This window comes from Drosophila grimshawi, unplaced genomic scaffold (genome assembly GCF_018153295.1).
Source record: "Drosophila grimshawi isolate 15287-2541.00 unplaced genomic scaffold, ASM1815329v1 contig_1377, whole genome shotgun sequence".
In the NCBI taxonomy this organism is placed as follows: Eukaryota; Metazoa; Arthropoda; class Insecta; order Diptera; family Drosophilidae; genus Drosophila; species Drosophila grimshawi.
The window spans coordinates 11,446,300-11,573,981 of NW_025062900.1; the positions used below are offsets into that span (position 1 = coordinate 11,446,300).

The window sequence follows — 127,682 nt, forward strand, 5'->3', positions numbered from 1 at the left end:
GTTTCTCACTCTCTGCGCTCAATGGGGGCCGCAGGTCAAAACAAAATGGCGCTTGCAACGGCATTTTAATTGCTGGTCTTCACAAAATAGGCAGCTGCGTGTGTATTGTGTGTGTGTTGTGTGTGTACTCGTTTTTCAATTGAATATGTGCACACACACCATATTTATGATTACCATTGTTTTGTAATTGTTTTGGTTACTTGCGTAACAGTTTGGTAAGCTGATAATTGTATACCCTGTTTTGCATATTACGCGCGTAGGGTGTATATTTTTGGTGCATAGTTTTCGGCTACTATTGAGAATTTACACTTTTACACTCAACCAAGATTTCTGAGAGTGTGAAATAAACTATGATAAATATAATTCTTGGCGGTATCTAATAAACCCCTCTTTCAAATTCAGCTCTTTTTCACACTTCAGTCAGTTGTCAATCGATATTCGAATCAAAAAAATTTTCAATGTAAGTCAGACGAAATCCTAGTAAAAGTTTTTGAAATGCTTATAAAAAATTCGATGATATTTTTGGCCATCGGCCAATTGATTTTTGTAGGTCGCAATAATATTATATTCTAAGTGCTGGCACTCTGTAATATTCATAACTTAATTTTCAGTTAATAACGCTAGAAGTGTCTGAAGCTGTGCCAACCATGGTAAACGAGTCAATTGCGTTAGCTGAAAATCCGTTAAACAGATGGAAACAGAAATTGCAGCTATTTCCAATGCGCAGAAAACCTACCCGTGTAGACATAAGAGACAGACTAAACTTTCTCGACAAGAACGAAGATGAGCAAATAAATCAAAATGAGGATAAAATTAATATTAAGAAGGAAAAGAATAAAAAAAATGATGAAAATAATGAAAATAATGTCAAAGAACTAACAATATCCCTGCCGCAATTCAAGACAAAACAAAATGGAGACTGGGAGTACGCTTGGGGCCGAACCCATGGCAATATGTGGCAAGATACACGCTTCAATGTCGGTGGACGGATGACCCTTAATCGCATGGTGATCGACAATGAGGCCCAAGTCAATTACTTTCCAAAGTACGTACTTAGTTTAAGCCAAACATGTGCTAAAAATCATCGTACAAATCAGATATACCGGCGATGTGGATACGGTGTGCATTGGTCGCAGTACCATCTACAATGTGCCCAAGGAGAAGGCATGGCTGAAGAAAATGATGTACGACGGTGTCCGTCCACATCGGCCAATTTGGACAAGTCTCAGACATCAGATCTTTAGCCTGGGCAACAGCGAGGAATGCCACACTCCCAAATTTGTCCAATGGCGTCAGTATATGGAGTGCGCTCTGCGACGACACCAGAGACTGGAGTATCTAATTCCCAAGTATCCGCTGCATCAAATGGCTTACAGAAAGAATATTTACGTGGACAGATACCCAAAAGGTCATTAGTCACATATCTGTTTGTTGGCAGAAATAAATGCTGGGCAGCAATTTTAACTTAATTTATTTTATTTGCATGTAGGGAGAACACCTTCGAAAATCCAGCATGAAAAGTACAAAAATATTTGATTGAAATCGGTGAGTTTCTCAAAAATTCTATGTGAGTCAGTTTTTAAGGATATTTCTATCGAAACAGGCATCTATAATAATATTTATAAATCATTCACAGAAATCCAGCATCCAGGATATGCAGTTTAAGTGTATTTTTATATAAACCATATAAATAAAATATATAAAAAATGTTTACTTGTTGATTCTTAGTTTAAATGCAATTTAATTAAATTTAAACCTTAATTTTATTCAATCCGGAAACTGTAAGTCATAAAATGACGCGACAAACAATAAATCAAAAAAAGAGATAATTTTTCATTGATAAAACCTATAAAGTTCTGAAATACTTGAGAGCTGCAAATCAAATATGATAAACCAACGCGAGCAGAGCACAAAATGGCACAGAGAATCAATATTTGAGAGTATTTGGGCAGCGTACTTTCGAAGGGGGCGAGAGTACTTTACTAATCAGCCAGATTTATAGCTGGCATTTAGTTTTGTTGGTTTTGTGTCGATATTTGATATTTGAGCCGACGAAATAAATCCGTGAGCATTGAGCAGCCGCCTTGTTAACCCTTTTGGGCACGGCTCTAAGGCTCTAAGGCTCTATGGCTGTATGGCCTTGCTTAGCCCGTTCTCAACCCGTTCGCGTCTCGGTCGGTAAAGTTGGTACGCCCACTGCAGATTGCCGGATCGCGATGTCCTTCCGGGTAGCTGTTGACGGGTCCTCGCATTTATTTTGATCAACTCAATGGCAGTTTAACCGCAGGATTAGCTTGTTTGTCCAACGGATCAGTGCGATGCATGCAAACAGAGGCTGGCGCGGCTACCTAAGCGCGGGCGGATTGACTACCTAAAGGGAGCTGGCCAACGGGTTAAGTATCCGTTCACACACACATCGAGATAGACACACACACACACACAGAGATGAGGCATTGTGCGCTTCCGTTGTTTATATTGTCTATTTACATATTGAGCACTTTGAGACTCAGCACAGTAGCCAAAAATTTGTTGCAAATTGATCTTACCTACGCCCAGGATCTCAGCCTCGTCCTTTGGCCACGCCGAAAGAGTTAAGCAAGGATTAGATCTTGTTTCTCTCTCTCTCTCTCCCTCTCTCTTTCGCTCTTTCTCTCTTTCTCTCTGGGGATTTGCGGACTTAGCTTAGCGCGTATTAATCTGATATTTCGTGGGACTTGAAGACCGTGTCGCAGTTTTTGGAGTCGTATTTTTCAGCCTAATCGCCGTCGCTTAGCCACACAAATATTTTCCAACATCAGCACGCGGGATTTGTCTCGATTAAAGCCAAAGGGTTAAGGGTCAACGGGTTAAGGTTAAGGTTTAGGTTAAACCTCTTTTTTCTCTCTTCGCCGCTGCCCTGACATCTGATTTCATTTAGCGTATTCCGTTGCGAACAGTTAAGAACTGTTACAGTTACAGTTACAATTACTTTATGTCCTGGTTACTATGGGGCAGCTCCCCGTATGGGGTTGCTCCCCCGCATCCCTCTTCCCTATTATGGACTGACAAATTGGCCAAATTTTGTTGAAATCACGCGCAGCAGCTTTTCCATTCGACGCAGGACAACACAGGACAGCTCCTGGACACTGGCATCTCTTACCCTCCTCCTGCCACTTTTTATTGTTGTTATTATCGTATGTTTCGTTGTGCAAATAAACAGCCAAACGAGTGTGCTACAAGTACAATTGCTGGAGGGGAGGGGGGGCAGCTGTTGGGGGAGGCATGGTTAAGGCTAAGGGTGCAACAGGGGTTTGGGTGTTCACATTTTGGGTGTGACCTGGCGTATGGTTAACAACGGGTGGTTAACGGCAGCACAAACTGAGCTTAGAGGCCAGCAATGGCATTGCTTGGTTGCCCGCTGAATACCCTAACAAAATAAAAAAGCTGCAATTAGAGTGAAAAACAAATATTTCAATTAAAATGCAGTTTTATTCCAGTAGTCAAATCATAAATTAAATTTGGTTCACTTTTGATGTGGAGACAGATAGAAATCTGTGCAAAAAGAATAAAAATTTCTTTTTTAATCTTATTATTTATTTATTTATTTTATTGAAAGCCAACTTTAATTAATCGTTTTAGATTTGACTCAATCAAATTAATACAACACACATAATGTTTATAAAATAACTAGAATTATTATGAACAATTCTTACAAAATCATCTAACTTGGCTGATCAATCAGCACATCTACTCCAGTTGAATGTAGTCTCTTAAAAAAAGGCAGCTTTACCGACACCCCACAACACACACACATAGATACACACGCACACACAGCCAAATGTAAGGCACCCCTTTTTGCCCAACACTTGATAATTGTTGACAATGTGTTATAAACTGATTTACACGCATTTAACGAAAAGAAACACTGCCAAAACTCACGCAGCGCCAACACCAACACCGACAGCCACAACAACAACAACTACAAGCAACAACAACAACAACAACAACAACTACACGCAACAACAACAACAACAACTACAAGCAACAACATCGTTAGCGTCAACCGCTTAGATGTCATCGTTAGCTGATGTTGCTGCTGCTGCTGCTGCTGTTGCTGCTGCTGCTGATGGGAAAGGGAAATGCGAAAGGGAGCTGGGAGAATGGGAAGGGAAAGGGGCAACTGGTAACTGGGAACTGGTCGCGTGTGCCACGCGAGGGTGGCAACTTAAAGGGGCAAGCATGATTTGTGTGTGCGGTGTGTGTGGTGTGTGTGGTGTGTGTTAATGAACTGCGTAACAATTAACAGCAACAACGAGCACAAATAAAGCGCAACATCAGCAACAACAACAACTACAACTAAACATTGCCTTAGTTGACTAGCAGATACCCTGTAACCAGCCAATGCATGAGATCTATCTACTTGTAGAAAAACTCTGTTTTTAAATATGAACTTTTCTATTTTTGCTTAGTTCAGTTTTGGGTAAAACAGCTAACTTCTATTGACACTTCTACTTCAGAGAATTTATGTGTTTTCTATTCAAATACAAAGCTTTATCATTTAGGAACTGCTAAGGGTATCTTAAAACAAAATACACTTGATGTTTGCATCGTATTACTCTTTTAATCACTCTGCTCCACATTCTGAAAAGTAGTTCTGTGTTTAATTACAATTTATACCTTCCTTCTTCTTTTGATAAGGGTATATAATAGTGAAATATGTTCAATCTTTGTAAGCTATATACAAATTTCAAATTCGAGCTCCTCTATTTTTAGGAGGAGCAGCAAACATTTATTATATAAAAAAAAGTCCATTAATTTAAGCTTATTAGCCAAATACAAATCTTACATAAAATCAAAGATAACATCCTGTTGCAAAAACACGCCCAACTTCACAACAACCCTTGTTAGCAATTTCAAATGATTACAGGGTATAACAAGGCTGCTGCTAATGTGGCTCAACTTAAAAGTCAGTGGCCACGCTTCCAATTCCGATTCCACAACTTGAACTGGAACTGCTGCGGGTTCATTTGCGGATTTATTGCTACATAATCGGACAACAAAGAGAGCGAGAGAGCGAGAGAGAGAAAGAGAGAGGGAGAGAGAGAGAAGGAGAGAGACAGCAAGTTAGAGAAGTGTGTGTGTGTTTGCTTGATTATGCTGGTGGCTGGTCACTTTTGGTTCCACCAAACCATCGCGCTGATCCAAATCAATTTAATTGAGGTCCAGCTCTGTGTTGGCCCCTTAACCCGGCTTAATTTGTCCAATGTGTTGGCAGTCAATGGTTGCTTAGCTGACTGCTTCTCTCCGCCAGTCCGATATCAGTGTGAAATCTGTCAACTGACATGGGCTCTATCTATCTTTAAGATCTGCCAAAGGAAGTGGGGTTACCAAAGAGCAATTGGATGGGGACAATGGCAAGTCGCTAAAATGCAATTAGTTACCAGTATTTAAGTTACAGCAAAAAAAAAGGAAAAAGGAAAGGAAAAGTTGATACTGGAAGGACTCCATTGGAGTTTTTTATAATATTTTATTAAAACTACAACAAGAACTCAAATCAACTGTTATCACTTAACGAAAACTGATGTCAAATTATATTAAAGTAAATGCAAGTTGAAAAGTTATAAAAAATCTGAAGTTCATAGATTATAAAGATTGTATTATGCATTATAAATCTAAAGAATACATAACAAAGGAGATATTTTCCAATCACAGAGGCAATAAGTACTTAAGATATGTTAACTTACTCAATGAATTTATGGAATAATTTTGTGATAGGAACCCAAGAACCAAGATTGGACATTTATTAAAAATCGTGTGTGGCACACTTGAGACTCGCAACTGGTAAGTGCAACATCTGCAAACATGCTCGAGATGTCCCACTACAGAGTTCAGATGCCAAGTTGTCATGCATATTTGCCCAAGTCTTGGTTGTCAAGACCCGACTGAACTCACTTCCGTTTTGGGGTTAGTCAATCAACGATTTGAACTGGGCGAGCGGGTCCAGTCATCATCATCTTTTTTGTACTTCAAGTGCATTCATTATTCTTACTCATTCATAATTTCTTTTAATTGTGCGCGTATTTGCAGTTGTATTTCTTTATTGTGGCCTGTCTCATCTCAGAATTATATATATATATATATATTCTACGCTAACAATTGGCCAGCAGAGCTAAATTTCTACGATTCATTCATATCGCACAGTCCGTCATATATGTGTGTGTATTTATTATTATTCTGAATTGGTTCCGTTGAGAGGTCGCACCCAGTGTCAGAGTCCGAGTCCGAGTGCGAGTCCCAGTTCAGACTGATGCTGCCTGCCCCCTGATGCTGCCCTCGATGTGTGGCGCGTAAATTAACTTAATTGAAATTCGGGTCAACAGAGAGGCCAAGATAATGAAAGAAACTAATTAAAGAGCAACTCTCGTCCGTCGCATAGACTATACTATCCACCTACCAAACTACACTCAAAAAACTGACGCGTCAATACTACAAAATGTATTTTCTTTATAAATTGCAAATTACTCTTGCATCTAGACAATTTTTGTTCTTAGTGTAAAATCTCCTTAAGAAAATATTTATGAAATACATTATTAAATTTAAGTATTATTATTTTATTCCTAAGAAACCTTATATATCAATCAAGATTTTTTTATACCTAAGAAAAATCACAATTGTAAATAGATTTTTATTCCAAAGACTCTTCTGTAATTTCTGGGTATACAGTTTAGTGTGTGATAGAAATATCTACTCTCCATTTTTCTGAGTGTACGCAGTGCAGTGGCAAAACAACCCACATGCTGGCGGTTTTTGTTGTGTGTCGCTTAAATATTTTTCAAATATTTTCATCGCTGGGCAGCAACAATTTCATGAGGTTTCCATTGGTGTTGTTGCTGCTGCTACTGTTTGTATTGCCATTATTTGATTAGTATTTGTGCGCCCATAGGTTAACAATTATTTTATTAATAAACATTTGAATGTATTGCCCTCATCTGAACCATTGCTTTTAGCTATGACCAAACTGGGCAGCCGCCACACATCGCATTCAATTAAAAACACATTTTGTGGTCACTGTGTGGTCGCCTCGAATGGAGACAGCCATGACCATAGACGGGAAGAGTGAGGCCAGGGGGGAATGGTAAGTGGATCTACATACATAGGTGACACAGCCGTGCAAAGACGTTTGCAAGGCTTCAATCTGTAACTACGGCTGTCGATCAATAGTCTCGGCAAATCTAATCACGTAATTCAACTACTTAGTGTCTGGCAAGTAGGTCGCCCCAGCAGACATAAATCAATAATTATAATTATGTGTCGCTTGACTACTGTAAAACAGCCTTGAACAAATTAAATGCTTAAATGCTTTGACAGGTTGTCAAATGTTTATATTAATATTGATATTGAGCAACTGTAAGGGTATATAAATAAACCTATATCCGCATTATATAAATATAAGAATATAAATTATAAAAATAAGTTAAATGTGGGTGATTTTTAGTTTAAGTTAAAAGCATTACACAATAATAATTTATTCCTATTTAAGTAGATGTAAGAACTAATTTGAATTTTAGGCTTTTAACTACATTTTTTTCAACAGAGTAAATTATATACTTAAAGTTGCTGCCTGATCTTTAGTTATTATATGCTATTAATCCATATCCCCATTTTAACTTTAAAAAATGTAGATTTCTTTCAGATTTCTTCAGCTATGTTTATCAGTTAATATGGAAAAATATGTTTAAAATACTTGTTTTTGTATTCCCCTCTCCCAACTACCTAACACATTACGGTTTCTTTTCAACACGTCTACCAAACTATAGCATAACAAACTGGTCTAGTCTAGTCTATGTTAAGTGCAATTGTTAAAAACTAATGCCAATGTGGCAACTGCCTATCCAACAATCTATGTGCAGAGCAGAGCACCTCAAGAACTCAATCCTTGCGAAACACAAAAGCGACTAAGACCAAAACGCGTTTGGGTTAAACCGGCAGACAAAGCAACGACCAACTATCCGATCTATATACAATATGTGTATAAAATATTTATGCCACAAGTAAAACAGAAAGAGAGAAGAGATAGTCTCAGAACCCCCGACGATGGGCTTGAATCATTAATGAAACTGGGCTTAGATTACAGTAGGCAAGCCTTCTGTGTGTGTGTGTGTCCTCTTTTTTTGTTTCTCATCCTGGGGCAGACTAAATGTAGCAAAAAGTGTAACAAACGGCACACGTTGCATGCAGCATGCTGTGCCGTGGAAGGTAAGTAGAAGGTAATCAGCTTGTGCATCTGGACTCTCGCCAGGACTGGCTTTTGTGTCTGTGTCCTGGCTGCTTCTGCTGCTGCTGCTTCTGCTGCTGCTGCTGCTGCTTCTACTGCTGCTCTTTCGACAGCGTAATCCCTGCACTTAACCCGGGTAATAAGATAAGTAAGCCAGATCCGTTCCTCGGCCGCCTCTCGCTGCTTGTTATCTTTGTAAATTGCATGTCGAGCACTTAAGCCAATTCGCAAACTGGTTAAGGAGCAACAACTACTCTACGCGTGCTACTCAGTCTGAGTGCGAGTCCGAGTCCGAGTCCGAGACATTGAGTCGGTGATACAGTTAAGCAAATCCCTATGTATACGATCCAATAATTCGACAATGCGAGCCTCGAGCCTCAAACAATCGACACAATCAACACAATCAACCCGCAGCCGTCTTAGAGAGCAAACTGCTTTAGCGACTTAGATCCTTAAGGCTGTTCCTTGGGCTTAGGTAAGTGGATTGCTAAATTCAAGCCGCATTCCAATTCAGCAAATCCCGTGCCCTGGATAAATTGTGGAAAATGTGTTAAGTATATAATGCGCTCATCCACAAACTATTTCAATAACAAGCAGCTACTTAAGCTGGGCAACTACCAGAGACCAGCACCAGAAACCCAATCAAACAATGACCCGTCACCGTACTCCATATATCCATACTCATCCCATTGCAATTCCCATCCAACGGGAAAGCCTTTTGTTTAATCACACACAAAGTTTCAGTATCTTAAGTCGCCGGCTAAGCATAGTTTGTATATGCAAAATATTGGATAGCATATGGAATTTATGTGTGGGCCCGCAACCCGATTTAACTCTTGCAATTGCTTAAGCCGCACTTAAACCCCAAATATCCACACATATCACACCATACAACTGGCCAACTGGCAGGGAAAACAAGTAACAAGCTCAAATGAGCAAAGGATTGGCTTAAGACAAACAAATGGTTAATGTAAGCTATGCGAGAAAGGATCAGCAACTTAAAACAAAAACTATCATACGAAATCGGAAAATGTAATTGTCAATTGAATATATTCAGTTATAAAATAATCGTTGCTATAAGAAATAAAGGCTAAAAAAATCAGAGAAAGTATATATTTCAAAATTATAAGAGAGATCTGCCCGATTATGGAATTGAATAAAAAAAGAATATGATAGTTTAATGAGAATAGAAAGAAGTATATTTAATGATACATATGTTTATAATTCATTGAAACTCATGTGTGAAGTGACGAATAATAAACTCCTCTAAAATATATTGAACTGTTTGCCGAGGTATTGCCGAGGTAAATAAAAACAGAAACTTATTTCTACATCTATTTCTTATTCTATATTTTATTGAGTTTAGTTTTTAAAAAGGAACAGCATCTATTACAACTATTTTAAAATTCCCAAGTTTCCTGATCACAAGTAATCCAAAAATCGTTATTTAAGCTTGAACCTTTTGAGAATCCTAAGGTTCACACATCATAAGCTGTCAAGTTAACTTCCGACTTTAAGCATTACACAACTGATCCACTTAATCCCTCCGCTACGGTTGCACCTCCTCCTCCTCTTCCCCCCCAACTATTTCTAATGCTGCTTGGCACCCTATAAAACTGCCAGCTAATCGTTTCGATAACATGATTTACCAACACCAAAACACAACAATACAACACCCAACAAAAAAAAAAAAGAAAAAGAAACAGAAAAACAGACGGACAATAATTTACAATTATTGAAAATGGGTAAAATGGAAAAGAGATGAAAATACGAGTATGATAATTGCTACCGATCCCGTCGTTCACTCATGTCGTTTTTCCCCATCAGAACTAACGATGATATTAATTATCATTTTCGTTTACAAATCGATGTCGGAGGAGGAGAAGGAGAGCGATCGAGAGGAAGAAAGAGAGAAAAGCGCTGTATTTATGATATGAGCAGGTCTTGTTATGCTGGGGGGACGGGGGAGTTAACAAAAAGAAGAACTTGTTGATGCCACCGATGGAAACGATGAGAATGATGATCATTATGATGTTGAGGATGTTGATGCTCCGTTTTTCTCACATGTTTCACTCAAATGCGCACTTAAGATCAAAGCAACTGCCGGCACCTCCACATTTTCAAATATATACCAAAATGAAGACATCAACATTAGGTTCCGAACACACAAAACAGTTTGAAAAATTTTCAACAACGCCTCTGATAGAGAAAAAAGTGACCCTACACTCAACAAAATATATTAACTAGAAGTTTTATATAAATAAACATTTATTATTAGCTTATACTTTTTGGAAATACAGAATATTTCTAATTCACATATTTCCAAAAAGTAAAGAAAGTCTTCCAAGCTTTCTTTATAAAATATAGAAGCAGATTTTAAGACCTGAAATTTATAACAAATATTTATAAGTTAATCAAAAGTTGATTTAAAAATGATAATTCTGTGTTTTCACTTGCTGAAAAATGAGTCAAGCTATTTTCTAAATTCCAGTGCATATTCTTTTTTCTAAGTGTGATCTTTCGGACTTGTCGGTGCCCTTTTTTTCTAGGGTTCTCATCTTTCACTTTTACCCAAAGCATATTAGTTGAAAAATTGTATAACAAAAGTTAAGAAAAATTGCTGTATTTACGCACACACACACACATACATGTGTAGGCAAATAGAAGTGTGCTGCTCAGACAATGGCCTGGCTGGAACTGGACCCCGGCAAGGAGTCCGAGTCGGAGACCGAGCAGGGATCACACAGTTGGGTTACCTGCCTGCGGCGCGGGGCACAGCTGGAGTTGTCACTGGGCATGTAAAGAGCCAGAGAAATTGAGACAACATCACAGCAAACAACAAGCAACAACAACAAGCAACACAACTAATAACAACAACAATGGAGACGATCGCCCTTTTCTTTCTTCAAACAAATGTTCATGTTTGCCGCCTAATTAAGTCATCAGGCAGTTAAAAGAAGCTGAAAAAAGAAGGTTGCTAATAGCCCAAGAAAAAGAGCCAAAGAAGCCAAAGTCAGAATTGAAAAGCAGCTAAATGTTAAATAAATTTGGCTAGAAATAGCTACAATCCGTTCTAAGAAAAATAATTCAAAATAGCTCGAATTTTAAATAGTTAAAAATAAGAAAAATATTAATAATTAACTAAGATAGAAAAAAATACATAAATATTTGTTTTTCATTTGAAATGTGTTTTTTATTCGTATAATAATTGGTGTCTGATAAATTTATGTACATATTTGCAAAAGTAGCCAAACTACAAGCCGCCTTTCTGGGATGCGAGGCGACGCGAGGCCGGAGACAGGTGGCAGCTGCATGTTGTATGTATTTGCCTGGAGTGCTGCTGCAGCTGCCCAAATCCTAGCCAGGAGCCAAAAGCTAACCGGCTTTCCAGGCCGGAGGCGGCATTCGATTTTTTTTTTTTTGTGATTTTTTTTTTTTTGTTTTTACTAAATGCAACATTTAGAAGTCAAAAGTGGGGGTTGGGTTTCTTGTGCGCGGCTCCTTGTGCGGCGACTCCTTGTGGCGGGGGCGGTGGCGGCTCAACCAAAGCCTTGTCCCATCAAAACCAAAACGCTGGGCGTGGCGAACGCCTTCGGAGGCGCTTAACTGGCCGGAAACTTGCCAAAGAACTGCATGCGCTGGAACAATTCCGCATTCATGTGCGCACCACCAGGATAACTAGCCGCCTGGAGCTGCGGATGTGCACCGCCGGGTGGTGCTGCTGCCGCCTGATACTGCATCTGTGGCTGGCCATAGCCAGCCATGGCAGCAGCTGCAGCAGCCGCAGCCTGATAGGCAGCAGGATTCATGCGCTGATACAGAGCAGCGGCGGCAACAAATGGCATGCCCGGATAACCATAACCAGCACCTGGAGGTGGTGCACCATAGCCACCGGCGGCAAGCATCGGATTGAAGATGGCCTGACGATAGGCGGCGAGACGAGTGCGACTGGCGCCGGGATTTTTACGGCGCAACTTGCCCGTCGTCTCACCAATGAACACCTCCTCCGCCGAGGGGTCCAGAATCCAGTAGTTGCCCTTGCCGGGATCATCATAGCTGCGCGGAATCTTCGTAAAGCATTTGTTCAAACTCAGATTGTGGCGAATGGAGTTCTGCCAGCCGCGCTTGTTCGCCTTGAAGTAGGGGAAGCGATTGATCAGATACTGATAGATGCCATTTAGGGTCAATCTCTGTTCGGCACTGTCCTGGATGGCCATCATGATGAGGGCGTTGTAGCTGTACGGTGGCTTTTTGGTATCATTGCTGCCGGCGCTGTTGATCTTCTGTTTCTTGCTGGGATTGTTGCTGTTGCACTGCTCACTTGCATCGCTGTCCTCCTCATCCAACTCAATGTCCTCGTCGTCGAATTCCTCCACATCCAGTTTATCGTTGTGCTGCGACGATAGCGATTCAGCAGCGCTGCTCATCGGCGTACTCGTTCTCGACGGACTATCGAAATCTTCGGATGCAGATAGTTCACCATCCGAGTTGTTGGCATATGGATATGGATAGGGGTGATTGATTTGTGGTTCATGCTTGATGGCGGGCGCTGTTGGTTTCTTTGCCAAGATGGCATCGATGGAGAAATTGCTTTTGAATTCCATTTCGCAGACACTTTTCACCATTTTTGCAAGTCTTTTTTTTAAATTGAATTGAAACAGATACACGACTGAATAACTGTTATAGCTGTGCACGTTGCGAAGCGTAACTCAATACTGACTCTCCACAGTAACGAGGCGAGCTATTTATACGCAGCGTCTCACTGCTGAGAGCGCATACGCACGCACACAACGGCAACTAACCCCCATTGCGAGAGAGCGAGCGAGCGAGTGAGAGAGAGCGAGAGAGCGAGCATGACTCGTTCGTTTAGGTAGACGCAGGCAGCTCGCATAGAGACTCCGCCTCTCGCTCGAAACGGGTTTGGCATTTGACCATTTTGTTCCACTTGCCATCCACACACATACACAGTCTCTGTTTGTTTTTGTTGGCGTTGCGCGTGTTTTGGAACTTGTGGATGTTTATTTGCAGCCCTTTGCATGCATCGGCGTCAAAATATCCATTACATCCAATCCAAACAGGGGTTGTGCGCCACTCGCCCCTTGTAGGCGTTTTACTGTTGATTCATATCACTCTCTCTCGCTCTCTCTCACTCTCTCTCTCTGTCTCTCCCCCTTGCTCCTTGTTTTGATGTGGCATATTGCCCAGTTAATTGGTGCAAACTGCAAAATAACAGCAACAACAACAGCAACAGAAGCAAACAACGCTTTAATCAAAAATAGAAGAAATTCGTGGAATATGATTTGCTTAATCCACTCGAGCAATTAGTTCAGTTTCAGTTGCTGGGATTTTCGATGTCGCTCTCCAGGATTACTTGACAATCCACATTGGCTTAACAATTTTTGGCTGATTTGCGCTGATTTGCAACAGCTCAATGGAGCTCAAGTGGCAGGTAATCCTGCCCGCTTGCAACTAAAGGGTTAAGCATGCCCAGCCAGGGATTTGGTTCACTTTCGCAGCAGATTTTGTAAATCGCGCGCTTCTCGAGAATTCTCGAAATTGAGTTTCATATCTGATGTGCCACATGGATCCAAGTAAACATTTGCCGTGCCACAAAACTTACTTAAAAGTAAGCTCAGTCTGGTTTTAGTTTCTGACTTTTGTAAGATTTGAGAAGGGCTTGGAGAGAGGAGACTGTAATAATATCAACACAACTAAGTATTTGGAAGAGTGCATGGATTAGATATAAATATTTGTGATTGTGACAGAAATTAAGATCCAAAGAGATAAAAGTAATACAGGAATATTGGCATGATAAAAAAAATAATCATAATTATAGTTTTATATTGAAATCAATAGAATATAATTGTTAGATGAGCTAGTCAATAAATGAAGAAATTTGAAACTTGGACTGCACTTTACTATTTTATTGTATTTTATTGTATGATTAACCAACATCTCCAAATTAATAAAAAGGTGTTTCATGATTTAAATAAAGATTTACATGTATAGAAAACTATTTTAGCCTAACATATCTCAGAGATATTTAGTACAATTAAAACCAATAAATTAATAACTAAAAATAATAACAATAAAGTGCAATCTTCATATTAAATAGATAAGATTCAGCGACTTGTTGCTTGTCAAGTTAGAAGCTGCAAAAAATGTGTGAACAGGAAATGTCACAAATTGAAAAGAGCTACCTACTTGCTGTAAACTTGTACTATAAAAGCCGGGTCATAAAGCATGGCCATAAAGCTGCTGATATACCTAGAAGTTAAGACCAGGATTCATTCAAATCTAGCGATTTATCAATAAAGCAAATAGATTTGCGGGGCTATAGACGACAACGGGTGATAGATAAAATACACACATATATATACAGATATATATATATATTGCTGCAGGGGTAAGGATCTTTGCACGCGATGCATACCGAATTAAAAAAGGTCCTGGCCAGGCTGGCCCACACACCAGCGATCGATCATGTGCATTGTGTTCTGCTTCTTCCATTTCGCAGGCACAGTGGGACAAAAAGGCACACGAATGTAAAATGTCCTGCTTTATCAGAGGACACACAGAGACAGACATAGAGAGAGCGAGAGAGTCCTCTGTGTGTCCTGCTGTTGACAGGCAAGAAGACTGTTGACAGGCCCTCGCACATTACGATCAATTATGAGCCTCAATGAACTCCAGCGGCGTAACGAAAGGGGGACGAATGTCTCCCCCCGCCCGAGCGAATCTTGTGGCGTTAATTGAAAATGACATGCATATTGTTTGCATATATCTACGTGGAATTTGGTCAATGTCTCTTCCGCTCTCGATGCATTGTAAATGCAACTCAGGCGTGAAGCTATCGCCTAAGTGTGGTCTGGCAATGAAACCATAATGTCACCCAACAGGCGGCCACATCATGTCCTGTCAGCGTGGAGCAAACGCTGATCACCAATCAGTAACTGTGACACATCTCCGACTCTGTCTCCGAAGTCAAAGACCCAACTAAACAACGAACAGTTACGCCTTGATAACTAACCATGCAAATCTCAACTATGTCGCCCATTCTCAACAGGTTGTACAAATGTGCTGTGAAGTGCTGATTACTGAAATTTAACGGACTCTCATGTTCGACATATTGTTGAGAACTTTTTCAAATATTTGCAAGATGTTGTTGTTACGAAAATACAGAAAAAAATGTAGAAAAATATTATAAAAAGTTTAATTTCAAGCTTAAATGAGGCCAGATAAACTATCTAAGACAAATATAAGTCCAGAATAATAAAATATTCCTGAATTAACAATTTACTGATGAAAGAGTATTCAATCCCAGCACTTTCTGATACAAATTTTGTTAGAAAGGATATTCAACTTAAAAGATTAAAATATTGATTATATATCATTAAATAAAATAAATAAATAAAATAAATATTGGTCAGAAACAATATATGGATTAATATACAATTTAAGAGACTTACATTCAAAAATGAATTATATTTTCCATAACCAAAAAGAATGGACTGTTAAAGTAAGATATAAAAAATAGTTAAAGTATTAATAATCTCAAATTAACAGTCTTTCACTGCAAAAAATACTTCTAATGCAGTTTTCAAAGTGAGATCTTTTTTGGCTGCAGCTGATGCATTTGCTTGTGTGGGCGAGCATTTTGAGGATGCTGTCGGCTTTATGCTGTTTTGAAATCAATTAGTTTTGTCGCGGCTGTCAAAATGCGCCAGGATCAGGATGCACACACACAAATACACACACACACTCACACACACATACACTAGAACATAGAACATAGAAGTAGCCATCGCCCACAGTTTGACTCGGGAGGTAAAAGTCGAATAGTCATGGTTGCAACATGCTTAGCTGCAGTTTTTCTGTGGCAGTTGCAGTTGGCAGCCAGCGGCACAGTCTTTTGAAGACCGACGACCGCTGGTCATGGCATTTTGCGAAAAATTCCCAACTCAATTAGTTGAACTCTGCCCACGCCGAGTAAAAAATCAAAGAAAAGAAATTGTGGATGAAAAACAACAACAACAACAACAAGAACAAAACACAACAAAAAAAAAAAAAAGAGAAGCCGCTTTGGCCACAAAAGAGAAATGAAAATTCGAGGCGTTCAAATCTACATTTATCCCTCAGCCTCCTCCGCCACAGCCGATGAGCGTCGGGGACGAGTCTTTTAGGTTTTGGTTTGGTTTGGTTTCTTTCACTCCGCTCTTTTCAAGTTTGCCGACTGAGTGCATCATTATCATCGGCAATTGGACTACTGCGTCAAAGTGCGCTGCCTACTTTTTCCTTATTCAGCTTCTTCTTCTTGCGTCTTCATGCCCTAGCAAACGGTATACTCATTTTGTTGTCAAGTGTGTCATTTTTGACATCCCTGAAGCCATAGAGTTTGTATTTATTGTCGATTGAAGGATGAGCTATTTATTGTATGAAATAACTTCTTGTTCACAAATTATATTCATTTAATACTCCTAATAGTTTGTTAAATATATAATGTAGTTTAAATATAAATATAATATAATATAAATATCATAATCCCAAGGCAACTTACTCAAAATTTAGAAACTCTTCCTAATGATACACATAACAAAATGAAATGAAAACGATGTGGATGTAAATCAAACTATATAGATTTATTTATATTTAAAATATATCTAATATTAAGTGGAACTAGTATAAATTCGAAATGTCAATTTTTGAGGTCTTTTTATTATATATTGCCTTAAATAAACTTCAATTTTAGCACTCGGAAAGTTAACTATCAATAATTATCAGAATTTAGCTAGCAGCAAAGGGTATTCTAACTTCGGTCTATCCATGGCATTTCCTTCTAAATATTTGTTCATCAAACTCTTCGGTCTATTGTTGTTGTACACGTACACAATATTTTGGGCAAAAAAAGACAACAAGTACAACTACAAGTACAACAAGTACAATAACAGTAGTTGTAAACTATGGCGCAAATTAATCGACAGTCATTTGAGCATGTGCTGTTGTTGTTGTTGTTGTTGTTGTTGTTGTTGGTTGTTGGTTTGTGCGTGCTGCTGGCGTTGCTTTGATTGTTTTGTCAAGTTGTCTTAGATATCAAAGTGCTGTGCCGACTGCGGCATGCAGAAGACTAAGATGAAGATGAAGACGTCCTCTCTCTCTCTCTCTCTCTCTCTCTTCCTCTCTCTCTAATAACCCACAGCGCTGACGTCTTCATTGTCTCTACTTGACTTTCGGTCGATTTATTTTCTCAATTGTTCCTGCAAAAACAAATGCCATAAAACAACATCTAAAACATACTCATATACATATAAATATATATATATATATATGTGTGTAGCATGCTCAAATTTGATTTGTCGAGCAAGTGCCTCCAAACAAAGGCCACTTGTCCAAGTATTTCACTGTTTTTATTATTGTTGTTGTTGTTGTTGTTTTTTCTTTCGACATTTTGGCTTTTGTTTTTGGTAGTTTCTCGCTTCGTTTGATCTCGTTGAAATGCTACTTGGACTGCTACTCCACATGAGCTGCATGTGTTCAGCAGTTGATTTTTGTTAAGTTTTTCAACATATGGAAAATCCGATAACTAACCAACTTTATCTTACGCACGAGTGCGAAAAAGAAAAGCTTCAACTTCATCATAAAAAATAGGCTTATCTACCTAAGAAACCACATTAAACTAAGACACTCGATTGCTCCAAGACTGTTAATCAACAAACGATACTTTAAATGAAACCCAGATTTTTATAACGATATTTTTGTCAGGACTAAAAATCCGCAATTTACCTAAACAAAATATTTTAAGTGTGGTTGTAAATCAGTAAAAACAATAAGCTACAACAACTCATTTAAAATTGCTTATAATTATTCATTATCATAATTAACAATTTTTCTATTTTATCTTTAATATAGAACCATCTTTTTAGGTAGCTTTGCTCTGTTTTTCAATTTCTCAAAGTGAAAGCCTTAAGACTTCAAATTTATACAATTTGCAGTCCCAAGCCAAGCACATATAATTTATTTCTGAGATTAACAGATCATCAGGCAGACATCTTACTCCGTACGGAGCAGATCGTAATGGAAATGTTTGCTACTAACGAGCAATTATCGCCGGCTCCCAGGCGTTATACCCTGCACACAGAGTCACCCATAGACAAAGGGAAGCAAAGAGAGAGAGAGAGAGAGAGAGAGAGAGAGAGAGAGAGAGCGAAGAGAATAAAGAGTCAGCGTGTATATATCCTCATCAGTGGAATTTGTTACGCTTTGGGGGGGAGTCGAGAGAAGCGAACACTAAACTGAAACCGAACCCGAGCAGAGCAACAGACGACATTTTGTGCGTTGTTGTTTTTGCTGCATTGTTGGGACACAATGGATGAAAATATTTTCGTCCTGTTGTCAAATGATTGCATTTAATGTATCGAAATCTGTGTGACGAATCAATTTAACTCAGATAGTCAGTCAGCCGGCGAGAAAAATCGACAACCAACTACCAACAACCAGTTGCCTTTATAATTCGATCAACTCGCTCCTGCATCCTGTCTGGCATATGTTATCCTTGTACAACTTAATCAATATGTTGCACTGCAAAATGTTTTTTGTTATTGGTTTTTTCTCTTTTTCAGTGGTAGCGAGATCAGTTACAGTGGGTGTTGTCAGTTTTATGGCTGGAACGCTTATGCATTTTATGGGCCACCCTAATGCGGTTGTTAGCCAGCATTGTTCCAGCAGCCATAAAGTCTTTACTGAGTGGTTTATGTGTCACAGTTACAGTTCGAACTACATAGTTAGGCATGGCTATGCAGCTGCTGTCCCTCAAATAGCGCACATAACTACTTAAAGCGAGTCTGGCATTTAAAAAATGTACAATTTATAAGAAAAAGAAGCCAATAGCTAGCTTATATAATTTTTTAGTTCAATCTTTAATTCATTCTTACTAAAATATAACCAATTTTTTAACAACTAAAAGAAGATAAAACCTCTTTATTATTATTCTTAGACATTATTATTTCGCATTAGTTGCTATCTTTATACTACTAATGACAACTTTGAATATATCATAAACTAAATAAGTAGACCTTATGCAGCTCAGCTTCGCATTTCCAAAAATATTGAAGAATGATTAAAGAACACTTTTCCAAAATACTTTTCAATATAGAAACTGAATTTTTCACTAATTTAGCAATTTTTCATACTCATTCTCTAATTCCACAGATTTTTCATTTTGTATATATTTTATCATTCATTCTCATTTTCTTACAGATAGTTTGCACCAAAAAAATGATCTTTATTTACAATGCCTATGCAAATGATCTTTTGTTTGGCTAAACAGTATCGAACACAGTTTTGGCCTTGATCCGTTTGGCAGCCTCTGTAAATCTTCATAAAACCTGCTGATTACTGCATACAACAATCGGAGCAGCTGTTGCTTCAGTTGTCCTGCCATATCCTGTTGATGCATAAATTGACTGTTAAAGTTAATTGCTGTGTTAACACGTCCACACACACACACACACACAATTACACACACACAACAATAACAAGCCACGTTGCTCATTTCAATAAGGCCAAAAACCGAAAATTCTTTAAGACTATTAAAAAAAAAAAAAAGCAGAAACCCGAAAACGTTGCTAACAATCCGCTTATGCTTCTTCTTCTTCTTTATTTGGGTTGTTATTGTTCTTGGCGGAGCTCGTTTGTTGTTGGCTTATGGATCAAGTCCGTCGATCGGGCCAGTTTTTAATATTATATCCCCTGCTTCCCCCCTCGCTGCATAGCTCTTTGATCCTGTGCCCAAACATTTTGCACGCGCTGTTCTGAATTGTATTGATTTCTCTGGTTTCTCTCTCTCTCTCTCTCTCTCTCTCTCTGTCTCTCTCTGTCTGTCTTTTTGATGCCCTCGCAGCGGGTATGCTAATTTTGTTGTGCAGTGTGTAACAACTTTGAATCCTTAAGTTGCTTATATAAAAGCATAGTTTGTCTATCCAAACTATTTACTTATCTATCTGAATAAAACTTGACATTGATTCGCATTTTGAATGATGGCAGTATATAGATCAAAATCTTTAGGATTACTCTACTATATAAAGAATAGTAAATATACACGATAGTTCTCTAGAATATCTTAGCAAAGTTCAACAGCTAAGAGTGCTTTATTAGAAGTATTTTATGTAATATATATCATATACGAATATATATAAATCGACGAAATATTTCGAAGTTAATTCAAGGGCATTTAATCTTCGGTGTGCTTCATAATTCTCTGCTTTCTTGTTTTTGATTGCGTGTGCTGGGCGCGCCAGGATCAAGGATGAGAGCAATGCATAAATCAAGGACACCCGCTGCGGTGCGCAACGTGCACAATACGGTTTTCATATGCGTTAGTCATTGCCAGATCCTCAGCTTGATGTCTCTATAGAGCGAGAGAGAGAGAGAGAGAGAGGGAGAGAGGGCAGCATATTAGGGGAGAGGGAGACTTCAAGGCGTTGAGTTGCGTTGAGTTGCCAACTGGTTTCTCTCCTCCACGTTTTAATTGAGATGTTCGGCTTGCGGCTGCTTTCTTGTGCCGACAATGTGATAACGTGTTTTCTAAAAACAATGCCTTCAAAGTCAACCGATCTGGCAAATGTGGCTTCTTTTCTTTGAGGTCCTTTTCCACCATTTGCGCTCTTGTTGTCTTGTTGTCTTTTTTCTGTTTTGTTTTTTTTTTTTTGGGAACGGCTGCATTTTTCAGGTGACATTTTTGCTTTTATTGCGCTAACAGCTTTGTCTCATCTTTCGGCACGTTGGCAACAATGCATCGATCTCGTGTTCGATGTCCTTTATGCTGTCCTAGTCCCACTGTGCGGCGGTTGTCATCTTTGCCGCCTGCTAATGCCCGATAATGTTGTCAATTTCTCTACAAATCACTAGATTAGACGAAAATCACGCGATGCCCAATCCACAAACAAAGAAAAAGTATCTTATTGGTCTAATAGTTGACGGGTCTTTCAAAGCTTAAAGTGTCGCTTTGTGAGTAGGGGGATTTCTTTCTAGCCGAATTCCGCAGATGGGATTTTGTCATGGATATCATGGCAATCCGATTGTATTGGTATTGAGAGATCCTGCCATTCATTGTAACTGATAATGTTTAAGCTGTGAAATGCACTTGATTCTGGGACAACAAAATACTTGAAAAGACTTTCGAAATGTTCCATTATCGAATCAGTTAGAATTTATATAAAACTCAAGATGTTTTTAATTGAATTGGATAAATAAAGAATAACAAAAAAGTAATTAAATATAGAAGGAGTTTCATCAAAATAATTAATGTCTCTTAAAATAACTCGTTCATTTCCTATGTTATCAAAAACTGTGTCAGCCATTTGAGTGTTGTGTGCCAACATTCAATTTATCATCAAAGAAGCGAAAAGAAGTAGTTCAATCCTTTTGGTTGTTGGGATCACTGGGATCACACCTCGCCACCCCATCCACGCTGACATAATGACAAGTTGAAAGAATCTTTTTGGTCTTCAGCCGGCGCAGGCGCTGACGACAGATGTCAAATCAGTGACACTTTCTCATTAACGCCAGGAGACTGTGACAAGGGGGCGGTTCCGTGTGCTCCACTCACAAGCAAAACGATACGAGAGACAGAGATAGAGAGGGAGATAGAGATAGAGAGAGAGTGGGACAACGGCGCCGCCTGCCAGTTTGTAGCTAATGTCGGAAATCCGACACCAGCAGCCGGAGACGAAACACATGCGACAAGTGAAGTGTTTAGGCGTGGAGTGGAACGCGAAATGGGATTTGGTATGTGGTATTTGGATTGGGATTTGGGATTGAGTATGCAACCTGAAGTTGTGTGTGTGAAGACGTGTTCGAATGTCGGTTAATTACAAAACACCCAAACACTTGAGACGTCTCCAACTTTGTGGTTGTGTTGCGTTGCCAGAACACAAGCGACTCACTCGAATTACAAATGCCGCCAATAGATCAAAGACAGTTTGTGTACACTCAAAAAAAGAAAGTGTATCTAACAGAAAAGAGTACTTTAAACACACTAGACTTTTAAGCATTGATTTTGCTAATTTTATAAAATATTTAAGACAAGAAATGATTAACAACAATGATAACAATTCTTTATAATTCTCTCTTTTATTTATTTTAATAAAAGTATTTTAGTTTTAGTAAAAGTAAATAATCGCCTTAATCTAAGTCAAATCCAAACGTTAGATAAATTTGGTTCAGTAGCTGAAATCTTTCTTATTTCATTTCAGTGGCATTGAATATTTTGAGTGTAGAAATTGAGAAACTTGTTGCATGAATTGAAATTGCTTCAAACTGAGTTGGAAATTAAGTGTGTTGTAGCCAAGGATAAATGTGTGTGTGTGTGTGTGTGTATTTAGCCTCAGGTGTTTAGTTTTTGGCAACTACACATTTGAATTGGAAATCAGAAAGTTGGTGTATTGTTTTGGCTGCTGGCAGGACAACAACAGCAGCAGCAGCAATGCTGGCAACAGCAACAGAAGGTTTGTGTTAAATGGCAACGATTTGCACCAGCAGCGCACCAGAGGGAGGCAGGATGAGACAGACAGGACGAGAGGACGACCAGCCAGAATAGATCCACAGCGAGAGACGCACGCGGCAGGATGCTGATGAGTCGTGAAAGGACATTGCGCCCGCTGTGGAAACACTGTTGACGACAGTCAGCAGGCCAAAACAGGACACGACTAAAATTCAGCTGCTGGCGTGCAACTGTTTCGTCCTTGAGCCCTGTGCTGACTGCAACAAGTCAAGTAGTGTCCTTGACGGGCCAATCGATGTGGCCAACGTAAATGGCATATTTTGGCCGCTGTGGGTTAACCATTAATCCCAATTGCATTTAGCGCCCAGTTTTTAAAGTTTGGCATTGAATTCTCGCCCCGCGATTTGTGGCCAGCATTTGACCTTGCCCAAAACAGAAAACTGAAAACAGAAAACTGAAAACTGCACGCTGCGGATCCTGTCGCGTTGTTTGGTCACAGTCATCATCTGATCAGCATCAGCAGCAGCAGCTTTAGGGGCTCTATCAACTGTGGTCGTAGTAAAAATGCTGTCGGGGTTTTCACAGCTCAGTGGCCCTGGGCAAATCAGTTTTTAATGGGGCACCGCAAAAAAAATAATCGCACTCGGCACAAAAAACCAATGCAAATATTGAAGTAAAAAAATGACATAGGAATGCTATATTTAAGAGTGTTAGACTAGAAGTTACCCTATACAGAAAATCATTATATATTTAATAATTATGTATATAAATCATTATATATATATATTCATCTCTTATAGATACAAATATTCAAATAAATAAGAAATATACTAGGTCAAAAGGTGTATAATTTATTTTGATCTAGACTTGAAGTGGAATTCATTTAAGTATTAAAACTATTTAAATATTAAGTATGAAAATATACAATATATATATAGCATATGTCTGTAACTCTTATAGACATAGTTAGTCAAGTAAACCAAGAGCGGATTAGGATAGAAAAGACAGATCTGTTAATGCTTACCTACAATAAAATGGTTGCTCCAAAAGTAATGCTTTCAAATAACAAAAATATAATCATATTCATACATTGGAAATTGTCTAGCTTTTATTTGTAATATATTACTTTTAAAAGTATCAAATACTTGGTGGAATATTCATAAGTAGAATTTTTTAATAGATTCGCAAATGACTTCTTCTGCACGTTACAAACTCGATCTCATCATTAAAATACCCACGTATTAAGTAATACTACAGGTAACAGGGTATTCAAAAAAAAGAAGTAAATACAAAAAGAAATAATAAAACCTCTTGTGTTGGTCAAATTCATTTCCACTTGATTACGTGCAATGCTCAAATGTGTGCACCACAGCCAGGCAGCCAAATAAAGTGGAAATCATTTAAATGGAATTAATGCTCGAACAAAAACATGTGAAAACTATCGCTCGCAAATCAGTTATATCAAAGTCGGCAAACGGAAATTACTAGACTATATATATATATATATATACATATAATATTGCATTGCCTTTCATTCGTTTCGATTCGATTCGATTTGGGGTGTTTGGCCTTCGCGTGAGTCAACAAATGTTGAAATATACTTTTGTATTTGATAGATTGGCAAAAAGGTAGAGCTGCAAGGGCGTGTGCTCATAGACTTTGACTTATCGGGGAGTGAGCAGGGAGGAGCCGAGTTTAATGATCCCAAATATCCGTTGAGATATTCCATTCCCATTTAATTGCCAAGTGTTAAAATATTTTGTGAAACCAACAATAAACAAATGCATTAAACGAATATTGAAATAAAGCAATTACTTTTCTAACAAGAATCTATCTCAAATACATAAAATATATTAATATAAATATATTAACTCAAGATGTAAAATTAAAGTGTAATATTAAAATAATTATCAAAAAAGGCTTGCGAAGAAAATATTTAAAAACAAATCTTAACTTTTCTTCACAAAACTGAAGACTTGAAACCTTCTTGATATTTTAACAAACTTGTAGGATATTAAAGTATTGGAAGATTATTTCTAAGAACTTAAAAACTTTATACACAAAATTATTAATAAAAAAATAAGTTAAAAGTTTTGCATTCTTTGTTCATTACTTTGCCAAAGTGGTTGGATATTGAAGGGTTGTATGGTAATTTCTAGGAATTTGAAAGATTTAACTAGAAGAAAAATATAAACAGAATGCAGTGACAAAAAAGCACAAGATACAGTCTGATCTTGTGGTATAGGATATTATCTTGTCAAGCATAATTATAATGGATTATGGCTTCCTTTAGCTGTTCCCAAACATATATGGAAAAAGTACTCCACACAGCCTTAAAAAGCTTTATTGATGATTAAGTAGAAAGTGCGGACTGATGTTGTATTATCTTTTCAAGCATAATTATTATGGATTACTAGTTCCTCTTAGCTGTTCCTCTTAGCCAGCATACTTCAAAACTGTACTCCAAACACAAAATGCGCTTTTCCAAGCCATATATGTTCTGGTTAGATCTGATTAGGGAAAGTAGAGACGCCACTTGGTTTGCCGTCGCAATGCGACCGACACTTACGAGTGGCACTTGTAGCACGAGACATGGGGCAACCGACAGAGAGAGAGAGAGAGAGAGAGAGAGAGAGAGAGAGAGCGTAAGGAAGAGGGAGAAACTATGCGAATAGCGCGCGTGCCTTGCCCGCCAGCACATCCTTTGCCAGGACGAAAGCTGAGAGGAAAACAACAACAACAACAGCAACAAAAAAGAAGAAAAAACAACACAGCACGTGACAATTGCGTCAACAGATTTTTCGCTGAGATGCGCACAAAATTATGAAACAGAAATGTGGCAAATAAAAAACGTGTGCCACAAAAACGATGCTGAAGCACAGCCCAAGGGCTGAAAACAAAAAAATATATATATATAACGAAAAGGGGAGGCAAAGCTGTTGTTGTTGACAATATTTATGCAGCAGCAGCACCAACAGCAACGCCCCCCTCCCCACTCCCCCCACTCCACCCCTCATATTTTTGTTGCTTGTTTGTTTTTGCATTTTTGTTACAAATTTTACAGCTTTTGTTTTGTAATTTGTGCCCGCAAGCCAAGCAACTCGAGTGGGGCAAAAGCAAAAATTTTAGAATAAACTCTCCAACGGATCGAATAGCTCTTGAAAGCAGCCAACCTACCCCCTACCCCCCACTGGTTGTTGTTATTGTGACTGTTTCCGTTTCCTCTTTGAGGCGCATCGATAGCAGCACTATATAGGACTATATAGTGAATGTATGTTCGCTGGTGGATTTTACTTGGCACCGCAGAACGTGACGAAGAACAAAAGAAGGCACTTGCAACACTTCCACTGCTGCTTCCTGCCACACGCGCTCCTTTGGCGGTACGCTCCGCAAGTCCTGCCACCACCGGCCACCTGCCACCCCTATCCCATCTATTCTCTATTATATTTTCTTGTTTAATTTGTTGTTTTTCGTTTTTTATTCGTTGCATGCTGCTCTTGTTGTATCCACAAAAAAGCACGCTTACAATAATAATGTCATTATGTATTGTCTGCAGCCAAAGCGAAAGCATAAAAAAAGCATATACAAAAAGTTGCCAACCACATTTTTCTTTTGTTTTTTTCTTTTTTTTCTTAATATGTTTTATTGTACTAACTTTCTAACGAGCAGACGGAAATTGTACAGCAAATTTGGTAAATGTGTGTGAAACAAAAAAACAAAAAAAACAACAAATGAAACTTGTAGTTTTCGCCTTGTTGGCTAAGTTAAGTTGCCAATCGAAAGCAAGCAACCCTCTTCAGCGTAACGAATTTATTGTTTCTATTTGGCAAACAGCAAATTTAGGCTTCAACTGTTTGTTTTAGGCTTTAATTGCAAATGAAAGTTTAAGTAGAATTCTGCTGAGTTTCTATTATAGTCAGAGCAACACTATTCAAACATTATTCGTTTGAATACATTTCTCCATCTCTATAAGGAAGTGCACGTGGTCCGTAAAGGAATATCACAAATAGGAAAACTCATTTTATCCCATTTCTTTGTCATTTACGCTGGCTGTTTACTTTTGTAAATTTGCTCAGACCAAAATAGGGAAGCTCTATCATAAATATTGACTTTACATATTTGTTGAAAATATTTGTATTCATATTATTTATTTATATAGATTCCCATTGAGCCAAACCAAAAACAAACTCAACTGGCTGGCAAACACCTTCTTTTTTTTTGGCAGACCACAAAACAAAAATGTCCGAAACCCAAGCAAAATAAACAAACTGAAAATCGAAGGTTTTCAGTTGATCAGGTAGCAATTTTTGGTAAGGCGTTTACTAATTTTCAATATCTATTTGCATTACTCTAATGAAAAGATAATATTGAAAAATGTTGAAAGACTGAAAAGCAACCAAAAAATAAAAAAGAATAATACAAATAAACAGCAAAACATCTGCGAATTATTGGATTAACTAATTGGATAGCTAGAAAAATAAGCATAAACAATTTGTGAATAATAATCGAAATCATAAAATTTGTTGAAGTAAACAGAAAATGTAAATAATATTTATGAATACATTTTCAGACCAATTTTTAATTACAGAAGTGCCAATAAATAATTTATGAATAATAAACTACATTTTAGCTCCTCAATTTATTGAGGTAAACAGAAAAAAAAAATGTTTGCAAACAAATAAAATGTAAATAATATTTATGAATAAATTTTCAAATTAATTATTAAATTATAGATTCAAAAAATCACATTTTTAAGAGAATTGATTTGTAATTGTTATTGAATTCGACTAGGAGTCTATTGAGGCATAATTGAAGAATTCTGACACCTTTAAATGACTACTTAATGCAAAAGTCATTGCTCAGTCAGCAGCGGCATCAACTTAATGCACATCAAAGGCGATAATACCGAACCGATATCCATAAATATATACAAAAAAAAAAAACAAAAAGAGAAAGAAAATAGTATCTGCCACTTGAATTGTTGCCCGGAATTGCATGTCAAACAGTTTTGGAGGCGTTCCGAGTTGGTGAGAATGATGGATTTGGATCTGTTATTGTTATGATTCGTATGAATTCAGATGCGTAATTGCTTGGCACAACATTCTATTCAATACATAGTAATTTCCATTCTCGACACTCAATTCTCGATGCTTGTTTCATCCAAACAAGATGCCGCGTCGCGCCGTGTATTTTATTTATTTGTATGCCCCATGCCCCATGCCCCATGCTCCCCATCCTCCAGCTGTATATGGGCGAAGCAGATCAAAAGATTTACACCACAACACCCACATAAATGTATGTATATTGTCTAATAATTGTTTATTAAACATTAAAGACTTATGCCAAATATTAAACAGCCGCTGCCGTCACATAAAGTCTCAAGAAAAAGAAAGAAAAAATACGAAAAGTACATAAAACTTAATCGGTTCGCCCCATCTAAAAATACCAACCATATGGCAAGCAACCACTGAGCTCAATTTGTGAGCTAAGCCCTCTGATCCATTTACCATAAATATGTTGATATATCACAGCGCAGGATTAGCTTCCTGTTTGCAACCATATGGAGTTTGGCAGCTGTACGAGGAGCAAGCGGGGCAAGCGTGAGATGAGGGGCAAGCGGGGGTGTGAGGGGTGCTCCCTCATAATGCTGATAAACAATATGCTGACGCTGACACTTTTAGCGTGTAAAATATATGAAGTGTTAATTTGTAAATGAATTGGAATGTTTATTGTTATGTTTGTTGTTTGATTTTTATGTTGCCACCAATTGGTTTAATGTGCGCTCGTTTCTGAAGTGGTTTTCTCTGTGGTTTCTTCAGTGTAGTTGTATAGTTTTAAGGAAATTGGATATAAGGACAGAAAGTCTTTATAATTGTCGTTGAGTAATATTTGTACTTTTAACCTTATTTTTTTTATTTTTTACGTATTATTATTATTGCCTTAAAATCATCTGTAAATGAATCCGCTTTCTGTGTTCCGTATTAATATATAAAATAAGTCTTTTTACTTTTCCAAGCGGTGCCAAATAAATTGTACTTTAAATGAATTCTAATTTTTCCTTTTATGTCGCTAATCCAGCATTGATCTCATAAAATTTTTTAATTTACAGCCACAAACATTTAAATTGCGCTCCAAAAAAGTGCTGCCAAATCAAAATTTATAACTATCGATAAGTGAGAATTGTACGTACCATACTATCGAGTTTGAACTATCGTTCAGCAAACACATGCGCTCATCCCTAATCAATACTCTGGAACAGCTGTTAAATTTCTGCAATTTAGATTTTCTTTGCCCAAGTTCAAAGTTGCTTTTTATTTTTAATGAATTTGTGTGTGAAACGAACAAAATGGAGCGCAAAGAAGTGGACGCCGAACAGTTCATCGACCACGTAAGCGAATGTAACAACTGTAAACGACATGGCATGGCAATAATAACATATCAATTGCAGACGCTGCTGGCGACGGAGCTGATGCACAATAACTTTATGATGGATCTAATGGATCACACTGGCGTATTTCCCAAAGCCGAAGGACCCACCAATCTCAGCACAAGCGGACATGGCGCCACAGCTGGCTCGCCGCCAGAACTCAATTTCCACAATACAATTTTTCAGTTTGTCAACAAACATGTTGTCGGCGGCGGCGTTGACGAGGAAGAGGAGGTAGGTGGCGTACCAAAGGTGTCTGACAAGGAAACGGATGTGGAATTTCTCACCATCAACAGCAGCTTCCTCGATCGTGGCTCAGAGAGGACAACAGGCGAAACGGGCAGCGCCGGCGATGTGGTGGCACAGCAAGAGCAGCAGCAGGTGCCACAACCAGCATTTCCGGCATTGGCGATTGAGCCAACGGTGCCCATCGATGTGTCCAATGCGCTGGAGGATGAGGATTTTCTCTATGCGCACAATGCGTGCACAATCAATGCCCGCAAAGTGTTGCCGCACAAGAAGCGCATCTCGCGCAAACTGAAGGGTTCGATGTGCAGCATGGATACGGCGGACTTGGAGCAGAATCAGCAGCACAAGCATCATGTGCATCAGGTGCAACAACAGGTGGTGCAGCCAACGGTGCAGCAGGTGGTGGCCAACTATAGCTGCGAAATCTGCGGCTACGCAGTTCAAACACAAATCGAATTTTATGCACATCTCAAGCAGCACTATGATCCCGTGCATGATCTCGAGCGGCGTCTCGATGTGCCACAACAACAGCAGCAGCAGCAACAACAGCAGCAGCATCAACAACAGCAGCAGCATCAAAAGGAGCCACTGGATATGTGTGGCCTATCAACACAGGACAAGGTAAGCCAGGCATATTTAAATGGAAAACTATAAAATCAAATAAAATAACAAAATATAATAAAGTAAAACAATAATATAATCTGTTCATTTGGTTTAATTTCAATATAAAAATACAATAATTTACTAATACAACATTCATTTCATCTCATTTAAATAGAAAAATATAATTGAATTATGTATTTTATTGTAACAGGTCTTTCACGATGTGCAGCTTAACTTTGAGAACTTTCACAGCATCAGCCATCATCATGTGCATGATGACGATGACGATGATGATGTTGTGAATGATGTAAGCGTCAATATGGTCATACATTCGGATGCAATGTCCATGCACAACAAAGCCAGCGATGGCAAACTGACGCCAGTAGTTGCCACAAATGCATCAACTGTCTCCGCCTCGCATGATGTGGCCGTTGCTGTGGACGATGTGGAGTTTAGTGATCCTGAGGATATGCTCGGTGGTATGCGCGATGTGGTCGATAAGGTCTCCATTGAGGATACCTGCGATGAGCTGGTCGATCTGGAGCTGACCACAAGTGGCATGCGTGCACCTTGGTTTAATAACAATTTCAGTGATATAGGATTCTCGGGTCTGCTGCTGCCAGGTGAACCACCAACACCTGCACAACCACAACCACCACAATCAGCTACAACCCCATCAACAGCAAGCACTGACGTAGATCCACTGCTCAAAACACAACCGGAGCAACAAATGACGCTCAGTTTTCTCAATAAGCCGGATGGACAACAGCAGCAGCAGCAGCAATTGGTGGCGCATCCCAAACTGGAAATGGGACACAAGAAGAACTATATTGCGGCCGCGGCATTCAATGCCATCCAATCCAATGGCAATGGCAATGAACAGACGCTATTGATTACCTCGCCGGAGCACGCATCATCATCATCGCCCAACTCGGGCTCGGCCATTGAGCAACTGCAGCGCTCGCCGCTAATCATAAGCGAATCGTTTAAGCTGGAGGATGTGGAGAGCAGTGTGCCAGCGGGCAGCATTGCATCCAGTTCGCCAGCAGCCACAGTCATCGAAGATGAGGACAATGCCGATAGCTATCTGTTGGAGCTGGACAACAAGTCCACCAGCGATGATCCCAGCAACAACAACGGGGCAACAAAGCGCAAATTCCATTGCGATAAGTGCGCCAGGGACTTCAATTCATACAATGCCCTCAAATATCATCAGCACACACATAGCAAGGAGCGTGCATATCAATGTCCCACCTGCCAGGCTTCCTTCTACACGCCCAGTTCCCTCAAACAACACGAACGCACACGTGAGTAAACCAAGAAGAAACTCAGATAAGATCGCAATCTAATATCATACTGAGTATGAGAAAATTGCTACTAGAAATAAGTTGCCAAAGATGAAGTATCCTCGCAGCTATGCCATATTCTATTATGCTCTTAATTAATGAAATTTAAATTTTAATTATAATATTTCTGTTTGTTTTTACTCAGACTCCGGCATCCGGCCGTTTAAGTGCGAACAGTGCGATTTCAAGTTTCGACAATGGGGCGATCTCAAGTTGCACATCATCTCGCGGCACAGCGAGATAAAGGCGCACATGTGCGAATACTGTGGCAAGAGTTTCTCCCGGAAATACTCGCTGGTTGTGCACCGTCGAATCCACACGAGCGAAAAGAACTACGCGTGCAAGTACTGTGAGAAGACATTTCGGGCCAGCTCCTATCTGCTGACCCACATCAAGGTGCATACGGGCGAGAAGCCCTATTCGTGCTCCGTTTGCGACAAGAAATTCCGGGTGAATGGTGATCTGAAGCGACACTCGCGCATTCACGATCCGTCGCGACTGACGCAGCGCACCAAGCGCTGGAAGCAAATCGAGGATGAGGTGGACGACGAGGAGGAGCCGATGATTAAGTCTGATGCCGTTTGTGGCGAAAGTGAACAGGAAATTTTGGGCTGTTAGTTAGCCAGATGTGCCAAGGTTTCTGCACAACTCTAGTATTAACACATGACTAGCCACTAAACCCCTCTTAGAATCTGTACTCAATAGTGTAAATAGAAACCAATGCTTGTGTAATTAATGTAAGTAGATCTAGAAGCAAAAAAGTATGTCATCAATTTGGAATTACAAAGTGACTAAAAACCAAGCAAATCAAGAAGCAACTGTTTATATTAAATATTATATAAAAATTATAATTTAACTGAATACATTATGTAAAATAAAGTTCAAAATATATAAACATCAAAATTGAAATCAATCGAATTGCCATTAATGGTGTTGCAAGCTGGATTGAAGAAAGTAGTTTTAGTTTGTTCTTTTTTTTTACTATTGCAGAGCATTTCTTTATTATATCATTTTGTTTTTTGGTTTTTATTTTATTTTTTATCTTTTTGTTGTTTTCTCTTTGAATAATTCTTTCTCTTTTTGCACTTGTACCGTTCATCGACTTAATTCTTAGGTTTGTTGTTGTTTTTTTCCGTTCATTTTGTTAATGAGTAATTATATATATATATATATATATTATATATATATCGTAATTATAAATGTAACTATGTACAACACATGTGTTTTGGGGCAGACCCAAGAACTTCAATGAAATCTTTGTATTTTGTTTACAACTTAACTTGTTTCATTCATCTTACATTCATCATATGCTTCTTCTTCTTCTTCCTTCTTTGTAATCGCTTTTTTTGCTTTGTGTGTCTCAAAAATATTCAACATAAATTCCTCTTCATCAACTTCTTGATTTGTGTGTCGTGTGCTTTTTTTTTTATTTTTTTATATTTTGTTTTTGTTTTTCTTGTAGCCTTTTTGGTGGCCATTTTCACAATTTGCCTTTTTTCACGTTTAAACTTAAAAACTAGAACCTAGTGTCGGTTGCTTCACTTTGCTTTCTCTCTAACATATGCTCAGTCCATGATATCTTCCATTCTCCATTTAATGTGTGTATATATATATTTATATATATATACTATATAATATAATTTCTTGTGATTTATCTTCTTCATCCCTTATCTGGTTGTTAATTCATTAAAAATTATGAAAACTTCATGCCTAGTTTCTCGCTCGCACTTCTTGCTTAACTTTTGCCTGATCTTTGATGGATTTCGTTCGTTATTATTTTTTGTTTCTGGTGGTGTGGATTATACTGTTTTTTGTTTTGTTTTTTGGTAGGTGGTGTGTGTGTGTGTGTGTGTGAATGTGGTTGTGTGTGTGTGTGTGTGTAATTTTATTTGGGTATGGTTTTATTGAAATTGTTCAACTACTTTTTGGATTCAACAGAAAAATGTTTGTGTTGTTTTTGCTTTTGCTTGATCGCACATTAAATATGATTTAAAATTAGCATTATTTTGAATATCGTTTTTTAATATATATGTACTTAAAAATGTATGTTGCATGTTCTGCTTCTTGCTATGGTTGTTGTTGCACACAACTGTTACTGTTATTTCATTGTTTTTTGTTTTTGTTTTTGTTTTGGTTTCTCGTTTCGCTTGGTTGTGTTTTTGCTTTAAATTTAATATGGGTTTATTATTGGTTGGTTGGTTTTTTTTTGTTTTTTGGGTTTTTCTTTCGCTTTTGTTTTTGTTTTGTTGTATGTGTTTTTGTTTTTTATATACTTAAGTTGACAAAGAAAATTTAATTCTGCTTTACTTATTATACACATATTATATGCCTGCAAAATGTTTGCCAATTTCATTTTTTATATTAATTTTTTTTTTTGTGTTTTGCATTTCATCAATCAATCAATCAATCGCATCCAATCATGTTTCAACAAAGGGATTTATGAATGTTTGTTTTTGTTCTTGTTTTGGTTGATGGCAGCTTTGTGTGAATAAATTTGTGAATATTGTTTATAAAATAGCTCGCTTTTAATTCTTGTACATTCAACATATTAATCTGGTGTCTATTTTTTGAATTCCCAACTTGTTATTATTGTGTAAATTGTTGTTTTTTTTTCTGGTTTGTTGTTTGCTATTGTTGCCTGTTGCCATCTTGTTTGTGTTTGTTGTCCCCAGTGTTTGCTAAGCAATTTCCTGCTGCTTTTCTTTCTTTCTTTTTGCTTCTGCTTGTGCTTCCACTTTTGCTTTTGCTTTGCTATCCTCCTCCTTCGCCTGCTGCTTTTTTTTTTACTGCTTTGCATAATTTTTACACAATTTATAGAAATATAATTTTGCTCTTTAAAGTTTTCGAGTCTTCGTTCTACATCACACCACAATTCTTTTGTTTTCTTCGTCTTCTTCTTCTGCATCTTTTGTTGTAATTTTTAATTATAATATATTTTACTTTTCTCGTTTGACTGACTGGTCGCAAACGATGTTTTTTAAAAAAATTAAAATACTCGCTAACAATTTAGCTTTTTGCCAATTTTCCAAAACGCACACAAATACAATATTTACAGTTCTGTACTTACTACATACATTTATATATATATATAGATATACTCTTATATATATATATAGATCTAAACATCGATCAGCTAGTTGCTGCCAAACTTTCCAAATTTGCCTGTTTTTTTTCTGTTTTTTTTTTGTTTGTTTTTTTTTGTTGCATTTTTGGTTTAAAATTGTGAAAAAATAGCTGCTTCTATTGTTAGTTGTTACCTTTTTGTTGTTTTTAGCGTATTTTCTGTTTTTAAAATTTGAATTACTTTTAGCTTTACATAATTTGATTTGATGATGTTTTTGTTGCTGCTGTTTGTTGCTGGTTTTTTGTTTGCCTGTTGTTTTTTTGTTGTTTATTTTTTATGTTTGCCTGACACGTTCTTAAGTTTGATCGTGTTGTGTGCGCCTAGTTGTTTGACCAGTGCTGTATGGAAACAGTGCTGTTCAACAACACTGGCTGCTTTTAGGTACTTTTACAGTTTGCAGTTGTTGGTTGTTGTTGTTGTGGATGTTTTTGTTGTTGTTGCTGTTGTTGTGTATAAAAAGTCTTTGATTTGCCTTTGCTTTCTCCATTTCCCATTTCTCCTCTTCTCCATTTCTCCACTGCTCATCTTTCATTTTCGCTGTTAGCGCGCTCTGCATTAGAGACTCACCTGCTGCATCTTATCAAAATCTAAACACGGCCGATGCGGCCGTTGCAGTCTCTGTGTAACGGTAACGCCAGCATTATTTGTTGCAGCTGCTGCAGCCGCAGCATCACCAGCTACATTTGTCACTGCTGCTGCTGCTGCTGCTCCGCCAGCAACATTGTTGCTTGGACGTCGACGCGGCGAAATGGCGCAATGAAATAATTTCGCTGGCGGACTAACCGAACGCACCTCCATATCCAATCCGGTTGTGGAGGCCGGACTGCTCCTGGAGCTATTGTAATGGAAACTATATTTGGGCTGCGGCTGGTAAATGTGATGGGAGCTGTTGCTCATCTTCAGCGAGCTGCTGCACGCCTTAATAACACTCGGCTCGTTCTCGTTGCCAACTTGGCCACCAAGTTTGGCGCATTTGTTGTTGCTGTTGCTGTTGTTGTTACTGTTGTTGCCATTGTTGCTGGTGTTGCTGTTGTTGGTGTTGGTGGCGTCACCGTTCTCCTCGTCATTTACACTATTATCACATAATTTAATATTTTCGATGCCACATCTGGCCTCCGATAATATCAGTGGCGTTGTGGAGCGGAACATCATATGGCTACGATTTGGCTTAAATGCCTCCAATGGCGGCGATGTGCGAAAATTCACGGGCGTCAATATCGGCTCCAGCGAGTTGCGCAACTATTTAATCGGATTGTATTGGATTATGGGATAATTTAATTAATTTATATTATTAATTATTGATATTGATATTATTAATCTCACCTCATCATCGGAGCTGTGGGCCAGCGAACGCTTACGGTTCTCAACCATCAGCGTTGAGCTGGAACGCTTCGAGTTCGATGATGATGGCGGCGCCTCTGTGTCCAGGGATGAGGTGCAACCCCGATTCGATAGACGCGACACACAGGACGATGATGATGCCGCGGCTGCTGTGCAGCTGCTGTGTGTCGCTTTTGTCGGTGTATGCAACGATCCCGCCGCAGCCGCCGCCGCTGCTGCTGCTGCAGCTGCCACCGCTGATGGCCCATTGATGACCTCCAGCTCCTCCTCGGAGCTATGCTGGTCGTACATGAGATGGGCGCAGGATGACGAGGACGACGACGTTGTCTGATGGTGACACATCATTGTTGTTGCAGCAACAGCGGCAACAGCAGCAGCAGCAGCATGCGCCGAAGACTCCGATGAGCATGCAGTATCGGTTGTTGGTGAATTTGCATCCGTACAGGAACTCAAACCTGTTTCAAAATAAACACACACATTTCCAATTAGTATTCGTTATCAAAATCCAACTATTTTTATGTTTTTTAATTTTTACTAAATACTTTCGAGAGGAACTGCAATTAAGTCCCCTAATTCTGTCATTAAAATGTGGTCTAATTTTTTTGGCGTCTTTTCTGTTTTTATTCCCCAATCCATGTAAGATTTAGGTGCCAATTGGAATCAAGAGCAGACGTAAATCCAATCAGATGCTCTCTTTCACTTGTCATCAATTGGAGTTGTTGATATCAAGTATACGTAGATTGCATGTACAGTTACTTACTAGTTTCCATATCCACGTCTAAGTGACGTTTGTTTTCCACATCGAGGAGTTCACCATCAGATTCGGTGCCAGAGTCATTCGATTCACGCTGCAAAAAAAAGCGCAATACAAAATTTGTAAGTGATTTGGTCTTAATACATTTGTTGTTGGATTCTAGTTCATTTAATTTGATTGGTTTTGGTCTTCGATTCGTCGGTTGCCCACCTTTTTTCGCAGAAAATTTTTCGATGCCTTTAATGAATTCTCACGATTTTTGTGCCTGACAAACTTTATCATGATTTTTCGCTGTGTGCTTTTGTTTTATTTATTACACATTCCAAACGCACGCACGCACACAGGCACACACACACACACACAGAGACACACACGTTTGTATTTACGCGACGACACTGCACCCACAACACAGAAAAACTTACTACGACAAAGTCGACGTCAGCTGCGACGGCGGCTGCGACGCCCACGTTTTTTGTATGTCTTTATGTGCGAGTGTGTTTGTATGTATGTATGTGTGTCTGTTGAGTGTCCGTGGGGTCGTCCTCACGCTCTCGTCGCTCTCGGCTCTCGCTCTGTTCCTTGCTTCTACTACTACATTACTACATGCTAGTACTTTTTGTGCTGTTACGTTTTACACTCGTGTTTTCGGTTTCTATTTATTCGCCAGTCAGTGTATGTATTTTTGTTTGTTATTTTTTTTGCCTTTACTTTGCTTCCTGATTTACTCGAGAGGCTCAATGCGCGCTCACTCACTCACTAGCTCTCGCTCTCTCTCTCTCTCTCGCGTTCGCTGTCTCTCTTTCACTGTTTGCCGCCTACGCGCGCCTGTTTGGCGCGTGTAAGCGCCGTTTTCTTTTTGCAATAATTTCAATCACGTTTCATGCGCGGCGTTTTTTTTCTTGTTGTTTTTGTTGTTGCAATCTGCACCGACCCACAGCAGCAGCAACAACAACAAGAAGAAGAGAAGACGGTTGCCCAAGCCCGAACCAAAGCGACCCGAGCCGAACCGAGACGAGACGAGCGCGCACCTTTTGCCGTAACTTATACAGCACGAATTTATCGATTTTCGGTTTCGTACTGCGGAAGCAAAAAGTTCTTCTTCAACAGGACGACCCATCCATGGCAGACATGGCAGGAGTTTTGTAGAAACGACAAAAAAAAACACACACACGCAACGCTAATTTCGTTGCATTGATTGATTTTTACATTTGAATTTACATATTTCGATTTTGCTTAATTTTCTATTGTTTTGCAAAACAATTGCACTTTACAGTTGCACTATTTTTTTTTTTTATTTGGTTGTTGCACTTCTCTCTCGATTATGGCAGACTTTTCGGCTCGCCGACTTATTACTACTACGTATTACTATCATCACCCGTCACCGGCTAGCGCTGCGCTCAAACTGAAAAATTATGGCCAACAAATCTCTGCGCTGGCGCTGGAGCTCTGCTGCTGTTGCTGCTGCTTTGCTTTTCACTTGCTGCTCTCCTCTCCCACTTGCAATTTCTGTGTGCGTGTATTTGTGTGTGTGTGTGGGAGCATTTTGCACTGGTTGACTGACTGGGTTGATCTGTCTGTGTGTGTGCTTGTGTGAATAGGGCAAAAGGGGTGAGGAGCATGTGGAGTGTGTGGGGGCAAACATGCGCGCACAGCTCGGGTTAATTCGTGAGACTTCGTCTGGGCTTCGGCTTGTGGAAATGCAGCGAGTTAACAGCGTGTGCTCGTAGTACATAGTATTTTTAAGAAGAAGCAGCAGCAGCAGCAGCAGCAGCAGCAGCGATAGTAATGGGAGCCGACGAGGAGCAGTGCAACAAAAATTAAGCAAGAGAAGAAAAAAAAACGCTATGTTAAAAAATAAGATTTGAGTTACAAGAAAGAAAAAGCAAAGAAAAATGTGGTAGCACGATTAAAACCAAATAGAGATAGGCAACCAAACACAAATATTTTTGACATGTTTGATTTTGCTTTTGCATTTTGCTTTTGTTTTTTGTATCAATCACACATTCAGTTTGCTTTCAATTTACGCGGAAAATACTACGACAATGTCTACGTGCCCCACGAGCTTACACACAGACACAGGCACAGTTACAAATAATGTAAAAAGACCGAGAGAGAGAGAGAGAGAGAGAGTACAGTAAATTGTATGGAGCAAAGCTCCTCTCTCTCTCTCTCTTTCTGTTTCTCACTTGCACTCGCATTCACTCCCCCCACTCATCCACCCATCGCTCAAACACGTCGACGTCTGACTATCGATTCCGCATTGATGTTGTTGCGTCGCCAAGCACTTTTGTTCCATTCATACGATACACACACACACACGCACACACACAAAATCAAACTCTTACGTGCATACGCATGCAGTAATGCAGAGCGCAACACCAATAGAGAGAGAGAGAGCGACAGAACGAGAGGAGAGAGCGCGAGAGAGCGAGAGCGTCTGACGTATGCATATATGTGCAATGCATACACTTTGTGGTGTGGGTGTTTGTTGGTGCTGTGGGGGGTCAGGCATCAGAAGCAGCAGCAGCAGCAGTAGCAGCGAGTGTTGAACGATGAATGGGGCTGCTGCTGCTGCTGCTACTGCTGCTACTCTCTACTACAATTCACCAGCACTGGACGACGACGATGACAGCGACAGCGACAGCGACGACGACGCCAACAGCAGCTGAGGCGACAAGCGCTTGTTGGGTTGGTTGGGGTGTGTTTGTTGGAGCACGCGACGCGCTTTTGGAGAATTGACAAAACAAGCGCAAGCGATAGAAACAAGGGATGCGCTCGTGTCCAACTTTTTTGCAGCATGACACGAAAATGTGCCCCAGACTAAATACCATTGCATACCAAGGACTTAATAACATTTATTTTAATTCAATTAAACATTTGTTTCTTAACAGATTTGTTTCATTTAAGCGATAGATAGATTAGATTAGTATCGCCGACTAAATATAATTTATTGTATTTAATTTTGTACATTACCATAACATACCATAGACTAAATAACATTTTTAGAATTTAATTTTTGCATATTTTTAACAATTTTGTTTGTGTCATTTTTTCTGCTTTGCCATCTTATTTGGCATTTCCTACAAATGCAATTTTCTACAGCAAGCGGTTGTAATAATTTGAAATTATCGTTAGGGCTTCAGTTCACGCTGAGCACGAGAGATCTAATTATTTTGTAAAACGAACGCAATCGCGGCACGTGCTCAACTCTAATGAAGAGGGAAAGAGAGACACAGGCCATGAGAGAACGTGCCTACACACACACACACGCACACAGAAACATACTACAAAAGCCAAGTGTGTGAGCTTGATGTGTGTGTAATTGTTGCTGTTGTAAGCGCTTTTTACGCCAACTACAAATCCAGCTGCGCTCAGGCCTGGGATGCTGGCTCTGCTTTTACTCTCACGCCGCTCTCTCTCTCTCTCACTGAGTGCTGGTTTGTGTGTTTTTGTTGTTTGTGCGTGGCTTGCATAAAACGCAACCCAATAAACATTTCTCCAGACATCTAATGCAATTAACTTTTCAATGTCAAGTTGCGACGCGTTTGGCGCTTGGCGCTGCACCCACACACAACACACCGACTGACAGCGTGGCTTTCTATTAGATTTTACTATAAATATTAATAACATACCTGCTTTTGTTTTGTGGAGTGCACGTCATCCCTTCATCGTTAAAGTTTGAATTGCTTTTCAATTGGCTCGAATTTGTGGTCTGATATGAATGTTGTCCAAAACGAAAAGCAAGAGTCCGGCTAGCGGCAAGTGTGGGTGAGTGCGAGAGAGGGGTGCTGTCAAACCAGCTGAGCGACAATGGAACGAGGCGAAAGAGACATAGCGAATGATGTTTATGACGTCATTAGTGACCCCGCAATTGGAAATATGGGAAGCTTGATCAAGAGGTGCGTTTTCGTAGCAGTGAGCTTTTAAGCACGTACCGATCAGTTTTCAGGTCAGATTTGTATGTGCATTGCTTATTTTTAAATATATTAATGCTTAAGCACTCTTATAATAAATAAATAAAACAAACAAAATACTAAAAGAGAATAAAATTTCATTCTATTTTAAGTGCAGTTCTGTTGCTCAAATTTCTGTTCGTACGCTGAGCTGAGCAGAGCAAGAGTGACGTCAATATAGAACGCAATGTATCGATAGTTTTGTTGTCATGTGCATTAGTAAGCGATATATCGATGTTTGCTTGGCGCGACGAAATCAGTATTCAAATTATAAATAGTTACATAGTTTTGCGATAAGCTTTATTATAGATTAAGAAAAGTCTAATTAAATTGAATAACTAATAAAAATATGTATATAAATTATTCAATTTAACTAATTAAAGAAAACATTTTACCATTTATCTTTTGTATAAGAAATAAAGTATATTTTGCTATATTGATTGCCATCCCACCACGCCTTCAATTCAATTCAATTGGTTTCTTCTCTTAGCTTGCGAGTATGTGTGGAATTACAGCAATCCAAGCCAGATAGAAGAAACTCGCCCAGCCACAGATCAAAAATTAGATAACCACTCTTGTCTTTGATAGGCTTTATTATGAAGTTAGAAAAGAAAACTATTGATAATTGCATAAATAATAAAGTATACATGATTTATTCGACTTAACTTAGGTATGCATTTATAAAATTAGCTAATACGAGTACAGGGCGAGTCTACTTAACTAATTTAACAGAACATTTTCAAGCACAAAAAACAAAAAAATTTCTCTACCATATTTCTTTTGTACAAATTTCTTCTGTGCAGTCGATGAACATACAAACGGACATCAATTAAACTATATACATTTATTTAGATTTTATATTATGAATGAAATGTAAAATAATATATGCGGGCCAAACAGCAACAACAAAAATTGCTATCTCGCCACGCCTAAAAATACAAAGTTGCTTAAGAAGTCTAAAGTAAATATTACTTGTTCTGGCTACAAAGTCATTGTTCATTATATGATTTTGTTAATGGATATATGTGTGTGTATATATATATATAGAAACTTTACAGCTTTCCTAAAACTAGTGTCTTCCATTATGTGTTCTTTTCTCTAAGTGTACTTGCAGACAATCAAGTATAAATTATGCTTATCAGAATCTCAATTGTGCAGTTAGAAACTACTTTAGCTTGTGCGGATGTGGTGGGTTATCTTCTTCTTTTTTTGTCATATCGAAGAGAGTTTTCGTCATTTCGATTACTTCTCGTTCTTGAGGGGAACACCCTCCTCTTGAGCCACATCACTGATCTTCTTGCGCTCGGGTGGATTATTCCACGACTGCAGCTCGCCAGTGCCAATGATGACAAAAACAACAGCTGCCGAGATATAGGTGCCCGCCAGGATCCAGAAGACAATTTGCCATTGATGGAACGAGGGCTAATCGAAAATAGAAACAATATAAGTATTGTTGCTCTAAAGGTGATTGGAATGGTTTACTCACATCCTCGAAGGTCAATGCACCAACCATCCACGTGGACAGGAATCCTCCGAAGGATGACAGAGAATTGGCCATGCCGAAAATGGTGCCGCTAAAGTTGGGCGCAATATCCAAGCCATTGCCCAAATATCCAGCAGTAACTGCTCCATGTGCAAAGAGTGCCAGTGTGAAGATCGCCACAGACCAGGTAGCATCCATGCCCAGAAATACCTGAGCTATCATCAGCAATCCGGGAGTAACAAGTGCTGCAAGCAAGAATTCATTTATTAATTATTTATTTAATATAATTATGCGAAGCTTAACTTTTCTACATTGCATTTTCAAATGATAAACCTACCGAATGTGGTGAAGATCTTGCGAGTTGCCGTTGTGCTCAATGTGCCCTTATGTCGCAGATGATCGGCCAGATAGGAGGAGGCGACGGCCATCACATACTTGCCCAGATAAGGCAGCGATGAGAACAAACCATTCTGCAAAGTAAATACAAAATCTACTTTAAATAACCATTCACAATAATTAAGGATACAACTTGAAACGCACCTTCTTGATGTCGAAATGCAATATCTTGGACATGAATGTGGGCAGTTGATTGATCACCGTGAAGAAACCAAAGACGGAAAGGCCGTGTGTGATGATGATGGCCCAAACGGCAGGGGAGCAGAGCAGTTCACCCCAGGGCACATAACTGGGTCGCTTCTTCGAGGTGGATGTGCCAATGGCCTCCTCAATCTCACGCCTCTCCTCGGCCGTAATGCGAGGATGCGTCGCTGGGGTCTCGTAGACAAAGGTGAACCAGCACAAGGACCACAGCAAACCAATCGCTCCCGTCAGATAGAAGACACTCGCCCAGCCACAAACCGAGATTAGATAACCAGAAACGGGCATCGTTATCGCAGCACCCAAGGAAGAGGCTACAATTTATGAATATGCAAAAAGAAAATGGAGTTAAAAAATATGTTAAAACATCAAAAATAAATGGAATGAAATGCTTCAAAGTTGCGAAAATTAATTCAAATTGCATCGCAGATAATTCGATGATTTAAATAGCTTTTGATTAAGTCTTAAGATACGATAAAATAAAAATTTAAATAAAATGTGTAGCCGATTTCTAAAAGCAATGATTTTTTAAGTATGGAAATAATTACAATTCATGGAATAAAACTACTTTTAAAATGATACTGATTCAACCTTTTCTATATGTTATATTATATGAAACATTGCAAGTCCATTTACTAAAGCAGTTTTTTACAATAAGAATTGTTGAGTACTCACCCATCATGTTGGACATAAATTTGGAACGGTCCATTGGCGGTATCCAGACAGCTGCCACAGGATGTATGGCTGGCCAGGATGCGCCCAGCATGAATCCGAGTGCGACACGGACAATGATCAACATCACGTAGCTCATATGGGCTGCCAGGGGTGTTATCAATGTTAACAAACTGGCCCACAACATGGAATGTCCGAAGACGCGACGACCGCCAATCAATTCAGCGAGACGACCGCCTGGCAGCTCTGTAAGGACATAGCCCCAGAAGAAGCAGCCCAGCACAAAGTTGGTCTGGTATGTGTCCCAGGGAAAGCGTTCCTCAAGCACATCCACACCATCCACCGAGGTGATGTTGCTCAAGATGCCATTGGAGTTGCTCGATATGGAATTATTCCCAGCCAGTTCTAGACTGCTGTTCACCTTTAGAGTACTGTTGGCAACTGTATTTGTCACATTTGGCATAACCATGTCCACAATGGCAATGGTTAAGTTTACTGCAGGAGAGATGGCAATATTAGATGAGTAAAGTTGGTTGAAGATGTTCCCATATTTCAGGCACTTACCTCGCAGCGCATAGTTCAACATAAAGCCGAGCATTGTCAGCAGATTCAATACTTGACGACATGATAGGAAGTCTGTAAATAAAGCAAAGAAGTTGCTAGATTAGTTAAATAATATATATTTAAAGAACTAGACAAAGTTTCGAAATAATAATCCATTTATATATATTAATTATTTATAAGAACGCTTTGCTTTCTGCATTGAATTTGTGACCTTCTTTTGATGTGCAGGAAAACCATATTTTAATATGAATATTTACGGAATGAATACAAATTGTGCAAAAGACTTTCCAGAAATGTGATCTATTGACCGCCAAGACTATTCATAATTGTGTTTTTTGATTGTTATCAAAAGTAGACAACGAATGATTAGTTTTAATAGGTTTCTTGAATGGCTCGTGTGGAATATTTCTAGAGGGCAAAAGGAAACGGCTGATAAGAAACCGCTCTTGGATCAGAAGTTCCAATCACGCGTCGAACCAACTCGAACCGGATTAATATATATATACACATATATACAAGATGTATAAGTTTTGAACGAGGAATTGAGAAACATCTACCAACATCTACCTGGGAACGAACGAGTGCTGTAAATATGACTGATGTAATAATTTGTTTTTATTACATGAGGCGCGATAAGCGCATTTATTAACTTAATTAACGATACGATAAAACTCATTAACAAGCAAAACTAACTGTCAATTTTTGACCCAAATACCATAAATGTATGTTTATCAACGACAATAAACATAAAATTGTACATCAAAGTTATCCAGTTACAAGCGATGATTCAACGCTGATTTTATTGCTATTAATTATCATTGTTTGCATCAATTTGGTCATTAAACGTTTAAGTTTATTTCTTCTTAAAAACTTGGTTGTTGTCTTCGTTAGTTATTAGCTAATAAAGTGCAAAAGTGCATTGTGTTTGTAATAAACAAGATATGAATACCCTTACTATGTGGGAAAGGAAGGCTGTATCACTCAGAAAAACAAAATGTATTCTTAAGTCTAATTAATTACAGTCTCATGTCGACAATAACAACAACAATATATACTGCCCAATAAAAGGGTACACTGCAATAATAAAAAAAAAACTGCACTCAATCGGGATGATGGCATTGAACCCCTTTAAATTTGCGACAGTTGCGCGTGTGCATAAATTGTAAAAATTGTTTCTGTTGTTGCTGCTATATTAATAGGAGCCGGCAGCAAAAGCCAGTTTTAGCCGCAATCAAGCAAACCAAAGTGGTGCCGAGAAAGCGGCTTGCAAAATAAAAATAATAATAATAATAATAAAAAATATAATGGTTTAACAATCGCGTCGTTATCAATGGGAAGTACGAAGTACGATTACCCTCCTGTTCCCCACAAAGCCAGGCCAGACAGGTGTGGGGCTTATCAGAGTGCTCGTCTGGCGACAGTCTGGAGGGGCTTTATTTAATGCTAATCATATGCAAACGCATTCAGGTACGCTTGTAGCTCAAAGACACAAAACCAAAAATAAAACAACCATTTCCACTTGACATTCAAATCAGTTAACCCCAACAACAACAACAACAACAACAAGAAAAACTAAAACAACCAATCTTAATCCCAACAGTGAATGTCTTGACTGTCTAGCGGCTTTTTGTAGTTTCTAGAATTTAACAAAAAAAAAAAAGAAGGAAAACCAGAAAAACGTGCAACGAAATACTTAAACAAAACAAAAAAAAAGAAATCATAATAAAATAATGTCATGTGCTAATGATCATAAGCATTTTTTAGACGAATCATAGTGCTGATCCCCGACGACCTTCACAATCAGTTTTTTGACTTTGGAGCAATATAATTTTTGGGAAATTTTCAATATGTTTTTGACTTGGGCTTTAATTGAAAGTCCATGCATCATTTTTTGCATTTTTTTTTTTTTTGGGAGGGGCTGAACGTCATGGAAAACTTTGGATGAATGGCACGACAAATATAAATTATAGTATTCGCAACGTCTACTTTATAAGTATTAATCATGACACTCTTAAATCAATGCTAAGTGAACGTGTTGTCTCAAAATTGTTGGTTGACAGACGGCTGATAAGAGCACGATTCAACGGCCAATGTTTATTTATAGCAGCTTGACGAGAATTGGGAATTGAGAATTGCTATAAATATTATTTGAAATTGCATTTTTATTACAAGTCTATATAGATTATACCGGAAATGACAGACTGAAGTGATGTAATGCAATGACAGCAGAGCTAAACTGCAAAAATAAGCAAAAAATATATGAAACAAAAGTGAGAAATAAAAATGATTGAAATTTAGCTGTATTATTAGTTAATAATAATATTTATTGCATCTTTTTATACCTTGCCAAGAAATAAGTTAAGTTAAGTTGTTATTTTAAGATATTTACAATGAAAGTATTTTTTTATTTTTTCAAAATTACGTTAAAAAAAAAAATTGTCCTCTGTTGAACTCTGTAACACTGACAGCTGTACTGACAGCCTTGACTCATCCACAGAAATTTTAATGCTTTCCAAGAATTCTCAATGTGGTTTGCCTCTGAGCAAGTTTATTTTTGATTAATTGTGTGAAACGAGATCCACACCGGTCAGAAGTAAACTCTTTCTGATATGCTTTTGCAAAATAATTGAAGAATTCTGTGTTTTTACAATGAAAAGAGTGAAACAAATTGAAGTTATGGAATAAAAGCCATTGTAATAATAATGAAAATAATCTTTAAAGCTTTATTAACTTAGTCAAAGGCAGTCGGCAATTAAACGCTGAATAAAATTTTGTTTTATTTTTGGTTTGCAAATAAAGCGAGGATCTGCACTTTAGCATTTATTAGCTTTCGCTTTTAAGCCTGACTGAATATTGAAACAATTGAATTTGCTTACTTAAGCAGCTAAAGAGATAAACAAGTTTTAAATCTTAGCCGAAAAGTATTCGAGCATAAAACGATCATAAAAAAACGGATGCTTAAAAATAGCCACGAAAGTGAAGCTCATTAAGAAACGGACGCAACAAAAATGCTCGAAGGCAATAACAAGTTGAAGAAATGCAAACAATGTTTTTGGGGCAAGCGTGATACTAAAATTAAATGCTAATTTTAGCTGCAGCAGCAGCAACATGAGCCCAAAATATATTTATGCGCATGCAATATTCAATATTTGATCTCAGCTTTGAGTCATTCAACAGAGAGCTCGTTGAGGTGATAAATAATTTATTTACATATATATATATGTGAATATACATATATATAAAAAAATAAAAACACTTGCCAATCTTTTTGCACTTGTTTGACCGAGGTAAAAGTTTGTCATAATTATAATATACAACGGATTGAGCAAAGACGCATTTCCGGCTTTATATAATAAATGATAATTTGACGTACTTGAAAAATTGTGCATATTTTATTATATTCCATTGAACATTTTGATATTTTTACAATTTTGCCATCTATGTGGAGGAACAGTGAGCACGAGCTCATAAACCCATTGATGCATAGATGCTCCTCTATAAAAATTTTTGAACTTTGAAGAAATATTTTCTATTTTTGTATGCGCGTTTACTGACCTTCAAATTGGCAAAGAGATGGATCTATATATATATATATATATATATATATATATATATATGGAGATGGATTAGGTATTATATAGCCTCGACCGACAGTGGGACGCCGCTTGTTTAACTGTTTCTATTATTTATTATTTTCATTTTAAGTGTATATAAAAACGTGTGGCAATTATCCAAAGAACCATGTGATCTGTTATTTTCCAAATGGGAAATTTGTCCCCCAACCCAATATATCGACGTCATACGCGTTTCTATTATTTTGTCAACTTGCCAATATATTTTGATATATATATATATATACATTTATATATGTTGTTGTTGTTGCTATGTTTATAGCAGGCGCTCCCAAGTCACGAGCTCACTTTTCCAGGTATATATACCAATCTGGTATATATGTATATATATATTCATTCATTCAGTTACAGTTTTGTTTGCTAAATAAGTCGTTTTGTATTGGGGCTTGTTTGCACACTCGACAATTTCTTACTGCCGCAGTTTATCAGTGTCTGTCCGAGTGTCTGTCTGACAATCTGACAACAATTGGCATTGTTGACTCGACATTGTTGTTGCCTTCTAAATACAATTAATAGCTCGATTCTGTCAGTGTTGAACTTAACTCGTGGATACATTTCCGTTGCTAACTGATTTCCAATGCACAATTTTACGGAACTGGCCTTGTTTACAAAATTATTTATCGCCATTTATTGTTTATCCCATCTATAGACACATATAGTTTTTCATCATAATATAATAACTGGTTGTGTTAAAAAGTTTCATGCATTTAATTTACTTCAATGCAGTTCTCGGACAATTGTTGCACAAAAGTTTTTAAATTCATTTCATACAATAACTCAATTTGTATTTATCCATGGAATGCGGATTGTGGGCTTAATTGTCTGATTGTATTTTTATTTATTTTACATATATATATTTTATGCAGATACTAGACTTAATTGCAATTGTTCGGGGAATGAAAGAACCACGTATTTTGTTTGCCTTTAACATTGTCCTACTTTCGTTCCTGCCGGGGAAAATTCCATGACGTCCATGGAAAATTTCTTACAGATTGGATTCTCAAGTGTTGCACTTGTTGCGCTTTGGTGCAAAGTGCAGAAGGGAAAATTTGTCGATGACTACAAATCACATCTGATTTATGGCCCTTATATATATATATATATATATATATATATATGCAGCTGATAAGACAAAGTCAGCTGTTAATAATATTTATTTAACTTTTCGGGTTTTTTTTTATAAATATTATTCTGATCTCAACTAAGCAACTTTAATTGCTATTCTAATCGGCTCGTTAAAAGATAATTTTCGATTTGTATCTCACAGATACAGATACAGCTCGAGACGTGTGCCGATTTTATTGCCCTGTCATTTATTTGCGCTTATTATACAAATTGTCTCGGAATAGGGGGCTCGTCCCATAAACAGCTAAACTCAAAGATTACAGCGCCTGCCTGCCTGCCTGGCAAATATAATAAGTAAACAAACAGACAATTTAATGCCGACTATTTATAAATAGAATTTGCGATTACAAACTGGAATGGAAACGAATTCGATGATTTCATATTTTTCCACTCCTGAATAAAATATATTTATTATAAAATATACTTATATAAGCTCATTAAAGAATAGAAATTATGATTTATGATTTTTTTTTTGGGAATTTTATAGTCCTACTCATAGTAACAAGTACAAAAATATTGAATGAAACACGTGATAAAGATAGAGAGGAAGGAGATGGATTGACCTTCAGATACCCTGTAGACGTTGCTAAAATAAATTGATGAGTTTTTTTGTTGTTTATTTTGTGTACTTAAACAGATGAAACATTAAAAATGTGCAGTCAACTTGGAGTAGCTTTCTCAGCTGTATAATATTAGATGATGTTCAAATTACAGTGTGAATGATCTGAGCTAAGGCCAATCTGGGGCATGCTAGAAAAATCTATTTCAAATAATTTCTATAAGCAGAATTCGTTAATGTGGCTGGCTTATCGGACAAGTCAGACTTGTGTCCGCCGGAGCAGGGACAGTGATAGAGACATCTATAGAGACATTCGAATCAGAATCGTTTCAAAGTCGGCATTGGCTATTTGCATGCGCAGCACTTTTTTCTATTTTGTCTCGTTTTAATTTTCATTCACTTGATTTGATTAAATTAAACGATCAGTGACCAGTGACATTCTTGAACTTTGAGTAGCATTAGTTTTTTACTTTTTGTTATTGGGTTAAAAGTGTGCCATGGAGCGGAACAAGCTAACAATTTGTGTGTAGAGTAGTCTTGTGGTAAATACTGACTGGTTTTCGTTATCGATTTGCGTTGTAATTATGTGGTTGTAACAAAAAAAATTGAAAATAATAACAGATTAATTAAATCGACACAATAACGTGTTCAATTTCCAAGAAATCCCATTTAAAAAAAATTATTTTTAATTTTCTGCGACGTGCTTGCAACATGCATGCAACCAAAACTCGAATGAAATTAATTGATGCGTATTAAAAAAAAAATGATAAAGAAATAAACAGACAGAAAATAGCTCCACTAAATTTCATACTGAACAATGCCAATTTTAAGTGGCAATTGTGTAGCTGATAATACACATAAAAACACAGAACTTCGCCTGGCTTTTATAATTGAATTGATAATAACGCTGTAAATGTGATATGAAGTTGATATTACTCATAGGCTTAGCACAATTTGATTCATCAGCGGATAGCCACAAATTATGCAGTGTACGTTTCAAGCACTTGTTTCAAATGTGGTTTCCCAACAGCGGCGACTGTTGCTAAGATGGGAGACCTTATCAGGGCTCGATTGGATTGACATGTGTTTGTTGAACAAACATGTAATGCTGCTCTCGTTCGACGGGGAGATACCCTGAACCCACGTCTCTGTCTATTATAAGTATATACAGTATGTAAATAAGAAATGATTATGCTTGCTGCTGGGTAATTTGATAACATGAAAATACAATTTTCTTCCGTGTTTCTAAAACAATCTTGATAACTTTCTTACAGATATTTTAACAGATCAAGAATATATCAAGAATATATATACTTTATGTGATCGTACCTGCTTTCTTCTGTGTGTTACATACTCTTGCACTATTGCCCCTTCTACAAATGTTCTATGGAATCAGGTTATAAAATCGTGGCATTTTATTATAAATAATTTGTTACGCAGATGCACAAACGCTATAGAAATATAGATTATTATTTAAAAAGTCTCTCTGATTATCTTTGTGACCCGCTGGTGAATGATTTTGCAATTCATGAGTGAGCTTGTGATATATAACACTTATTTATATTACTAATACGTGTATTTAATTTATTTTCTAGACATGCGCTGTCTTTTATTTCCACATATTAAATAACATGAATCGCAGCTCACCTTCGCCAATGCAGTTTTTTTTTTTGTAATGCACATTAACATTTATTTATAGATATTGTATTTAATTATTTTTATTTTTATTTTTGTTACCTTCGGGGCAGTTAGTCAAGTGCATGGACAGGGAATAATCAAGTGCTTATTTTGCACTACGTGGACAATTTTGATGTGATTGATTGGCGTGGGTGTAAAATGCAATGCGAATAGCAATAAACAATGAACTGCATTGCAAAAAGTTATTGTCAGGTTTTTTTTTTTCTTTTTTCTAGAGAGTGCAAAAAATTAACATAATTAAATTGCGTTTTGCATTGAACTGAAGGACATTTGCCGTATATGTGTCACCAACTCGTGTGACTTAAGTCGTGCCATTCCCCTTCCCCCTTCCCTCTTCACTCTTCTCACCATCCGTCCTTGATTATTTGAGCTTGTGCTAATTGACAGCTTTTGTTACTATTTGGTTAGCACATCCGGTCAATCGAATAGGAAAGAGATATATATCTCTAACTATCATATCATGTGCACTCGTGCAGCCTCACGAGTTTGTCTGCAATATCTGTCTGTGTGTCTGTCAGTGTCTGTGGTCAAAAGTGCTAAATAGCTAAAATACTGAAATGTGCAACGCTGATTTGGCAATTAGTGTTTTTCTTTTTATTTATTTTCAAATTCATTCTATCGCGCAGTTCTGCGTCATACGTCTACAGCAATAATAATAACAAACAATGACTCTAATTGCAAAGCTATACCGTGGAGCAAAAAGTCAACAAAAAAACTAGGCAAGTGTAAAAGAAAAAAGTTTTGGATTATAACATTTTTGGAGCATTTCTTAAAATTGCATTTAACTTTTGAGGTTTTAAAAATAAAGTGTTTTAAGTGAGAATAAACTTTATTTCTAATAAATTTAAAATTCAATTTTCTACAAGACAAATATGTTAGTTGAACCCACTGTAATTGGTCGGCTACAATGTAAGACTTGGGTCCCTGAACAAGCCCAACCACAAAACAGTTGGTGGATGTAAATTGAGTTGACTTTGTCAAGCGACGTGCTCAACTGGCGTGACTGTGATAATTTGTTTGCATAGTGTATGGTATTTATGAGTAATCCTCCAGAATGTCACTGCAATGGCGTCAGAAGAGCCAACTGGACACTTCGAAACGTTATTGTCTCCGTTATGACAACAACACCCGAGCTAATGAATGAAATTTGGTGACGTCATAGCTAATATTGAATAATTGCCCGGGACTGACGCCCAGCTAATGATTTAAAGCTTTAGTACAAATATTATAAATTGGATATTTTTTTTGATAAACCTTAAAATACTACAAAACTGCTTTAATTTGAACTCCTTTGCACTGCTTGAATTGTTATTCTTTGCACTGCTTGAATTGCACTCCTTACAAATTTGAATTGAAGATGTAATAAATGCCGATTTATTCACTTATTTAATTGCTTGTGAATAAACAAAACATTTAAAATTCATTAAAATTTTAGCAAAAAAGCTGCAACAATTTTGTTTGCAAATTGATTACAGCTTACACACTCGAATACCCTTTGAATTCTTCGGTTCATTCATGTGCAACCTTCGAATTGAATTGTAACGTCAATTAAACTTGTCCCATTGACACCATTCGAAAACTGTCAACAGCATATGCCGCTATAAACGATATCGAGGGCCGGTCAACCCAATCAATTTCATTATAACTGAATTTCCAGTGCGTGTATTATTTGTAGTCTCAATTGAACAACGGGAACAATTAAAGTAGACACACACACATACAACAACACAAAAAAAAGGGGCTCGTCTTATATAGGGGTTGGCCTCTTCGACTCGTACAGTTGTCGCATATTTAAATAGAATATCTGCTGTTGTTGTTTTGTTAATTTACTTACTTCGTACTCTTTGTAGGCCCCGCTTCTCTGTGTTCGACATATCGCCGTTTTTCAACTAGAAATGAAAAGAAATATATATATCAGATATATCATGTGATATGCAATTGCGTGATATGTAAATAAGCCAATAATTACAGTTACTTATAATGAAAACCATATCTTATCTTATCAGATCGTCTCGTGCATTCGAGCTGCGACCGAAACGTGCGCACTTTTCATGAGTGATACCATATTTAAATTAACCTGATAACAATAGCGAGAAAAGACCAAAAAATAAAGGAAAAAAAAGAAAGGCTGCGCTACACATGACTCAGACCCGAAAAAGGAAGTTCGAAGATAAGTAAGCACATGATAGTTTGGACCCATTCATGGTTGAATATATTAAGATATGAATGAACTCCAAACAATCGCAGTTTTTGGTCTATAGTCCAAGACACTCAGCTGCTTATCGTCAATGATTTGTCTTTTCCGCCTCTTTAAACACTGCCGCCAAATATCCAATTCAAGTTTTATTCTTTTCTTCATCCCATATGTACTATATATATACATTTGTTATCTGTTCAAGTGGGCATGTGAAATAAAAATAAAGTGTCGCTTCATATCAAAGCCAAAGAAAACTATTCCTGGCGCCAGAGATAACTATAACTGATCAGAATGATAATGCTGTCAGTCGAACCAGCGATAAAATGTTGTAAAGTAAAAAATTACAATAATATTACAAAGCTGAAGTTGCTGAGTAATTGTCAGGTATTCTTTCAAAAATAAATATTTTGGAATTATATTATATATATATTTCTATTTTTCTACTAACGCTTTTTTCGCTGAGTGCAGTATGTTAATTTGTAAACTGCAACACATGTTCAGCCTCAGACTGCATAATAATCAGTGTCAAGTTCTAGGCAACCTAGCAACCAAAGCGCACCCAACAGTAAACATATGTACTATTTTACTATCAACAACGACAGTGAATGGGCCATTATAAAGACCACGAGAGCACCACACATTAAGTAAATTTGAATACTGTGCAAATATTTGGCAAACAGACTAAGCTCAAATTGCCAATGTGTGGGGGTGATTCATAAAATATACATATATATATATATATATATATAATATGTATAACTTATATATATATATATGATATGTATGTCTAAGCACTGTAAGCATTGTAACTGTCCTTGTTTAGGATGATTAGACCTCTGCGTGTTGCCATGTTATTAGCCGTATTGCCGGCCAATATATATTTATAATTAAATTTGTTTGACTGTGTGCCTTGGCCATTGGCTATATACGACATATGTTTGTATATACACGATATATGTGCGTCTATTTACCAAATATACATTCACACGCCAATTTATCTAAGCGTACGTCATTTGCTGGCTAAGCAGACAAAACGCGCCTTCGTCTCTTTATAAATATGCATTTATCAATATGTATCTGGAGATAGGCGAAAGTATCACAAAATTTTCTTGCCTTTGTTTTAGTATAGATGACGCATTATAAAACTAAATAATTAATCACAGAAGTTTACTTAATAACAAATGCTTCATTGAGCCCGAATTGCACTTTAACTAAAAATTTAATTTTATTAAATTTATGCTAAGTTTTTGCAAACTTAATCTTATCTCAACTGCTGAAATATTTAATTTAAGCACTACGCAGCTATTAAATATTTCATATTAAATTTATATACATATATATAGAACTAATCAATTAAATTATAAGCTTCTAACGGTTCAAGATTATTATCTTAATCTCTTTAAAAAAAAAATGCATTTATAATTGAAAATATTTTATCTAAGCACTTATAAAAATAAACTCAACCATTTTGTGTTTCATTTCTTTTACTGACTCAGTACTAACGGAAACTTTTTTTTATTTTTTAATTGAAAATAAATGAAATGTAAGAAATTTACATGAGACAAATTCCATTTTTAACAAACAGCCGTAAAAAAATGAGGCTAGGCAGGTTAATTATTTATTTCTAAGAATTTAGAAGTTTTCAAACCAAAATCAAGCAAAACGACCATTAATTTCCTGGAAAACTTGAGATTTTGTGTGAACAACTTATTTGAAACTCACCTTGAACTTGAGGTTGTCTAAAATGAAAATACAGCAAAAGATGAAATTAGCTCAAAACACGCTGATTAGCAATTTGTAAAGTGTTTAACATCAATTACGACGACAAAAATGCACGCGATTTGATTGTGATTGTTTTGAAACAAGAATTTACAGATATATTTCACTGTCACATATATATCTAAATATTATGTACAACTTATGTATTAAAAACACCAAAACACACACACACACAGAGGGAGAGAGAGAGAGAGTGAAAGAGACCCACGCGTTTGTATTACACTAATTAAATGTACATAACAGTGATTTTGCGTATGTTGTTGTCGTTTTTCTTTTCTTTTATCTTTGCGTTTCTTTAGCTTAGTCTTTGTTTTTAATTATTTATTTTTGGAAAATTTCTGAGGCAGCTGTGGTTGTCGGCGTTGAAAGAAGCACTTTTCGAGAGCAGCGCATGCGTTGTACAAAATTGTATTCAGCTAATTTCTCGAACTCAACCCAAAACAATTTTCGAGTTGCGCCTGTGGCTCTTTGCCTTCTGTCTTTTGCTTGTCTGCCTGGTGCCGTTTTATTTTTGCCTGAATCTTTGGCAGCTGCTTGATGACACTCCGATTGTTGGAACTGAACTGAAAATGTTGCCTGCACGACAGCCGCTTTTTCTTTGCTCACGAGCATGCGACGTTGCCAGCGCCAGCGACGCTGACGTCGACGCCGGCGCTGACGGCAGCGTTGACAGCATTGGCGCTCGGTTCAATGGGGCCGTTTTTACAATGGATCGTGTGTGTAGGTATTAGTGTTGACGACGATGTCTCTGCCGATGCTGTTGTTGTTTTTGCTGTTGCTGCTGCTGCTGCTGCTGCTGCTCTCATCGTCGTCGTGGGATGCAGAATTCAAATTTGTTGTGCTGTTTGTTTTATTTTTGTACTGTACCTTTTTCTGTTGCTCCGATTGTGCAGGGGGTGAGGGAGAGAGAGAGAAAGTGTGTGAGAGAGAGAGAGAGGGAGAGATGTGTGCTGTAAAGTTCGATCAACAGATCTGATAATGACATTTAATAATTTTCTAATTTTCAATCAAAAATATTTAATTCAATTCAATTAATTAGCATCAATTTATTATATATATAATATTAATGAATAATTAGGAGTTCAGGACTTGCAACATGCTTTGTGTCTAAATATGCTATCATCTATTTTTGGATGAGCAAAAATTAGCAAATGCCTAATAAACATAAATATATTAACAGATATAGGTGCGATTGCTATTAATTTGTATTTTTATTAGTATCTTTTGTACAGTTTTTATTTGTGTTTTTTCTTGAATGGGTTTTTTTGTTGTCCTAACTTAATATATTTTATATTCTAAGCAAAATGTTAACAAATAATGCTTTGATATTAAACTTAAACATAAAATTCCTATAACTGTGAAGTTTTCGTAGTAATTTTCTTTTTAAACAGGGTATTTCATAGTCGCACTGCTTGCCCCTGCCTATTTTGTTGATTTGTATTTCTAAACTTTCGGATAGAGCACGTGTAGAGCGATATTCATTTGATTTTTAGCATCAATTATCCAGATACGATCGATAATACTAAAATGGTATCCAATTAAAATGTTTTTCTTTTTGTTTTTTTGTTATAACTTCCGCATTATCTAGTGGGGGAAATCAAATGAAAATCATAGACTAGATATATGCGTATATGTATATTATGAATATATGCATACATATAAATGTATATATATATGTATATGTATGGGTGTGTGTGTAGGCTATATTGAGAAACGTGTCCAACGCTCCACCACTGGGACGGATAACCGTCGTGATGCGCTCATCGAAAATCGGGGCAAACTTCTCGGGAAATTTGTGTTGCAGGCAGCGAAAGACGGTGCCGGTGAGATAGTAACGGGATGGCCAACGGCACTCGCATGGTGGTATACACTCGGCACACAAATTCTCGCTGGCCATCCACTTGCTGTTCATTTGTGTCACACTCTGTTGCAGGTAGCTGAGGCGCCACGGCAGACTCTTATCGCGTTCGGTCCAATTGCACTCGCACGGCGGTATGCACATGTGGCATATTTGATCCTCCATACTCGGTACTTCATCACTCACCATCAGGCTCAAGGGTTCGGCGGGACAACGGTACATATTGTGACGTGGCACAAATGCAATTAGCTCCTTGTACTTGCGATCTAGCTCACGATGCAGCCACACATCCAGCATATCCCAGTGATCCAAGTTCAGTTCACGTTCGCGTATCAACTGCATACGTCTATAGAGATCGGAGCGACGCACTGCATCATAGTTGACACCGGACTGAGTGTGCCACAGCAAATATAGCTCGTTCGGCTTCTCATCCGGCAAGGACATGTTGCGCGAGAAACGCGTCAACTCAAAGTGGAAAAGCATTCGAATGCCGTACGTGATGTGCTTGATGTGCTCAAAGTCCGTGATATTCATCGCCGACAGCGCATCGGCATCGAGCAGCAGCAATTTCTTGCCCCAGATCATATTCACCCGAAAGGTGTTCTGTGGGTTTTGTGGTTGCAATTATAACAAGTAACTGGTAATAAATATAACTACATTTATAAAAAAAAATATACTTAAGTGACCTATTATATAAATTTTAGGATGGGCCCATTTTTTTCCCAAGTAATTAAACAGAGTTCTCAAAATAGTGGATCAGTTATCTGCCTAATATTGCATTGATATTTCTGTTAATTGAAATAGAAATTCCAATAAAATAGCCCCTATATGATGTGGCAAACTTACCATGTACTGCGGATAGCCGTAGCGGCAAATCCAACGCCTTATGTCCATGTCAGTCCACTCATAGATACTCGGCAGGGGCAGCTTGTCGACAACGTTGCAACACTGCTCGACGAGGGATGCGGGCGAGACCCGAAACTGAATTGGCCACGCATTGTGATCGAATTTCAGGGGACCTTCGAGCACGGCATTTTTTCGAAATTTAACTGGCGGATAATCAGTGGACTTTTTCTTAATGACCGTCTTCGTCACCCGAAACTTGGTGTCCGCAATCCCATACAGATAGGGCATTATCTTTCTATATATAAATCTGTATAAAGTACATGTATTTGTGAATAATGTAATGTGTATTAACTCAAAAACTCGAAATTTCGTTATGCTATCTAACTGAGTGCTAGAACGTAGCAATCTGCAATAAATTGTGTTTGTTACTTATGGATTTACTAGAATTTCAAGATGGGTGTCAAACAGTTGAGAATATCATATTATGTTTCATATTAACCCTGTTAGTTTGTAACAGAATGTTGACCTATTTTGTAGTAGTATTTAACAAACGCAAAATATTTAAACAGAGATGCGAAAAGTTAACATTTCAAACAAAGTTAGCAATTTCTAAAAAATTTTATAATTGCATAGAATAATTATTATTTAATATGGTATAGTATTTCAAATACTTTTTTGATAACAATTTATCTTTTAATTAACATCTTAGATAATGATATTGAGAAATCTTATAAATATTTAATATTTTTTAATCTAAATTTAATTTTCAGATTTTATTTTTAATATTATTTAATCTATTTACTAGCTTTTGAATTTGTTTTTATTTGACATTAAATAAATAGATACAGGGTATTCCAAACAAGCCTTAGCGCCATCGTCTCAAGTCTTCCTACTTATTGGCTACTATGCTTTGTGCGCAGTTTCGTAAACAACAGTTAAAAAATACTGTTTGAAACTAGCAAAACTCTGAATGCAGCTGGCACAACATTATATATATATGTAATATATAGCTAGGCTTAGCCAAAGCCGGGTCGAATTCCCGGGCTAAGCCAAAGCCATTCACGTAAGAACTGTGACACTTTGTCAAAAAAATATGAGAAGAAAAATTCTAACATCTGCCCATCTGCACCACTGTCAATTAATGGATTGTGGCTGTACCGAAAATGTGAGTTATTGCCCAGGTAGAATCCATCAATTAGTTCGTTTTGGCCATTTGGCTGTGTTAACGGTCTTGTCTATATGTATTTATGTATGTGCGTATCTGTCAAAACATGGTCAAGGGCATCGCCTTTTTGTTTTTATTTTTATTTTTATTTTGAATTCGTGTTTGTTTTTAGCTGTTTACGGTCTCTGATCGCTTGGGGCAACTGACTTGCCGTGAGTCATCAGAAAATAAAATAAAAAACTCATAACAATTTAAAAACTCACGTGACGCTCATTTTGCGGGTTATTTTTTTCAAAACACGTTTGGAATTTACATAAATGTTTTTTTTTTTTTTTGTTAATTCCGTTTTGTCTTTATCAACCACTTGAGTTAAGCAAATGTGTTCTGTCTGCTCATTAACATGTGACTGTAAATTATTCGCGTGAAGCATTGAAAAACACACACACACACACACACACACACCTTGCCCAATAACTGAAACTAGAATATTGTAAATATATTTGAAGAGTCTGTTTTGTTAATTAAGAATTGCCATTGGGAAACTAAGCAATTAATTTGCCCAAGCAACAATTACGTACTGTACTTCGAGAATGCATAAGTTGTATATTATATGTATATCATTTATCAGTCAGGCGACTTGTAAATTACATGGATCATGCTAACAGCAGACGTTCGTCTGTCTGGCAGACGAATCCATAATTAACAGCCCCAGCAATCGCAGTTCCACTCCAGTTCCAGTTGCAGTTGCAGTCCCACTTCCAGTTCCAGTCTGTCGACCCAAGCGATTAACAATGATGGCACCTCGAATTGTTGAACTCAGCTTAGCTGAAGAATTCGTTTGCTAAACTGTAAAGCTTCATTGTAATGTAATTTTTTTAAAGTTTTTTGGAATATAATAATAATAAATAATAATATAAGTAACAGAACCAAACTAATATAAGAATTCTTCTCATAGGAAACCACACTCTGGAAATTGGGCATTTTTGCTCAAAAAATCAATCCTAAAACTTACAAAGCCACAAGCATAAATTTTAGAAATTTATTATTTTTTTATTTTATGTAACAAAATTTACTAAAATTTAGGAAAGCTAGTTGAACTTGCATTAGATAATAATAAATACTTATATATATTTTGTGTTCATCCCAACGACTGTCTACTGTACTTAACTAGAATGCCGCAACAAAAATACATTTCACTTTCGTTTAAAAAAGAGGAGCTTGTAAACGTTTTTTTTTTAAACGCTGTAATAGAGGTGTGTACAAAGGGGGCGTGGGTAGGGGGACGGCAATAACTATAGACAACAGCAACATAGTAACAGCAACAACAACAACATCAATAACAACAACAACAACAAAACAACGATGAAAAATGAAAATGATATGTCCATGTAAGGGCAGCAAGCGAGGCAACGCGACGCGTCAGCAGCAACAATAAATTAAGATTCTATTTTTGTAGCTAACTTGAATTACAACAACAACTGCTGCGACTGCTGCTGCTGTTGCTGGTCAACTGTTGGCCAACTTGGCCATGCAACAAGTTAGACCTAAAATAGAAGCCACGAGGAATCTCGAACTGAATCTCTGTACACACACACACACACACACACATACATATGGATATGCAAGGCAACATGAAAATTAAAAATGCAAATAAATTGTTAACGTATAAAGCGCAAATTCCAATGCACAAGTGTGTGTGTGTGTGTCTGTGTTTGCTCAACGGTCAACAGCAACAGCGACAGCGACGCAGACAGCGACAGCGACAACGACGGCGTCAGCCACTTGAGGAGGCCACTTCGGTCACGATTTCACATTGTTTGACCAGCAGCATAAAGCTGACTGCGCAGCCAGCTGAGCAGCATCGTCATGCGACGAGCCTCCTTCGCTGTTTGCTTTGCTGCTGCTCCCAAGTGGCCATCACATGCATGCGCATGTGTGCGTGTGTATGTGTGCGCGCATGTGAGTGGAGTTTTGATTGTTTCTTGTTGTTGTTCAGCTTTGAGCAGCGAAGCTTTCGCGACATTGAGTTATAAGAGCAGAGCAAATGATGAAGCTGCGAGCAGCTTTGAGTGCTTCTGCGTGAGTGTGAAACTTCGTTAATGTCATCTCTCTTTTAGTAGTTACATTGAGTCAGTTTCAAGGCAAAATGTGTGTGAGAGAGAATGAAGAGCAGCAATGAGTGAAGCTTCAGCTTTGAGTGTTGTATCTAAGTGAGTGCAAAACTTTTTGAATGCCATGTTTTTATAGTAGTTACCCATTGAGTCAGAGTGAGATGGAGTCGCAACTGCTTTGATTATGATGCCAAGAAATTTAATTGATGGCAGCAAATGCAATGCTGGCTGTAATTCTTTAAGGCCATGTCTTTGAAGCTGTCCTTATGCATTTTTTTTATGATTATTTGCGCTTTGCTTGTTACTGGCAATTAAAGCACATATGCAAAATGGAATAGGGAAAATGAATGGAATTTGCAGCAAAAATTCCAATAAAAACTTTATAAATTGGAACATCCTTCTGCTTTGCTATGCGCATTACTCATCCAAGGCTGTCTGTCCAACGACATTGTTATTTGTATTTAAAAATTTGGTTTGCTTTGTTTTTTTGTTTTCTACAATTTGTTTTTCTATGATTAATCGCTTGTTTGTTGTTATTGAAATGGCTTTTTATAGACGCAACAAAATGGAATTGTAATTTATTATTATTGTCAGTAATTGTTAAGTGTTATTTTTAATAAGCTCACTTTGCCATCAATTATTACCTAAACATATTAAAATGATTGTGAAATATATGCCGCTATTATTATTTTTTGCTCCAGTGCAATTGACACAATTACATTTTATTGCCACATCACTTTTAGAATTTGTAAATATATATTCACCTTTTTATATTCAAATATCATTATTTGCTCATGTATGTATATAGCAGCTATATGTGCTGCTGGCTGACTGTCTATTTTCAGCTGATATATATATATATATATGTTTGTATGTATCAAAAACGCACGAGTTCTCAGTTTGTGTGTTTTTTTCTCGTCGTATTTCATTTTATTTTGCTATTTGATTTTATTTGTCGTCGTTTCTTTGCGTCACGAGAAACGCGTAGAAATATAGCCGGGCCCCCTAATGCTATGTGTGTCTATATATACATATATATGTATATATAAATATACAGAGATATAGAGATGTTTATACATACATGTATATGTGGGATCGTCTCAAAATTCCAATGGAAGCGGCTATTTTATTTTGTTGACTGTTGCCAACACATCAAAAATAATAGAATGCAAGAAGGAAAGTAAGATAAAATAAAGATCATATAAAGTATTTGGAGTCTTTTTTATTTAAGAAGGAATCTTACGAAATGTGTTATGATAAGGAAACGAATCCTAAGTACACAAATATTTTACATAAAAATTTGATATAATTCATAGAAAAAAACTATATTTAAACCTACTATTCATATTATATGATTTATAATATTTCAGAGTATTTAATTAATATTTCATCATTACTAGGGATTTTATAAGCTTCCCTCATAAATAATAATGCAATCTAGAAAACCCTGTCAATCAAGTATGAATAACATTCGAATGTGAGCTGATTAGAAAATTACGTATCAGATGAGAATTTCGCATTGTGAGAGAAAATAGCAAAACTGCCTCGTGCAAAATGCCACTTGTGATCATTTGTTGATTTTCTTCTATAATATAGCATGGAATCTGTATTTATTTGTGATGACTGCTGACGCACCCATCGGACTATTTACTAAAGTCCAGCCCATGAACTAGTTGCTGACGTCGTTTCAAAAACAGACAACAAGAGTTTGTGTAAAGAGTCAGAGAGCTCGACTTGCAGATACCCTGTAACACCAAACAAATTGAATGGCAAGCGCATTTGGAGACAATAAATGTTGGACTGTTTTGCGTTGAAATATCCCTCGAAATCTCTATAAATATTTCGTATTTTCTTAATTTAAATTAAATATTGAACTTTGTTAGTTGCCGTTATATAAATAAAGAAACTACTTTGATAAGGCATTAAATCAGCTGTGTGGCAAGCTGCAACCAGATGCGGATGCTTTTTGCTGATGCCTGTTGCTAATGCCTTTTGCTGATGCCTGTTGCTGATGCCTGATATTGATCGTGATCCAATCGAGTGCAGTTCGAATGCGCGCATGCAAATTATTTAATCAATTGAAGAAAAAAAAACAGCGCTGAGAAATCTCTCAATTGATAGTCAAATGCTCAGCTCAAATGAGTTCAATTGTCGAGTTATCTGCAGACAGTCTCAATGAAGGGGGCGTGGCTCAATCCGGACAAAGGCGTAGCGCGTGCGGCAATTTTAATACCTTTTTCCAAAGGGTATTCAAATTCTGTGTTGAGCTCTGTAACGCATTGAAGGAGTTTGTCTCCAACAGCGATTAACTCTATACATATATTGTCTTGATCAGCCGGATTATATATATATATATATATATATATGCAATCTCATCGCTTAGTTTTATCTTCGATTATTTGCCAAGGGTATTTAAGCTGCGGTGTTTTTTAGGTTCTTTGTTGCTTTCAAAGTGTTTTGTTATGATTGTGTGACATGTGCATTAATTGATTAATAACAATTCACATTCAAGTTCAAAGCTATTAAGAAAACACAAACAAAATGCAGAGCAATTGCACTTTTAAGTGTGTAAATATTTGAATAGCAATTTCGACTTCAATTTGCTGTACTTGAATAAAACAAATATGCTAAATGAGAGCTCTTAACGAATTTCCACTTACATTTGCATGAAGATAATTCAATTAATCTCCACTTGTTAGCCATGTCGAGCAACTTGACTAAAACTGCACAGATATCCAAGGAATTTGGCACAGACACCAAGCTAATACAATTTAAACAGGCTTGCAGATTGTATCTTTGCCTAGCATTGCACTAATTTACAGATACTATATTCATATGTGTGTTGTGTGTGTGTGTGTGTGTGTGTGTGTTATGTGTGTGTGTTGTGTTTGTGTGTGTGTTTAGTCAAAATGTGCTCATTAGGCAAACGCTTGACTCGTTGCCAGCTGCATAGAAAGCAGAACCATTGCTTATGGGTCGGTCAGGTGAGCACTTATTAGTTTTGGATAGGCTAGTTCCACTCAGATGGTGAGTGGGGCATATGTAGCAACAAAGCCATAAATTCAACATTTATAAATGTTGTTACCGTTTAGTCGTAAGGGACATCCACATCTTGGCCATGCCAAAGTGCAAAGCCATTTTCGGCTTATACACTCAGAGGAAAATTACCAAGTGTACCAAAAGTGAATTTAATATTAGTATTCTAATTCAGTTATAGTTTAGCTTAGATAGTTTATAAATTTATATAATTTAATTTGAAACTTTAGCAGAGAACAGCTGAAAATACCCTTTACGAATTTCAGAAAGGATTTTTCTATTTATAGCCTTTTAGAAATAGTTTCTATTTACAAGAGATATAGTTTTGAAAAATAGAAACTAAGTTCTTCTAATTCGAAGACATTTTTTACGCATACTTAGAAAGTTATTTCTAAAAATAATCATAAAAATCAAGGCAATATCCTAGGAAAAGCGCACTTAATGTGAACAGTGTCTTGATTCACCTGCCGACAGTTGGGACAGTGAATTTTGAATCCAACTACTCGTTTGGCTTACAGCTGTCATGAGCCAACTGACGGGAGCGTATAATGGGTATTCCGTTTTACGCAAAATGCATTTGGTTGTCTTTCCCCAACCTGGATTTATATTACCTGTCTCGACTGTCAACGTTTACCCGACTAACCGTACAGTAGTAAATTTATATATCTGAATGTTATTGCATTGCCCAAGTTTGGATTCGAATCGTGCTCAGAGGGAGTTTAGTAATGGTTGATATAATCTACTTTTTTAATACAATATATATAATCAGATGTGTCATTTTAGTCATTTCACAAAACCTTACTTTTCATTACAATTGCAATTTTTAACATATTCTATATATTCAACAATTGAACGGAACAAGTACAATTTCTATTTTATTTTTAACAACAAGTTCATACTTTAAATTTGATAGGTAGAAGATGCACAGATCTAATCGCGACTTAAGGCCAATTGCACTAATGGCAGCACCTTAATCGACGATAGGTCGGCCAAAATGGCTTCAATGCTATCGAGTGATGACACCTGCATTATGCTGTCCTTACGAAAACTCAATATAATGATGGCAAATAGCGGCAATATCTCCAAGCTATCAAAGCCGAGTATCTGCAAATGTGACAAATTATGAACGAAGATGTTTTACAATTGAAATAGATGCACTTACCAAGTCCCACAACACTAGCAACTGATCCGGTGGCAAATGGCCAGAGAAACCGCGCATTAGCCACTTGAAAACCACTCGTAAGCTATATAAATATATTTACATAAAAGTTAAAAATATTATTCAATAATATTTTGCAATGTGAACTTACGGCTGTATTTGTAGTTCACGAAAATGGGACCACAACTGCGGCTCGTATGTTTGAAGTAGCTTCTCGAAGAGCAGACACAGGCTGACAATACCCTGTGGATGCGTATTAATTGTGGTCAATCGGTGGCAGTAGCGTATGTAGAAGGCCCGGAATGTATAATAGAGACACACAGGCGAATCGTAAAGATAGCAAAAGGGCGCTGCAAACATGCAGATGCCGTGAAAGGGCACCACACCCGACGGTGGTCCCTCATAGGTTTTGCCCTTGACGGGAAACGTTTCGTATTCCACACAGTTGGCAATGTCCGTGTCGCGTGAGAAGCACAACAGCACCTGGTAGAGCACATCCTCGAACACAAAATACTGATCATCATTGGAGGCCGTCAGCTGTATATCCTTAAAGACGAGCTTGTCCACAATGTGATCGGTGGTCCAAACACTGTTACGCAACTTTTGCCAATTATCAATGTCCTGTGGGGATTAAGTAAGAATCAATTAGTTAATATTGCTTTTGATTATTATGATAATAAAATAAATCCACTCACATAATCATGCAGCTTGCTGTCTAGCACCGAGGCCCAAAGGGCACCGCGATACGGTGCCGGAGTACAGCCCTTCTTCAAGTACTGCTGGCACATGGGCGCATGTCGGCTGTCCAAGATGCGCTGGCACTGCATCGCCAGATCGGGTACACTGTACGGATCGCTGCGCAACAGTTCCGCATAATGTGTACGCAGCTCGAACAGATTTTTAACGGGCAACGCAATGTGCGAAAACTCCCATTGCGGTATTTGACTGCAGTTGAAATATCATTAAAAAAGAAAAGAAAAAGATATCCAGTTGGATAGAACCTACTCTGTTTTCTCTGTGGGCCTGGTGGGACCCTTAAGCGAGAGTAGAACCTCCAACAAGTCCTTGGGCGCATATACTGGACGATAATTGGCAAGATCTGTGGGATTAAATTGTTAGATTTGTGTAAGCATTGATTTTAAATTTAGTCCTGACTGTGATTAGATATAAGTAGTGCAGTGACTTACCCATGTTGTAGTTGCTCAGCTCATTCCACTTGGCCACAAAGTCTTCGCGATCGGCGCTGATGCGCGGCTGGCCGTGTAACGGTACCTTTAGCTCACCGCACATTGCATTGAGGCTCTTGCGGACACGCCGATCCCACAGGACACCGGCACGCTTCAAATAGCCGAGCGGATCGCTCTGTGCAGATTTCTACGAGGAGTATGAAGGGGTATTCCTTTTGAAAACATTCCGAATTTAAGAGAACTGCAACTTACAGTTGTTTGTCTGCCATCGGCAACATCGAGTCGTTTCAAGCGACTGCGCACCAGATTATATATCATATTACGGATCTCAGTCTCCAGGCCGGCCGCCTTGATAGCATCCTCGAGCGTGTTGCGCATATCGTTCTTATAAACATTGGGACTGGCGACCAGTCGCTGCAATTCCTTATAGATGGGCTCATAGCACTTGGCACTCTTGATCGCCGCAATTACTTTGGCAGTCATGTGGTGTATGCTGCTATCCTGCAGCTCCTCCATGACTTGCTACTTGCCAGTTGCACCGCTTTACAGATTGCGTACGCTTTGCCTCGCTGTGTGGTTATGCTGCTGCTGCTGTTGCTGCTGCTCCTATAAAGCCGAAAACATTTGGCGCATTCGAAAAGTCGCTTGACTTTTTATCGATCAAACTTTGCGTCGCCTGCTTTGATTCCCATTCAGGTACAACTGAATGAATGTTTATGTGTGTCTGTTTGCATTTGAAATAGAAAACTTTTGAGCGCTTCTTAGTTACGGAATGCAACCACTTGTTTAACAGTGCCGCCCTCGCAACGAACACAACACCCCTCGCCGTTCTGGTATTTATTAGAATTGCACAGCCCATTGGAACATGTATGTATGTGTTCGTAATAAAAACTTTTCGATTGATAGCGTTCAAGTTGCAACTTCTTTGTTTGACAGCTAATTTATCGATAAGCAACTCCTGACTGCGAGCTATCGCTGGCTGCGGTTTCATAGCGGCGAGCTTTTAAGAACAGTTGAATCTTTTAGCTACATGAAAAAATCATTATTTATTTGAAATTTTTATTGATTCTTAAACATTGTATCTCATATAATGTATATCAAAGATATGGTAACATATATGGAGCAGGTTTTATTTATTTATTTTTTTAATTCAACATATCTTTTATTGTATAGGAATAATAATTTATTTATCTGCATTAATTGTACAAATAATAAAATTGATTTATTGAATTTAATGTGGCAACCACAAAGCTACTTATTGTTGGCGATTTATCCAATGGTTAGTCTATGAACTTTGATATCGTTTCCCAATTCCAAGAATTTTGCAATTAGAAAATCAGACAAAAACGCTTTACCAAGCGACCTGTAAATCAAAGGGGCAAACTTGCTGCCCAAGGCATATGGCGCAGTCCCATTGGTGCCCAGAAAGTAGCTGCCACGTACACGAGGCGACGCATGATAGCCGAGCAGCGCAAAATCATTGAGTGGCCGGCATTGGCCAACAATTATATTATAGAGTCTACCACAGCGGAAGCTCCAAAAGTTCGTCTTCGAGGAAATGGACTCGGCATAGTAAATGGCCGCCCGCTGATGATTGCATTTATGGCTAATCGCTAAAATAGTCGACGATTAAAGCAGGATTAATGAGTCAACACTTACTATTTACTTTCGCTGATTGGCCCACAGCCGGGCTGCACGATGCCCAGATTGGGATAAAAGTCAGCATGGCCCATAGGCAGCATAAGCCCATAGAGAAAGACATCCGTATGTATGACATCCACAAAGTCGGCAGAGATGGCATGCAGACGATCCGACCATTTGGATTTTAGAAATATTGGTTTTGCTGGATCAAGGCCCGTTATGCGACCGATTCTCAAATTAAAATATCTCAGGAAATTGGACACAGACGCAGCCAAATGGGCACCAATATCAAAACCAATAATATGCAGTTTCTGCGGCAGCACGTGTCGATTATACAAGAGATTACCCAAGAACTCGGCCACACAACGACCCACATAGTGGAGATTGGCCACCGATTCCGCATAGCAGGGTTCTCGCATTAGATTCCCATAGTCCACGGAGATGACGTTGAGATTGTGAAACTTGAGCAATTCGGGTCGCACCTCAGCATTGGGTGTGCTTTCCGAACTGCCATTGTAGCCGTGCAAAAGTACTTTGACCTCCTTCGATATATCAAAACTGTCTCCTTGATAACCCAACTCATTCAGTTTACGCCCAACTGGCTCCTCTTTGCTATTGAGATCGTGAAATTGGCCAATTGCGTTGCCTACTAAAAATAAATCAAGATCTTCATGCTTACGTATACAGCCAAAATGTGATATTCGAATTGGGACACGTATCGTTCTTCAGCTTAAAGCAGTTGGGCGTCTTGGGATCGGCAGCATGAGTTGTGCGCAGGATCAAGCTTAGAGAGCCTTTATTAAAATTATTGTTAAATATTATACAAATATCGCCCAAGTCCTTAGATCAGAAGTCAGTTACCAAGTAGCAATAATGTTTTGAACATTATTCGAATTGGAATTTGGTTGCCTAACGTTTGAGAAATGAGAATCTTTGCTTGAAATCGGCTGACTTTAAATAGAAAACTCGTTTCATAAGCATAGCTAAATGGCTTAGATAAGCATTTTACACACTCAATTTGTTGTAAATATGCATAACACATATATATGTTTTACACAAAATTATAATATAATTTCTATAATTAAATTAAGCTTGCTAAATTCTTATCTTATTTATATGTACACTTAAATAAAACTCTACAATGAAAAAGGGCACATTAAATGAAAAGGTTTTCACTTGATTTAATGCTGTTCTGCTGCACTTTGCCATATTGTTTCTTTAGTGACGAATTACTTTGAAGACTTACTCATATTCTTAATCATTGCCCACTTGGACAATATCAATAAAATTTAATTTTAATTGCATTGACTGCGTTTTGCTTCGCCTAGCTATAAAAGCTTCAGAAAATCATAATTGCAGTCAGTGAGAATTCGGAAATTGGCCAAACTTCAAATGCATATCTCGAAACAAGTTCTGATTTTTGTAGTAGCTTTTTTGGTGCTTTTTGAATTTGGAAAAAGTGCTGAAAATGCTCGACAAATTGGAAGAAAAGTACAGAAATCGAATTCAAAACTGGCGGCCAAAAACAAGGCAACTAAATATTCTATAATGGATCGTTCTACGAATTTGACACAGGTTCTATCTATAGTAGACTTACTAATGTAATAAATCAAATAAATCTATTATCATCTCAATACTCACAGGCAGATCGCATGAGGATGAGTGACAATTGCAGGGCCATCGGTGAGAAATGCTCCAGAGCCGAGGAGTGTTGCACTTTTAAGTGCGTGGAACCTTCCAAAACATGTATATATTTTTAAAGTAGCAACAATCAATAATTTAATAATAATAATAAACAGTATTATAATAGATATAACCTTGCGTTTCTTAAGGTTGTAGAATATTGGCGGCTGATCGTTATAATAAAATGAACCCAATGCAACAAGCAAAAAATGGAGGAAATCAAGTAATTAATTTAAATCAATTCTAAAAGTGCAAATTATTCATTAAGCAGCATTCCTCGGCGAATATAGTTTGCAGCTAGAATTAAATGAGTGTTTGAAATTAGGTATAATTATTCTCAGAGTATCTTTGTGAAATTTTTTGAGGTTTCTATTGTTAGAGGTAATAATTCTCTGTGCTCATCCGACAAAATGACAAGTGATATCTTTTCCTTTGTGTATCTCAAAAGGGAGCAGCAGTCCTCCCCAATAAGTTTTCCAATAAGTTTTCTTGGCAGATGTGAACATGTCTCACATACATCTGGATTTGAAGTTGTGTTCGACAAAACAGAAGCTTCAACTATTTTAAATGTAATGCAATTATAATTATTACTGCTGACTAGTTGGATAATGATTAGCATTTATGAATTATTGCTTCTGGTTTCACGCTCCATTATAATTTATTTGCTTGCGTGACTTATTTATTGGAGGTGAAGTTAAGTGTAATAATTAAATTTTGATATATGGAAGTTAATGTTATTTAAAGGAAACAAACTGTGGTATTTGAAGGCAGTTGGTCGAAGGGAAATCGTTTAAGTTTTGTGTTACAATTGAATTTATGAGTTGGAGTGGATTATGAAAACTAGAAGAGCTTTCTAAATATGTGATATATTGCGAGAAATGTTGAGTTATTCAGTGCTCGATTAAATCCAATTCATAATACACACATCGTCTTCTATGCTTCACACATTGTTGAGTGCAACAATCCTCGGCACGCCGACATCGCATGCCAATTGCCTTGCAGTTGTCCGACAATTCCCTTTGCTCTCGCTGCGCGTTGATAGATTCATATTAATAATCGAAGTGATAATAATATGATATATTCTTTGTGAGACTGAATACCTCTGTCAAATTGGTCGAGGGCTTAACAAGTACATGCTCCAGCAGCCGAGTCTTAGGGGACATCGATGTGGTTGACTTTCCACCAGGAGCACTATTCCCGATTCCAATTGCCACCAGCCACAGGCTGAGTACCAAGTAAATAATTCTTAAAAGCTGTTGCATTTTTAACTCAATTGATTACCAATTCTCTTCTGACGGCAAATAAATAAATTCTCAAGCATTTATAGGCAGCTCTACATAAAATTTGTTAATTGCAACAAATAAAAACAGATGTGAGGCCTTTAAAAATTGATTAAAATTGCCGCAAAGTGTGTGGTTGAACAAAAAGATTCGTTGTATGTACTAATTGATTTGTAGGCTGCTTTTTTACGGAACTCTTGTTGAAATTTCGCTAAAGCTGCACTTTTATATAATAAATATTTTTTGTAAAGTTTTGTTTTCTTTATCTTTATTAACAGAAAAAAGATACCGTGTACATAAGAGACTAAATAATAAAGCTGAAATTTTGTACGAATATTTTAAATACCTTTTGTGATAGTGGACACAATTATGCTGACTCATTACATTAAAAGTAAAACAACTAATAATTAATAAAAATGTGTATAATTAATTGTAGCGCATGTGTTTTCCTGCACTTAAACTAAGCACAAAGAAAAAGTAATAATTTCCAGGGAACCGACAATAAAAGACTGCAGAAAATTGGATTTGCTGTCAGTGTACAACTGATAAATAAATAAATAAATGCAGACATTTGTAAGTTTTTTCCTATTACTACTGTTGCTCTTGGGAATTGGCCAACGTTGTGGCTCAAGGCAAAAAAGGGTATGGCAAAGATATCCTTTCATGACGCAGACCAAGCAACACAAGCTAAAAAGACTCGTAATCAGCCCCTTGAAGAACCTGACACATGTAAATAATGTCAATTGATAATATTTTCAATGGCAGTTTTGGAATAAAGTTCATTTAATTTCAGTACAATCGCGAAAAATTGCTGCAGAGCTGCAAGGCGAGTGGCAGCAACTGCACTCGTGCCGAGCACTGTTGCACATTGATATGTTGGAAGTGCCACAAGAAATGTGGGTACATTGAAAACCTTTTGTTTAAAATTGGAACACGTTGAGCCCTGTGCAGCAATAGATAAAAATACAAAAAATTATATACTTCAGAGCCAACAACTGAAATCGAATTTTGTTCGTTTACAACTTGTGCGAATGTTTGGCAGCCTCAAACAAGAATTGGCCTCGGTTGGACTTACAGCATGTTGCAGCTAACATGTTGAGGCTAGATGCCATTGCGAACACACAACATTTTATCTAACAGTTGCAAATTTCCCATTATCTTGCTATAAATGTTGGCGCTGTTAAGCAAACACTTGCAACTACACGCAACATTTTTACAGCTTACATTTTAATTTTAGTTCACTGCGAATTTTCAGCTTGTGCAGATTGTGTTTGGCGGATGATTAAATGCCTTTTCAGCAATGAATAATAACTATTATTTTTGTAGATAGTTTCATTTAATATTTATAATTTTTATTATTTATTCAATTATATATAATATTTAAGTATTTTAAAATTAAGATTCTTGTACAATAAGTTGTTCCAAATAGCTTTGCTTTGTTAGTTTTGCACAATATGTTTTAAGTGTATTCTGACACTTATCATAAGATATGCGATACATTCTTGACCAGCCCCAAAATGTAGGCAACTCAAAATGCAAATATAAATATAACAAGTTCAAACATACATTTATAGAATATATAAATATCTGATTAGAAATCAACTGCAAAAAACGATATTCTTTGTGGCTTTTCTTCATTTTGCAACTGTTTTGTGCTTCTGTTGCAATATTGTAACTTTCACACACGTTACCATGTAAATGGTGTGCCACATTTGAATAAATATTTGCAACTGCAACAAGGTTTATACGACTGTTCTTTACAAATTGCACAATTCAAAATAATTTGGGATTAATAAATAAACCTTTGTATGTAAGAATTCTAGTTGAATTTTTCCATGGATCAAAATATTGTTATATAGTTGCCATATTGTCAAAAATTGAAATAAAAAATCTTTGCATTTAATTTTCTGAACTTCAACTAGGCAACATTTGTATAAAATTTCGTGGTTGAAATAAACTTTGAATTAAAGAAATTATTTAAAAGTGCAATTGATTTAAGCTTGCTCAATGCTTAATACCTTAAGAACTATACAAATGTGAGTTGGTTTTCAAATTCTACAATAAACTATGTGAAATCACTTAAAATTCAGTTTGACCTCTGCTGAAATCTTTTCTAAGCTATTTAACTTCACACAGCTGTGGTAATTGATTGTGGTTTCTAAGGGGCATCCTAATTGGAATCTTATCTCACGACTCAAGAGTCAAATGTGACACCATGAAAATGCATTGCAACAGCCACAGCACAAATGACACACATAAAAGTCGCACACTCAAGGATAAACGTAAAATTGAACAGCGCCCGCAAAACAAGGAGCAAATAACACAAATAAAACCAAATAAAGATTATTTTCTTCGATTTGATACGAACAGAGACGGAGACATATGTACATACATATATATACACTTATATATAAATGTATGTATGTATGTATGTTCATTTATGTATTTCCTTTTGATTATAGTGGTGCAAATTGCAGGAGACATGTCAACAATTCGATTGCAGGGAGCAAAATGAACATTTATGGCTGAAGCGGGCAATCGTCTTAAATGAGCACCTTCATCAGCGAGAGCAGCAGCTAAGACGAAAGACTGATAAGCTGGCTAAGGAAGCAACGGAAAACTCATCATTATCATCAACAACAACAACAGTAACAACAACAACATCAAGAACAGCCTTATCACCAGCTCCCAACGAGTGTTGTGAATGGGCATCCTCCAGTTGGCTTGTAATGCCAACTTCCGGTATGCAGTGTCAATGGCCAAGCCAACTCTGCTTTCTCCTACGGCCATCATCAACAACAACAACAACAACCAGAACAACGTCAACAACTATAACAACCAGTTCTGACAAACTCAACCCACGGATAATCCAGTGTATATAAAATTTGTCTGCAGTTTTGTTACTTAAAAGAAGCAACAAAGAAAAGAATAAGCAGTTTAATATTAAGTATACGTAACGTTGCCCAGATAAACATAAATTCCAAACAAATTATATATTCTTCATGTTGATATTTTCAACAAAAACACGCCAGCTTAAATAGACAATTAAGTTGAATTATAGTTTGGTCTATTCATCTGCGCATCTTTCTGTTCTCACAGTTTTTGTTACCCAACACAATATTATTGTTATTTATCTGTTGCAAAAATACCTCCGGCACATATGCAATTGATTTATCTATTTATTTATAATAAATCCAATGAACTCAACTGGAACATTGTGCAGCCAAAACAAAGTATCTTTTCTTTTTTTTTTGACATGTTCTCCAAAACTCTTTCAACCGCTTTCCGCTTGGCACTTTCCACGCTCTGCTTGCAGTTTCTCAAGCGGTTGGCGGCCTTTGGCAACACCTCAAGGATGCGCATGATGCCGATGAAATCGACACTTGCGCCATCTTGCGTTGGGCGCTGGCCCTATTGTTCCTATATGCAACAAACTACAAAAGTTGGCGGAGTGCGTAAGTAACTTTTGTTAAACTAACCCTTGCGTGTCGAAATTCTATTTTTCTCTATCGCACTTTTATAATTTGTCTTTCTACTTTCCAAGCTTTTTTTATCACATTTTTCCACATTTGTCAGTGGCACTCGCCGGTTATTCAGTGTTTGCTTTATGTTCTAGTATTTTCTACTTTTTTTCATTCTCTTTTTTTATTCCTGAAAACTTTGAATGCACGGCGGTTGGCAGCGACTTCAAGTGGCTAGGAAAAGCTCCTGTGTGTGTATATTTTCTGTGTGTGTGTGTCTGTGTGTGTGTATGTGTGTGTGTCTGTGTGTGTGTGTGTCTCTGTGTGTGTATTTTAGCTCTAGTTAAATTGTTCAAAAGCGCTGTGGGAAATATTAACTGCTAAGCGACTGTGAAAGGTTAAGTTTTGCAAATGAGGCAATCAAGTAAAGTAGAAATTAAAAATACAAAAAAAAAAACAATATATATATATGTATTAAAATTTGTATATACAAAGCAAAACTAAGCTTATGTGAAGACATTGAAAAACTAGAAATAATAAGTTTTGCACAATCTTTAATTTCTTCCCAATCCCACACAGATAAAAGTCTAAAATTATACGAATTATGGATGGTACTTTTTTACAATTATTACAAATATAAATACATTAATATATATGATGTACGTTTTATGGCAAACCTTAAGTTTTTCAGTCTTGTTAAACACACGCAAATCGTGTTAAACTTCCATTTAGCATATGAATGCTGCAGGACACTGCAAAAAAAGCATCTCTGCCATGAACAAGGACACGCGTGTTTTGCTTTGCGGGGGAGAAAGTAGTTAAAATCTTCTTGCAGCCTGTCAGCTCCACCCGAAAGTTGATATATGTAGATATATATATATATATTTTTTTTGTGGTATGTGCACATGACAAAAAGCAGTGTAAACGAATGACAAATAGGAAGCACTGCGAGCCACAGTCTAAACGGCAGACAAAGTGCGAGAGGTCATAGGTCATAAGGGAGGTACATAGGCCAAACTCTGTATAAACGCTGGAAGTCTTTTTCAACTGCGGTGACTAACAATTAAATTGTGCAAAAACTATTTTTTGTATGCAGCGAAATGAGAAATGGCGAACGTTTTATTCAAATTTGAGTGGAGAAGAGAAGAGTTAAATTGAGTTAAATTAACACAAAAGTGATTAGCATATTTAACAGATTAATTAAAAAAATAATATGTCTGGTGGGTTCTTCCATTCAAAAAATTGGATTTAGGTTTTAATTTTGAATTTAAGTTGTCTGTTAATAATATTGAATAAAATGAGCTCAGAATCTTTTCATCGTCTTCTTTATCTTTCTTTACTTTCGGTTTAAATAGTTTTCGAATCAAAACAAAAAATATTCATGAACTTTAATGAATATGTAAAACAATTTAATGTTGTTCTGATCCTCCAACAAGTAATGAGAAAATGATTTCACTGTTTTGAAGTAAACGCCGGACACAAATCATTCACACAAAGTTGAACAGGAATGAGTTTAAAACCAGAAGTAGTCGCGGAATGGCGCAGTTTGTGGCAAGTGTGTACCATACGCGTTTGTTGACCAACTGGCGCGTTGCAACATTGTAACTTTTTAATGGGCTCACGATGCGGCTTGATGTGTCTGCCACACTTAATCGCTCAACATGCTACGCACATACATGCCATGCCGACAGTTTGTGCTGCAACTTTATTAAACTTGTTTTATTAAAATGTCGCTAACCCCTTGGCCATCCAGCCAGCACTTGAACTCCATCCTGCCATCGCCCCTGCCCAGCCATATAAGAGACAATTACAAAACTAGTCACTTTAAGGGATTTCTAACTATTTGATATGAGTAGTTTTCATACTCAATGCGATGAACATTATTATTCTATCTGTAAGGGAAATATTTCTAGTTGCTTCAGCACTTGATGATCTATTTAATATGTATTTAAGCTTAAGCTAAACTCCTATAAGAAAAATCTAAAAGTACGGCGTAAAGTGACCATTTCAAGGACTACACGGATGTCTTTAAGACCGTTTCGAATGAAGAAAAATCGGACGAAACAGCTGACACAACAGGACTTTTTTCAAATAGATAATTTCTCGAGTCCTGTGTTAAACTACCAGGACTATCAACAGGCCAAATGAAATTCAAATCGTGTTGAATACACTTCGAAAGAGTAGATCACAACGAAAATGTTTGAAAAAATGAATGGTTTTAATCGAGATTCGGCTTTTTTACTCATCGCATATGTGCACCTAAAAGTATGCCGCGATTATTTTCACACAACAATCGGCATACAAATATTTGTAGTCGACAAAGCAATGAACTAAGCAGATTTTAATAATCTAAAAGAACTTCCTGATCATTTAATTTACTGAAAAATGTCGCAATAGAAAACGTTAAAAGCTCTGCTTTGTAGTTTCGCAAATGTTTAAAGTAGACGAATTTTGTTGTTTACACTGCTCTTAATGGCACCCATCTAGGCTCATTGGACGCCATGGTGCGTGCCACAAATAAATAAAGTACGAGTAAAGGGGCCTTCAGCAATATTGAATAACACGAAACACTTGCCGGACCAGCAGCCATGGAAGAATAAATGTCAAACATTTGAGCACGCATCACTGGGATTTTCTGCCCATTTTCCATGCGTTGTTTTTCCAACTATTTTCTTATATGTGTGTGTGTGACTGTGTGTGTGTGTGTACATTGTGTTCGCACGAGTGTCCTTTTCAATCAAGTGGACAAGCAACTTAGCAGTCACTTCAGTTGTCACTATTATTTTTGGCAAACAACTTTGAAATAGAATCGTTGCCCTTATCAAATAATAAGTGTGGATTAAAATATTTCCATTTAACTGGCTGTGGAATGATTTAAATAAGTGTAAACACAGCATCAAATAAATTGTTTTAGAGTTTCATCAATAAAGAGAATAATAATAAATTAACGTTTGTATGTTTTTTTTTTATTTATTACAAATATAAACACATTGTGAACAATTAAGCACATATAAACTACACAAATGGTTCTGCATTATATATGCATACAAATACACATATAAACAATCATTTTTGGTATACAACATTTCATTGATATTTTATAGAAAATAAAATCATCGGAAAAGTTACTTGTACAAAAACATTTGGTTTTGTTTCATATTTTGATATATTGAAATGCTTCGTCGTAAATAGTCTACAATACATTTATATATAATTATATAAAAAGGGACTTGTAAATCATATACACATATAAAAATCTACAATAAGGCAATTTTTGTTTTTACGTTGCGGCCAAGGACATACAATTCAGTTTTTTTTTATTATTATTTTTATAAATTCTTCTTAACTGCTTAAGTTAACACTCAGACAGATATTGTTGGTTTGGTTGTGTTTCACGCGGTTAAGTTGAATTTAAAACTATTTAATATGAATTTGCTTACAAATAAGTACATGGTATGTGCGTTACTAACTATTACATAAATTAACGTCTACATCTAAAACATTTCGCTTTTCATATGTTAGTTTAACTTTTGCAAAAACTTGTCAAAAAGTAAATGTAATACAATAAATTTCAACACTCTGTTTTAAATTCACATTCGAAAGTGTACATCAATTAAATGACCTAATTAGCCTCTTTTACACTAAAAATGATCTGATTTTTTTTTTCTGATAATATTTCGCGTTTAACTTTCTAATTATTTTGACTGCGATATGAAATTTTGGCTAAAAAATACAAAAAGATTTTGTTAGGTCTGCGGCATTATTGATATATATTGAGAATGATTCGTGTTCCTATGCGCCCACTTTGCTGCCACCTGCATGCATCATGACCAAGGACCCGACCATGGCAACCAGCGTGCGATCCAGCCAAGTTACTGGATTCGGATATAGGAAACCGCCCTCATAGAATCCCAGGTGGCCGCCGTGTGCCACCTCCACATATGCTGATTTTTGTCGAGTGGCTGCAATGATAAAAGAAATGTTAAATATTTAAGTAAAAAGTTTTTAACAAATACAAAATAAAAAAAATAAATTTTCCATTTCGCAGCCGGTAGGATTCGAACCTACGCTCCCAGAGGGAATCTGATTTCTAGTCAGACGCCTTAACCGCTCGGCCACGGCTGCTTGTTGGTTGTCTACAGCAATGTGCCCACTTCTGCTACTGTTGACGAGCATATGTTGTCTTAACAGAGCGTAACTACTGAATCACGTAAAATGTTACGATAACGCAAGCCAACATAACATTTTACGATACACGATGATAATGTTAAAATACTAGCAGAGTAAAATATGAAAATGTCTATTTGAACAAAAATTCAAAACTTACTGGCATACTCCTTGATGGGTAGCAGCAGATCTAACGGAACGAGCGGATCATCCTTGGCATTAATAAATATCATTGGTTTCTCAATATTATCGAAATAGAAGAGAGACGAGCTCCACTTGTAGAGCTCCTGTGTCGATGGGAAATTGTAAACGCGGCGCGTATAAGCCTCATCCAGTTCCGGCAATGTTGCCGCAGCAATAATATCACGCTCGTTGAGATTGTGACGCGCCTTCACCTCATCCGAGAGCAGCACATGGCGATGGCGCAATATGATGCTCTTCACATTCTCAGTCATGATGTACAAATAGAAGCGTCGGAAGTTTTGCCAATTCAATAGCCATTTTGTGCCCCTAAAAAGTACAGACAAACACAAATCGATAGACATTATTGTTATATACATTTTGAAGGCAAGGTGACTTACTCAACGGCATTGTAGCCCTGGCAAATGGATATACCTCCAATGACACTACTCGGTTTCGCCTTCTGCATTTCGCCCATGTACTTGGTGACGAGATTGCCACCCAGGCTGAAGCCGACGGCAACCATGCGACTCAGCTGATACTTCTGATGCAGATGCTCGACCATCGCAGCAAAATCCTCTGTATGACCATAGGTGAATATCCGTGTCGAGGTCACCTGAACGGTACGCAGGGCGCCAATGTGATTCATTACGGCACAGCGATAACCATTGCACTGCGCCAAATGGACAAAAGTGCGTATATAAACTGATTCTGAACTGTTCGCAATGCCCGGACAAATGGCGACTGTGACGTCATCTAAAGAATGTTTGGGAGTTAGTAGTTAGTAATTAGTTAGACAGAGCAAATAAGTTGTTGTTGGCCAGAAGATGATGATGATAACTTACCCTCCTGCTCCTTGAGCGGCTGATACAAATCATATGTTAGTGTGGAGCCATCCGGCAGGGAGAGGTAGACACGCTCGCCCAGAGGCCAGGGGCATCGAACACGGCCCACAATGCTATGCAATACGGTCTGAACATGTCCGCTGAATCCCCACAGTCGCGGCGGTATATAGCTGCAAAAAATAAATGGAGATGGTCAGTTGATAAACATGTGAGTTGCGTGCAGTTAATTACTCTGTGCAGTTAACTGCCAGCCAAGCTGGCTAACTTAATCACTACCTACAAAAGTCAATTCAATCAATTATTTATAAAGTATAAAGAAGGTAAAAATCTAACAGCTGCAAACTGTTGCATCTCAACAGCGCCACTAACAGCTGTTACTCGGTTGCACGTTAACTACGTCGGTCGCTGTTAATCGAATACAAGCATCGGTGGTTCAGTGGTAGAATGCTCGCCTGCCACGCGGGCGGCCCGGGTTCGATTCCCGGCCGATGCAACTTACTTTTTTTTTCTTTTCTGTATTTTTCCATATTTAGCCTTGTAACCTTGATACAAAACAAGGCCACAAAATCGGTGGCGTGCCAAAAATGAATACGACCGATATATTTAATTCAATTGAAATCCCCAAATGCTTCAATTGTAAATTGTAAATTGCGATTGCTGCAGTAGAAATGGCAAATGGCAAACTTTTGTCCGGCAAACAAAGCATCTCGTAGAATCAATTGAACTCAATTGAGGTATAAAAATCAGCGCCATTGTTGCCAGGCGTGCAAAAACGTGCCGAAACTGTCCAGTTAACTCTCTTAGTCAGCCCCTTTTCAATTAGTATCAATCAAATGTGTTCCGTTCTCTATTGTGGATCGCGGGAATATTAACAAATGCTAAATAAATTGCTAATCTTCAAACATTATTTATGAACGCCGCTTTAATATATACCAAGTAGTTTCATTGACCACATCAATTAAATATTCAAATAGTTGAATCCGCCTAGATTTGTTGTAAAAGTTTGACCACAAGAAAAAAAAACACATGCAACAATTCCCAACATGCAATTCTGAACAGCAATTAACAATATTTGTGAAGGGGGAGGGAAAAACAGAAAACCGACAAAAATGTCAAGATAACAAATAATTATTGATTGCTGTTGAATTAAAACTTGTCCGCATATCATAAATGTTAAGAATCCCATTTTATTTGTTAGATACACACTTTAAAATATATGTATATAGAAATTGAGTAATCATTACATTAAAAATATAAGTAATACACATATTAATACTAATCGTTTATTGTAATTAAAAGTAGAACTTTGTAAATGACATCATTATTTATGATTATAAATTAGAGTCGGGCAACAAGGATCGTTCATTTGCTAGTGACCACTGCAGTTTATACATACATATATAAAATACACTCGTAAGAGTTATGCAGATGACTCATCTAATAAGTTTTTGCACCCCCTTTTTTTGCTGTATTAATTCCTCAACCACAAAGGGGCGATAAAACAATAACAATCTTAAGCTGGTGTGGAAGGAAGAGAGCCACAAGTTGTGGCTGTGCTTGCTGCTGCTGATGAGTAAGTAGATTTGCGCTCATTTCGCTTACGTAATCTTTGTTGTCAAACAAAAGCGGCCAACCCGCTTGGACTTTTGGCACTGCGTCAAAATAAAATCACAAACAGGTAGTCAGCCGGCAGCCAGAACGGCATTTGATATAAGTGTAAAAAAGAGCATGGAAAATTTTTGGTGCTTTTTGTTTGTTAATGAGTTCAAGATATGACTGAAAATGGGCTAACATATGTGAATGTTGTTAATACTTAAGAGATTGAGACACACCTTATACATAAATATATACAAACATGTATGTATTAGTATGGTTACAGTATATCGAACATCAAGCGCAACCAGTTGACAGATTAAATAGAAGAGAAAATCTATTTTCAAGCAGTGCATTTTTTACTACAATTGTTGCTAGGCTATTCACTGTTATTCTTTTTTTAATTTCAAAGAACTGCGCAATTATGTTTGCACTTTGTACCGTTCCCTTATCAATGTTTGACCGAAAGCTGACAACAAATAAAAATGAAGTCAAAGCTGGCTACAAAATTGTTGACAAATCTTTTTGCAAAAACCGAATGTCGAACAAAACAAATACACATATGTTCATACATACATATATATATACGTATGGCTATTCATATGGATTTTTCAATTAAAATGGGTAAAAATTTTCCAGGCGCGTCCATACAGTCTACAGTCACCAAAAAAAGTTTGTCTTTGGCTTATATAGTTTCTAGAGTTGAAGCGAATTTTACGATTTGTTAATAAAATATATACATTACTTTTGCAAACAAATACGAATGACTGTGCGAGGGTGTGTAAGGTGATACATACGTAATATATGTACTCTATGTGCATGAATGTGTTAATATTGTCAGTCTTCTTCGCAATGATAAGAAAACTTTGTCAAATGTATTACACATTGATGACAATTTCGACTTTAGTTTTAGGCAAAAAATTCTCTGTCACAATTGTGGCTAGGCAACTGATATGAAGGTTAAGCAAATTGATAAGACAACTGTAAATAATTAAAAAATTCTTTAAATTAAAAGTACGCATTACCAATTAAATGATTTTACAGATAGTTCGGTTATTAATTAAACAACACTTAAAATATTGATAATCACTAAAGCTATGGTCAACAACTGCAACCAAGATCGCTTTTGAATAGAGGCCACTAATTGCGACTAATGATGCATGTGCTGGGAGCAGCTGTTGCATGCCGAATACTTGAGCTTTGTGCATGTTTAGGTCATATAAGTATTTACATATATACAAGTATATTTTTATATAATGTGAATCATAAGCGATTGCGTTTCGATTGGAATATCACAAAAAATGCGGCAACGTGCAGCTATAGAAGTAAAAAATCAAATGACACTAGCTGAAAGTGGTAAGCCAAGAAATAAAATACAACCCTTATCCTTTGTTCAATTTTGTTTTTGCAGCTAATTTTATTGAAGGTCCAGCTGTTAACTAACATTTTGGCATGGCTGTAACGTGTATGCAGCGCACAAGTAACAGCTGAGCAGACACACACACAAACAGCATACAAAAGTAATGTGTGGGAAGCAAAACAAAAAAAACAAATTGAATGGCGACTGAATTTCGATATGGACAATATATACATATATATGTATTTCCATACGTTTATTTTTGTAAATTGTGTTACTTACGGTTCACGCAGCACCGGCGCTATTTTGTACAAACAATCGAGAAACTGCTCATCGAGACACCAAACGCTCGGCTTCAGTGGCTGGCTGTGCACATTGAGTATGCGAAATAAAATGCACACAATGACGGCGACGAGCGTTAAAAATGCGGTGGACATCTTTTCAGGGTTTACGGTTAACCCCCCTGCACCTGTAGGTGTCACTGATGTTGATTTAATTTTGCACTTCACTTTTAATATCTCAAATGCTTTTCTATTCTCTTTTCAATTAAATCTACGTCGTATGCTCTGCTGATGTTAGTTAAAATGTTATTTACTTTATTAATTTGGGTTTGTACACAAAAGGCTTACTGTGATTTACAGCTGTCAGGGCAGATCACGCCCACAAGCGCACACACGACGCACACAAACACAAACGACGCAACAATCGCCGCAAAACAAACACGGTTGCGGTTCAAGATGTTCGACGTTTATATGTAAATCAATTATTTAATTACACTATTTGCCTTATTATTTGAAATTAAACCTTAACAATGGCAATTCGGCTGATACACTTAGTCCCACAGTCCTCGAGCGTCTGGTGTTGTTTTTAACAAATAAGTTAATGCTCAGACTCTGCTTTACTCAAAATGGCACTGTTATATTTATGTCATTTTTTAGGCCATTTCAACCCATTTAAACTGTTTGGTTAGCAGATTGATTACACTAATCGTGGGAAAAGAATATTTTTAATACTTTTGTGTGTTTTAGATTACCAGCGGGTGGCCTGGCGGCTTTGAAGGACATCGCCAACAACCTACCTGATGCGGGCACAGACCAGTACTTTGCACTAGTATTTATATTAATTTGCGCTGATGTCGGTCATGGCCGAAATTGAAATCGTAAAATTAACAATTATTGTAGAAACTGACCTATTTGATTATGATATTCACAATAAATTTACTCACCAGATATGTTTTTCTTTAATGCGCTTGTGTCGGTTACATCCGACTACAACGTTTTAACTTGTTAAATCACATGTTAAATTTTAATTTTATTAGTAGTCAACTTTCGACTGCCCGCTATTTTTAAAAATTCCCGCATTCCCAATCCCATATTCAATAAAACGATATTGTCAAGCTCAAACCAATAAATGTTATCGATATAAGGGTTGCTGGTATTTTTCGGCAATGTATCGCCAAATCGATAATTTGTCATTCACTCAATGAGAACACGTATGTGTCCATATGCATATGCGTGCGCCCCAAAATTAAAGTCGGAGTTATGTTGCTAGTCAGCAGAGGAATTACACCATTAGCCGCTTGACAAACGTGAGTGTTTTGGATGGGTAAACTAGACATGTTCGCAAAAGAAAATAAGTTAACAGCGCACTTTAATCACATTACAGGTTATGCGTGGAAATCGCAGTAGCAAGACGCCAGCAAAACAAGCAACAGGAGTCCCGTTGCCCGGCACATCGAAACACAAATTAAAATTACTGCAAGCATTCCGAACGCAATAAAATGTTGCAAATTCTATGCATATTGATTGGCCGACTGCTGCTGATGGGCATCGGTGCTTATGAGCTTCTGCAGCAGCTCTATTATCGACTGCATGCGCTCGCCTCCAGGTCATATGACTACTGGCAATGTGATGATAAGCATGAGTTCGTTTTCATACGTGCCGCCCTGGACAAACTGCAGAAGTTGCCGCAGCACTTGGTGCTCGTCATCGCCCCAGACGATTGCTATGTAAACGATGTGTTGCTCAAACGCGTTTTTGGCTATGCCCAATTTGTTGGCATACCCTATTTAAGTGTCTATGATAAGCGTACGCCCAGCACTGGTTACGTCCACCTATCGCAACTGTGTCAAACCATGGCCAGCGATACCAACGACAGACACTTTCTCTGGCCGCCCAAAGAAATCAAGGAACAAATACAACATCAGCACTCAAATGGTTGTTGTAGTAAAACGGCTGTCGTCACAAATGGCACAGTCAATGGCTATGCGAGCAAAGGTCCGCATTACACTCAGCTGCAGGTTAGTTGTCATTGATAAGGACTTATCATAAGCTAGCGCAAGTGTTGCATGTGTTTTAGTAGTAGTAGTTATCTGCAGTGTATTTTAAAGCTGATTTACTCTTGCGGAATAGGCCACTTTAGAGACATATTCGACTTGGTTACAGTCAACTATTAATAACAATGAATTATACTTAAAGCTGTAATATTTGTCTCAAGTCTCAAGGTATTCCTAGCCTTTGGTTATCTATACTTTGCGTACAATCTGGTGCTGAACTTTTGAACGCCGGAACTTAATATTGTTTTCTTATCACTACTACAAACACGAAACTGTTGACTTTTGCAGGTTTATCAAATTGACAGCGCTGATGGCCATGCCCTCATCGCCGATGTCTGTCGCGAGCTGTACGAAACTCGCAAATCGGCGCAGGTGGAGGGCATGCTGAAGGAGCGACAGACGCTTCACGACGGCATCAATGCGATGCTGAGCAAGCGGCTGGGCTTTGTGGTGCCCGAACCGGAGCTGGGCATTGTGTTCGCGAGGCAGACATGCACATATGGTCTGCTGCCGTGGCATGTGCGCTTCACTGAGTTTCACACGCATCGCGGCGGACGCTATTTTAATGCCAAGTCCTTTGTTAAGATACTTTATAAATATGCCCGCTGCGAACAACGATGGGGAAAATAGTGTTTTAAGTGTGAAAGTGTCCTAAGTAGTTACTTAATGTAATTATAATATTGTATTTTAGTTTAAAATTGTATAAGACAAGAAAACGAATCAAACTGCGCTACAAATGTAAGGAAAAGTGAAAAGAAAATCATAATACATAAATGTTTGTTATTCAAAAACGAAATGTATTTGCCGAGATTTACAAATGAATCATGTCAAATTGTGTTTTGCATAAATATTTGATGGTTTTAACTGTAAGTTCGTTTGCTTAAGCTCTAGTATTAGTTATTATTTTTTTTTTTTGGTTGTATATCTGTGTGTATTTTGCATTTCTGTATATATGCGGCAGCTGTGTGCTCTATTCCCGCTCGGGCTGGGTGTGTCGCTTGGACAACAGATTCACATCGGTCAGATACTTATTTTTCTCGATATTATTATTATTGGGACCGGAGCTCGGCATGCGCTCGTGTATCATTTGAAAGGAGTTGCGTAAATCATTTAGTGAGTCGGCGAGACCCTTTTTAATGTTGGCAAATTCACTGGACATCAGCGACAGCCTGCCCAGCAGGAAGTTCAAATTACCGTCCATGTCCATCATGTACTTCTTGGTTTCCTCCACTTTGTTGGTCAAACTGAGCATGGCGCTGAACGTGCTGTTCACATAGCCAACTTGTCCGGCCTCCATCAGACCGAGCATTTCCCGACTCTCACGAATCTCGCTGGCCATTATATCGATGCGATGCCACACCTGCTCCAAGGCCGTGTCCAGCAAACCGCTAATGTTGCGATTGTCCTCCTGCTGGGTGGTCACCACCAAATCGCCCAGTTCGTTGAAGCGTGTCTTCACTAAGCCCGTCAGCTCAGCCACCTGCTGCTCCAGCAGCTGACTCACTTTCTGCACAATCTGCAGCGTGCCAAACTCCACCTTGCGCTGCGTATCCTGCACCGCTTCCGAGTTGTTCATCATGATGCCATTGAATGTGCCCAGCGCATCGAAGCCGTCATTCAGTTTGCTGTGGCTGGCATTGATCTCATTGTAGAGCTGGTTGAGCAAATTGATATCTACCGACAACAGCTTCAGATCAGCCTGGACGTTCGCTTCCGTCTGCTGCAGATGCTCTGTCGTCTGGCGCAATGCTAAGATAATAAATATATAATAATATTATGGAAAATCGATTGATTGTTGCTTATATTTAAGACATCAAAATGAACAATGATGGAACTTTCAAAAGTTCTTGCCTTTGTGCTCATATGGATTCAAATTTTCCATCAAATACGTTTTCGCTCACCTGTTTCCTGGGCCGACAAGGATTCGGTCTTGAGTGCGGCCAGTGCGTTGAGTGTTTCGTTATTGAGTTCCTGGATATAGGCTCTGTCCTTCTCATTCAGACCGAGTGGTTCTGGTGGAGCCGTTGGTGGGGCATTACGCAGCTGTGCCACATCGGTGCTCAACGCGCCGAGACGTTCCATTAGCTGCAGCTCGAACTCATCGTTCTTGGGCGGAGCAACTGTTGTAGTGACGGCAGCAGCAGCAGCAGCCGCAGCAGCAGCAGCGGCGGCGGAGGCAGCAGCGGCAGCATCACTGTGCTCCTGCAGCTTTTTCTCGATTTGGGTCAATAGCATATCAGCTTTGGGCATGCGCTCGAAGCTCTCCTGGGTCTGTTGGGCGGACTGCTTATTGCTATCGAGCAGCTTGGCGACACTCGTCGATAGCTGCTTGAGCTCGTCCAGCAGCTGTTTGTTGATCTGCTGCTGCTCCTGGACAAAGGCATTGGGCAGTGCGGGGGCGGGAGCTGGAGTGGGAGCTGGTGCTGCTATAGCCTTGGGCTGCTTGAAACACTCGTCATTCTCACGCATCCATTTGAACATATGATCCATGGCCTGATTGATCTTGTCCGTCTGTGCATTATATTTCTCCTCTTGCTGCGATGAGATGCAAATTTGTAGCTTCAGCTTCAGATTGGTGATTTGACCAGTTGGACTACTTACTGTGATCAGCATTGTCTCGATCTGACTGACACGTTCGTCCAGTCGTCCAAATATGCCATTTATGGGCTCTAAACTCTTCTGGCCCTTCTGCAAGGCCTGCATCGCCTTCTTCATTAGTTCGCCCAGGGCACGTTCCCGATGCTCGTGCCGCTCCAGCTTGTTGTCCAGCTGATTGTACGAGTAGATCAGCGATTTAAGTGTTCCGCTCAAGTCTTCATTGCTGCACGGATAGCAAGAGCAAAATATATTAAAAAACAAACCACAAATAAATATAAAACTATTTCACAGTCGGTTTTTTAATAATATCTGTACATCAATACTGATGCTGAATTGTTCATAAAGTTTTTGTTCCTCAGAAAAATTAGATAATATTTGAAAAATAATAAATGAAAATATTAATAAATATTTAAGTATATTTCGTAATAAACGTACCCATAGATTGTTATTGTTATTTTTACTGAACGTACTCGAATCTAACACATGTGCACATATGTAGTATAATTTGTAGAACAAGATGATTTCATCAATCGTCGGTGGGTAGGGGCCTGTGACTTTGGACCACCACAGCCCCGTTTATGGCTCAGCTATCGACAGCTGAGAGGGTTGGGGATGGCCGCCTGCAGTCAGTCGTCACAAATGACATGTAAAGATCGAGATCAATTCTCGTAAACATGCATGGCTTACCCTGCCTGCTAATAATCGATGTATTTGTGTCCAACAACTCAGTGCCGTCTCAGGGTCAGAAACCCTTTTAGTTGCCATATGTGAGTATTGTGTAAAATGCATTGATGCTTCTGCTGATGTTGATAGAGATATGCAGCGCATCCAATATCCATGTGCCGAGTATACCATATGTATGCTGGCTGTGCTTTAAGAGTCTTATTCCCCGTACCCGATCCCATTCCTATTTCCATCCCCATTCCCATTACTATTGCCCATCCCCATATCATCTATTCCGCAGGCCATTTGCATGAAGTGTGTACATGCTCTGGGCCAAAAATAAACAAATACACACAGTCGGAACAGACAGACCAACATCTCTGTTTCTTTGAAGGCAATAGTCATTAGTTTTGGCAGGGCTGTCAGTCTGTCTAGGGGCTAGAAGCTAGCTGCTGGATGAAGGCGTTGCCCTGTGTCGGCATATGGTGTAAAGTGGCCAGGGGTTGGGGCCTTGGGGGCTTTGGGTTTATTTCTTTTTCGAATTGGGTGTCGGATGTGGGGGAGTTTTGTTTTGGAGTTGGGGACGTCCTGGCGCCGCATTTGATGTCTTGCACATTTCGCAAAGAAACATTTTTAGTGCATTATATTTCAAATGCGTTTGTGGAAATCCAAAGCAAAGTGCCAACGAATGTTTGACATGTGTCAAACTTGTTTGTTTTTTCGAATCCAAGAATAATGATGGCACATCAAGAGTGTACAAAATAAAGATCTCAATGAGCTACGATATTTTTGTTTCGCACATTACAACATTTTATTGAGAAATCTTTAAGGCTTACATTTGGCAAAGAACTTTGATGTATGTCTACATTAAATTCAGAAAAGAACTTTGTATCTATATTGTTTCTGTTTCTTGAAATGTATAAGCATTTCATTAAAGAGGTTTTCTTCACTTGCCCCTCTTAATATTGTGAGATTTTCTAAATATAAATATTATAAAAAACAAGAAAAAATGGCTATCTAAGTCATGCCAAAGATTATGTTCTTTTCTAGACCTCCAGTCAAATGGCAAACATATAAATATCACAATAAATTAATAAACAAACCGAAAGATTGATTCTATGAAAGCTATATGATATAGTAATCTGATGTGGATAATTTTTGCTTCGGATGTTAGAAGCATAAAAACGGAAACAAAAAAGATTTTCACACAGGATTGTTCCTATCTCGATGATATTTTGATTAAATGTTAGAAAAATAATAGCACGCAATCCTGGCGAATTTGATTAGGATAAATTATTAAACAATAATGTTTTGAATTCAAGAGTTCATCTGTGACCGATTGTGCTTATGGGAGTTATATGATATATCTCGACTCGGCTGATCAATAAAAAATATACATTATGAGGTCGGAGACTTCTCCATGAAGGCGTTGCAAACTTCACGAGAAAATTATAACAGCCTCAACATTAGTATAAATAGACCAAAGGTCTTTGCATATTTTCCACTTGGATAATCTGTACTCACGTGACTGATGCTTCGACGGATGTCTGCCATAGGCCCAGGCCAATTAGGGCTAGGAATACTAAAGCAATTGATTGATGCGCTGCATTTGCCATTTTGGTGCGTTTCGCTGATCTTCAATTAGCCACTGATGCAGTACGCAAATCCAAATGAATTCAAAGTGCGTGATCTGTGCTGTGGATGGAGGAAACTGCATCAATATAGAAGGAACACACATACATTTATAGTGTATGTAAATTGAACATTGCAATGGAGACGTCAGAAATTTATCGATTGAACGTTTGTTTTTGTTTGGCTTTTATAAAACTACATATCGCAGCTAGAAGCCATGGCAATTTGATTGCAGCTGCATGTTGAAATGGACATTTTTTTCCTTGTTGCAATGCCGATAGATATATATACATATATAGTTGTATATATGTGGAGCTCTGCATATACATTGGCGTGAACGGAGCGCTATAACAATAAACAAATGATGCAGATCATTCATTAAGCGTGAGCTAAATTTCCATTTCATGCATTTTCTGGTCGGTAATAAATGCAAGCAAAAAAAAAAAGAAGGAAAATGGGTCAAAAATATGCAAGTGAAATGCTTTAATGAGCACAGTCTGATTTAAAAAAAACGGTTCAATTATTTTTATTAAAAAAGAAAACAAATATACACAAATAAATGGAATAATAAATACTATGTATGTCCTTATCGCAAAATTGAATTGGGTTAAAGGTTGATAAATTGTGAATGTTAAGATAGACACTGAGTATATTATAGTATAGCCGAGTACTCATGCATGTGTTGGGCAAACGTTATTAAACTAATCATAATAAGTTTACAGAAAATGCATACTTATTTAAAAACGATCACACACACGCACACACACACATGGGATTAATTTTTAAGTAATGATTACTGAAAATCGAATCAAATTTTCAAACCTCAAACACTGAATTGGTTTCGATATTAAAAACTACACTGTCGATCACTTAATATTCAACTACAAATAATAAACAACACTTCTTGAATTGTTGTTAGAGCAGACAACGTCCTCACTGCACGAGCAGCGCACAATGAATGAATATAAGATGCTGCCGCTTAGCACCAAGAATTCTGTCTGCTAATCGTCTGCCGGTTAGCGAGGGAGAGAGAGCGTCAGCTAAACAGAATGAGAGAGAACAGGCCCCAATCATGCTCAGATGTTTCTAATTAAATGTAATTAAAAGAGCACATCCATCGAGAAGAGCAACAAGTCGAGTTTGTAGCTTCCCGCATCCTTAGTCTAGCGGACGGCGTATCATAGAAAGCGCAATTGAATCAAAATTCAATTTGTTTTAATACAAAACTATTCTGCATATTAATTATATGGGTGATTGCAATCTTAATGCAGCGGCAAATATCAAACCAATCAAATTCTAATAAATATATATTCAACTTTAGAATGCAATTTATGTTGAATTTTAACGCCATTTCAATTCTAATTTGTAATGCTCGGCTAATAGACCGAGTATGGATATATATCTTTTGGTAGGGAGGGAAGAGCACTCCACGCCACCTGGCGGTCAAGACTAGAAAAACCGAAATGAACGAGCGCGATCCGAATTTTAGTTCGGTGCGAATGGCATATTTACAAACGCACAGTTTTCGATACATTTATGTGTGAATGTATATCGAAAATCGATGCCTGGCTATCAGCTGTTGCCGGCTGTTGTTTATATTGGTAAACACATTTGGTTTTTTTTAATTTCCTTAAAGTTGGATCATGCCAACAATCATTGCCTTGGATGCATCGCTTTCGATGCTGCGCCCTGTGCCGGGACGCAACGAGCACACCTATATATCGCTAGCGATTAAAGGCATTCAACATCTGCTCGACAATCTGACGGCATCAGGAAAACTCGAGCATTTGGCTCTGGTGGTCTACACCACAGTTTGTGAATTGAAAGTGGACTTTACACGGGATTACGATCAAATACGTCAGGCGATTAAAAAAATCGAACCTCTGGACAAGGCATGCCTGATGACGATGTTAAAAACCTCGGTCAGCCTTATGGCCACCTGGGGCACTCAGAATCTGCTCCAGTTGGTTGTGTTCACAGACTGTGGTCCGGGCTTTGGCAGCACATCGCTAGCTGCTTTCTTGGAGGGCTATACCGGCAAAGAGGCGGATCCGGAATATGCCTGGCTAAAACTATTGGCCGCCTACCATCTGAATTTCATCTGTCTCGGCATGCATGGAGATTTATATTTCACACGAGGCGTTACGTTGCATCAACAGCTGCTGGACAATGCCGCGCTAAAGGGTGAGTCTTGGATGCAACATGTAAATCCTTTAGAATCTACAGATATTTGAAATTTGTATGATGTTTTCGTTGAATTTACTAATTTCTTGGCGACTTTTAGGTCAACTTTTTATGACGAAGCCGACAAAGGGCGCGGAGGCAGGAGAGGTCACAACTAGTGGTAGCCATAAGAGCGAACTGGGTCGCACCGCATTATTCGAGCTAATTGAGCGACTGTGCGAGAGCAGCTACAAATCGACAGAGGTAACGCTCAAGTGCGGCCACTATTTCCGCATGGAGGGGCAAGTTCTGCTGTGGCCCCCAACGGTGCCCTACGAGCAGGCGCCGCTGTACGGTGGTGAACCCATAGTGCGACACATTGAGCAGCGCATTGATGTGTGTGGGTTCCTCTCGCTGTCGGACATCGGCTCACCGGCCACGCTAAGTCGCCACTGGGTGCTGGCGAAGGTGGACCGCGAGAAGCCGACTCGTCGTTCCGGCGGTCTGGCAGCAGTTGCTAAGCCCGCCAAGCTGACGCTGGACACCAGCAATCCGCACTATGAACTGGAGAAGCTCGAGCAGGATGTACGCGATTTTTACATGAAGGACAACAAGGATGCCGAGGAGAGTGGCGATGATGGCGATGTGAGTGTCGTCCTCAAGCACAGCTCAACACCACAAACGGAGCAGCAAAAAGACACGCTGTGCGTGTTGCTCCATGGTGCACTCAAGCTGGAGAATATGGCTGCTCTGGTGCTGCTCGGCGAGAGATGGTATGGCTTCATGTATGCCTACAACGACAGCAAGAAGAAATCCAATTTTATGCTTAACGTATTGCCACCGGGTTCCAATGTCATACCCTGGCTGGGTGACCTGGAATTGCTCGGTTTTCCCGAAGATGTGCCGCCTGGCGAGAGTGCCAGCTTTCCAGTGCGTTCCGAACGGCGCTCATATTCGCAGAGCAGTGTCGTCTGGATACGCCAGGCCAGTCTGCAATCGGATGTACAAAAGGTGCTACGGCATGCCAAGAAGATGCCCGACAAAACGCAGCATTTCTACAAGGAATTGAATCGCATTCGTCGCGCAGCTTTGGCCCTCGGATTTGTGGAGCTGCTTGAGGCGCTGGCGCTCTTGATCGAGAAGGAGACCGCACAACTCACACTGAATGGCGTTGGCAGCGAGTGCACGCTGCAGCTTCAACATGCGGCAACTGAGCTGCGCAAAACATCAAATCGTGACATCAAATCAACAATTGTGCCACTCCAGAAGGCAAGTGCTGCCGATAGCACATCGTCTGCCGCTCCTCCGACTTCAGCAGGGAGTTACTTGTACTAGCATCTAGTTTACTTTTACTGATTTCTGAATACCAATTAAATAAGTCATAAAATGACATATTCGTATTATTTTTTAAATTTAAAATCTATTTATTTGTTTCAAGTAGAGAATGTTAATTCTGTTAACAGTGTAACGGCTGCTCAATAAAGTTTACAGTGAGTTTACAGCGCTGCACCGACTATTGCCTATCGGTATCGAACAATCAAAGATTGTTATTTATTTTCATTACTTGCTCGCTGCTAAAATGGGCGGTCCCGAATTACCAACAGATCCCGGGGAGGAGCACACTTTTCAAGCGCCAGCAGTTGAGCATCCACAGATTGGCGATCAAAGCGATGATAGCGACAACTCGCATGCCTATGATGACTACCAGCCGCTGGCAACAGATGCCGACGATGCGAGCGTTCTGCCAAACGAGATTATGAATCATTGTGAGGATAATGATGGGGATATCGATTTGATGACCGCCGAGGTGATTTACGGTGATCCCAATATGCCTTCAATTGAGAGTGCCGATGCGGAAATCGAGCGTCAAGTGTGGAACGAGCCGCGACCGCAGGAGCTCCAAATGGAACTGGACAAAATGCGCACCGAGCAGGTGAGTAAAATGAATAAATGCAATCTATATATGAGGTTTAACAATAAGCACGTCTTGCAGATACTCAAAGCCATGTCGAAGATAACATTGCCAAACGTGACAATACCGGACTGGGCCAAGGGTGTTCCCGAGGAGCGCTGGAAGCTCGAGTTGCTGGAGCGCATCCAAACGCGGAAGGGGACACCGGACAAAGCAGAGGCAGCTGCTGAGCAGCCAACAAAAACTGAATAATGCATATACACACATAACGATATATATATATATATTTATAGTTGATAAGCTAAGCAAAATGTTTTTGTTTTTATTATTATTAAATTAGACTCTCAAAACGACACTCCCAATATGTAGAAATTTGTAAAACTTAATGTATGAAGCAACGCTGGACTTTAAAATACGGCGAGCAGCGCCTGGCCCACCAGGTTGACCTTGGTGAAGTTCTCATCCTGCTGTGTGTTTGTCAGCTCACGCAACTTGTCCATCACATAGTCGACGGAGACAACTTGAGCGATCGTCTCCTGTCCACTTGACGTTGTCGTCAGATTGCCAATGGCCTGCATTGAGCGATACCAGGCCTCCAGATCGCTGGCCCACTTCAGCAGCTCCACAATACCTGAGGTAGTCGCATGGCAAACCTCCGGCCGTGCCACGTCCAGCGTCTGTGAAATGCTCACATTTAAATAGAATGTTGCAATCGCTATTTGCAAATTGGCGCTGCCCGCACGAATGCCGCTGACCAGCTCCACAATATGCGGCAGCTGCGCCTCAATCTGTTTACGCCCCTCCGGGTGGGTTAACCCGTTGGCCAGGCAGCGGCAAACCATCAGTTGATTGGCCGCCGCACCGCCCAGTTGGGGCAACACGAAATTCAACACATTGTGACTATTGTGCAGTAGACTGTAGACCACCTCATGGCGTACAGCCAGACGCAGTACATCCAGCACCGGGAAGAGCATGCCAGCTGGCCACTTGAGTAGCATCATCAGCGCCTCCAATGCGGTCGGATCCAATTCGGGTGACTTCTCCGTCAGACGAATGACGGCAAGTAAAATCTCATCGCCCACTTTGCCCTCCTCGCAGGTTAGTTTGTTGTTGAACTCTCTAAAAAAAAAATAGAACGAAAGAAAAGTAAATTTAAGTCTCGTTTTAAATATACTTTAGTTAATTGAAGTGTAATTATGAGTTTGGGCTATATTTCTAATTATAGCCAATAGTGCTAATTCGTAGTCTCATTTTTGAAACAGTTCGAATCTAGAAAAAGGACTGGTTTCCATCAAGAATATGGACAATATGCAATCAGATTTTGAATCTAACATTTATGTGATCAGGTCCAACTCACTTCATCTTCTCCAGCACCTTTTTCGCATCGCATGTGTCGAAGGTGCGATAAGTGCTAACTGGGAAGTGTTTATCGCTGCCACGCACAAAGTTCACATTGGTGCCGGACTGCGTATTGCTGCTGGCCGTGGAGTAGCTGGAGGCGCCTGTGAAGGGGTCCATGTTGCCGGCGCCTTGCACGTTGCTGCTGCTGGAGCCGGGCACATAGCGCGAGCCACCAGTAAACGGATCCTGATAGCCGCTGTAAAACAAATTTTTAGGAATACTTTAAATCTATTGCGCATCTTCGCTTAGGCTCAACTTCTACATACGTTGTAGGTTGCGCTATCACCGTTTGCGCATTATCAGAATTCTTGATGATAAAGTTCGCGACCTGATCGAGATAGGCCTGAGGCAGATTATTGCGATGAATGAATTGTTGGGCGGCCTGCCAGGGATCCTCGCCGCGATTGTAGGGCAGCTTAATTGGCGGCTCCGTATCGGATATGTCCACATTAAACACATAATCATATTCCTTGCCCTCGTGCAATTTCTTGCCGGAGTTCTCCTGTGTGCCGCCCGTGGCACCGGTAACATCGCCCACCAGTTTCCACTTGCCCAACTCCCACACATAACACTTGATCGATCCATCCACGTGACGCACCATCTTTGTTTGCCCCTCCCGTGTGCCATTTGACAACAGTGCCTCCTGTCCGGCCAAACTGATATTAGGATAGAATTTGAATTATTAATTGCCGATTAGAGAATCACCTTGAATCTCTTCATTACTAACTCTGTCTTCTTGACACCGCCAATTTCCTCGCTTAGCTGGGACTTGTGTGTGGCGACGGCCATGTCAAACGCGCGCAAGAGACTCTCTTTTGCCTGACGCGACTGATCTTTGGTGAAGACGCGAACGACGCCATCGCTGCAACCGGTGACAATATCACCATTCTGCAGACAGGCAACTGACCACACCGATATTGCTGGATGGACAATGGGATCGCCCAACTGTTCACCCGTTATGACATTCCACATGCGCAAGGTGCTGTCCTCGCCGCAGGACAACACAATGTGCTCGCCCAGTGCGGGATTGCCGGCCATGGCATAAATATAGTTCGTATGACCGCTCATCTCACGCACACATTCGCCATCCTCGTTCCAGAAGCGGAGCACTGCATCATTGCCGCAGGACAATAGAGAATTGGCGGGCAGCGGGATCAGAGCACGCACACAGTCCGTGTGACCTTTGAGTAGGCGCAATTTCTCGCCTTGTGCATTCCAGTAGTAAATACACTTGTCTGCGCCACCAGTCACATATTTCTGTTGGGCGGGAATCGTGGCCACCGCCCAAACAGCAGCCTCGTGTCCTTGCAGAACGGTGAAGGTCACATCGCCCGTCTCGCTGATGAGCCAGACACGGGCGGTCTTGTCCCAGCTGCCGCTGATGATACTGCGCGATTTGAGGCCGGCGGCCAAGCTGCAAACCGTCGATTCGTGACCCTTAAGCGTCAATAGGGGCACAAAGGCGTCCTGATTATAAATACAGATTGTCGCATCATTGCTGGCAGTGCAAATCCATTGCTCCGATTCCAGAAAGTATATGTACGATATGAAGTTCTTGTGATCCTTCAGCGTTACACTCTCAATGTACTCGTCCCTATTTGTTTATAAACAATTTTTTTTTGAGACTGGCGATGACAAAATACTGTTTCTTTGTCTTTGTGTACGAACCCAATTGCTTTCCATAGTTTTGTGGTTTTGTCCCGTGAACCAGACAAAATCATTTGGGCGCCGTCTGGTGTCCTGCCACCGGCAGACACGGCACGCACATCCAGGCTGTGTCCCAGTAGCTCGCAGCTAATCTTGTAGTTGTCCAGCGTTGGCTCCATCTTTCTTTTCTATTCTTTACTTTTTTTTTTGCAATTCACTAACTATGGAATTTTTCGCCGGCTTTTGTTGGCAAATAGTATTTTTTGTAGTGATGAGAGTATCTGAATGTCGTCGATATCGATATCTCAGCACAGTATGCAGAGCATGTTAATCGCAAGCAAAACTGACTAGTTAGCTGAAGTTATAAAAATTGCTAAGCTTTAAATAATATTTACAAAAATAAATATATATAAACATATATCTATTCACCTTCAAAATAAATAGCCGAGCACGAAAAGAACATAAAATCAAGTCAATATGCCAACTATCAGAATTGCTGACCAGCGTACTATTCCTGTTACTCTACGTTTCTTCTTACGTCTCTCTTAAAATTGAAATACGCCACTGCGTTACGTATGCGCAGGTTACGCCTGTAAACATAAAAGCAAAATACGAGTTTTTAAAATGCAGGCAGCCGGCGCAAATATACGCGTGCCGCTGCAACGATTTGGATTGCTGTCTCGTGGTCTGCTTGCCACACGCAACTTTGCAGATGCGGCAACCACACAAGATGTGAAACCGAAAGCGCCAACAGCAACACAAATTCCACCAACTTATTCGAAATCGTCTCTTAAGATGAGCGGCTGGCAGCTGCATAGTTATGGCGACATCGATGAGTTGCAGTTCTCTGAAAAACTCAAGTTACCCCAAATCCGCAACTCCGGTGATTGCCTGGTGCGAGTGCGTACCACAGCCGTTAATCCCATCGATATAGCCATGCTACGCGGCTATGGATCGACGCTGCTGAACAAAATGCGCTGCGATCCCTGCGATGATATTGAATTCCCCTTGACGCTGGGTCGTGAATTTTGCGGCGAACTGGTTCAAATGGGCATGGGCCCATGTAAGGGGGAACTGAAGCTGGGCACGCGGGTGTGGGGTGTGGTTCCCCTATCAAATGCCAATGGCGCTCATGCTGAATACGTTGTGGTGCCCGCGTCCTGTGTAAGTCTTCACAACGTTGATCGTGTACAGTTCAATTTTGAATCAGTCCACTTGTATTTCTTAAGCTCGGTCCGGCTCCTAAGGAACTGGATGTCAGCGAGGCAGCCAGTGTGCTCTATGCCGGATTGACTGCCTGGTCGGGCATATATATAAGTGGCGGCTTGGGTGGTCCCTGTGGCGCCACAACATCAGCCGGTGGTGGTGCAAATAAACGTGTTCTGGTTCTTGGAGGATCGGGTGGCGTTGGCACACTGGCCATCCAGATACTCAAGTCTCAGGGCGCCCAAGTGCTGGCCACGTGCAGCGAGAACGCTGTGGAGATGGTGCGTTGTCTGGGCGCCGATTGCGTTGTTGACTACACGAATCCCGTTGACATGGAACAGCTATCGAGCTATGCGCCATACGACATGGTCTTGGATTGCGCCGGGCAGGGCGGTCAGCAGGCGGCTGATTTGCCTTACGATTTCCGGCAGTACATCACATTCTCGTCACCGCTGCTGGCTAACATTGACAAGCAGGGATTGGGCTTGGGTGCCCTGCAAAATGTCGCCGACCTGCTAAGGACGAATGTGAGAGCAGTTAGCCAGCGTGGAGGATTGGTCAAATGGGGATACTTCCTACCAGCGGCGCATGGCATTCAGTTCCTGCAGCGTCTCGTCGAGCGTCGTAAGGTGGGCCTAATCTCTAATTCCATTCTATATCTACTCATCTATATCATCCTTACAGCTAATACCGCAGATCGACAGTAGCTTCGATTTCAAGGATTTGCCGAAAGCCTTCGAGCGCTTAAGATGCGGTCATATGCGCGGCAAAATTGTGGTGAAGCTTTAAGACTGTATTTTATTGTTGCTCCGGGTGCTATTGTGCATATTTAATATTTTAAGTCGAATTCTTGAAAATAATGATTCTTATATATTAATCACTCTTATCTTGTTTAATCTTGGATTACTTTATTTCATTCATGAGAATAAGGAGTAAGCAGAACTTGCTTTTCATCCTAATAACTCAACTATGATAACCAAAAAAGTCAGATAGATCTTGATGTAAGTGGAGTTATTTTTGCAAAAGAAAGTTGCTGAATATGAACATAATCTTAATAATCAACCACACTTATTTAAGAAAACTTGATTCAAATTGATTGGCATGCTACACATCAATAGCTTATTTTGAATTAGATAGTGCATATTAACTGGGTTAAATAATAATAATAATTAATAATGGGGAATAAGAAAATATATGTAATGCCCTCCGTTGCCTCAAAAAAATAGAAGGAATCAGTTAATGTGCATCCAAAAATGAGTGGATTCAAATGAACTGGAGTATGCAACACTCTTGCGCTATATTCGCAACAAGCGGTCACATTGCACAAACAGCTGTTGGCAGTCGCGGTCACACTGTATGTAATCGCATGTATATTTCTCAAAACAAAACGTAATTCTTGCAAACAACTACACAAATTAGAAAAAGAAAATCACAAATCAAATCAGCAGTTGAAAGCATGGCCGATGCCAATGCAATGACAGAAGGTGAAACCTCAAACATTACCAATTAGTTGAAATATAACATTTTAATCACGTCATTTAATCGCAACCCGATTCGATTCCCTCAGGCAAATTGCCGGCTATCGAGAAGCGAGTCCATAATATTCATCATTTGGCCCAGTGGCAAAGATCGCGTGCGTATCACGATCTAATTGGTTATATTAATGGCACCAGCTCAGCCATACAGGGCATTAAGACGACGGATGAAATACACGAGTCGGATATGCTGCGCAAATTGCTCGGCTTATTCGATTCACTGGAACATTTGGTCGAGGAGCATCCGCCGCTAGAGCAACCGCAACGATTCGGGAATAAAGCGTATCGGGATTGGTCGCGCGCCATGCATGAACAGTTGCCCGGCATGCTGAGGCAGGTGCTGCCCGTGTCCAAGCACAAATATCTCGGCGAATTAATGCAGTATCTGATGGAGGGATTTGGGAATGCGACACGCATCGATTATGGCACTGGGCATGAGCTCTCCTTTCTCTTCTTTCTGTGCGCCCTGTTCAAGGCGGAAGTATTGCAGGACCAGGACATTGTGGGTGCGGCACTGCGTCTGTTTCAGCGCTATTTGGAGTTTGCCCGACAATTGCAGCGCACGTACAACATGGAACCCGCTGGGAGTCAGGGAGTCTGGTCGCTGGACGACTTTCAGTTTGTGCCCTTTATTTGGGGCAGTGCCCAGCTAGCGGGTAATTGTATTCCATTTCTTTATTCTTGTGGTGCATTAATTTAATATCTATTTTGATTTCGCAGTCAAGAGTCCTTTTGATCCCGCCAAATTTGTGGATGAGCAGATTATAAATGATTATAAGAATCAGTTCATGTTCATCAGTTGCATCGATTACATTTGCAAGGTGAAGACGGGTCACTTTGGCGAGCACTCCAATCAGCTGTGGAGCATTACGGCCGTGCCATCCTGGATCAAAATCAATTCGGGCCTGGTTAAAATGTATCAAAAAGAGGCGCGTATTCTGCTCCCATATATATATAATATATACATATGTTTAATCAATCTTTATCTAAATCTTTGCCAGATTCTGTCCAAGTTCCCCGTTATCCAGCATGTTTACTTTGGCGAACTAATGTCTTTCGACCCGGTTACAGCGGGCACAATGATAACTGGTGCACGTTTGGGTCAAGCGGCGCCGCCGCCCTCGAAACGCATTTGCATTGCAACAATGCCGGCGACAGGGAATCTGGTGCCACCGATGCCAATTGTGGCGCCACCACCACCGCCAGCGGAGGCTTTGAACACCGATCTGAGTGTGGGCGATTCGAGCAGCGAGAGTAGCGACAGCAGCGTTGTCCTGCGGCCCGGATCTTCAGCATCATTGGTGGGCATCGAGGGTTCCGGCGATAATCCCACAAAACAGCCAGCCAGCGAACCCAAGGAGCGGCATGCAGATTAAAGTGTACATCTACAAAACGAATCTGTTCAAATTAATTGTAGTTTCGTTCAAAACATTCGAATTATCGTGTATGCTAAATTATAAATTCTTCAAACAGTTAAAACAAGGGTTTTCTTTATTTGCCAACAGTTTTTCAGGTATTGTGCCTTGCTACGTTTTTTTTTCTCACAGTTTGAGCTGCTTTTGCATTGAGTGAACTTTTATATGCGAAATTATGGAAAAGCGACGGAAACGACGGCAATTGCACAACAATTTCACACTTATACATACAACCATACAATACACATACAGAGACATACATACCATTTCATTAATGCACAATTGCTGTAAATTGGCCACTTAATGACATTTTTATGCAGCTGCCACAATGCAAAGGACAGCAACGCAATCAACTGAGAATGGCCGCAGTAACGCAGTAAAAGTCATCAAGGAAATCTACTCAATTGACTTAAGCACTCTGAGTCCGTAGGTGAAACATATCAACAAAATTATCATCACTGTTTCGCACATATAAAATGTATTTATCTGGTAAGTTATTTTGGGATTATTGAAACTTACAAAAAAGTAAGAATTAAGAATGTTTAAGTAGAAAGCGCTGGTCTATGAGAAAAGCAGTTGTTGAAATAGGTGTTTAAGAATACTTACATATTTTATTGCTATTTTATGTCGATGTGTTATCGATAAACTAAAATAGTCTTGATCTGCTTATGATAAACGAGAAGACTCTCAGTAATACAGTAATCTGACGTCGGAAATGCGTTCTTCTACCTGGTACAGTATTTTGCACAACATGCTTATCCCTATTTAATAAATTTTTAATGGGCTCACAGCAAGAGCGTACTTAGTTTTTTGAGAAGGGGCCTAATTGTACTTTCAACCATTTTGTGCCAATTTGAGATGTAGTGGGAAAGGGGGGCCTACGCACTGTATACAAATTCAAACACGAAAAATCGTTTCATATTGGAAACATTTTGAGAGTCAATTACTTAGATCTAACATCCTGTCAGCCACATAGTAATTGCCAAAAGAGGCAATGCCAAAATGGAAATGGGTTCAAGCCATTGTTGCTTTCGTTACTCCTAGTCTAGAAGTCGCATAATACTCGAGTCGGCTAGTCAAAAGTATAAACATCAAAGTATTAAAACGAAACACACAAGAACCAAACTTTGGCGCTTGCTTTTGGCCAAGTGTGAGGCGCAATCATTTATTTTCGACACATCATTTATCACAACTGTACAGCAGCATGGCCACGCCCTCTTACGCCCCTTACACTATACACCACACGACCATCATCCACTTTAGGTGGTGCATTAAAACTTTGCCGACGCATTTTGATTGAAGACTTTTGCAAAACAAGGCAGAAAAAAAAATAAAAGAAGAAACGCAAAACATTTTGTGCCTGCTGCTGCTGCTGCTGCTCCAACTCCTGTTGCTGCTGCTGCGGCTGGCTGCTGTTGCAGCTGCTGGTCTGTGGCATAAATGAAAAAGCGCCAGGGACAGCATGGCTTTTGGGCTACGACGTTGCTTAGTTCGTTTTGACCTCAGACTTAACTCGATGCCTGTTGTGTGTGTTCTGTGCAAATTGAATGAATTTTGTGTGCCTGGCCAGCCACATTGCCACATCGCAGGGGAGTCAAGCTGAGGGGGCTTGTGGATGGGTGGAGCAGCAGAGGGTGAAGTTTCATTGAGTCAAAACGGTTCACGCACCCATTTGAGCTTTGTTTTGACACAGGTTAAGCCGATAGCTCAATGCAATGTTAACAAGGCACGCAAAATGAGAACATTTTTTGGGGAATGTCAACAGAAAAATCAATCAGCGATGCTCCTAATTTAAGGGCCAAAGAAATTATGGCAAAAATGTTAAATAATTAAATAGAGCTAAATTTAATTTTAAATTTTAATAAATAACTCATTTTTTATATATTTTTGTAATATTGTTTAAAATTATAATTTTTATTTTTTATATTTGTTACTAGACAAATATTTTTAACTTATTATACATTTAGAATTAATTCTTTCTGATATTTTTAAGACTCACACAGAAATTTCAAACTTTTCCGTATAATACATTAAGAGTCTTAACATTTGACCCCGATAGGGTATTTAAGCCATTAGCAAACTTTGAGCAAGAGCCCAAGAGAAATGGAGCTTGGACAAAGACATATGCAAAGTCGTATATTCCCCGCCATCCCTCTCCATCCGGCACCTATCCATGTTGTTGGCTAGGCATATGAGAGCTATACCGAGACAGAAAAAGGTTCGGGTTAGTTCTGGTCACTGCTGGATTGACAATATGTTTAATGCTGTTGCTGAAGTGTTGTCTGCGTGGACCTTGTCGATGCACGATGCCGAGTCAGTTAGCCCCTTTTTGCTATACATTATTAACTATACCCTGTACACATTCAAAGTGGTTAAAAGGCCAGAGGGAAATAAGTCCATATTGCGACGACAATATTGTTAATTTGCGATTGAAATCAGTTTTGTCAAAGGGTCAAAAATTATAAAAATGTTCAAAGTTAAAAAATAATCCGTTTTAAATCATGGCTTGAAATCTAGCTTAAAACTGCATTTAAAATTGGAAATCTGATTTTAGTTTGAATTTCCTGTTAAAATTGTAGATTAGTTCTGACTACAGGGTATCTTCCAGTCGATTTGCAGCTCTCTTGCTCCCTCTCGGTCTCTCCCTCTCTCTTTCCTTCAGCCTGCTCTTACTTGTTTTATTTGGGCCTTGCCGTTGTCAGTGCGTCACGTCAGCTGGTGCAACATTATGGAGTCGACACTAAAAATGCCCACAGACAAGGCCCACGCATATTTTAGAGCCAACTTAATGCAGTCGAGTGTGCTGTAAGTTGGGGGCAGAGGTGCATTGCAGCCAGCCAGCTTGCTGTTGGTCAATGTCGCAAAGTTAGTTGCCAAGTTTCGATTTAAATTTTTGGCATTCTTTGTAGCTTAGATGTTTTTTTTTTGTTTTTTGGTAGTCCGATGAAACGAACTTTAGATAGTGCGAAAATAAAAGGCAAGTTGATCGAAATCTTTGCCGTAGGTGCATAAAGTAGGAGTTTTGAAGTAGCTCCCACTTATCTCCCTCTCCAATTACCAACTTAAAAGCCATTATTTTGCCAGTGCATTTTGCATAGACAATAACTAATTTTCGCTTTGCAATCACAAGTTTGAAGAAGTTTGCCTAACGCAGGCTACAGTTTGAGAGCCACTTAGCTGGGGGTGGAAATCGACAATTTTTGTTAGTAAACTCAGGAAGCAGTACAATGCAGACTTTTGCCTATGTTTATATAAGTATATATATATATATATATATGTATATATATGTGTATGTGTGTGTGTGTGTGCGCGTGTAGCTAATTAACTGACGAGCAGGAGTTTAAGCTCAGATGCTACCTGTCAAAAATTGTAGCTAATCATCAAGTGGCAGCATCGAATTGCTTACTCATGTTGGCTAAACGGCCTCAGGTAAAATATTTACTTAATCGATGTTCACATGAAGTTTTTCTTCAAAACATGTTCCAGTCGGTTGTTTGTTAGTCTTAAGGATAATCTTTCAAGCTTACACTCAGAAACAAATGGACTGAAATTTAGAATAAGAATAATATGAGCTTGCATTTCTTTGTTGTTGAAATATTAATTTTTGAATAATTGAAAATATTTCCTTTTTAATTTTAACAAAATAATGATTAAGAATTATTACAATTTGTTTTGCAGACATTCAGCAGTTTAAGATTTCAAGACATTATAAAAATATTTGATACAAGTGCAAATCGTTGCACTAAGTGCAACTAAGTAATCAAATAATATATATAATACGAAGTATTTTTTTCTTTTGAGTGTAAGTTTGGCATACACATGTAACGCCATAGTTCAATATTAACAAATGCTAAGCCACATCCTTATAATCGAATGAAAATCATCGATATACTTCAAAATTATGCATACGCCCCATTGGACATGCCAACATTCGATTTAACGTATCCGTCTTGAGAGTCATCCATTTAGATGCACCCACATGAAAGCAAGTAAAGCAAATATAAACAAAATCGATGAAATGGCATAAAACTTGCACAGATTAGCACCAATTTCGATTGCGTCCCTGCATTGCTCAGCTGCAGTGAAAGATTCTGATGCAGCAGCTGCTGGCACGTTGGCAGCATCTTAAATTATGTTGGCCCCAGCTTTAACATCGTCATGCAAACATGACTTGGCAGGCGAAGTTGAGCATGACGTGATGCTACACTCGGAAAAAAAAGTGGTGTCAGACGGTAAGAAATGGTCATTCCCTTATTTGTATAAGCAAGTGTTTTTCTAACCCAAACGATTTCATCAAAATTAGAATTAAAGATTCGAATTTCCTAGTTCAAAGAATAGTTTTGTTAAATATTTTCTAGTAATAGTTTAAAATAAATAAAATGTTATAATATGAAAATATATTTACAAATTTATTTTATATGTGTAGATGTGTTTTATGTCTTCGTTTAAATTAAATTTTTATTGTGAAAAAATTCTAAATTGTTCAGGTGTACACGGTTTTAGTTTGGGCGTTGGCTTGTTCGACAGGAAATGCACCCCTCAAATTGCATTTGCTTCCTTTTGCCTTGTGCCCTGAAGCAAAAGCAGCAGCAGCAGCAGTAGCATTTGATAGTCAACTTCCCAATTCATTCCTTGACGGATTCCTTTTACGCTTCCTGTTTGTGGAAATGCTCGGTTGCCGTATGCTAAAGGTTTATATGACCATCGTCGATTTGTGCATTTGGCCACCAGCCAAAAACAATGCAAGGATTTCCTCTTTTCCACTTTTTTCCTTTTTTTAGTTTGTAGTTTTTAGCCACCCTGGCAGTCTGTTTTTTTTTTTTAATAACTTTCACAGTTCTTTATGTGCTTTACGTGCCTAGCTTTCAGTTGCTTTTGCCCTGACCCCCTGGGATAGGAAGAGGGAGGATGGGGAGAGGGTATTGTCCTTGGACCCAGTCAGGTGTCGGTCTTCATAATTAGCAAACGCTACGTGCCAAAAGATTTTCACAGTCGCACATGTACGAAAAGCTCATCGAGTTTTGAATAGTCTAAAATCATCGATTCTGCTTGCAGTTTTTGTACTATTATATCGAGGGTATTCAACAAAAAATCGGATATGGCTATTTCTTTTATTATTATATTGCTGGTAACAGACTTTAAGTATCGATTAAAATTTTTATTAGCACACCTACTCTTGCGCCCATAATCGCCAAAGGCGATAGTTCTGAAAGTGTTAATCGATAAAACCGCATATTTTCAACGCTTGGAAGATGCTAGTAACACCCTTAAAAAGGCAAAAAATCCTCACTCCCGCACCCGAAGTTCTCAAAAGATTAAATCTTTCTCAATTTCAGAGCTAAAGTTACCAAACTAGGAGGGTATTTTGGTTTAAAGATCGGCACTTCTTGGCTAGGCTCACCCTGTTCTGTGACACCTGTTATCAGATGGTATTGCTCATGGTATCAGTGTATTTCGTAGTCGGTTACGCCCGACTGATATGTTCTCAATTGTTTTTAAATAAACTTTCTCTCTCTCCTCCTCTCTCTCTCTCTCTGTCTCTCTTTATTTTTATTTGATGGCTTTTAATTATATTATTGAATCAGTGTGAAAGATGCCTTTGTTTATTGACTTAGGTGCACTTTAATTTAAACTGACTTTAGTTGCTGTACCCTATAACCAAAGCATGCACATTTCAAAGTAAAGAAAGAGCTTCTCAATCCATTAGTAGTAATATATAGATATGTGTATATAAATTGTACATTTTTAATATTAATATATAAGCAAAAAGAAATTTAAATGACTTCAATGAATTTAATATATTATTATTATATTTAATAGTTTTGTTTAATAATATAAGTACATTTAAAGTGAGTGTCAAAATGCTCGAGTGACGCGTTCAACATCTTTTTCTATTAAGCCAGATTAATCTTACTAAAGTGCCCTCTAAACTTGACTCTATAAATTTTAGCATTCGACTGGGCAGCGAAAGAATTTGCAGTCGAATTCATTTGCGGTGCAATGACTGGCGTTCCCAGCCAGTCGCAGCAAAATTCCAACGGCAGCGGGCGCCCTTCCTTGTTACTCGTTCAGCGGATTCTAATGTGCTGGCATTTTATTCATGCATGTGTGTGTGTGTGTGGTACATATGCTAGTTGAGTTCGCTTTTATTTCATATTCGCCTGCAGTTGCCTTGTGGGGAATACAAAAGCAGCAAACTGCCTCCCCAAACGACATTCAAATGCACAATTCTTGTCGCTGTGCGCAGCGACGTCAGCGTCAGTGTCCACGTTCCCATCAACGTCGGCGTCGCCGTCGCTTCGCTGTTTCCATTGCAATTGGTATGCACTGCCAGTGTTGCCATTTGGGCTATTTTCATTACAACTACTTTTTCCTTTTTTATATTATACCATTTAAATATATCATTATTTATTTTAATATAATAATTTAATAGTATATATATGTGTATAATATATTTTCATTGAATTGAATTAATTATCGATTCGTTTTAATTTATATATGTGCAGCAAAGTCTTTGACAGGGTATTTTGTAGCGTGCACTTTTGATTAGTTTACGGGTGCTTTTAGTTGTTGTTGGTCCTCGCTTGCAGTTGATGTCTGTCTGTATGTCTGTCTGTTAGCACGTTAAAACATCCGGTTCTGGCTGCTTTTGCCGTGCTTCGCATTCTGTCGGTCGAATAGAGTGAAAAATAGCATTTTGACGGGTCCAAAAACTGCACGCAGGCCCAAGCAACTAGTCCACTAGTGACACAAACTTTTTTTCTTAGCAGATAGCAGCAGATTGACAGTACAAAGCTTTAGAGACATGTTGCGATAGCTTCCAGGCTTGCTCAACTTGAGCTTGATAGTTGATAGTTTAAACTGTTAAATTCGCTTTCTTGATTTTTTCTTCTTTACACTTCACCCGCTTAACAGAGAAGTGCATTTGACACTGCAGCGTGCCAAATGTACAGTCTTAAGTCTTGCTTACACAAGATAATAATTTTATGAAAATGTAAAATATGAAATAAAATTTAATAGTTTTTACATTTTTTAACGAACAATGTGAAACATTTCAATATACAAATATTCAAATTTGATATATAAATTAAGTAAATAAGAATTCATATAAAGCTGCGGGTAATAATTACATTTTAATAAAAAGTTGTAGTTCTTTTGGCATTCTGACTGGATTTCTTGCTCATGTAGTTTAGGTAATTCGAAGAACACCCATATTTGTTTTTGCAAACGAAAGTTTTGTAATTGCAAAAGTTGCCCTTAAACATACTAAAATAAAGTTTTTACGCTATGAAAATAAAAAATAAAAATAAACAGAGAAATTCAACTCGCGGACAGCTTGTTAAATCCATGCGAGAGAGTAAGAAATAAAATTTGCATGTGTTCTATTACTCAAACAGTGAGAGAGTGAGATAGAGAGAGAGAGAGAGAGAGAGGAGATGGGAGGAAACGAACGAAAATAGTAGTTTTGCTGCAGCTTCACATTATTTTTTATGCGTTGACTAAGCAAAGAAAAGCAAAACAGAAATTGAAAACGACTTAAATAAGCAAACAGACGGCACTCACACTCACACACACACACGCACATGTATGCACACACACGTTTATTGTGGAGTGTGCAGAAAAGAGAGAGAAAGAGCAAGGCAGAAAGAAAATAAAATTCTTTACGGCATTTCTGCCAAGCTGCCCGACAGTGTGTACTTACTTACCAGTGTTATAAAATACCTTTTTCGCGCCGTACCCAATCTACTTAAATAAACTACTTTTTACTACTGTTGCTTTTAGTGCTGACATACACACACACACACATAGAGAGAGAATTGTGCCACTTCCAGTGTTGCATTACAAACTACTCCTGTCCAAAGTTATAACAGATTTTATTTTATTTTTATTTTTTTTGGGGTTGTGGGTGTCAAACATCGACTTTTATGTATCAGCATATAAATTGTTGCTGCCCCAAACAACTAGCAATTTGTACGGCAAGTAATTTGGAGCCGGAAATTTGATTTATTATTGCGCTATTGTAAAAAATATGCATCTAAATTCATACCTTTGTTTGTATAGCAAGCGTTATCAATAATTATCGCTTTAAAGCCGCTCTTAAAAGTAGACAACTGCTTCTGCAACTTTAAAGCACAGAAGAGACAGAGCCGTGTATAGTGCTTCTGCAACTGCAGCTGAAATGAGCTGCGCTTAAGAGTGCTTGACAGTGGCCATAAAACCGTTGGAGCAACAAGTAAAGTGGATTGGCTGAGTGAGCACAATTTCAATGTGACCGTTCAAGATGCTTATGCAAGCAGTGCCCCCACAACATTAGTTTTGAAGTTGAGCATTAAAAAATTGTGATATGTTTGCTGTCGTCAAACAGAACCCTTTTATTTTTTTTTAATTGCGACCACAAGCTAAACCCCGAACAGGAGATATATATATTTTTTTTTATTCATTTTGAACTTTGAAAACTTTCTGTTCTCAATTTGACAATGTTCAATGTGACCGTTTAATCACTCAAAGCGCCCAGCAACGAAACTTTTAGTGTATTCCAGTGTGAGCGGGAGAGGGACAGAGAAAGAGTGAGAGAGAGACGTACGAAGTTTTCAATCGCGCAATTGTAACTTTTGCGGTAGAATCCGGTCCAAAAAGAGAAGAGAATTTCGTTACTTTTCTCGAATCATGGAACTGGCGCAATTCCAACTGGCTTTCAGCACTAAACTCGAATACGGCAAATGCCTTTGACAGCAGCTAAGCCAGCAAAACAATTTTCACCAAAAATACTTCCAATCCGCCACTCCCCCAATAACCCCCCAAAAGTCTAACAGTAGGCGACACTTGCGAGCAAAGCATTAAGCTCTGGTCAAGGGAGTGGGAGGGGTGGTGGTGGGGCTTTTGTGCTGAAAGTCGCAGTTAATTGGAATGCATTTCAAGTGCTGTTAAAACTGTTGGCGCAAAAATTGTTCAAGTATTTTGGTTGCTGATTTAATTTCGCTCTTCGTTCTTAAATCTTTTCGACTGCATCTTGCCAATTACGCTAAAGGAAAACGAGGAAAGAGGAAATTAAATGCTGATTTTATAATTCTTAACTATTTCCCTTTTGAATCTTTGGCGTACAAATTCAATTTGATTTTGTATTTATATTCAATTTGGCTTTGATTGCTGCTGTGTTTGCGTTTTTCCGAGTTTCTCTCTCTCTCTCTCTCTCTCTCTCTTTGTAGTTAGTTACCCGGCTTTTGTGGCCTTTTCGTTTAGCTGGAAAATCTTTAGAATGCAGTCAAATTTGTACATAAGCATTTTCTTGTTGTTGTTGTTGATGTTTTGCTATCGAAATGGAATTGCATTGGATTTGTGAAAAGTCAGCAAAGATTTTTTTCTTAGGTTGTTCGAAATAAGACGTCCTTTGTGGTATAAGCAAATCAGATTTTTGGCTTAAAGCATTTATAAATACAAATATGCAAGTCTAAATGAACAAATGAATTCAAAATTCTTTTATAAATAGTATAATATTTAAAATAGTTGAAAAATGTGTAATATGTATGATTATTGCAGCATTTGGTGCCAACAATAGCAACACACTCTATTATTATTTTATCTTTCTGCAGAATTTCTGACTGCGCCAAACTTAACCTCAATTCACATTGTGGCTAATATAAGGCTGGCCGCAGATTGTTACGGCCCTATCTTCATGCCATAATTTATGGCGCTTCTTAACACTACACACAATCCATTGCCGCGGTACAAACACATTCACAATACCCTACCCTCCCTCAAAACCCCTTCACTGTACCCACTTAAATTTTGCCCTTTTTCAATGAGCGTCAGTTGAGCATCGAATAACTAGAAGGCTGTTTCTCAGTGCTCTGTGGGTGTGGTTATTTCTATGGTTTGGAATATATTTAAGGGGTTTGCTTCCTTTTACACTCCTCTCCCACTCCTCGTTGGTATTTTAAAAATCGTTTAGTATTTGGCACAAATGAAACATCAAAGATTTACGAGCCATGATTAAGGCATTCTGCGCATCGGCCAAAACAAAGGAAAGTTGATGGGAGACGGGAGCAAATACAAAAAAAGGAGTGTTGAAGTGTTCGGTTGGGTAAAGTGTTGGACTGAAAGTGAAATATATATTTATATATATATCCTTTAAAGTGCTTAGCAATAAGCCAAGCTAAGTGAGAGGCAAACAGAGTAAGAGACAGAGAATGAGAGGCAGATTAGGAGGGAGAGAGTCTGTGGTGGTAAAAGGGATCTCAGTTAGTGTTTTATGTTGCAATTGTTTTGGGCTGTTTGGATAACATATGTTTAAGAAAGAGAGTAATGTGATTTCTTAAGTCTAATATCGTTTTAAAACATTTCAAATTATTGTACATTATTGAATTTATTACACGTTCCCTTAAGTAATTTGCACAGCTGAAATCTTAATCATGAAATTCCGTAGCATTTCTATTGTTTTGGTTATTTTTCACGTTTTTTCTAACATTTAAGAAGTTCCATTTTGTTCTTTAATGAGGCAGTGGAATTGGTTTTTGGTCCTACATACTTAATTTCTAATTAACATTAGCTTTTCTCGCCTCGTCATTAGTCATGCGTGCCTCCGGGGCTGGGCACATTCAATTTTTGTTGTTGTCTTTCATAGGAATTTGTTTCGTTTAATTATGCGTCGCTCTGATTTGCTGTTGCTGTTGTTGTTGCTGTTGTTTGCTGTTGCATGCGACCTCGAGGCACTCGACACTCGCCACTCACATGGCCACCCAATTAGGCTCCACTTAATGTTCGCCAACAGAGCAAGTCCCTCAGCTGATTACAAACATTTTCCATATATGTATACTTTTTTCGAGCACACTTTTCCAACATTTAATGGAGAAATACCCTCTAAAATACCATATGTAAAAGGTATCCAAAATAGCTGGAAGGCTAAACTAAAAATTGTAAGAGTTAAAATTTATAAAGTTATATTACAAGTTGAGCAGTTACAGCTGCAAATTTAAATATATTAGTTATTGGTAGGTAAAAAGTTCAATTCAGTTATTTTTACATTTTCAATGTGCTGGTAGGTAGTCGATAGCCTGGAGAGATAGTCTTTTATATATACCGACCAAAGTGTAAAAATGTACTTCCTATGAAATCGATGACATCTATAAGTGAAAATAGATAAGAGCAGACACCTTGCCTACCTCTCCAATATCTGCCACGGTTTTTAAGCTTATTTCACCAAATAGTACGGTTTCAGCTGGTTACAGAGTATTCAGCAGTCTGTCATGCCAAACTGTTGTGTTCTCAGTTGTGTTTTGTTGTAGTTCCTCCCCTGTTTTCGGCTGCTGCGCTCGGTTCGCAGCATTTTTGGTTTATTTGCTGGCGAATCCTTTGGAGGCTTATAGTTTTGTAATTGTTGCGGGGCGTTGCTATTTTATATTTGTTGTTACTTATTTTATTTTTAGGCAGATTCGTTTTATGTTGTTGTGGTTGTTTGTTGTTTGTTGTATTGGCCACTTCACTCCACCCCAAACAGTTTTATTTCGCTTCGTTTGACTCCAGGGGGTTGGTTGGGGCAGGGGGGTTGACGGCTCGGATTTAGCTCAGATTTGGTGCGCAATTTGCATATTACGCGAAATTGTGTGTTGCGAGGCGTGTGAATAATGTGTGAGCTTACAGCAGTTACGACTAGAGTATGGCCCCGCCCTTTGCCCCTTGCCTCTTGCCATCTCCTTCCCTCCGCTCTCCCACAGCTACATGCCCATTTATATTGGGCTCTAGAGCACTTGGGTGCCATTATAATGATTTGTAGGCGTGGCAATCTAATTAATGTTGTCCCCCAAACAAGACAACTCTTAAAGGAATACCGCCAACAGAAATAAAAAAAATCACACTTAGCTAATTTTGGCCAACAGATGTGGTTTGAAGTGGGCCAAGCAGAGAAAGCAGCAGCATCAACAGCACCTGTCGCCTGGTTATCTTTCAATACTCAGCTTCATTTTAGCCATTTTGTACAGTTGTCATTAGGCTTTCATGACTTTAGTTTTACATGGAAAACTTTTTAAAATATGAATACAAGATGAAAGAGAGAAAGACCAAGAGAAAGAGATAGAATTAAAGACAGAGAGAGAGAGAGTGGGTGACAGACTTAACGAGCTGTCAGACAGTAAACCAAAAGTTTTTTTTTCCCAAATTCTAAAGTGCTTTTTTAATGCTGAGTGCATAACAACTAACAACAACAACAAGAAACAGGTAAGAGCATTTTCGATTTTCCATGTCAGCCTGGCTGCAACAAAAATCAGCTCACTTCCAACTCTGAAAGGTAGGCAACGCTTTTTACACAACTGTTATTCAAATTCTTACATTCTAGAATGTCAACAATATGTAAAATATGTTCACGGTACATTTTTCCATACGGGACAACATTCTGTACATTCAACATTCGTAAAGTATGTTGTGAATGCCAGATATGTCGTTGTGAATGACACAAAATAGCTGATATTTCAACAGAGGTAAACGCTTACTTTGAGCTGAAATTATAATTGAATTATTTTCTATTACATTTATTATAATTGAATGCTGCAAGCAAACATATACAAGTCTTAGATAAACAAGTCTTTTTCTAAGTTTAAATTTGTTTCTTATTTATTAGATTCGTTAGCATAAATGCATAAATTAACCATTCTTTAGTTGAGCAAAAGTTTCTTTAGTTGCAGTTGCAAAAAAGTTTCTTCATTAAATGAAGTTAAATTCTTTCTGAACCCAGCGAAAGACATATTTAAATCATTAAAAGATGTCAGCAAAGAATATAAAAAAGTTTTGTTGCACATTTTCATATCAATTAAGATATATTTTATTAGGTTACCTTTTACCAGCTTTAAAGCACCGCCCACTAATAATAGTATTTACTAACTGTGTTCAGCTTAATGAAATGCAGCTCAAGTATAAAGTTAACAATGTAAGTTGATTTCTCACGTCCCCATGGGCACTTGCTGTCCATAAATAATTTATTATGATTTACACTTCCATCAGAGATGGGTTCTTTTTTTCATAGTTGTTTCTAACACTTTTAGCATTATTCAGCTGCTGGACAAGGAGCTGCTGACCCATCCAAGCTGTTGCATCTCAACTAGCTTGTGTCACTGTTTATCCACAGTATTCTGTCATTCAGGCATTCCGCCACTCATTCATATTCACTTCATAAAAAGTTGTTGTTTTGCAGCTCGTTTGTTGTGGCACAACTTTTTAATTACGTTATATTCTTCCAAATGATTCTCTATGTGTGTGTGTGTGTGTAGATTTGTGTATGTGTTATGTGGTGGAAACCCTTTTGTGTTGTGCAATCGCAAAACTTTAGCATGGAGTCCATTTAGGGACAGAGTTTTAAGTATTGTGGCTATATCTATAGCTAAAAGTATCACAAAGTTGCATTCCTTTATTGCAGTTGAGTTTTTAGTTCGAATTTGGTTTTACCCTGGCATACTCAGTAAATACACAAAAGGGTTTTATAATATTGTGAATTGGATGTGTGTGGAAGTAGCGATTAGCTTTAATTGTAATCCTTAGGTATAAACACATAACTGCTGAATAGAATATAATTTAATTCAGAGCAATATCTGGCAGATGATAAGGTGGGAGATGTTCAAAGGATGTGGGTAAGGTTGTGGCTCATTTGGAAAAGCCACTCCAAACGAATGCCAGAAGCCAATAACAACCGAGTTGGGGGTAAAATCCAGCTATAAATACATTTCTTAGACATGTTCTAGAGTATTGCTTTCACTTTCGCTTCTTACTCATTACTCTCATTTGTTTGACTTAACCTCTAGAACATTTTTCAATGCGTTGTCTTAAAAATGTAATGTTTTGACCCGTCCTTAGAAGCTTAGAATTAGACACTAGAATTCATTGGTCAAAATAGAACACTTTTTGGTTCATTTCATATTAAAAATTCAATGCAGGGTATCTCTTAGTCGTGCTTTCTCTCCCGATTATGGCATGGTTACAAATTTTTAATTGAATTCCGTTGTTTTTGCAAGAACTTCACTTTTATGGGCCTTTGTTGCCTGCCATCCTTTCGAGCTACCCTTATGCTACACAAATATGCCACAGGCTCAAAAGCACATCCACACCAAATTGGCAAAGTGTTCTGTGTGTGTTAGTGTATGTGTGTGTGAGCTTGTGTGTATCAAATATCAATTACCTAACATACCAGACTGGGCAAGGAGGCAGACAGAGAAAGGGAGAGAAAGATGAAATGCCAGCCAACTGGTTAGGCAAAGAAAAAGCCAAATGAAAAATTTTAAAACATGCGTTTTCTTTTGCTTTCTTTTTTCCTGCCAATATTATCACATATTTATTTGTATATTTGCCTTGTGCTTTTTTCCTTTGGCATTTTCGCACTTCTGCAATCCTTGACAGTTTTCCTGTTGTCTTGAAACCTGATCAATCTTTACCATATATTCTGAACCATTGCCGGCAGCCATTCCTTACAAATAAAAGGAAATGGAAATATAAAGAAAACCAAGTCTCATTTGTAGTCTGTTTATTGAAATTGCGTATTGAATTTCAAAGTCAAGGATGCAAAGAAAATCAAATGCTGCAGGCGGCATATGATGTGTTCGCATTTCATTTTTTTTTTTTTTGTTTTTACAAATGTCACAAAATATATTAAAATGTCAAATTTAAATCGGTTTGAACGAAATTTAAACTTCTGTCTGATGTAACAAGCAGATTGTTAAGCCTCCTTGACATTTAAATAAATGTCCGAAATTCAAGCTATTTTTTTGTAAAAATTCAAATTCTAACTGTTATATCATTGTCAAAAATTATCCGATTTCCTAATTATTTTCAACATTGAGTGTGTCTTTTATATATATGCTATTTCTGCAGCAATACTTGAAAATACTTTCTGAGAAGTTTGGAGAAATTCACGTTGTAATATGAAGAGTTACCATTCCAAAAGTACTTTTGCGCATCTTCAACATGGCCTATTCACACATTTTCAATTGCATTATTCCACTGGTTTAATGTTGTCAAAATGCATATTAAAGTTCTCACATTTAATACTTAGACCATCAATCAATATCTTCATTAAGCAATTTCGCACTCAAAGCCACATTAAAGATTCAGGCAATTGAGTGGGTTAATTAAATTAAATCGTTTTGAATTACATCAGATGTGCCGAATGAATGCAATTAGCTCTTTAAGCGCCGAACTCAGCTCAATGATGATACGTGATCAATTATGATGAGGCCATAACTAATTATAAATATGAATTCAATTGAAGCGATTTCAATTAGTGGAAATCGAGCAACAACAGCTGCTTATATTGATGCGGCATTGGCAAAAGAAAGGTATTACTCGTTGCTGAATCTGTGTTGCGCGTAATGCCTGTTAACGAGTGGCAACGGTACACACACACACACACACACTCACGTCCACACATCCTTACACACACACAGTTCATGTGGCTGATTGTATTGTAGTTTCTGGCTGGCTACGCGTTGCGGTCACGTTGCCCATTTTCGCATTATGTTTTATGCACAACTAAATACAAATGCGTTTTAATGAGCCACGCTGCCGACGACCAACCAACCAGCCATGTGGTTAATTTATTATGCAAGGCAGGGTTTCGCACATACACACACACACACACACACAGGCAGACAGACAAAATGGCCAGGACATAACAGGACACATGAAACTAATAATACGCCATTGTCCTTACGTACAACAATTACTTGCACACGAGGCATACACTTGAGCGCATAAACAGCGGCTGCTGCGGCAGTAGGTCGTTAAATGCAGCAGCAAAAATTCAAAAATTGTGCATGTTGCAACATAAAGTGGCACAATTTCATTTTACTTTTCTGACACCACGCATCCAGGTCGCACTGAGTTCAGAGCTCACGGCGCAAGGCTCGTCGTAACTCTAGACATTTATCATGGCCATGACATGTTGGCCACTTGATTAACACCTGGAAAGCCAACGGGCAACTCAAATAAATGTAAAATTGCTGTAACTTAAGGCCAGGCGCTTACACAGTGTATACCCTATGCATGCATACATGGTTGTGGGTCATATTAATATGAATATGAATATGGTAAATAGTTAAAAATCTTCAATAACAATTGAGAAAGTGCAAAGAAAAACATAGGTTGTTTTAGGCAAAAGAATATGAAGTATCCTAGGGAAACATGTCTAAAGCTCAAAAGACATATAAGTCCAAAGCGCGGAAAAAATGATTGAAAATGATGGAAGAGCTATATGGGGATAGAAGGGGCACAATAGATCTGTGTGCCCTCAATTATATTTGCAATGATTAAACGTTTTCCAATAATTGTTTTTGCTAAATCAAAAACTTTACGGGACGATCAAAGATAGGAAAAAAATTCTCAAACGGCTTAAGGTAGGATTTTGTTATTTCAACCCATTGGGTGCAGAGGTTTTATTGAAAATTCTGAAATCCACATTTTTATTTTTATAAGAGCTATAAGATCTATAAGGAAAATCTCTATGACTCTTTCTGCTTAATTTTTGCATTCATTGTTGTTGATCAAAAAACAAGAATTTAGTTTCTTTTGTCACTGCTTGTTTATAGGGTAGTCAAAGTCGATTAACATGTGCTGCAGAAACTCGTTTGTTAGCTTTTGCTAGTTATGTTGTGTCATTTTGCATGGCTCGTTGGGCAGGGACCAAAATATATATGCGAGTGTATGTGCATAAATGGCATATGTACAAGTTTTATAAGTCCTGAGCTATGTGTTTTATGTCCTTCTTCCCCCCCGTCCTGGCCACGAGAATTTCTTTGTGTGTTTATGTATGTTGCTGCTGTTCGGAATTTGCAGTTGAGTGGAGGGTGCAGCAAGTGGGAAACACAGCCAATACCAATGTGAAGCATACTAACTGCAACTACAACAACAACAACTGCAACAACTGCAACAACTGCAACAACTACAACAACAACTAAGCTATCACAGCTGGGACAACAATAAAAAGAAGCATCATCATACCACGCAAAACTCTGTTTAGCTTAAGCGGATTTTAATAGTCTTTGGCAAACACTTGCGCATGCACCAAAGGATTACAAGGATTTTGCAACTGCTCATGTCAATCCCATGGAAATATACAGTTAGAGTCTGAGTTGCAGCATTTCCATTGCAGTTTCTTAATGTGTCCCTTCATCGATGGGTTATCAAAGCTTGACTTGAAACTTGTGCAAACATTGTGAACATTTTAAAATCTTTTTTCTTTCTAATGAAATGCCATTATCATTGTAGTTGTCGTATTTAAATCGTAATTGTTGATAGATAGATAATAATTTGAAAGATAGTTATGGCTGTGGGAAGCTTCGACTCGTCCCTACAAGCACTCCTTGGAAGTATAAATTTAACTTGAAAAGCGATCTACATTTGATATTGTCTGTAGTACTCAAGAAGGTTTCGAATAGTACAAAGTTTTTGAAAAAGTTGTGTTACTGAAGAGTTTAGATCAGTTCCTACAAACTGTTTTACTGCCTAATCTAAAATTCCGTGACCACACTCAGCTCGAGTAATTAAATTGAATTGGTGAATTTAAGATTTTTCATAAATTGACTTTGCTCTTATGCCATATTTTGAGTAGCTTTTCCTTTGTGCCCTTCCCCCATACGAAACGACTTTCAGTTATTCGGTTTTTTCGATTGTGCATACTCCATTCAGTATTGGCAACTTTTGTACTGTCGTATGGACGATTCTTTTATCCAGCTCTTTGTATTGTTTCAACTCTACCCAGCGCATTCCCTTTGAGCTCTTTATCCAAATACTCTCCATTGTCCTGGCAGTACTTTTGTCTGTCTGTATGCCGGTCTATCTGTTTATCGGTCTGCTGGCATTGTTTTATACATTTTCTGTTTGCTCTACATGGGAATGTCCTCCAATTGATTCACATGGTCAAACATAAATTAGACCCAGTCCCTGCATCCCTGCATCCCCCTTTCTCTCTATACTCTTGGCACTTATCTTCCATGTCCAGTTTCATCTTGCATTATGCCGTGGGCATCACAAAACCTTTGCCAAAAACAAAACATGACTTTGAATATGAAATAAAAGCCACTACACGGAATTTTGGATGCCATTTGAATTGGTTGTGTGTGGTATCCACACCCGAGCTGGCAGCACATTCAGCAATTGGGTTTGTTGGCGTCTACGCAATAACAAAGTTTCAATTGTTTTGAGCACGATGTCAAGGCTCTCGACTTTTAACCTTTTCGGTTGCGGTTTTTCAACTCAAAGTCAGAGAGAGAGAGAGAGAGAGGGAGAGAGAGCGAGAGAGGGGGGAGGGAGATAGGGAGAGAAAAAGGAACACATATAACTGCTGGCATCTGTGGAAAAAAAGTTTTGACGGAGATATCATTAAAATCATATGGTGCACTGGCTGGCTGACATCCCGACTGACCCATGCAAATTTTCAACTACACAGTCGAAAGTTGAAATATTGTTGACTTTTTTTTTTTGTTAACCGCAACGCAACGCAGCAGGACGACAAAGTCACGATACGCTGGAATGTGTGTGTGTGCGTGTGTGGGTATGCAGCTCATATTTCTCACACAATATATGAGGCAAGCAAAGTCGATATTTGTTGTACCCTTTCAAAAATTTGAACTTGGAATTCCATCTTCAATCGCGTTTTCAAATTTATATGCAGTTTTAATCTAGAGATCAAAGCGTGTTCAAAAGCAGTATTTTTCAAAATCTGATTAGTTTTGACTAAGTTCGGGCTCTGAGCAGCTTTGTGCTCATATTTCTTACATATTTCTTTTAATGATTTAGGAACTTGATGATTTAGGAGCTGATTCTTAAATTTTAATGTCTGTGTGATATATGAACAGTCGCTTAAAATGGAAAATACTTCCGATTAATTCTCAGAATATAAGTCGATCGACAGCAAAATCCATGATAGAATCAAAGTAGCCGCGATAAGAGCAGAGCAAGTGTTATAAAAATAGATGGATCATGCCTCGGCTGGTCGTCATGCACAAAGTTTCCAATATCAGGCTGTAGAAAATACATTTAGCATTCACGAGAATTCCCTGGACTTTTGCCTACAGCGTGGGAGCCAAGTCAGTACGGGTTTGTGTGTGTGTGTGTGTGGCTAGTGTGTGGGTGTGTGTGGCTAGTGTTGCAGTCAGCTCCAGTGGCGGTTGTGCATTGAATTTCATGACGTCGTTAGTGTTAATGACATCAGCACTGTGCATAATGCAACACAAGTTTAAATATTGTAGCCACATTTTGGCTTCTAATGCCCCCGCATAATGAAAAGTTGCATGTATTGCAAATGAGCAGCAGCACACGCAAATTAAAAAAAATAAAAAATAGAAAACGAAAGAAAAAAATAAGAATTCTATAAAAAAGAAGAGGAAAATGTGAACGGTTTTCCCATTGCAAATAAAGAGCCACAAAGTGCACGCAATTACAATTGCAGTTGGGTGGGTGGGTTGCTTGGCTGAACTGGTTGGTTGGTTGGTTGGTTGGTTGGTTGGATTTACTGTAAAATATGTAGAAATTGTGGTGCTTTATGTGGTTGCCAGCCTTACAGCAAATATAGTTGAAAAGACGTGCACAGATGTGTTTTCGCCTTTTGCGTGCTTGTCGCAAACTGTTTGCCAAGATGACAGATGCCATTTTCACATCTAAAATTTGAAAAGCTAAATTAATGTCTTTTTATTGTTTGTTGTTTGGTATTTGGGAGTTGTTTAACGAATTTCAATATCATAAACTTGTGCTTAATACTTAATGTAACTTTTGTAATACCATCACTTATATTAACATTGATCCAGTACTCAAAATTTTGCTATCCTATCGATAGTCAACACTTTCAACAATTGCAATCGTAATCGATAACTGGGCATAGCTTCACATAGTATATGTAGATCATCATTAATGTAAAGATCTATATATATTTAAATAATAAAGTTGTTTATACAATATCATCTACAACATTATCTTATTTTGTTCCGGTCTTTGTCAGAATGTCGTAAAATTAAATCAAGGATGGATAGCAGACTGGTAAAGGATAGATTTTTAATATACACCCTTATAAAGCACCTCATCAGTGAAGGCGTATTGGCCGTTGCCATGGATAAATGAGTTGCGGCATTATTTGCGGTTGCATTGGCTCTATCGCCTCCACATAGAGTAAGCGAATATAAGCGAACCAAAGGTACAAAAGCACTCTTAGCACAGATTGAGCTGCAGATTGTGGACAAGTCGCTCACTGATCGGATAAAATACATCCGAGCAGAGGGCGAGCAGTCAGATAATCCTCCTGCACAATACCGTTTTCAATTTCAATGGAGTTATAATGTTAAAAAAGATTTTCAATTCGCATATAATCAGCTTATCAACGATGTCAGCCACATACGTTTCAGCGACATTCGCATGCAACCAAATTCTGGTAAAATATTCCACAATTCCATATCATCCAGGTGAATAAATCAACGAAAAAGTTCACTTCATTCACTCTTCGTACGGAAGTTTCAGATTCAGTCAAATCCTCTGGGGTATGTTGTTGTGCAACATTTATGCAACTGCCGCTTCTTGTTCCAAATTTGCAACACTTGCGAAATATGCATCCTTATCGCACTTAATTAACTCAATCCGATCTCTCTTTTTGATTTGTAATCTTTGCGATTTATTTATGTTTCTTTAGATTGAAACATTATAGAATATTTTAAAAATTTTACTCACTCACAAATTATTTTCGAAGTTTAGAACTTGACGTGCAAACTGTCAATTCTAAATTCCATCAAACTTATCTTTTTTACAAACAAAGTTGATGCTATTATTTACAAAGGCATACTTAATCATTTTCTTTACGTGAAACACCTTTAAAGTTTTCTTTAAGTATCTCTTTCGTTTGATGAGTTTGCATGAAAGTTTTCAAGCAAATTCATTTGCACTTAAAACTTAATAACTCTCATTGTGTTAGCTGAAAAAATATTAGATTAATGAAGCCAACGCAAAATGGAGGCTAAAAACTTGGCCAAAACTTTTGGCCAAAGTCTTGGTCAAACTGCGAAAGAAACCATGGGAAAAAGAAGTTGAAGAAGAAGAAGCGAGCTCGCCAACATGAAATGTGAAAACAGCAACAACTTCTGCTGGTAATTGCCATTGTTGCACCAGCTGCAGCTGCAACGTTGCAAGGTTGCGAAGACACAGATACAGACATAGTCGAAGCTGAAGGAGCCAAACAACTAAAAGAGCAACAACTTCAAATGAGCAAAAGGCAACATTATGCCAGCTACTGGTGCAAGTTATCTGTTACACAACTCTAGTTCCGGCTTCCTTTTCTCCTTTACTGCTTACTTCATTTCCGTTTCCTGTTCGCTGTCTCCAACTCGAATTCTCAATCCGTTTTGACCGCGGCGCTCTCTTAACTTTGTGTTTCAATTTGCGCCGCGGGCATTCACACAAATTAAATTGGCAAGCGCTTTACGAGCTGTTGGCCCATTTGCAGCGCTCTTTTTATGGCCAGTTTACAAATGCATATACAGTAAACTCTGCCTTAGGCGCACATTAAAGTTTCATGGTTGGTTTTTTGTGCTTGCAAAAGATGAGATAAAATGTTACACGTATTTGAGAAAAACCATTGTAGTCTATGAGTATTTTTATTCATTTATTTACCAATAGAGGAAAATGACTCAGTAGATAAATCAAATAAAATACTAGAGTCTTAAAGTAAGTCCGGACAAAAATGGTTCTTTTAAATCTAAACATGATATTCCTCTAATAGGCTGGGTTTTGGCATAGTTTGACAACTTATTTGGTGGTTTATTGCATGTGAGATATCAAATATAATTATAATATGTAAAAGTATTATTAACTAAAAGAAGACAATTACTCAGCATATACATTATATCAAATACAATAATTTTAATGTAAGCTTTGATCAAAATAGATTATTTTAAATCTAAGCTCGGTATTAGTTGAAGCGTCTAAGTTTGACAACTTGTAATTTTCACTCAGAGTTGTATAGAAATAATACTCACATGCACTTACAGTATATATATATGTATATATATATATATATATGTATATCAATACATTCATGCTAACATGCAGCTTCTAGCCTCATCCGTTGATGGGTTTTGCATTATTTCATACATATTTTATGAGATTCGAATGAAAGCTTTGCATTTTTCATTGCCAGGCAACCAATTGGTATTGACAACATCGAGTTGTATTCCCAAAAGGATGCCGTCAACAACAACTGCGAGAGCCAACAACAACAAGAAAAACAAAACAAAAAACAAAATAAAAAAGTAAAGTTTAAATTGAAATCAATAATGTATTTTGTACTTGGTAGGCACAATCGTCGTTAAAGGTTTTACCCCCTCAACAGAATATGTTAAGCGCAGGGAGGTAGGCAGGAAGGGGAAGTAAGGGAGGGTGGAAGGTGAGTGGGCGTTTAAGTGGCTGCTGATGAGTTGGCATTGATGATGCTATGATGATTGCCATTATTAACTCATACATACACATTGACAACCACTTTTTCACTCACTTCACATTGAGGAAGTGGTGCTTAAAACGGAAGTCGCTCTTATGAAAGTTGCTAAAGTGTTGAAAATTTCTAACCAAATTGAGGAGACTATATTAAAAGTGTCCAAACCGAAATAAATTGTATTTTATTGTTTAAAGCATGTTTAGTATACAAAAATTCGTTTGTATTTCAGTTTTAACAATTAAATGCATTTTAAATTTTTACATCTGAAACGTGTCGGTTTCAATTCGCAAAGTCAACACCTAAATGAAAGCAAGATAAATAAAATGTGCAGAGAGGAAATGCGAAATGCTGCCAAAAATACAACGTACAAAAAGGAGAAAGAGAAATGCAACACAAATAACACATGCAATGCCGAAAGGCTACGAGAACAAAAAAAGAAAATGCCAACCGCCATTTTGGTGCAATACGTGTATTTTTAATTAAATCCAACGACAATTTGACATCAATATCGAAATTAAGATCTTGCAGTCACCATGGGGGCAACACACACACACAAAAGAGAAAAGAAAATGGGTGAAAGTTAAACCGACTTTGCTTACCACATGTGTCAGCCCATCGTGCTGTGGCATGATTGGCGGCAGTTGAAGTTTGCTGCAGTTGCAGGCCAACATCCGTTTTTCCTCATAGAGCGGATATCCGTGGCAACAAAATATTCACAATTTTGTTTTGTCATTTGCAATTTTGCAACATTGCGTGTTTGTATGGGCGGATATTGAAGTGACGTCATGCGCCGGATCGAAGTTACGAGTACATATGTATATATATATTTATATATCTGCCCTTCTGTCTCTTATAACCTGCCAACAAAGATACGAGCATAAATTGTCGCGACAATAAAACATTTGGTCGGCAGGCGGCTGCTGTGGAAAGTGGAAAGGGGGAAAATGAGAGTTAAAATGATAGCGGAATTGTCGAATAATGGCAAAATAATTGTGGTGCAAAATGCAAATATCGTTGCCTCAAAAAGCGGTAACTTAATGAAGCTTTCGAACATGCTACAAATAAAACAAAAATAAATTAGAATGCTCTAGTCGAGAGAGCTCGACTGGAATATACCCTGAACACAAGTCTTTAGATAACCCTTAGTCGAACATGTCTTATTTAAACTAACTCCCTGAAAATTGAGACACTTGTACAAATGATCAATATCATGATAATCGATTTATATCAATATAGTGCAAATTTGGAAAGTTATCGATGAAATTGTATTTCAAATTGAACTGTGTATGATATCCGAGAACTTATCGGATAGATTCTGAGATCGTCACGCTCGTATAGACGGACAGACGAACAGACGAACATATCCAGATCGACTTGACTTTTGATGGTAATCAAGAATATATATCTATATTTAAACTTAAAGCGGTCGAAGGTGCTTTCTACTGCCTACGATAGGCTACGGAACAACACAGTCTTAGCCTTTTTTATGGTTTCACGAAACAATAAAAAAGTTAGATGGGTAAAATAAATGAGTTTTTTATAACTTTCCAAATGTTTTGTACTCTTTCCAAAAAAAACAATTACAATTGTTTTTATATCAGTAATTTTAGTCGTTTTAAATCGAAATATTCCCAATATAAAAAATATTGTATAAAAATATACAAATGGAGATATTTTTCCACATGCTAAAAGTCCTTTGAAAAAACGTCTGGATTTATTGTTCTTTTTCTCTTCGGCATATACAAATTGAACCGAATTTAAACGAAGTTTACTTTTTAACGGATTTTACAGTTCATCAAATTACAAACCGATTTAAAATATCTGCAAATTTATGATTTTCGATTTCTGCAATTGCGTTATAAATTCAAATGACCCTCAAAACCGATATATGCAAGCAACTGAAGCGAATAACAAACTTGTCAACTGCCATCAAATAGCTATAAAATGAAGCTTGAATTTTTATGTATTTTTAAAATTTTATAAATGTGTGGGCTGTGGACTGAGCTCCATTAACGTTGGCAACAGCTCGTCTAGCATCAAAGTGAATGTTGCTAGGGTAAAAACTGATTTTATTTTTATTTTTTTGAGCTGAGCTAAAAATGCACAACCGATTATGAATGTAATTTGAGTTGCTATGTGAGATAGATTTATCAAATTAAGTTTGTCGGTGATATTGACAGACTATTAAGCTCTTATGTGAATGGAACTCTAATGTAAATATTTACAATGTTTATCAAAACGAGCAATGCATCTATTCCGATTCATATTAAAGTTTCGTGAATGCTAGTAAATTTAAAAAGGTCAAAAGTTCTTACAATTATAATAAAGTTTGCCATTTTATGGGTATAAAGTAGTATAAATACCAGACATACCCGGACTTTGATACTGTTGTTGTCTTATGCCCCAAAAAGTATGCTATAAAAATAGTTGTTGAAATAAACAGGAATCTTAAAATGCGATGCGAACTGTGCCACTTAACACCTCAAAACTTTGTAAATCACAATTAGCTTTCAAGTAGTAGAATATAAAGTTTGTTAAGCACTTAAATTGCGCTTAAGCTGGCGGCTAAGCTTAAAGCTGATTTTCACAGCGAGCGCCAAACCAAAATGAAAGAATACAAAAACAAAATAAATGTATTAAAATGTGCGAAACATACAAAAAAACATTGGAAAACTCTCACATACCCACACACACCCACAAATGGAGAGACATATATAATAAAAAAGAGGAATGGCGGCAGTGAAGCAAGCAAAATGGGCAAATGAATAAAAATGATTGCGGGATAGCAGCAGAGTGAAGCTAAAAGCAGACGTGCCCAAGACGAACGAGGGAACGAGGCAATAAAGCAACACATAAGCCGCACAAGTGGAAGGAGCGAGTTGGAGTGGCAAGATAAAACACACACACACACACACAAAGTCGGATGCGTTGAAAGTTTTCAATTTTTACGACTTCATTAGAAACGCATGATGAGCAATAATGATAAAGGAGAGAGGAGAGGAGAGCAGAGGAGAGGAGGATGAGAGACGAGCACAGCTGCTGCTAAGTACGATATGCTCGCTACAACTACAACTACAACTACAACTACAGCTACAACATATATTTATATTACGACAGCAGACCGCAAAACCAAAAAGTAACAGAAACAGAAGCAGCAGCAGCAGCAGCAGCAGCAGCATCAGATACCCAAACCACAAGCAGCAAGCTGAGAGCGGAAGGGCTAAGAGACAAGTGCGTTGCGGCAGAGTTCGAAGGCGTCGCCACAAAATGAAGGAAGTGAAGCTGCTGGAAAATTACTCTACACACTTTATGAATGAGTGTCGTTTAAGTGGCCAAATGTGTGACTTGTGTAGTGGCAAACAGCTCTCAGAGCGAGAAAAAGGGAGAGAGTGTGTGTGTGAGAGAGAGAGAGAGAGCACTCGTCGAGTGTTTGACAGTAATGAAAGTTTAAATTGTTTTTGTTTCCTGCATGCTTAGACAGATGCTCTGGTATTTGGAAGATAATAAATTCGATTTGTATGCAAGCAAATACATTAAATGTTTGTTGTACTACAAAGCTTATTACATGTAAATTTATTTTTTTGCAAACATCAGCACAATTAGTTAGAAACAGACAGAGAGGGAGGGGAAGAGAGAGAGGGAGAAAAGTTATATGATATTTAACTGTTCATATCTAATTAGAACATTATAAGAGCCTAAGCTCATTTGAAATATTTGTATTTCAGCTTACCAAAATAACTCTTTCTTAATTAAGTTATCACGTTTAAGTATTGTTATTTCAGTTCAGCAAGAGAAATGGAGAGAGTTAGAGAGAGAAAGAGAAAGAGAGAGAGAAAAAATTTATATGATATATAACTGTTTCTATTTTTCTTACTGGGACCAAAAAAGCCTAAACGTTTTAAATATATTTTTATCAGTTTAACAAAAATAATCTGAAAGAATACTATAAAAACTCATACCTAATTAATTTATAGAGTTTAAGTATCTTTATTCCAAGTTTTCTTAAGTCCATCCAAATTTAAAACAAGACGCCTACCTAATTTAGTTATCAACTTTTGATTATTTAACTCGCAATACTTAACTCCTTCCTAACTTAGTTATCAATTTAAGATTATTTAACTCGAAATACTTCATTTTACTTTAACCTATTTATAAAATTAAACCAGCTCAAAATCTGGATGCTTTTCAACTTTATTACCAACTTGGCTTAAGCCATTTTCGATGCGGATATCTTCGAAATGAACTTACAAAAAAATGATGCTTAGTGAAATAAAAGGCAGGCACAACAAATATTTGCTCGAATTGAATTTA

General features: G+C 38.2%; 16 protein-coding genes and 2 non-coding genes across 24 annotated transcripts; 8 read left to right on the forward strand and 10 right to left on the reverse strand.

The window, feature by feature from the left end:
• The first annotated feature begins 475 nt into the window (after positions 1-475).
• Positions 476-1,695, forward strand: LOC6562719. 3 transcript variants are annotated; one of them, XM_032736356.2, is made up of 5 exons: positions 476-546; positions 612-1,045; positions 1,098-1,408; positions 1,490-1,567; positions 1,637-1,695. In XM_032736356.2, exons 1-4 carry the CDS (start codon positions 496-498, stop codon positions 1,534-1,536), a joined length of 843 nt encoding a protein of 280 aa, XP_032592247.1. In that variant the 5' UTR covers positions 476-495; the 3' UTR covers positions 1,537-1,567; positions 1,637-1,695. The 3 variants fall into 3 exon arrangements, with proteins under 3 accessions (XP_032592247.1, XP_032592248.1, XP_001988486.2); XM_032736357.1 differs by having other exon boundaries at positions 1,490-1,545; positions 1,637-1,664; XM_001988450.3 differs by lacking the exons at positions 1,490-1,567; positions 1,637-1,695 and having other exon boundaries at positions 1,098-1,464.
• A 9,735-nt stretch (positions 1,696-11,430) lies between these two features.
• LOC6562718 (fork head domain transcription factor slp1) lies at positions 11,431-12,965 on the reverse strand. Its single transcript, XM_001988449.3, has one exon. It carries the CDS (start codon positions 12,877-12,879, stop codon positions 11,857-11,859), a length of 1,023 nt encoding a protein of 340 aa, XP_001988485.1. The 5' UTR covers positions 12,880-12,965; the 3' UTR covers positions 11,431-11,856.
• A 16,090-nt stretch (positions 12,966-29,055) lies between these two features.
• LOC6570654 lies at positions 29,056-32,215 on the forward strand. The gene is made up of 4 exons (XM_001996834.2): positions 29,056-29,139; positions 29,200-30,048; positions 30,242-31,337; positions 31,522-32,215. Exons 1-4 carry the CDS (start codon positions 29,098-29,100, stop codon positions 31,992-31,994), a joined length of 2,460 nt encoding a protein of 819 aa, XP_001996870.1. The 5' UTR covers positions 29,056-29,097; the 3' UTR covers positions 31,995-32,215.
• Positions 32,216-34,737: 2,522 nt separating this feature from the next.
• On the reverse strand, positions 34,738-40,335 carry LOC6571344 (homeobox protein 2). Of its 2 annotated transcripts, none has more exons than XM_043214707.1 (4): positions 40,228-40,335; positions 36,602-36,689; positions 35,824-36,296; positions 34,738-35,739 (listed from the first exon to the last, which is right to left on the reverse strand). In XM_043214707.1, exons 2-4 carry the CDS (start codon positions 36,609-36,611, stop codon positions 35,056-35,058), a joined length of 1,167 nt encoding a protein of 388 aa, XP_043070642.1. In that variant the 5' UTR covers positions 36,612-36,689; positions 40,228-40,335; the 3' UTR covers positions 34,738-35,055. The 2 variants fall into 2 exon arrangements, with proteins under 2 accessions (XP_043070642.1, XP_001997545.1); XM_001997509.2 differs by lacking the exon at positions 40,228-40,335 and adding an exon at positions 36,806-37,994.
• A 786-nt stretch (positions 40,336-41,121) lies between these two features.
• On the reverse strand, positions 41,122-55,531 carry LOC6562716 (sialin). Its single transcript, XM_001988447.3, has 8 exons — positions 54,798-55,531; positions 52,713-52,767; positions 43,865-43,936; positions 43,304-43,795; positions 42,572-42,942; positions 42,369-42,501; positions 42,035-42,276; positions 41,122-41,970 (listed from the first exon to the last, which is right to left on the reverse strand). The coding sequence occupies exons 2-8, from the start codon at positions 52,750-52,752 to the stop codon at positions 41,791-41,793; spliced, it is 1,530 nt and encodes a 509-aa protein (XP_001988483.1). The 5' UTR covers positions 52,753-52,767; positions 54,798-55,531; the 3' UTR covers positions 41,122-41,790.
• A 1,009-nt stretch (positions 55,532-56,540) lies between these two features.
• Positions 56,541-57,889, reverse strand: LOC6561531. The gene is given in 3 exon segments (XM_001988446.3): positions 56,541-56,586; positions 56,588-57,315; positions 57,559-57,889. Coding segments are annotated over 3 exon segments (1,047 nt in total). The 5' UTR covers positions 57,847-57,889; the 3' UTR covers positions 56,541-56,555.
• A 6,843-nt stretch (positions 57,890-64,732) lies between these two features.
• LOC6561530 (TBC1 domain family member 19) lies at positions 64,733-66,880 on the reverse strand. Its single transcript, XM_001988445.3, has 7 exons — positions 66,469-66,880; positions 66,217-66,403; positions 66,035-66,128; positions 65,725-65,974; positions 65,181-65,650; positions 65,033-65,114; positions 64,733-64,974 (listed from the first exon to the last, which is right to left on the reverse strand). Exons 1-7 carry the CDS (start codon positions 66,730-66,732, stop codon positions 64,801-64,803), a joined length of 1,521 nt encoding a protein of 506 aa, XP_001988481.2. The 5' UTR covers positions 66,733-66,880; the 3' UTR covers positions 64,733-64,800.
• Positions 66,881-67,412: 532 nt separating this feature from the next.
• LOC6561529 (lipase member H-A) lies at positions 67,413-68,786 on the reverse strand. Its single transcript, XM_032735802.2, has 4 exons — positions 68,719-68,786; positions 68,537-68,651; positions 67,883-68,469; positions 67,413-67,829 (listed from the first exon to the last, which is right to left on the reverse strand). Exons 1-4 carry the CDS (start codon positions 68,741-68,743, stop codon positions 67,486-67,488), a joined length of 1,071 nt encoding a protein of 356 aa, XP_032591693.2. The 5' UTR covers positions 68,744-68,786; the 3' UTR covers positions 67,413-67,485.
• An 8,642-nt stretch (positions 68,787-77,428) lies between these two features.
• Positions 77,429-83,275, reverse strand: LOC6561527 (abhydrolase domain-containing protein 2). 3 transcript variants are annotated; one of them, XM_043214554.1, is made up of 6 exons: positions 83,053-83,275; positions 82,706-82,892; positions 79,474-79,643; positions 79,030-79,384; positions 78,609-78,958; positions 77,429-78,243 (listed from the first exon to the last, which is right to left on the reverse strand). In XM_043214554.1, exons 2-6 carry the CDS (start codon positions 82,858-82,860, stop codon positions 78,074-78,076), a joined length of 1,200 nt encoding a protein of 399 aa, XP_043070489.1. In that variant the 5' UTR covers positions 82,861-82,892; positions 83,053-83,275; the 3' UTR covers positions 77,429-78,073. The 3 variants fall into 3 exon arrangements, with proteins under 3 accessions (XP_043070489.1, XP_043070488.1, XP_043070487.1); XM_043214553.1 differs by having other exon boundaries at positions 82,706-82,989; XM_043214552.1 differs by having other exon boundaries at positions 82,706-82,992.
• Trnas-aga lies at positions 78,325-78,406 on the reverse strand. The gene has a single exon. It is a non-coding gene; the product is annotated as a tRNA-Ser (tRNA).
• Trnag-gcc lies at positions 79,896-79,966 on the forward strand. Its single transcript has one exon. It is a non-coding gene; the product is annotated as a tRNA-Gly (tRNA).
• Positions 83,276-83,880: 605 nt separating the features above from the next.
• Positions 83,881-85,580, forward strand: LOC6571294 (dehydrodolichyl diphosphate synthase complex subunit nus1). Its single transcript, XM_001997460.3, has 3 exons — positions 83,881-84,011; positions 84,089-84,722; positions 85,047-85,580. The coding sequence occupies exons 2-3, from the start codon at positions 84,204-84,206 to the stop codon at positions 85,386-85,388; spliced, it is 861 nt and encodes a 286-aa protein (XP_001997496.1). The 5' UTR covers positions 83,881-84,011; positions 84,089-84,203; the 3' UTR covers positions 85,389-85,580.
• Positions 85,535-90,615, reverse strand: LOC6562416 (FK506-binding protein 5). 2 transcript variants are annotated; one of them, XM_032736105.2, is made up of 5 exons: positions 90,474-90,615; positions 89,544-89,714; positions 87,360-87,579; positions 86,660-87,293; positions 85,535-86,507 (listed from the first exon to the last, which is right to left on the reverse strand). In XM_032736105.2, exons 2-5 carry the CDS (start codon positions 89,633-89,635, stop codon positions 85,729-85,731), a joined length of 1,725 nt encoding a protein of 574 aa, XP_032591996.1. In that variant the 5' UTR covers positions 89,636-89,714; positions 90,474-90,615; the 3' UTR covers positions 85,535-85,728. The 2 variants fall into 2 exon arrangements, with proteins under 2 accessions (XP_032591996.1, XP_032591997.1); XM_032736106.2 differs by having other exon boundaries at positions 89,544-89,709; positions 90,474-90,611.
• Positions 90,616-91,199: 584 nt separating this feature from the next.
• Positions 91,200-93,204, forward strand: LOC6562415 (integrator complex subunit 14). The gene is made up of 2 exons (XM_001988440.2): positions 91,200-91,835; positions 91,936-93,204. Exons 1-2 carry the CDS (start codon positions 91,295-91,297, stop codon positions 93,147-93,149), a joined length of 1,755 nt encoding a protein of 584 aa, XP_001988476.1. The 5' UTR covers positions 91,200-91,294; the 3' UTR covers positions 93,150-93,204.
• Positions 93,205-93,333: 129 nt separating this feature from the next.
• On the forward strand, positions 93,334-94,076 carry LOC6562414. The gene is made up of 2 exons (XM_001988439.3): positions 93,334-93,747; positions 93,808-94,076. Exons 1-2 carry the CDS (start codon positions 93,394-93,396, stop codon positions 93,976-93,978), a joined length of 525 nt encoding a protein of 174 aa, XP_001988475.1. The 5' UTR covers positions 93,334-93,393; the 3' UTR covers positions 93,979-94,076.
• LOC6562413 (phospholipase A-2-activating protein) lies at positions 94,029-97,039 on the reverse strand. Its single transcript, XM_001988438.2, has 5 exons — positions 96,796-97,039; positions 95,855-96,721; positions 95,394-95,783; positions 95,084-95,323; positions 94,029-94,845 (listed from the first exon to the last, which is right to left on the reverse strand). Exons 1-5 carry the CDS (start codon positions 96,951-96,953, stop codon positions 94,134-94,136), a joined length of 2,367 nt encoding a protein of 788 aa, XP_001988474.1. The 5' UTR covers positions 96,954-97,039; the 3' UTR covers positions 94,029-94,133.
• A 306-nt stretch (positions 97,040-97,345) lies between these two features.
• LOC6562412 (reticulon-4-interacting protein 1 homolog, mitochondrial) lies at positions 97,346-98,866 on the forward strand. Its single transcript, XM_001988437.3, has 3 exons — positions 97,346-97,938; positions 98,004-98,609; positions 98,665-98,866. Exons 1-3 carry the CDS (start codon positions 97,399-97,401, stop codon positions 98,767-98,769), a joined length of 1,251 nt encoding a protein of 416 aa, XP_001988473.1. The 5' UTR covers positions 97,346-97,398; the 3' UTR covers positions 98,770-98,866.
• A 432-nt stretch (positions 98,867-99,298) lies between these two features.
• LOC6562411 (serine/threonine-protein phosphatase 2A activator) lies at positions 99,299-100,994 on the forward strand. Its single transcript, XM_032735890.2, has 4 exons — positions 99,299-99,464; positions 99,548-100,171; positions 100,236-100,444; positions 100,517-100,994. The coding sequence occupies exons 1-4, from the start codon at positions 99,437-99,439 to the stop codon at positions 100,889-100,891; spliced, it is 1,236 nt and encodes a 411-aa protein (XP_032591781.1). The 5' UTR covers positions 99,299-99,436; the 3' UTR covers positions 100,892-100,994.
• Positions 100,995-127,682: the final 26,688 nt, after the last annotated feature.

What these genes read in the sequence shown, in the direction of transcription:
- LOC6562719 (XM_032736356.2), top strand. Translation starts at nt 496, where the DNA reads ATGCTTATAAAAAATTCGATGATATTTTTGGCCATCGGCCAATTGATT. An exon ending in CCATCGGCCAATTGATTTTT is followed by an intron (nt 547 to 611) that starts GTAGGTCGCAAT and finishes CTTAATTTTCAG; the next exon opens with TTAATAACGCTAGAAGTGTC. An exon ending in CAAGTCAATTACTTTCCAAA is followed by an intron (nt 1,046 to 1,097) that starts GTACGTACTTAG and finishes CGTACAAATCAG; the next exon opens with ATATACCGGCGATGTGGATA.
- LOC6562718 (XM_001988449.3), bottom strand. Translation starts at nt 12,879, where the DNA reads ATGGTGAAAAGTGTCTGCGAAATGGAATTCAAAAGCAATTTCTCCATC.
- LOC6570654 (XM_001996834.2), top strand. Translation starts at nt 29,098, where the DNA reads ATGGAGCGCAAAGAAGTGGACGCCGAACAGTTCATCGACCAC. An exon ending in CCGAACAGTTCATCGACCAC is followed by an intron (nt 29,140 to 29,199) that starts GTAAGCGAATGT and finishes TATCAATTGCAG; the next exon opens with ACGCTGCTGGCGACGGAGCT. An exon ending in GCCTATCAACACAGGACAAG is followed by an intron (nt 30,049 to 30,241) that starts GTAAGCCAGGCA and finishes TTATTGTAACAG; the next exon opens with GTCTTTCACGATGTGCAGCT.
- LOC6571344 (XM_001997509.2), bottom strand. Translation starts at nt 36,877, where the DNA reads ATGATAAAGTTTGTCAGGCACAAAAATCGTGAGAATTCATTAAAGGCA. An exon ending in AAAATTTTCTGCGAAAAAAG is followed by an intron (nt 36,690 to 36,805) that starts GTGGGCAACCGA and finishes TTTTTTTTGCAG; the next exon opens with CGTGAATCGAATGACTCTGG. An exon ending in CCCACAGCTCCGATGATGAG is followed by an intron (nt 35,740 to 35,823) that starts GTGAGATTAATA and finishes CCGATTAAATAG; the next exon opens with TTGCGCAACTCGCTGGAGCC.
- LOC6562716 (XM_001988447.3), bottom strand. Translation starts at nt 52,752, where the DNA reads ATGTCGAACACAGAGAAGCGGGGCCTACAAAGAGTACGAA. An exon ending in TGCATTTCGACATCAAGAAG is followed by an intron (nt 42,502 to 42,571) that starts GTGCGTTTCAAG and finishes TTTACTTTGCAG; the next exon opens with AATGGTTTGTTCTCATCGCT. An exon ending in GTGCATTGACCTTCGAGGAT is followed by an intron (nt 41,971 to 42,034) that starts GTGAGTAAACCA and finishes ATTTTCGATTAG; the next exon opens with CCCTCGTTCCATCAATGGCA.
- LOC6561530 (XM_001988445.3), bottom strand. Translation starts at nt 66,732, where the DNA reads ATGGAGGAGCTGCAGGATAGCAGCATACACCACATGACTGCCAAAGTA. An exon ending in AGGCCCACAGAGAAAACAGA is followed by an intron (nt 65,975 to 66,034) that starts GTAGGTTCTATC and finishes TTTCAACTGCAG; the next exon opens with TCAAATACCGCAATGGGAGT. An exon ending in ACAGCAAGCTGCATGATTAT is followed by an intron (nt 65,651 to 65,724) that starts GTGAGTGGATTT and finishes TAATCCCCACAG; the next exon opens with GACATTGATAATTGGCAAAA.
- LOC6561529 (XM_032735802.2), bottom strand. Translation starts at nt 68,743, where the DNA reads ATGTTCAAAACATTATTGCTACTTG. An exon ending in CAAAACATTATTGCTACTTG is followed by an intron (nt 68,652 to 68,718) that starts GTAACTGACTTC and finishes ATTTTAATAAAG; the next exon opens with GCTCTCTAAGCTTGATCCTG. An exon ending in ATCACATTTTGGCTGTATAC is followed by an intron (nt 68,470 to 68,536) that starts GTAAGCATGAAG and finishes CGATCTCAATAG; the next exon opens with CAAAGAGGAGCCAGTTGGGC.
- LOC6561527 (XM_043214554.1), bottom strand. Translation starts at nt 82,860, where the DNA reads ATGTCCACCGCATTTTTAACGCTCGTCGCCGTCATTGTGTGCATTTTA. An exon ending in GCCGCTCAAGGAGCAGGAGG is followed by an intron (nt 79,385 to 79,473) that starts GTAAGTTATCAT and finishes AACATTCTTTAG; the next exon opens with ATGACGTCACAGTCGCCATT. An exon ending in CAGGGCTACAATGCCGTTGA is followed by an intron (nt 78,959 to 79,029) that starts GTAAGTCACCTT and finishes TGTACTTTTTAG; the next exon opens with GGGCACAAAATGGCTATTGA.
- LOC6571294 (XM_001997460.3), top strand. Translation starts at nt 84,204, where the DNA reads ATGTTGCAAATTCTATGCATATTGATTGGCCGACTGCTGCTGATGGGC. An exon ending in CGCATTACACTCAGCTGCAG is followed by an intron (nt 84,723 to 85,046) that starts GTTAGTTGTCAT and finishes TGACTTTTGCAG; the next exon opens with GTTTATCAAATTGACAGCGC.
- LOC6562416 (XM_032736105.2), bottom strand. Translation starts at nt 89,635, where the DNA reads ATGGCAAATGCAGCGCATCAATCAATTGCTTTAGTATTCCTAGCCCTA. An exon ending in TCCGTCGAAGCATCAGTCAC is followed by an intron (nt 87,580 to 89,543) that starts GTGAGTACAGAT and finishes CTATCCGTGCAG; the next exon opens with CAATGAAGACTTGAGCGGAA. An exon ending in TCGAGACAATGCTGATCACA is followed by an intron (nt 87,294 to 87,359) that starts GTAAGTAGTCCA and finishes ATCTCATCGCAG; the next exon opens with CAAGAGGAGAAATATAATGC.
- LOC6562415 (XM_001988440.2), top strand. Translation starts at nt 91,295, where the DNA reads ATGCCAACAATCATTGCCTTGGATGCATCGCTTTCGATGCTGCGCCCT. An exon ending in GGACAATGCCGCGCTAAAGG is followed by an intron (nt 91,836 to 91,935) that starts GTGAGTCTTGGA and finishes GGCGACTTTTAG; the next exon opens with GTCAACTTTTTATGACGAAG.
- LOC6562414 (XM_001988439.3), top strand. Translation starts at nt 93,394, where the DNA reads ATGGGCGGTCCCGAATTACCAACAGATCCCGGGGAGGAGCACACTTTT. An exon ending in ACAAAATGCGCACCGAGCAG is followed by an intron (nt 93,748 to 93,807) that starts GTGAGTAAAATG and finishes CACGTCTTGCAG; the next exon opens with ATACTCAAAGCCATGTCGAA.
- LOC6562413 (XM_001988438.2), bottom strand. Translation starts at nt 96,953, where the DNA reads ATGGAGCCAACGCTGGACAACTACAAGATTAGCTGCGAGCTACTGGGA. An exon ending in AAACTATGGAAAGCAATTGG is followed by an intron (nt 96,722 to 96,795) that starts GTTCGTACACAA and finishes ATAAACAAATAG; the next exon opens with GGACGAGTACATTGAGAGTG. An exon ending in AAGGTGCTGGAGAAGATGAA is followed by an intron (nt 94,846 to 95,083) that starts GTGAGTTGGACC and finishes TTTTTTTTTTAG; the next exon opens with AGAGTTCAACAACAAACTAA.
- LOC6562412 (XM_001988437.3), top strand. Translation starts at nt 97,399, where the DNA reads ATGCAGGCAGCCGGCGCAAATATACGCGTGCCGCTGCAACGATTTGGA. An exon ending in TTGTGGTGCCCGCGTCCTGT is followed by an intron (nt 97,939 to 98,003) that starts GTAAGTCTTCAC and finishes GTATTTCTTAAG; the next exon opens with CTCGGTCCGGCTCCTAAGGA. An exon ending in GTCTCGTCGAGCGTCGTAAG is followed by an intron (nt 98,610 to 98,664) that starts GTGGGCCTAATC and finishes TCATCCTTACAG; the next exon opens with CTAATACCGCAGATCGACAG.
- LOC6562411 (XM_032735890.2), top strand. Translation starts at nt 99,437, where the DNA reads ATGGCCGATGCCAATGCAATGACAGAAG. An exon ending in TGCCAATGCAATGACAGAAG is followed by an intron (nt 99,465 to 99,547) that starts GTGAAACCTCAA and finishes CGATTCCCTCAG; the next exon opens with GCAAATTGCCGGCTATCGAG. An exon ending in GGGCAGTGCCCAGCTAGCGG is followed by an intron (nt 100,172 to 100,235) that starts GTAATTGTATTC and finishes TTGATTTCGCAG; the next exon opens with TCAAGAGTCCTTTTGATCCC.